Raw genomic sequence first — 115,870 nt, forward strand, 5'->3', positions numbered from 1 at the left:
ATGGGTTTGCAAAGTGTCCACCCTTGAGCGTCTTCTGGTCTGCGTGGCGAAACCGTTTTGTTTTGTTTGTTTTTTTTTAGGGGGGGGGGGGGGTTTACTGGACATGCAGGATTTTATGTCTGGTTAAAAAAAAAAAAAAAAAAAAAAAAAAGGTTTTACCACAGAGACCAGAAGACGTTCACTGACTGCCGGGTTTCTGTCTCCTTTCGGCAGAAGACGGAAACCAACCCACCCTCAGATAGATGTTTGGTAGCAGAAACTGGGTTGCACTGAAGTTCAGTATTTATTTCAATTGCAGTGCATAAGTTCACACATACAAAAAGCCTCGCTTAATTTGGCACTGAAAATTTAGCGTCGCTTTTTTTACGCTGTTTTTGCATTAAATGCTGTTTTTGACGCTGTTTCGGTTGCTGATTTTTTGAAGTTTTTTTTTTAACCAGCCCATTTTTTTTTAACTAGCCAGCCCACTGGTCATGGCCAAAACCCACCCCTTTTTGCCTCTAGGCGCCATTTTAGCTCACAACTCGGACAGAGCAGAGCTGACAGCTTTCTTTCAGAGCTGACTGCTTTTTAATATAAAAAAAATTAAAAAACAACGGCATGGAATCATGGCAGGAAGAAGCCAACACCCAGGACCACTCCTCTGGGATGTGACTTCATAAAATGTGACATAAAAAAGCCTCGCTGTTTCAGTCACAGTCGCAGTTTTTTGCCAAAACAGTGGTAAAAAAAAGAGACCAAAATCAGCGAGGCTTTTTTTCAGACCCCATAGACTCCCATTGATTTCTTCAGGCAGAAAATGTCGCCTCTTTTTCTGCTAGCAGAAAAAAAAGCTAGCTGTTCACATAGGGCTCCATTTTAAGGGGCTTATTTTGAAGCGAAATCAGCTGTCAAAATCAGCCTCTTTGCCCCCGTGTGAACTAGCCCTAAACAAACAAAAACAAAACCTTCTGAGCTGAGAACCAACTATTCCAAACACATTCCCTGTGTATACAGGAGCCTGGCTGCCAGACTCTCACTCTTCAGACAGGTGTATTACAGTTACCTGGTTTGCAGTCTCCTCAGTGTGGTCCCACCACTCCTAGCACCTACACACAGTCTATACTAGTCCTTAATTAGTTACCTGACCTGAACTGTGGGTTTCTACCACGCACCTTTTAACTGCCTGGCTGGAACATACCTGTTCTCCCAAACCACACCATTTACTTTCTCACAAACCACACCCTTTACTTTCTCACAATGTTTACATATCATATATAAGGGAGGATGTTCACTTTTATAGCTCTTGTTTCTGCACCAATGCACTGTAGGAAGAAGAGGGCACTAGGACCCTGTTCCTGACTCGCTGCCTTCCCCTGCTTGCATGTAGCAGCTGCAGACTTTAGCAATCTGCAGAAAGGGGAGAGACCCTCACACAGACAGAGACCCTTATGCACAAAAGGCAATGAGATCCCGGATCTACTGGAAAGAGAGATGACTGCAATTTGACAGACCCTCTGCTTAGGTGGATGTATGTGAAAGACCCCCATCTAGAGAGAAAGACCCTTATTAAGGAGTGGGAGGCCTGCTTATAGATAGAGACCCTCAAGCTGCAAGACCCTGGTAAAGGAAGAACGAAAGGCTCATCTGGGAGACGGTAAAATGTGATCTTGGAAGACAGAAGAGAGGATACCCCCCAAATGTAGTAGGATTGGAGCCTATGTTGCATAGAGGAGGAACCCCCCCCTCTAATACTTACAGACAGTCTCTTCTAGGCTGCTCATAGGTAGATGCATAGGGATGTATTGTGTGTTGGGAGACAAGGACTGATCCAAGAAAGGAGATTGTGGAAGAGAGAGGAATATTGTGACTACCGGCAAGAAGAGATATATCCTGGCATCAAGGAGCAGGCCTGGTGACCAGAGGGGACATCTGAGTGCTCCTATGGCCCCGGTGAGTGCAGGGGGAGGGTGGCAGCAGTGACAGCTGTTCTTATATAATGAGCCCACATCATTGCCCCCATGTCCTGTATTGTGAGTGGGTGCTGTGACGCCAGCTGGTCACCGCTGCCCTCGTAAAGCTGTTGCAGTAATTCCTGCACAGTGACCGAAATATGCTTGTGTTACAATATTCAAGCTCAGCATGGTGTCCTGTTGGTCCATTGTGGCTGTGAACAGGTGTTGTTTTGGTGGCCTAGTACCATGGGATTGTATAGGTGTGAGCGCATAAGATTTACCAAGTATGCCTTGACGTACAGGGGATTTATTAAAAAGAAACAGACTACTGCACCTCCACTAGGAGGCACCACTCATAAATAATGCAATTTTATAGGCATATGGTTCAGTATCTCTGGGGTCTGTCACTTAATACCCTAATAAAAGGGAATTTCTTAAAAGCATCCTGTAGTGTAATAATACCCAAAAATAATTCAGAGGAAAGTTCTGGGCACCCTTGCAGTAATATAAGATGACCCTTTAATTCACATTATAGTATCATATAAAGGGGTTTCCTGATAAACGAGAACACTTGTGGGTTTCCAAGAGTTCAGCTTATTCCATGAGGAGTGACTATCCGTACAAAACCACCCCATGTACTGTCGCTGGACTTCCACTAGTCATAGTTTCTTTGACATTTATATTACCTTATATGAATGCCAAACATAGAGGGTTAATAAAGTCTGAGGATACGTCCACATGGGATGTACTCGTGGTTGCAGCCATCCCCCTACCATGTACAGTAGTGGTAAAGTGAATAAAATTTTACCGAATCACAACTTGCATAATATCAGTTTATGGTTTTTTACTGTGGCTTTTAACCTGTGCAGCAGAAAACAGCAGCGTGGCGATTGCAAAAGAAATAAAACCACAAAAAAAAAAAAAAAAAAAAAAAAGGGCCATCTGTGTAAATGAGAACTGAGCTGTAGTTACCCACTACTACCACTACGCAGTGGATGGAGCCATATGCTTCTGGCTCCATCCTCTGTATTGATATAGCACCCCATATCACCTTATTGGGTGTCAGATCTCCCCAGATATTGAGAACCTGTCCTAAGGAGAAAAGACCAGAAAAGCCCTTTAAGAGAATTTGTCACGCTGGTCATGCTTGTCAGTCTTATGTTATAGAGCTGAACAAATTGATATATATGTTTATGGATAAGGATTCAGTATAAGTGGCATTATATTCCTCTAGCCCACTGCCCTTTCTATGCTTAGGAGTCCAGTGGGCGGTCCTCTTCAATGATTGCCCACTGGACTCCTAAGCAGAGAAAGGGCAGAGGTTTAAATGATTAAAATTCAAGCTCTACTGAATCTTTTCCCATAAAACCTTATATGTACCAGCCTTATAACATGAGGCCTGCATATAGGACAGCATTTTCAATGTGATGGGCTCCCTTTACCCTAACCACTGAATGCAATTTAGCATGTGCCTCATAGCTGTCACTTCGCGTGTGTGTGTGTGTGTGTGTGTGTGTGTGTATATATATATATATATATATATATATATATATATGTATATAATGTTATGTGACATTGTGCAGACTCTGTAGTATCAGATTGATTTTTATTGCCTCCTCATTTCCTCTTCTGTCTTCTTGGAGATTTTGGTAAATTTTTTGAATAAAGCCAAACTCATTATAAATCTATTTTGAGCGTTGAAGCCGATCCACATAGAGTAAGAGAACCCAGCAGATAAAATATGTTAGTCACCGGAATCGAACAGTGTTTTCCCCTTGCCAAGATATTATTTACAAATGAGGAGAAACACCATTTTATTCGGGTGACACTAACCTATCAATCTGTGGGGCTGGGAGGATATGCTGGGCTCTGGTGACAGACAGTGTGCCATCCATGCCAATGCAAGTGGACTTTTATCCCTAGCACGCACTATTACCATACAATCAATGCAGTTACTTTTGTTGCCCAATATGCTAATTAGGTACTGTTAAGTGAGTGATGCCAGACATGAGCAACCAAGGAAGCATAAATCCGAGCTGTCTGAAACTGTTTGTATCTTCCTGACATCACTCACTAAACAGTGTAAAGTCTAGTTAGCATATGAAGCACCAAAATTCCTGCACTGATTGCTCAGGATTGGTGGGGGCTAGAGAAAAAAATTCCATCTGCACCAGAATCAATGAAGAAGCAGTGTCTATTAAAGGGTGAGAAGCGCTGAAGTTAGTGGAGGCGGTGAAAATGTCCATTGAAATGAATGGTACTGAGCTACAGTATCGCACAAAACCTGTGGACAGGTGTTGCAGTGTTTCTGGGACTAAGGCCCAGTTCACATCTGCGTTTGGGCCATTCTGTTCCCCTACCATATGAAATATGCAGAGAGAAGTCCTGCAAGCACTTTTCGTGCAACAACCACATTGACCCCATTACAGTCTATGTCAGGGGTGCTCACACTTTTTCAGCGTGTGAGCTACTTTATTAGCTGACCAAGGCAAAAGATCTACTAGGGCGGGGCCGGGGTGGGCCTGTGGGCGGGGTGGGCATGTCTGTGGGCGGGGCCGCACGGATCGTGAGAGCAGGAGTCACAGCAGCGTTCTGTGGCCGCCCAGGGATCCCCGGTGTCTGTTTGTTCACAGCGCAGGCTGAGAGTTATCTCTGGACACTGGTAGGCTGGGGCTGCAGCAGCGCCGTCTGCCAGTGTCCGGAGATGACTCTCAGCCTGCGCTGTGAACAAGCAGACATCGTGGATCCCTGCATCCCGCGATCGACCCATACGTCTTTTGCGATCTACCAGTAGATCGCGATCAACGTATTGAGCACCCCTGGTCCATGTGGTCAGCGGGTTACCTTAGGTAACCACTTTTTTATGTGGATAGATTTCTGTTTGTGAGGTTCCCGAACGGAAACACAAACACAAATATGAACTGCGTCTTAGCAGCCATGTCTTTTTAAGTCTAACAATTCAACAAAAAAAAACTTTAAAGCAACCCTTTCAGGTGATTTCTGCTGCCTTATTTGAGGGCAAGATATTACAGAGGAGGGAAGCTGAGCTTTGTGGTATATAGGATTATATGATAGAGGAGAGAAGCTGAGCTCTGTGATATATAGGGTTATAGGATAGAGGGAGAGAAGCTGAGCTCTGTGATATATATGATTATATGATAGAGGAGAGAAGCTGAGCTCTGTGATATATAGGATTATATGATAGAGGAGAGGAGCTGAGCTCTGTGATATATATAGGATTATATGATAGAGGAGAGAAGCTGAGCTCTGTGATATATAGGATTATATGATAGAGGAGAGGAGCTGAGCTCTGTGATATATAGGGTTATATGATAGAGGAGAGAAGCTGAGCTCTGTGATATATAGGGTTATATGATAGAGGAGAGAAGCTGAGCTCTGTGATATATAGGGTTATATGATAGAGGAGAGAAGCTGAGCTCTGTGACATATAGGGTTATATGATAGAGGAGAGAAGTTGGGCTCTATGATATATAGGGTTATATGATAGAGGAGAGAAGCTGAGCACTGTGATATATAGGGTTATATGATAGAGGAGAGAAGCTGAGCTCTGTGACATATAGGGTTATATGATAGAGGAGAGAAGTTGGGCTCTATGATATATAGGGTTATATGATATAGGGAGAGAAGCTGAGCTCTGTGATATATAAGGTTTTATGATAGAGGAGAGAAGCTGAGCTCTGTGATATATAGGGTTACTAGCTAGTACCCGCGACTTCGTCTGCGGTGATTGTAGCAGTGGGTATATACAGGCGCGGGTAAGGTTTTCGTAGTGTGTATAAGGTATGGGATATGAAATGTAACTTTGTATCTTGTTTTTTCTGTAATTCAGAGAATACGTGAGACTTTTGTGTTGAAGTTAATGTGTATTAGCGCTGCTATACGGTGTTGTGAGAAACTACATAGTGACTTTGGGACAGAGGTATTTGAAGTTAACCCTTTCCAGCCGATGGCATTTTTTGATTTTCGTTTTTGACTCCCCTCCTTCTAAACCCCATAACTTTTTTATTTCTCCGCTCCCAGAGCCATATGAGGTCTTAACTTTTGCGGGACAAATTTTTCTTCATGATGCCGCCATTAATTATTCTATATAATGTACTGGGAAGCAGGGAAAAAATTCAAAATGGGGTGGATTTCAAGAAAAAATGCATTTCTGCGACTTTCTTACGGGCTTTGGTTTTACGGCGTTCACTGTGCAACCAAAATGACATGTCCCCTGTATTCTGTGTTTCGTTACGATTCCAGGGATACCAAATTTATATGGTTTTAGTTACATTTTGACCCCTTAAAAACAAATCCAAAACTGTTAAAAAATTTTTTTTTGAAAAGTCGCCATATTCCGACAGCCGTAACTTTTTTATACGTGCATGTACGGGGATGTATATGGCGTCTTTTTTCTGCAGGACTGGGTGTACTTTGTAGTTCTACCATCTTCAGGAAATGTTATTGCTTTGATCACTTTTTATTCAAATTTTTATCAGAATCAAAACAGTGAAAAAATGGCGGTTTGGCACTTTTGACCATTTTCCCCGCTACGGCGTTTACCGAACAGGAAAAATATTTGTATAGCTTTGTAGAGCAGGCGATTTTGGACGCGGGGATACCTAACATGTATGTGTTTCACAGTTTTTAACTACTTTTATATGTGTTCTAGGGAAAGGGGGGTGATTTGAATTTTTAATCCTTTTTTTTTGTTTTTAATAATTTTTTTAACTTTTTTTAAACTTTTTTTTTTGCATTTATTAGACCGCCTAGGGGTATTGACATGGGTGGGCGGTGTCGCGGATTGTCATAGCGGTGAGGGTTGGCAAACATGGCTGCTCCGGAGCGTTACAGAGAGCCTCCTGGAGTATCGTTAAGGTGAGGGGCAAAGTGGTAAAGTATATGTATATGAGATTGTGTGGGGTTAGCGGCGAGGCTGCAGAGGGCAATATGAATTTTGTGGCTTGCTATGGTCCAAAGTGTGTGAGATTGCAGAGATGGTGATGTGAGTTTGGGGTTTGTGGGGGTCCTGGGAAAAACATATGTGCGCTATTGTGACGAAAAGTAGCCTATTGCGCAATGGGGTGTAGTAACTATGTTTGTGGAAAATTTCAGCCAAATCGGTCCAGCGGGTTTTGCGTGATTGACTAACAAACATCCGAACACACAAACCCACAAACATCCAAACTTTCACATTTATAATATTGATAGGATAGAGGGAGAGAAGCTGAGCTCTGTGATATATATAGGATTATATGATAGAGGAGAGGAGCTGAGCTCTGTGATATGTAGGGTTATATCTCTCTATATTATAAAAATGAATTTGTCTGTCTGTCTGTCTGTCTGTGCTCTAATGCGAACCAAACGACTGGATCGATCTTCACCAAATTTGGCACAGAGATACTTCAGGTATCGCCGGGGGATTGGATACATGCGTCTGCACACAGTACCACATGCCAAAGGATTGGATACACACATCTGCACACAGTTCCACACACCAGAGCATAAGATATGCACATCTGCACACAGTACCACATGCCGTAGGATTAGATACGTGCATCTACACACAGTTCCACATGCCGTAGGATTAGATACGCGCCTCTTCACACAATACCACACAGGGGAGGATTAGATACGTGTGTCTGCACACAGTACCACACTTTGGAGGATTAGATACATGCCTCTGCACACAGTACCACAAGCCAGAGAATTACATACATGTCTCAGCACACAGTACCACACGGGGGAGGATTAGATACGCGCATCTGCACACACTACCACATGCCAGAGGATTAGATACGTGCATCTGCACACAGTACCACACAGGGGAGGATTAGATACGCGCATCTGCACACACTACCACATGCCAGAGGATTAGATACGTGCATCTGCACACAGTACCACACGCCAGCGGATTAGATACGCGCGTCTGCACACAGTACCACATGCCGTAGGATTAGATATATGCCTCTTCACACAATACCACACAGGGGAGGATTAGATACATGTGTTTGCATACAGTACCACACTTTGGAGGATTAGATACATGCCTCTGCACACAGTACCACAAGCCAGAGAATTATATACGTGTCTCAGCACACAGTACCACACAGAGAGGATTAGATACACGCGTCTGCACACAGTACCACATGCTGTAGGATTAGATATGCGCATCTACACACAGTTCCACATGCCATAGGATTAGATACGCACCTCTTCACACAGTACCACACAGGGGAGGATTAGATACGTGTGTCTGCATACAGTACCACACTTTGGAGGATTAGATACATGCCTCTGCACACAGTACCAAAAGCCAGAGAATTAGATACGCGCATCAGCACACAGTACCACACAGGGGAGAATTAGATACGTGCATCTGCACACAGTACCACACGCCAACGGATTAGATATGCGCGTCTACACACAGTTCCACACGCTGTAGGATTAGATATGCGACTCTTCACACAATACCACACAGGGAAGGATTAGATATGTGTGTCTGCATACAGTACCACACTTTGGAGGATTAGATACAAGCCTCTGCATACAGTACCACAAGCCAGAGAATTAGATACGCATCTCAATACACAGTACCACACGCAAGAGGATTAGATACGCACATCTGCACACAGTACCACATGCCATAGGATTAGATACGCGCCTCATCACACAATACCACACAGGGGAGGATTAGATACGCGCATCTGCACAGTTCCACACACCAGAGGATTAGATAAGCACGTCTGCACACAGTACCACATGCCGTAGGATTAGATATGCGCGTCTGCTTACAGTTCCACATGTCAGATGATTAGATACGCACATCTTCACACAGTTGTACACGCCATAGGATTAGATACACGCGGCTGCATACAGTACCACATGCTGTAGGATTAGATATGTGCGTCTACACACAGTTCCACATGCCGTAGGATTGGATACGCGCCTCTTCACATAATACCACACAGGGGAGGATTAGATATGTGCGTCTGAACACAGTACCACACTTTGGAGGATTAGATACATGCCTCTGCACACAGTACCACATGCCAGATAATTATGTGGTACGCGTCTCAGCACACAGTACCACACGGGGGAGGATTAGATACGTGCATCTGCACATAGTACCTCACGCCAGAGGATTAGATACACCTGTCTGCACACAGTACCACACGCCAGAGGATTAGATACGCGCGTCTGCACATAGTACCACATGCCGTAAGATTAGATATGCACGTCTGCACACAGTTTCACTTACCAGAGGATTAGATACGTGCCTCTTCACACAATGCCACACAGGGAGAATTAGATACACACATCTGCACACAGTACCACACGCTGGAGGATTAGATATGTGCATCTGCACACAGTACCACACCAACAAGGATTAGATACTTGCGTCTAAACATAGTACTACACGGGGAAGGATTAGATACAGCTTTACTCCAGGTATCCATAACAACTGATCACAGGTTTTTCACTGATATCCAAAATGAGATACACATAACCACATGACGCTTATGGACATACACAGAAACCACATACAAAATACACCAGTGCAAAATTGGACATTTCTTATGGGGCCACTACACAAACATAAAATGTAATATACCCGTGCGAAGCCGGGTCCTCCCTCTAGTATATGATATATCACAGAGCTCAGCTTCTTTCCCTCTATCATATAACCCTATATATATCACAGAGCTCAGCTTCTCTCCCTCTATAATATAATGCTATATATCTTACAAAGTAAGACATAAGCCGGGTTGGATTTCATTCTACCATACACCCTACAGACATTGCAGGTAGGGTGGAGATACAGCTCTTAGCTGTGTACTGATGGAACAATGCAAGTTCTAAACACTATAAAATGAATATCAGGTGTCCATTACTCACAGATAGTGACTTGCATATCCTTCCTAATATAACAAGTGTGTAGCTGCCTTAAGTAAATGATTTTATTACGCCATGCTAATACTATAATCTCTATTACACAGCAGTGTCCCCTGAGAGGAATCATTGCAGAGAAAATTACTGATAATAAATCATAAAGCTGCAGCAAAATTTTTTCTAATTCATTGGGGGCGACAACACAATTAAATAATTTTTTTTAGATTAAATAAAAAATCAAATTTTGGAGATTAATGTAAAATAGCTACTTATACACAACAATATACATATATGTATGTATACAAATCAGATGAGCATCAGAAGACACAAATCTGAAACATCATACATCACATGGTGAAAGGATGAAAAAAAAAATCACCTGACAAAATGTGATTTAATTAGATTGCGCCATTTTTGTCATCGCAGGAACCTTCTCCTTGTGGAGTCACTTTGTCCTGATTTGTTCTCGCCGCTTGGTTTGCAATATTGGTCAATGGGATCAATGTTTTCTTATTAGGCTGATGAGTGTGAAGGAATATGTGTGCAGTTATTGAGCATTGCCATCTGCCTTGCAAGCTTCCTCTTAAAGGGAACGTGTCATTGGAACATGAGGTTATGTAAATCAGATTTTAAATGGCAAAAAGAAATCTTGAAATATGGCAGAGCCACTATGGCAATCCTAAAAAGATTCAGGTTTCCTGTTTTCTGTAGTTCACTTGACAGCTTTGCTGTGTAGACTGGGGCAGAAAATTTAAAGGTTTTCTCATCTCAATGTTTCAGAAGTCTGCCTGTTGTCTCTTCTCCTCACTTCCTGTATTTCACCCTCCCTTCCCTCTAGTTGAACGAAACACTGAAGTATCACATACTTATACGGATCAGATACTATGCACATGCTTATAGAAAATGGACTCAGTGTTATCTGTGTGTTTACATAGAGAGATAACAGACTCAGATTTATCAGCAAACTGCAATTAGCTGAGCTGATTGTCCTGCCAGGACTGAATAAGTGACGTCACTTGTCCTATCTCCCAGGTCTGTGGTTATAGCAACGCTGTGTAAACAATGGGATAAATAAGTTACGTAGTAGGGAAACAAAGCAGCATTTCTAAAGCAATATTTTTTTGGAAAAGTCTTCAATTTAAATAAGCTACCAGCAGTGGCATAACTAGGAATGGCTGGGCCCCAAGGCGAACATTTGACATGCTCCTCCTGCACACAGTATTATGCCCAATAGTGGCCCCTGCGCACAGCATTATGCCTTATAGTGGCCCCTGCACACCGTATTATTCTTCATAGTGGCCCCTGCACACAGTATTGTGCCCCATAGTAGTCCCTGCGCACAATATTGTATACTAATATATTTAGTATAATGATCGGAGACCCAGGGGAGGATACAAACATAAAAAACACTGTTACTTACCTCTCCTGGGCTACAGCGCACCCGAAGCAGATGTTGGCTATCTTCAATTATGGATGAGACATCACTTGAGCCAGGCTTGATATCGAATGACGTGACGTCTGGGATATCACCAAGTAGGGCGAAGCCTTTCCGTAGCGTAGGAGAGGTAGGTATCACTGGTTTTATGTTCCCTCACCTCTCCTAGACCTCTCCAAGCAGCACTTTTCTCTCCATATGATTCGTGCAGACACATGAAAACACATGAAACCCCATTATTGTCTATGGGGTCTACGTGGTTTCTTAGGCAACCACTTTTTAATGCGTATATATTTCCGTTCAAGGGGTCCTCAAGAGGAATATCAAACGCAGATGTGAACCAGGACTTGCTCATGTGTGAAGGATGAAATGCGTTTTACGTACTGTGTACGCACCACATCAAGAACTTATGAACACTATATAAATAAATATATATATAAAAATGGGCCACACAGGCTTTGAGGCACAATCATTTTTGCAAACCACAGCATGTCAATTATCCGTATAGTAACACTGGTGTTTTCCTTATAGGTGTTAGAGACAGAAGTTCCACAGACTTTCTGAGAAAAAATGCAATGTATTTCCGCAGTGTTTTTCCTTTACAGCTCACTAAATGAGACCTTTAGCCTAAGGCCAGAACCCCATGTGGCATAGCAAATCCCATCCACACTTTGTGGAAAAATATGCGCAGTTGACATGCAGCTTGTCGGTTAAACCTACGGAAATGCTGGCAGTTTCCCTATAGGTATAATGGAAGCAAAAAGCGCTGCAGGAAAAAATGCAATGTATTGCCACTGCAGATTTCCTGCAGCGCTTTTTTGCTGCGGCCTGCTCTGTGGGGCCTTAAACTAAAGGGGTTTTCTGACTCTTAATGCATATTTCATACTGTTGGTTTATTAAGTCTATTGATCTATAAAGATAGGGCCTTAGTATCTAAATGGTCAGGGTCTGACACGCAGCACGCTACACAGATCAGCTGTTCCAGCAGTCTCTAGGCGCTGGAAATTACAGTAGTATCCAGGAAGGGGAAGAGCTGCAGCTCTGATCCTATTTCTAGAAGCAGGCGGCTTCCTCTTTCCATTCACCGCAGTAGATTCTTGAACAGCTGATCTGTGCAGGGTCTGGGTGTACAGAATACTGATGTCCCATCCTGTGGAAATGTCTCCAGTATGAAACATGAATAACGGTGGAATATCCCTTTAATTGTAATGGGTTAGCTGATGCAAATTTGCTTTTTGCTACCCCGCTGTGATCTACAGTAGCAGCATAATAGGTGAATCTTAAAATTTTTACGTCTGCAACATAAAGCATTAGATTTACACAGGATTAGGAAAACAATCCCTTTGTGTTTCAATTCCTTCTTGTTTTTTAGATCTCTGCTTGTTGTCAGTGAATTGAATATTTTCTGTTCATATTCTCAGACTAAGGTCAGTTGCACATAACTGCATGCAGGCCTCCGGCCATGACTGTTTGGCACAGCTGGTGGATGTCATCTGTGTACTGGCGTGTTTCCCCGGCTCCAATCATTTGATGAATAGGGGTTGCGGATGCATAGCTGCAAAATCGCACAGGAATAAAACCTGTTCTGAATTTTGCAACCTTAACTGTTGGTATGCACACCGATCCATGTAATACACTGTCATGTGCACAGGCCCACAGAAATAGATGGTCAGTGTGCTATCCAGAAAAAAACACGGATAGCACACTGACCTAGCAAACATGTGCAAGGAGCTTAAAAACCTGCCCTGAGTTTTGTTACAGTGTATCGCTATATGCAATGTGCAGTGCACCTGTGTGAACAGGACGAGGGAAGAAAAGCTTTTCAGCCACTAAGTGTAAACACAATTGGTTCTATTGACTGACAGCAAGCAGGGATCTTGAAAATAGTGAGGAATCTAAACATTCTAAGGGTGAGTTCACACTACGTATACGGCAGCTTATTCTGAACGTAAAACACTTTCAGAATAAGCGGCGTATAAAGCAGCCCATTCATTTCTATGGGAGCTGGCATACGAGCACTCCTCATAGAAATGAATGGGCTGCTTCTTTCACTACGAGCAGTCCCATTGAACTGAATGGGAAGTGCCCGCGTGTACGGCTCGGAATGAGCAGAGCTTGCCGTACACGCGGGCACTTCCCATTCAGTTCAATGGGAGTGCTCGTAGTGAAAGAAGCAGCCCATTCATTTCTATGGGGAGTGCTCGTATGCCGGCTCCCATAGAAATGAATGGAACTGCTTTATACGCCGCTTATTCTGAACGTGTTTTACGTTCAGAATAAGCTGCCGTATACGTAGTGTGAATGCACCCTAAGGCTGAGTTCACAGGAGGTATTTTGGTCAGTATTTTGAGGCCGAATCCGCCTCAAAATCCTGACCAAAAAAAGTCAGTTCTTTTTTTCTGGGAGCTCGTTCAGGCTGAAGACACTCCCGACTAAGCCCATTCATTTGGGCCTAATCTGGATCGAAGTGCCGCGACTGGATGCCAGTGCACTGCAGCGGCTACCTGTATTTTGGGCCGGAACTTGAGGCGGCCTTCGCGTCAAATTCCGGTCCAAAATACCCCGTCTGAAAATGGATTCCATGTGTGAACATTCTGTCATGGCTCCTGATTAGGCCCGAATGAATGTTTGTTTCAGATTTTGCTACTTTTTTTTTTTTTTTTTTTAAAAGCCATAGTCAGGAGTAGATGGAACAGAAGAGAAACGTCTAAGAGCTTCACTTATATTCTATATTTCTTTTCAAGCCACTCCTAACTTTGGCTTAAAAGAATGCAACATAATCTGCAACAAAATACGTTGCATTTCTGCAACATGGGGCCTTGGCCTAAGGCTAGGTAAACACCTGCTTGGGGATTCCATTCCCCATTCCGCTTCAAAAATTCAGAGAGAAAAATCCTGCAAGCAGTAAGGCTCGTAAGGCTAAGTTTACAAGATTTTTGGAAGCGGACTCTCCCTCAATATCGACCTGGAAAAATTATCCCTTAGACTGGGGCCCCACGGGCTGGAAACACCATGACTAGCCCACGGCAGAGATGCCGCGGGATTAATCGCGGCGTTTTACAGTATCTGCAAAGTGGATGGGATTCATGTGAATCCCATGCCCACTTTGCGTTTAAAACTGCAGCACAGACACGCTGTGATTTCCCAAACCGACGCAGTCTTGGAAATCGCAGCATGTCAATTATATCTACGAAAATGCCGTCAGCTTTCCCGTAGATATAATGGCAACAGAAAGTCCGCGGAGGAAAACTCTGTGAACTTTCGGTTCAAAGTGCTGCGGGAAGAACCGGCCACGTTTTTTTCCCCAGTGTATATTTGCTGCATCTCAATACAAGGGCCCTTAGCATTAGGGTCCATTCACACTGACTTTTTTTGGCGAGGATTTTGGCAAGGAAAAAATCCACTTCAGGAATCATGAAATAGTTTTTTTTTTTCCTCCAGCATAGTGTATGGACCATGAAAAAAACGCAAGCAGTTTTTCCACGTGGTTTTTGCCAATTCCTGCCTCCCATTGACTGCGTTGGTTTTTGCAGGCAGAATCCAACTGAAAGAAACTTTTTTCCGCTAGCAGAAAAAATCCGCTAGCGGAAAAAAAAGCTAGCAGAACCCATAGACCAGGCTCAGAAAGGGTTTTTTGGTCCAAAATTTGACGTGGAGGCCGCCTCAGATTCCGGGCCAAAAAACATATAGCTGCGCCTGGATGCCAGTGCAATGCCTAGTCAGGAGGGAGGAGTCGCGAGGCGGATGTCTGCGGCTGAATCAGCCTTGGATTCCGCTAGAAGAAAGGGTATGTCGCTTCTTTTTTCTACGAACAGGAACAAACCACTCGCAGAAAAAGGAAATGACCAGCTCCCATTTTTTTCAATGGGAGGCGGTTTTTTGAGCAGCATTTTGCGTCAAGACCCTGACCAAAAAACCCTGTCTGAACCCAGCCTTAAGGTAAGTTCCAAGTTTGACAGCACTGCCTATGCATCTAATGTTCATTTGGCAGCTCCTATGGATAAACGATTGAGCATGTTGAATTTCAATATGTCTGATCCTTTATTCTTAGGGTAGCATTTTGTTATACTATTCTCATTAAGAACGCTTGCATTCTCAGCTGAACATGGCATACGTGGGGATGGTGCTTAGGGAGGAAGCGCTATCAGCCAAATGAGTTTTCATCGGACAGATACTAAATATGTATAGACGTCATAAAATTACGCCCATGTTACGCTAGCCTCGTAGCCCAGACACTGCTGAAATGCGTTTTGTTTTTTTTAACTTTAACATTTGAGAAAATTAATTTTTTTAATTTTTGTATTCTCCAATTTTTCTTTTTTATTAGATAGGGATTTATCTTTATGTAAATTTTGCGGAACTTTTCTGCCTCCTTCATACAGTCCTCAGATTTTTTTCTTATGGATGGTGAAGATATCATTAGTCAGCCCTGTGCTGGCTGTTTGCTAAGACGCGCCGAGGAAATGCTGGAGAGACTGAAGTCACAGCGTGAAGCAGATTTTTTCCAGGCAGAGCCAGTCTTTCAGAACAGCATGAAAACATGAAGTCAGATATTTGTGGAGGAGGCTTGCCACTGGGTGAGGGGGAAAGGCCACAACCAGTAAACATCCAGTATCTGACGCACTACTGAATGCTGTGGTTGTTTTTGCATTTTTTTTCTATAAAAATAATGGAAAAAAAATCAAAAGTGCTGGAAAAAGACAAAAGGCACCAATACAAGTGTTTAAAAGAGGACCCATCGATTCTACTGACGTCGTGACATTAAATACTACAATAATAATACTTATTAAATATGTTTCAATCTAAAACATTTTTCCTTAGAATTGTATAATGTAATGTCCCTCTGTTATTCCTCCTGGAACTGTATACATTAATTGACAACTGGGCTCTACCATTTCCCTTATTACAGTCAGCACTGATTGGACAACGTAACAGTGTGTAAGATAGGCTAGCACACTGACCCATAGTTTTCCTAGAGCCCCATAAAGGCGACCAGGTATTATCACGGGCCTGTGTGGGGAGCCATGAGCCCATAGACAAAGCCCACGACAAGTCCAAGACCCAGTGGCGTAACTAAAGGCTTATGGGCCTTGGGCAATCTTTTGTCTGGGGTCCCCTACCACATCCCTACAGCGAATTCTTGATAGTGATGGTTACGGGTGCTTAGTTTGGTTAGGGTAATTTATGGGTCTCCTTGGTTTATGGGCCCGATGGAAGCTGCAATCTCAATGTTGATGCTGATAAGATCATAGTCGCGTTTATGACTAATTGACCAATAATCTCGGGTAACTGTCGTCGTCCTAATTAATTAGGCTGAGTGCCAGGCGGTAAAGAAGTTACACCACTCTGTATTGGTATTCGTTCTTTTCTCATCCAAAGAATATATGCTGACGCACCTTTACTCAAGAACACGGGAGTTAAATAGTAGCAGAGAAAGTAATTAATATAACAACAACATAAGTTTTCATATTCATTCCTGATTGGTATGGTACATCTCAATCAAACAGAAAAAGTTTAAGCAGCTCCATATATAGCCAGCTACTCCCGATACCTGCGTGGTAACCTTGGGGAGCGGTCTTCTGGCAACAAGTCAAGCATTTGTTTTTCTTGCACCCATCTTGGATACAGGCGCCATCTTATCATTTAGCATTATACCAGTTTCAAGCATAAGCAACTATATCTAGCATTCAGCTTTTAAGGATAACAATGTTTTTCATAGATTACATGATTATAAACTTCACAATGCCAGTGCATACGAGCCCCCTAAGGCTCCTGGGCCTAAGTGTGACTGCACCCCCTCAAGTTACGCCCCTGCCTATACCTGTCCAAGCTCAATAATGGAATATACTGTATATGCATTCATGGAGGGATTGGATAGCATGCAGATATCATCCATGTGCTGTTTGTGTTTTCTCACAGGCACTCCCACCCCTTACCCCAAAACATTCTGGTTTGCTGCCAAAGAAAGTCCACCCACCCCAAACCCTCTATCAATAAAATGCACATTAGTGTGTGTGTGTGTGGGGGGGGGGGGTTGCTATTTTATTTTGCAAAAATAAAAATAAAAAATCTTTGTAAATTTGGGACCACACTGGCCCAGGAATTACTATTTTTAGTACCTCAAAATGGAAAAACAAAAATCACTGTGTCTTGAAGAACAAAACAGGGCATGTTGTTAAGACTGGGACGCCACGTGGCAAAAACGCTGCATTTTACATTACCTGCAATGTGGATGGGATTCTGGCTAATCCCAGCTGCACAAAAGCAGAAATGATGCGATTTCAAAAAAGCGTGGAGCATGTCAATTATACCGACGGAAACACTGGCGTATAGTTATTAAAGGGGCAAAAAGTCAGCAGAGAAAACTCTGCGGACCTTCTGTGAAAAACGACGCAGGAAAAAATGTGACTTGTTTCAGGCACGTTCTTTTCCACAGTGTTTTTTGGCTGCGGCTCACTACATGGGGTTTTAACCTAAGGGATTTTCTGATATACTTACTAAATGTCCTATACTTAGTTTTCTTCCCTGCTAGGTCAGCAACGTGCTCCAGTCCTTCGCCAGTGATGTGTCTCTATACACTTGCAGCCAGTAACTGCCCTCAGCAGTATACAGTGGGTGGCATAGTGTATATATGTCAACATTACTGCTGCACTCATATAAGCAAACACTGATGTGAAGGGCCAGAGCCTGGCAGGTGAGAAAACTGGTAAGTATTGCTTTTACTGTTCCTAAGTGTGTCCGGGGATACATTCCCAGCTTGTCCCTTCCCTAGTTAAGCCCCTGGTATTATAGATATGCAGGTACTCTGTGTGCTACCAAATACCACCATCAGATGCCATATTTTCCCCTAAAGAACAACTTTGCCTATAGCAGTCCAGTACTGTAAGAGCCTACAGCAGGCTACGGGCACATTTCTTACCAATCTGTATGGTACCCATCTACAATATGGCCATATGCCTGAGGTATTGCTACCTCCTTTGCTAAAATATAATCCTAAAATAACAAATATATACTCATTTTGCCTTTTTTTTTACTTGAATGTCTCCATCGAGTTTTCAATTTCTGATGTTTTGGATTATTTTTAGCTCAGATTATCTGGATTTCTGGACTGTCAGATTCCAAATTAACAAATTTACCAGATGCATATTGATTTATATTGCAAACAGGCAGGTTAAAACTAAGGGCCAAATCGTTTTATGTTAATATATATATACAGTCCTATGAAAAAGTTTGGGCACCACTATTAATCTTAATCATTTTTAGATCTAAATATTTTGGTATTTGCAGCAGCCATTTCAGTTTGATATATCTAATAACTGATGGACACAGTAATATTTCAGGACTGAAATGAGGTTTATTGTACTAACAGAAAATGTGCAATATGCATTAAACCAAAATTTGACCGGTGCAAAAGTATGGGCACCTCAACAGAAAAGTGACATTAATATTTAGTAGATCCTCCTTTTGCAAAGATAACAGCCTCTAGTCGCTTCCTGTAGCTTTTAATCAGTTCCTGGATCCTGGATAAAGGTATTTTGGACCATTCCTCTTTACAAAACAATTCAAGTTCACTTAGGTTTGATGGTCCCCAATCATGGACAGCCCGCTTTCAAATGATCTGAAAACAAAGATTGTTCAACATAATTGTTCAGGGGAAGGATACAAAAAGTTGTCTCAGAGATTTAACCTGTCAGTTTCCACTGTGAAGAACATAGTAAGGAAATGGAAGACCACAGGGACAGTTCTTGTTAAGCCCAGAAGTGGCAGGCCAAGAAAAATATCAGAAAGGCAGAGAAGAAGAATGGTGAGAACAGTCAAGGACAATCCACAGACCACCTCCAAAGAGCTGCAGCATCATCTTGCTGCAGATGGTGTCACTGTGCATCGGTCAACAATACAGCGCACTTTGCACAAGGAGAAGCTGTATGGGAGAGTGATGGGAGAAGCCGTTTCTGCAAGCACGCCACAAATAGAGTCGCCTGAGGTATGCAAAAGCACATTTGGACAAGCCAGCTTCATTTTGGAAGAAGGTCCTGTGGACTGATGAAACAAAGATTGAGTTGTTTGGTCATACAAAAAGACGTTATGCATGGCGTCCAAAAAAACAGCATTCCAAGAAAAACACTTGCTACCCACTGTAAAATTTGGTGGAGGTTCCATCATGCTTTGGTGCTGTGTGGCCAATGTCGGCCCCAGGAATCTTGTTAAAGTTGAGGGTCGCATGGATTGCACTCAGTATCAGCAGATTTTTGAGAATAATGTTCAAGAATCAGTGACGAAGTTGAAGTTACGCCGGGGATGGATATTTCAGCAAGACAATGATCCAAAACAACGCTCCAAATCGACTCAGGCATTCATGCAGAGGAACAATTATAATGTTCTGGAATGGTCATCCCAGTCCACAGACCTGAATATCATTGAACATTTGTGGGATGATTTGAAGCGGGCTGTCCATGCTCGGCGACCATCAAACTTAACTGAACTTGAATTGTTTTGTAAAGAGGAATGGTCCAAAATACCTTCATCCAGGAACTGATTAAAAGCTACAGGAAGCGACTAGAGGCTGTTATCTTTGCAAAAGGAGGATCTACTAAATATTAATGTCACTTTTCTGTTGAGGTGCCCATACTTTTGCACCGCTCAAATTTTGGTTTAATGCATATTGCACATTTTCTGTTAGTACAATAAACCTCATTTCAGTCCTGAAATATTACTGTGTCCATCAGTTATTAGATATATCAAACTGAAATGGCTGCTGCAAACACCAAAATATTTAGAACTAAAAATGATTAAGATTAATAGGGGTGCCCAAACTTTATCATAGGACTGTGTATATATATATATATATATAATATATTTTACACATTTTTTAACATATTGGCCATAATTTACTACAAACAATCTAGAAAGTGGTCTTGGTGTTTCTACCAGGGTAGCAGACATCGCAGGTGATATCCAAAACATAAGGGGGACATTTCTACTGAGACCAAGTCAGTTTAATTAGTGATAGTGTGGAAAGCTGATGCACCCGGAAAACTTTACCTGTACATAGTGATCGTGTGTGTATATGTCTGTCTGTCTGTCTGTCTGTCTGTCTGTCTGTCTGTCTGTCTGTCTATCTATCTATCTATCTATCTATCTATCTACCCACCCATTATGCCTGGACTGTGATATTATAGTGCCTACTATCCCTGTGCTGTGACATCACTGTGTGTATTATCCCTGTGCTGTGACATCACTGTGTGTATTATCCCTGTGCTGTGACATCACTGTGTGTATTATCCCTGTGCTGTGACATCACTGTGTGTATTATCTGAAGTTAAAAAGAAAAAAAAACCACTATGTCTATTATCCCAGTATGCAAAGACGACCAAAATAATCATACATGTTTCCAGTTCTGAGCTTGCTGCATATGGTGGTTATGGTGGAGTGGGGCACATAAGTTGTTCATTGGTTGCTCATTGCGTCCCCTGCTTGACCTTTTAACCCTTCCTTCACCATTCAGTCTCAGTTAGTAAGCCTACAATTATAATGAATGATAGCTGCTGTTACATATGGCGTGTCAGCATACCTGGTATTGATCTATCTCCGCTTAGTACTCCCTTACTTCCAATGCTGGTTTGCATGCTCATTAATTGTGCATAGGAAAAATAATGCCCCCTCTTCCCTCCCCCGAAACTTCTCATCCTTGTCATCAAACAATAAACTGCATTATATAAAAGCTCCATCCTCTGCATCTCATTCCTTCTCCTAGTTGCTTCATCTCCATTGCTCTCCCACCCTCAGTGTTTCCTCTCGTCTAATTCGGGAGGGAGGGGGGATGCAGACTTTAAGCCTTCTGATTTTGTTGCCATAGAAACACATTCAGCTTCTGTTAGCGCAGTATGGGGCGATACAATAAGAAAAGTGTTATAATGAGCGGTGGGAACACATCACTGCATTGCAGAATTGGGGTAACAAAGGGTAAGTAGGTGTATTATTAGATTTTATTTTATTTTTTTTTTAAGGGTGCGTAATCCCATAGCTAAAACAGAGTAAAATCTACGTGCAGTCGGGTGAAAAAGCTATGTACATGTGTCCTTAATGGAGTTCTCCACTTCAAACCCCTACTTTAAGAGTAATCCTGCAGCTGATCACCATGTGTACCACTCTGCTGTGACAACCAGTGATCAGCTGCAATCTGTAGGGAAACTGGTAGTATGTGTTCAGTTTCCCCACAGCGCCTCCACAGGGCAAATGAAGCATTACACATTTGAATTGAAATCACTGGGTTGTCTGTGTAATACAGGACAGGACAAGCCCTCCACAGAGAGGGATGCTCTTTTTATCTGCCCTCTACTCTGGCCCTGACCATCAGCCCTTCGTCCAATTTCTCTAAAAGATGGTATGCAAATAAGTTATGTAAGCTGGACTGCCTACTCAGTGGTTAAGGGGTTGTCCAGGGAGTTTTAGTTTACTTCCTTTAGTTTTCTTCTGTCGCTGTACCTGGGAGCTCCAGACTGGTTCTGAGGCCAAAACATATAACTGGACCTAGCGCTAGGCCCCCGGTAACCTCTTCCCTCCTCTCACATTTTCACAGGTATTTACCTGTGCTATGGGGCCAGATTTACTATAACCTGCCAGCCCCCATGGCATCGGTAAACTAGCTGTGAAAATAGGAGAGGAAGAAGATGACTTGGGGGCCTGGTGCTGGTTCCAATACCATGAGTTGGGGTCAGTACCAGCTTGTACCCAAAAATTCCAGAATCAGTAAGTAAAATAAGAATCCCTGGATGACCCCTTTAAGACCTTTACAGCTCCAAATCTTGTGTGCATTGCTGCCCAGCTGTCCTAGGTGGCAACTCCATGTGCATCCTCAGGATACACAAGGATTTAGATACAAATTGTAGAGTAATAATAATAATAATACATTTTATTTATATAGCGCCAACATATTCCGCAGCGCTGTACAATTTATAGGGTTCAGATACAGACATACATAACAAAGAACGTCATTTCACACAATGGGACTGAGGGCCCTGCTCAAAAGAGCTTACAATCTATGAGGTAGAGGGGGTGACACAAGAGGTAGCAGGGGCGGCATTGCTTATACAGTGTTCAGACAATTTTGTGCATTAGGAATTGTGATAGGCTTGTCTGAAAAGATGCGTCTTTAGTTTGCGTTTGAAACTGTAGAAGTTGGGAGTTAATCTTATTGTCCGGGGTAGAGCATTCCAGAGAAGTGGTGCAGCTCGGGAGAAGTCTTGTATACGAGCATGGGAGGTTCTGATAATAGAGGATGTAAGTGTTAGGTCATTGAGTGAGCGGAGAGCACGGGTTGGGCGGTAGACAGAGATGAGGGAGGAAATGTAGGGAGGTGCGGCATTATGGAGAGCCTTGTGGATGAGTAGAGTAGGGAACCATCATTCACCTAAACATCCAAAAGGAAGTGTTATACTATATGGGTGTACAGAGGGACTAGGCAGGGCCAAAGGGCAAATGGATGAGGTTAGGGGCTTGGAGTCACCCCTGTGTATACCCCTGAACCCCGTAGTGTGCCCTCTATAGACAAAAGGGTTAGGCAGAATTTATAATGAAATTTCAAGGTAATAGAGGCAACTCTAGGTACTGTAATAAGAAAGGGGGTCAGGTTAGACCCCTCCTCGGGCTAGACCCATCCCCCTTCCTCATTGTTGTCATCAAAGTACGCATGGTACTTTTGATAAGGAAAGCAAGTATGGGCCAAAGGTCCTTTTGCCAAAAGTCCTACTAGAAGTGAGGCTAAATGAAATTCGGGGGCCCCTATTGATGGTATTAAAGATGGATGACATATTGGAGCCTCAATTTCCTGCTGCTCTTATTCTACTCATATACAAGTAATTAATTCAACGCATTGCAGTTTTTCCTGCAGCGGTTTTCACAAAAAGTCTGCAGAGGTTTCCGCTGCGGACTTTCTGCTTCTATTATACCTATAGGGAAACCTCCATCGACTCATTAGGTATAATTGATATGATTTACAGAAACGCGACTGTTTTGAAAATCACAGCATTTCCACTGAGGGTATTTTTCTGCAATGTGTGTGTTTTTTTGCAGTGACTGTAAAACGTTGCCTTTTTGCAGCAGCGTTTGAAAATTGATGGCATATAATGGTATGTCCTTAATATCTTATCAGTGGGGTCCAACATATGGGATCCACCCAATTCAGATGTTTGAATAGACTGTAGAGTTTGACTAGGTGCAGTGGCTTCTTTACTATATACTAAGCTCCGCACAATACATTGCATAGTGGCTGTGCTTGGTATTGCTTCTCCTCCCCATTCACTTACCCGATACATGTGATGTCACTGACCTGTGAAGTGTGTGACATAATGATAACTACTAAGGATAGATCACACCAGAAGACGCTTTCAAGAAACCATTGCAAAACCTTACATGTTTACATTATACATTTTCTTTCCTGTAGGTACAAGACATAAGAAACGGATACAGTCTCAATAGAAGTCAAGCTGCGTGGGAGATGACTATTATTAGTGTAATAATCTACTGACCTCACTCCTTCTGCCATATCTTATATCGTAATATGCAATGATAATTAGACCTCACAAATACTGACCTTAAAAGCAAAGTTGTACCAATAGACAGAGCTCAATAGTCTTATATTAGCTCAGATTACACATTGGTTTTATTGCTTGTGTACGATGGCTATGGGAATGATTATTAGGAAATAAATAAAACCGCCTGACAACATAAGGAACAATGTGCACGCCGCTATAGGGCAGCACAGCACCGTGTGTCAGCATGTATGAATAATTTAGTTTGACCCTATCCATCTTTTGCTATTTTCCAATGTATCTAGCAAATGCGAACGTATCTATAAGCGTCACTTCTATAGTTTGTTTTTAGTTGGTCAATGTGAATACTCAGTAGAGGAAACTCATGGAGCCTTTTAAGCGTAGTGCACTGATAATGTATTAGTGAAGACAATAATGGGTTGGAGGTATATCTTCATGTTTATGGTCAGGGGTTGTATTATCGGAAAAACCTTGTAGGCATATTGATTTCATGGTTGGGGTTCTTCTGCTTGGGACCTCCGCTTTATAAGCCAGAAAGGAAAGCTGCTAAAAAAAAGTTGGCCTATAGTACTATATTTCACATAAGAAGTACTGTACATGGTCGGCCACAGTTTCTACCTGCAAAAACTGCTGCTCGCCACCCGTAACAATGCCCCTAGTGGTCAAATGTTCATAGTACAATACAAGATGCAATACCTCCCAAACTTGCTCCATAAGGGACCATTGTTGTATTATCACATTTTCTGCTCATCTAGGAAATCTTTAAAATTTACATCTCTTTAAGATATATTGAAGGAGTTTACACTGAGTTACATATTGATGATCTGTCTTTAGGATAGCTCATCAATATCTGATCTGTGGAGGACACAGCCGGTGAGAACACATTCATTCATCTCATGGACTGTTTGTAGCTCATGTGAATGGGACTGAGCTGCAATTCTAAGTACAGCACCACTACACAATAAAGACGTCAGCGCTAATCCTATGCTCTCTTGAAACAGATGATAGATGGGGATCCAAGGTGTTGTCTGATATGTAAGGTCTGGAAGATCCCTTTCCATAACATAAAATACTAGGTATATGCTATCTAGGTGCTGTCACTATGCACAACACATAACCCAACTTCATTTTGAGTCAACCCATATATTAGTTTTGGTCAAATTCAGCCATCCTCAGATTGTGTGAGTTAAAGCTTTCTTGTGCTAAGATGTCACTTGTGGTCGTCATCCAAAGTTGCCATGGAGGCGGCCTTGAGCCGTATTTAGAAATTTCTGAACTATTCAAAAGTTCAATAGCTTTATGAACGCCTACTGCTAGACATACCATAATAACCAGAGATAGTCGGCATCTCAAGTTCCCAGTAGTATCACTTTTTAGCAGAAGGCGAATCCACCCATTACCTGATGTCTATAGGTCCTAGCAGATCATTCTTCCTTCTAAAGACCAACAGAACCTACTAACACTCTCCATTGAAACATCATGCACGTATGGCTAAGCCAAATAAGAATTCTGGGGCAATTCTTTGTCTGTGTGTCTCGGTGTACCCCCCTTAATGCAATGTCTCTAACTCTTCTAACCTTTTTTGGTTTTGCCTATCTTCTCCAGGGTCGTACTGCTGTCCTCCTACTGATCTTCGCCCTTGTAACCTTTCTCATAATTCTGAGCTCTAATAACTATGAGGAACCATTCAACTACAAGGAACTGAAAATCAAACATCACAACCCACCTAATATTAGAAAATGGGGGCTGCAAGATGGTTACATCCCTGTGTCTGGAAACAAGGTGAGATAGAACTAGAGACAACTGTTTATGATTAAAATGTCTCTCCCTGTTGAGTACATAGAGGGATGTAATGTTGGAATGGCTCATCAGAGTACCAAAGGAACCTACAATGAGTCTTGGCTCTACAACAATAATGGTCCAGCAGAAGACTACCAAATTTGGAGGGTAGTATGGTCTGTTTCCTAGAGGTTGTTGGAGAGTAGGACTCCAGAATAATTTTATCTGTGGTCCTGAAAAAACCCAACTCAGTCCAACACTAGATGGATAGTAGAAAGTTTTGAGTTGATGTATGGAGACTTAAAGGGTCTATATTTGATGAGAAATGCCAAACAACGTTCCTATAGTATCAGGCCTCAGTCTAGAGATCTGCATAGTCTTCTCGTCAAGTGTCTTCACATCTATAACTGACTAGGCCTGATAACAATAGAAACAAATTGTTCAGAAAATGTATTGCACTTGCTTAAAAAATACTCTTGGTTGCAAATAGCCATGTAATGACCTCTGATCTCTTTGTAGACTCTTCACAACAAGTGCGGCAGTTGTGTCCTGGTCACCAGCTCCAGCCACCTGCTTAATACGGGCCTAGGTTCTACTATTGACCAGTCAGAGTGTATTATCCGCATGAATGATGCCCCCACCACAGGCTATGAAAGGGATGTCGGCAATAAGACAACCTTCAGAGTGGTTGCACACTCCAGTGTGTATCGGGTACTACGGCGACCCCAAGAATTCTTAAGCCGGGCTCCAAGTCAAACCCTGATATTCTGGGGGCCTCCAATGAAGATGCAGCAAAACAGCAAATCTAATCTGTACCACATCATCCAGCGAGCCAGCTCAGCTTTCCCCAATGTATCTGCATTTGTATTGTCTCCTCGGAACATGGCACGGTTTGATGAGCTGTTTCGGGCAGAAACAGGAAGAGACAGGTAAAAAATTAAAATGCTATAACGTGAAAAAGGGCAAAATATAACAGCGAAATTACTGTTTGCATTAACCATATTCTGTGATATCACTGTGTGTATTATCCCTGTACTCTGACATCACTGAGTATATTATTTTTGTACTGTGACATCACTGTGTACATTAACACCATACTGTGATGCCACTGTCTACATCAGGGGTAGGCAACCTTTTTTGTTCGACGTGCCAATTAAAATGAAAAGAATCAAAGATGAGGTCCTTGGAGTGCCGGTCAATAATTGTAAAGCTGACGACCTCTATACTAAAGTAATATGGTACAAACCGTAACATAGGGGCAGTGGCATAACTACCGGGGTAGCAGGGGTAGCGGCTGCCACAGGGCCCAGGACACTAGGGGCCCGGCGACAGCCGCTACCGCTGCGGGGGGTTTTTCCCTTTACCGGCTGGAGTTACTCAATTACGCCCTTGCACACACTTTGTACCTGGATGCTGCATCTAGTCCCCAGCCGTCAGTACCTTCACTTTTCTGTAAATGAAACACAGATTAATTTCAGCCACATTTAATTCTTTCCGGTGCGGTAACAGGGCTACGACTAAGGGGCTAGCACGCCCAGAAACGCGTCAGCAATGATGATTTTTTTAGTCACTTTTGGGGAGTTTGTTCACTTGCACATTTTTGTATTTGTAAGAAGAAGATGCATTTTTAAAGGATGGAATAAAAATGAAGTTTTAAGACATACAGGAGTGCGGACCTAATTTCTTTACAAATAATTAAGTATCCTCTTTTATTAGTTCCCCATATATCTTGCATATTAGTAACTCTTATGTGAAGCACAGAGTGGTTAATGTGAGGGACATGATGGGGTTAATTGCTATTATTGTGAGGCACATGGAGCTACTAAAACTAAATTAATAATCTAAATGCCTGACATTAATAGGAATAGTAACCTCAGCATGTACTTGCTTTTTTTTTTTTATAAACTTTCACTTTGCTCGGAGCTCTCCTCTGCTCCATCTCTTCTGTGCAGGATGCAGAAGGCAGGAGCTGATCACTGCAGGCAGGGTCCAGGAGCTGTATAGTGATAAGCTCCGCCTCCTTGGCGCCCCTCACTCTTCTCATTGGTGAGAATCCTGAGAGCACTAACGGGACACCCTCTTCCAATACTTACAGGTCCTGTGCTGGCTGTCGTGCCAGCAAGATATGCCACATGATAGGGATCTACAATATCCCTGTACTGTGACATCAATGATTGCATTATCCTTGTACTGTGACATCACTATGTGTATTAATTTTATACTGTGATACCACTGTCTACATTATCCTTGGACTGTGGAATCATTGTGTGAATTATCTTTGCACTGTGACATCACTCTGTCTGTTGTCCCTCCAAAAAGGCATTACTATGTGCATTATACCTGGACTATGGCATCACTGTGTGTATTATTCCTGTACTATGACATCACTGGCATACATGATCACTGTACTGTGAGATGACTGTGTGCATTATCCCTGTACTGTGTCATCAATGTGTGCATTATCTCTGTATTGTGACAACAGTGTGAATGTTATTCATTATCACTACACTCAGACATCACTGTTTAAATTATCCCTATACTATGACATCACTGAGTGTATTATGCTTGTATTGTGACATCACAGTATGAATTATCCCACTATTGTGACATCACTCTGTATTATCCCCATTCTGTGACATCACTGTGCTCATTGTCACACCATTGTGTGCATTATCCCTGTAATGTGACATCACTAATTAATAATAGTCTATTCATGTTCACACCTAACTGCTTTATTTGGTAATGCTGAAGTTGGGCCCCACTTGCTATGTGGCCCCTTGGTTACCTGTTGTGCTCTTTGTTGGAACCTAAAACAGTGTTCTAAAAGTGGTATCATTTTACCTGCATTTCCACATCCACATGGCCGTATTCTGACACTCATAGACACGGTATATAGGTTTATGCTGTACCTTTTGTATGTGCCCAATTTTTTGTCAGATCAAAAATTTTAGCACAAAATGAGCACAATAGAAAAAAAAAACCTCTGGCATGCCAAACAGATGCCATGTTGTAGAACTATTTTTCTGTAGTAGCATTGCACTATAAAGAGACACTTACAGTGACTAACTTCTTAGTACGGGGCTGCCAGGACTCTATTTGTGTATTTCATTCCACAGTAATGTAGTGAGATGGTAGTGGGAAATCCCTCTCTTATACTCCAGATCAGAAGGCTGCGGCACCGCAGGCATCCATTGATTTCGCTGGTAACCCACCGTTTTCAATAAGTGCTGTATAAAGCAAAGTTGCAGGTGAACTGAGTACTTAAAGGGGAATTAAGGTTTAAGGTATACAGCTTCCGGACACGTGTACTTTCTATGTTTTAGTTAGAATGATTGCTAGAATGATTTAAAGAAACATTATCCTGTTATGTATAAGTTACAGGAAATGTGTGAAAAGTCTAAAATGCAATGTAAAAGATAAGAAAAAATAATAATGATGATGATAATAATAGTACACATGTCCTATCAGCTCCTTAACACCCTCCAACGCATTGTCACTATAGTCAGTGCAGGTCCACTATTTGCAGCAACCAGGGGCCTCAATGCAAAATCAGTATGGATCCCCAACCTGCCTTGTTCCATTTAGAATAGTGGGATATTTTATGTGGCAGAAAGGTCTTTGGGACCCTCTCAGGATTTGGGGCCCATTAGTGACTGCTACCACTACACTCCCTATAGCTATGTCACTGGCAACACCTTTTAGTGTCGCTGAGTAAGTACTATGGCTCTAAGCAAAAGCTCAGGCTCTTTCAGAAGCCTCCTAACTAGGCCAGGATCAGAGGAGACTTCATTTTGGTCCATTTATCCCTTTTATTTCTGCTGTACAACCTGGTTGGAAACTGGAGAACCTATTCTTACCCCTGAGGACCTAATACAGGTCTCAGGGCTGTCTGATCAATTAACCCCTTAAGGACCAGGCCATTTTTTGGTTTCGCATTTTCGTTTTTCCCTCCTCACATTTCAAGAGCCATAACTTTTTCATTTTTCAGTTCACAGAGTCACATGATGGCTTATTGTTTGCGGGACAAATTGTACTTTGTAATGGCACCATTCAATATGCTGTGCAATGTACTGGGAAGCTGGAAAAAAATTCAGAATGAGGTGCAATTGGAGAAAAAATGCATTTGCGCCATTTTCTTATGGGTTTAATTTTTACAGCATTCACTGTTTGGTACAAATGACATGTTACCTGTGTTCTACGTGTCAGTACCAACGCGGTGATACCAAATTTATATAGTATTTGAAATGTTTTGATACTTTTAAAAAAATGATAAACTGCAAAATAGAAAAAAAAATTGTGTCATCATGTTCTAACACCTGTAACTTTTTCATATTTCCATGTATGGAGCTGGTTGTGGTGTCTTTTTATGCGGGACAAGATGATGCTTCTATTGATACCATTTGGGGAAAGATCTGATGGTTTGATCACTTTTTATTCAATTTTTTATAGGAGGCAAAGTGTTGAAAAAAACGCTTTTTGGCTGTTTTTATTTTTTTTTGCCGCTACGCCGTTCGCAGTACGGGATAAATGTTTTAATATTCTAATAGTTCGGGCATTTTGGATCGCGGGGATACCTAATATGTTTGTTTAATGTTCTTTAATTACTTTTATAGCTAATCTAGGGAAAGGGGGGTGATTTGAACTTTTTATATTTTTTTTATTTTTTCAATACTTTTAAAAACTTTTTTTTTTTCTTGTTATACATTTATGATCAGACCCCTTAGGTACCTTGAAACCTAGGGGGTCTGATCGCTCATACTATTCACTGCAATACTACAGTATTGCAGTGATTAGGAAAATCGCAGCACTTCTATTAGACGATGCCTCTGGCATCGTCTAATAGATCTAGTGCAGAGACAAGCCTGGAAGCCTTCAATAGGCTTCCGGCTGTCATAGCAACCGATCACCGCCCTCATGTGACGTTCAGGAGGGCGGCGATCGGCAAAACATGGCGGCGCCCGTGCCGCCGGCGCCGTTTACACACTGCGGTCACGTTTGACCGCAGTGTGTAAAGCGTTAACAGCAGCGATCGGCTCGGGCACCGACCGCTGCTGTTAGTGGCAGGTCCTGGCTGTATTATACAGCCGGCATCTGCCCTGTATGGAGCGAGTTCAGCGTGTGAGCTCGCTCCATACATCCCCATGCGACCCATGACGTACATTTACGTCAAGGGTCGCTAAGGGGTTAAACTGCTGTTAGGGTGACACGAAATATAATATGAGGGAGGGATTTAACAGGACCTCCTGTTTTGTACCTAAATTATTACACGTCTTAATAATCCAGGGACATCTCATGCCAGCGGGGAAATGGATTGAAGTAGCAAAAAAGTGTAAATAAGTTTAATATAAGAATATGTAATATGTGAAACAGCAATCCTGTAAAGGGTGTTTTTGTTTTGTTTTTCGTAATTTTTATTTTTTTAGTAATACATGCTATACTGGACACATACTGTGTTTAGGATTTTACAATTTAGTGAGCTAATTTATTCTGATTATTTAGTGTACAATATAAATAAACAATTAGCAATGCCAAAAATTACTTCTTTCTCTACAAAATTGTATAAATTATAGAGTAATATATGTATTCAAAAACATATAAAAATGCAAATTTTCTGGCATGAAGCGAAGACTTATACAGCCAAGTCAAGGAAAAAATGCTAAAGATATGGATGCTGAAATGTGGAGAAGCAAAAATAAAAAAAATATAAAATAAAAAGTTGTTATAGCGGATGTGCAAAACTCAAAAACACATGTCACATGGCAATGCTACATCTGCATTCTATTAACATGAATGGGACTGAGCTGCAGCATGGCCATGGGACCAATGGACTTTATGTCCTGTACAATCCCTTTTAAAGGGATTCTAACACATAGGAATACCCTTAAGAAAGGCTATTCTTCTCCTACCTTTAGAAGTCTCCTCAGTGCTGCCGTTCGTTAGATATTCCCGGTTTTCTTTGGTATGCAAATGAGTTCTCTCGCAGCACTGGGGGTGGTCCCCTGCGCTCACTGGGGGCACACTGCATACCAAAGAAAACCGGGATTTATCTAACAAACAGCGGCGAAGAGAAGACTTCTAAAGGTAGGAGAAGAATAGCCTCTCTTAGGGTGCATTCACACTGAGTAAACGCTAGCTTATTTTGTAGAGTAAAATTACACTTGTAAATTTTGCTATCCCATTGACTTCAATGATATTTTTTTACAAGTGTAAAAATACGCCTGTAAAAAATACGCCTGTAAAAATACGCCTGTAAAATGTCATTGAAGTCAATGGGATAGCAAAATTTACAAGTGTAATTTTACTCTACAAAATAAGCTAGCGTTTACTCAGTGTGAATGCACCCTTAAGGATATTCCTAAGTGTTAATATGAAAAAAAAGGGATTCTAATGATAGAATCCCTTTAAAACCTAAACAGGTATGGTTTTGAAGGGGATAGAATAGTTAGTTTATTCTTAGGAAATCTGTGAAACTAAAATGCAGCTTAAAATTTAAAGTCAATGTATAAAACAGATTAAGGCTATGTTCACATCCACTTTGAAGTCTCCATGTGAGTCCAAAATCGCCAGATGAAAAAGTTTAGCAAGTCTAGCAGATACAGTTTTAAAAGAATAGAAACCCAATGGATCCCATAGTTAATAGGTAGAGATGAGTGAACACTATTCGAAACAGCCGGTTCGAATAATGTTCGCTCATCTCTAGGGTCTGTATGTCACCACTTTTGTAATAGTCCACCTATCCATTGTTCTGGTCCTCTGATAGACCAGAACAACGAAAAAGCCAAAGTGTGAACCTAGCATAATTGCTGGCAGCGGAAAAGTGTAATTTCCTCTTCATTTTCCATCATGTGAACATATCCTAAGGGTCCATTCACGCAGAGGAAAATGGTGAGTAATTTGGTGTGGAATTTTAAACGCTGAAAAAAAAAACCCCTCCCATTGATTTTTATGGGTTCTGCTAGCTGTTTTTTCCACTAGCGGAATTTTCCGCTAGTGGAAAATTCCGCTAGCGAAAAAAAAAGCTAGCAGGACCCATTGAAAACAATGGGAGGCTTTTTTTTTCTTCAGCATGGAAAATTCTACACCAAATTCCTCACCATTTTCCTCCATATGAATGGACCCTAAGGCTTGGTTCACACTTGCACTGGGCTCTCTGTCTTTTGGACTGTTTGACCCAAAAGAGCCCATTGACTATCATGTATACTCCTTGCCCATTGACTATCATGTATACTCCTTGCCCATTGACTATAAATATTGTATACTCCTTGCTTAATCCTTATTACCTAACCCTACTAAATAAAATAGTAATACTGTCGTGTTTGCTTTCATTGATAAAATGTCCTCATATTTGTTGTAGACATTCTGTACAATTCCACACAGTACCTGTATTTCATACATTGCTGTAACATATACATACACTTGTGTGTGTTGCTATAGCAATCTACAATGAGCCCATTGAATGGCTCTTGAGAGCACATTTCTAGCGAATTGCACCATTATCTTCACCCGGTTGTGCCCTCTCATGACATTAGTGTGGTTTCCACAAGTGCACACATATATAACCTTTTGCTTTTTATAGTAATAGTAAATGTATTGTTCCCCTCAGGGAGAAGTCGCATTCGTGGCTGAGCACCGGTTGGTTTACCATGGTTATCGCAGTGGAGCTGTGTAACAAAGTGCACGTGTATGGAATGGTGCCCCCCAACTACTGCAGGTAGGCTCTTGTAATGTCAACCTGAAACAGTATACAATGTCAGTATAGATGTCAAAAGGATTTATACTATTATAGAGAGAAAAACCGCCCATTCATTTCAATGGGGAGTGCTCGTATGCTGGCTCCCTTTGAAATTAATGGGATCTGCTTTATACACGCTGATTCTGAACATGTTTTAACGTTCAGAATCAGTCAGCGTATCCGAAGTGTGAATGCACCCTTATACGTCCTGTACAAACCAGTTCATGTCTTTAACTGCCTCATGCTCTATGACCGAATAGAAGTATTCGGAGCTATGGAGGAGTTTTGGGCAGGTTAATAGTAAAAAAAAAAAAAAAAAAAAAAATCTTCACCATTTACCATTTTATTTAACTTTATCAGTTCTACTAGGGGATTTATTCATGTGATCTCCCATTGGCTGGTATAATACACTGCAGTGTATTCACATTGTAGTGTATTATACCTATCCTAAAAATGCTGACAGACATCTTATTATGCTCTTTCTTTGGCAGGGTTTAATAGGTGCACAATGTTTAGGGACTTAAGTTTGGGCGGAAGTGTGTTGGGGGCTACGTTATGCTAGGTTCACACTAGCGCCAGCTGGGCTATTTGTTGTTTGGGTCTGTTGGGGAACCCGAACAACGGAAAGCTAGACTACTACAACAGCAGTTACACACCAGGACTGGCAGACCACATTGTCTATAATGGGGTCCGTCAAGTGTCCTCTATTTCCAAATTGAAAGTGGCGCAGTAAAAAGTTCCCTTGTCAATTTTCGTCAGTCTCTCCAATCTTTATAACTGGTGATAATAACAGATCATGTGATACTAAGATAGGGGCTAATGCTGTTTTGTCTTTCTATTTCTCAGTAAGCGGCAGCACAAGATGCCATATCACTACTATGAACCACGGGGTTCAGATGAGTGCACCACCTACATTCACAATGAGCTCGGACGAAGAGGCAACCACCACCGCTTTATCACAGAGAAACTGGTTTATGCCCGCTGGGCATCTGTATATAACATCTCCTTCTCACACCCTGAGTGGTTCAATGATCCAGACAACTAAATAGTGGTGTATATGTCTTGTCTGTCCCACTTCACTGGTCTCCCGGTGTGGAATTAAGTTCTCTGCAGCTTTAGACAAAACTGGGTGTAGGAGTTAGGTAAAAAAAACAAAAAAACAACACAGTACGTGTCGCCAAGTATGACGTCTTAATGCTGGAATCGGTGATTTTTGTAGGATGGTACATGGGCGAAAAGTACAGAGGTGTAAGCAGAGGGCTATGGAAAGCTGTGTGTGTCTGACATTATTGGACCACTGATGGTTGATTGGTACTTGTTGAGTTGATCTGGATAGAGATCAGTGTTTTATAGTGCACTACACTGCTGTAGTATATGAATAACACCAGTGCATAGGATTGAGTTACAAAATCTTGAAGGATAGTGGTCCTCACTTCTCTCCTCTGTGACCCTTACCTTGCTCCTGACATACCATTGCTGCTGTGGCTTTACATGATGGGAGTTGTTGCTAGTCGACTGTGCCTGGGTACATTTTATAGATATGGGCCATACATCAATAATTATAGGATAGATAGAAGGCAGAGGATGACTAGACAGGAGATAGTGCTGCTTTCTTTGGTCCTCAAACACGGACATTACATGCAGCTTGAGACTTAGAACTAGGTCAGGTCATTCATAAAACATGGAATGGTCATGTAGATGGTGGTGTACACTTTGGCGGGCCTATAGCCATGGATCTTGACAGCATGAGGATCCTAAAATTAGTCTTTTATTCACCTTTCTGTTCTTGGATTCTCAGGCGACATCCACCTGAAGACATTGTCTCCTGACTAGACCCATTCATTTGGGTCTAATCCTGAGCGGAGTGCGCGACTGGATGTTGGTGCACTGCATCTAGTTGCGCTTACCCGTATTTTGGTCTGGAACCTGAGACAGCCTCCGCCTCAGGTTCCAGACCGAAAATTCCATGTAAACTTATCCTTAAGAACACATAGATCTGTAGACCCGAGAGTGAAGGCCTTGATAGAGATCACCTTCATTTACATACTTTCATTTCCCGCATTGGTACAAGCACAATGCCTTTCAGCTTCATATGTCACAATATATGTTTCATAGGGAGATATTATCTTGTAGCTCAGGTGTCCTCCACTTTGCCCCCATGTCTAGTTCACAAAGCCAATGTATTACGGTACATATATTGTTTGTTGTACCAACTGCACACTAAAAGACTGAGAGTAATATTTTATCAGGTAAAATGGTTGTATGCAGAAAATACAGGTCAGTAGATGCTACATACCAAAGTGGGGTTAGTATGCATGAGACGTGAGCTTTGGGAATCTAGAACTGTGATGACCATGGGGCAATAGGCTCTGGTGACGGCAATGTATGGATGTGTTGTACTGTGTGTTATATACATGATCATGTCAAGATTTAAAAAAAAGACCCTGCCCAATGTCAGGCCGGCCCTCCAGAGGACAAAGGGGATCTAGTGGGCCCAGGAACTGACACAATAATGGTCCCGCAGAAGACACCCCAGTTATGTCCTAATTTTGGTTGGAGGGTGGGCCCTCCACATGGATGCAATGTTTAATGTCTAGAGCAGACACTGGTTAGACAGGGGAACATTATGACTTTGTAGCTCAAGGGTTCCCATTAACTTCATTACGTCCATGGAGTGCTCTCCTACGTGTAGAAGTGCTTATACTGGAACACAGGCTCCTCTGTACGCAGACGCTATTATACAGCTATAATATAAGGCTTAACATATATTCCCAGTGCCCACTATCAGGGCATTGGAAACTGTGGTTTTAACTGCAATATCTTTGTTATTTTTGGTTAGGTTGCTCCATTTTCCTTTTCTTTCTCTCCTGATGAACCTGGCTATAAATTTACCAGCTGGGGGAAACGCGTAGGGAGTGTCCATATTGGGGCAGTATCATGATAGTTATGCTTTAAAAGACACTTTATATGGGGGAAGTGTTATCAGACCCCTTTTAGCTTTATAGCATAAAAATCTGTCATAATCTGTATAGACATAGTGAGACATGCATGTCCCATGCATATGAGTGACTTTATGCATTCATTAAAAACGCTCCTATGCTATATATTGGAAAATTGCAACCTATCCCATTTACTACAGGGCCAAGCTACATGCAACCAGAACATGCTGCACATTCCTTTCCACCAACCCAAAAGATTATGTTCTAAATTTTTATAATTGTGACAATTGTCATTGAAATACACAATTTCTTTTGTGTAGTTTAGGCTAAATTAGTTATCCAACCTGTGCCAAATAAGCATTACCTTTGAGGTTCGTATGTCTATATGGCAATAGGTTCCTCAGGAAGGAAGCAGAAGTGAAATGGTATCACTAAACCTGGAGTCAGTCACCTATACAGCGCGGATTACGGGATTACGTGCCGAGCTACTGATATCAGTCACATGTGACTTAATGGTGGTGAGAAAGTAGAGCGAAATATTGGAAATATCATAATATGGTTGTGGGCAAAGTTTTCTTGACATTATCAAGACTGTAAGGATATGTTCACACATGACAAATTTTGTTGCAGACATTTAAGAGACTGAAAATCGGTTCCATTTATCTAATAGAGCTTGCAGAAATCCATGTACAACCTATTTAGTTGTATGGAAGTGGTATTCAATTACAGAAAGTTTTGTCACGTGTTAACAAAACACTTAAGCCCCATGCACACAATCGTGTTTCTTATCTTTATATTATGATTTCACAATTATGAATAGTATACACATCTGTAGTGTATGGATAACTTTAGTGTCAGCCCCTTAAGTTTAAAAAAATTGAGTTTATGAAGTGTCCCTTTAAGAATGTCGTGGAACCAGAAAGTGGCGCTGCTTCAGCCTGCAAGACCATCACAGCTTATTCACCCGGAGTCTTGGCATCTTCAGTTGTTGCATTGTTAAAGTAGAGGTTAACTATGCTCTCCTATATGTAACCGTAAGGGGTTTGACGTGGATACGGCAGGTGGTACCTCACACAAACAGTCACAGGAAGCAGCGCCACCTACTGTCAGCACCTGCTTTTACCCACTCGATTCTAACATCTACCTTATTGTCTATGTTGGCTCTAATCTATGTAGATTAGAAGCACAATAGTATTGATACAGGTTCCTATGTACTATTTTTAAAGGAAGTGTGTCACCAGTTCCCAGCCCCCAAATAGATAGGTTATGGTCACCTGAATCAAACTGGGTTTCAAAATATACATACATATACAAATTAGTTCTTTGGAGCAACGAAGATGCTGCCATTGCTCCAAAGAGGTAAGCGGCAGCGCCCTCATTGCTCCAAATAGCTCATTTGCATATTGGAAAAACAGCAATATCTCAGCAATGGGCCATGATTTACAAGGGGAAACCACCGTTTGATTCAGGTGACCCTAACCTGACTTCTGGGGACACCCTTTATTAAACTATACAGCAATTAAAGGGGCCATTTCATTTGCTTAGTACAAGACCCAAGGGGGCAGAGCATGACACAGGGATTGTCTTTCATTTTCTTTAAATTAGTGGGTCATGCTCAGACCCTGTATGAGTTATAACACATTTTCTTTCTCTAGTGTGCTCCTTTAAGAAAATTAAAAGCTGGATGATGTTAATACATGACTATTATGCAGTCCTCTCGAGCACCAGAACAGAAGCCCTGTGTCCCCATTTAAATGAAGCAGAGGTCACACATGCACACAACTACCTCATTGAAGGTTACGGGACTGATAAAGAAATACCATCATCCCATCAGTCCCATAGATTCTGAATGGAACGGCAGTGAGCATGCTCGACCACTGCTGCATTCAAATGCAGGACATAAGATCTTCGTTCTGGCAGTTGGTGATGGTTCCCACTGATCCCCTCCAATCTATTCTGTAGGAATATTCACTTATGAGGATTACAAACACGATGGTCCAGTTTCACTATTGTGGCTACAACTAGGCCCTGGTGTAAAATAAACTATTAGTAAATCTGTGTCATTGTTGTCATCCTCAAGCAGCACCACCCCTCTCCACAGTTTGTGTGTGGTATTGCAACTATGACCTATTTACTTCCATGGAGCAGAGCAGTCGTACCAGACACAGCCCATGGACAGGGGTGGCGCTGTTTCTATAAGAATGCAGTCTTGTTTTTCTAATCCTGGACAACTCCTTTAAATAGAGCTGCCTTCAACACTGCTTTAAAGAAGGACCCCTGCATTTAGAAACTGCTGCGGTATATTTTCATGATGTAATAGTGAAGGATTTTATTAATCATAGTTTAGTTCTGACTATACATCAAAGTTCGCTATAAAGAGACCTATAGATTTGTAAAAACTAGAAATAGTGTTGCTGCTCATAGCAGCCAATCAGATCGAAGCATACAAGCGGATGGGAAAATAAAAGTAACAATTGATTGGTTAGTAGGTGCAACTCCCTCCCCTTTTCTCTTGCACTAGATTTTATAAGGTTCCCTAATGAAGGCCTCATATCTAAAAAGTTTTATTGTCCCACCGTCTTTTTTAAAAAAAAATCAAAGCTGGAATCTGGTTGGTTGATTCTGAGCCAATGTTAATTCATGAATAGTTTATACTATGAATAAAACACATATCTCCCGACAGTCCCATCTTTTACAGGACTGTCCTGCAACTGGAACAGCAAGTCCATATTTGCTTATATGGGCATTTCTATGCAGTTTTGAGGTGTCTACTTTGCAAAAAACTTTTTTTTTTAGAAAGGTCCCCCAAAATAAGATGATCACAGTGTGTCCTCCACTAATGATCAGTAGCAATCTATGGTCAGCAAGTGTTCAATTTCTCTACAGCACCACCGCAGGAGAAATAAAGTATTACAGTTATCATTGAAAACAGTAGGATGCTCGGTCCTCTAGACAGACTCTCTGTTTTGCTTAATAGATAAGAATCCTGATAGGAATAGCTCCCCTATTAAAGGGGTTGTCTAGTAAATACAGGTTTTTTTCCTGGAGGCCAGGAAAGGTAAAAAATAAAAAAAAACCTTTTTCTGGTGCTCCAGTGTGCCCTGCCATTGTACAATCCTGTAGCACCCCAAGGCTTCTTTTGGTGGAAATTCTCGCCACATGTGACCACTGAATCCAATCAGCGGCCAAAGGAAATGAACCGGGACATCACTCACATACGTCACATGTGACCTGCTGGGTCCTTTCCTTAGGCTACTGAGGCCAATTGCATGCAGTAAGGACTTTCACCAGAATAAGCCCCAAGGCACCGCAGTACTGGACAGAGGCTTGGGACACTGACACACTGGGGACAGATAGGTGAATATGTTTTTTTTTTTTTTTTTTTCACCTTCTCCGGCCTACAGGAAAATAACTATATTTCCTGGACAACCCCTCTAAGTAGAATTTTCTAGAAAAGTGTTGAACCGGACCACCCTCTTAGCATATCTGGTGATTTGATATACAAATGTTGGGAGGTATGGCAGACTACTAGAGTCGTATGGATCAGACTGGCACCTTATTAGCTGCTACATAGGGCATCAAAAAGTCAAAAGGTTATTTTACTTTTGTATTTTTGAAATATTGGTAAAAAGAGAAATAAACTCTGGTACATGATGTACTTTTGTAAAAAAAAAATACGTCAAGATGTGTGAGATGTAGTTGTTTCATGTTCTTTTATAAAACCATGAAGAATATATTATAATGCTGCAGGAAAAATTAGTCTTTATTAGGTCAGGCCTATGGGAGTCACGGGGTCCTGCTGTATATTCCATCCATAGGTCTTGTCCCAAAAATTCTAGGATTGTCTTACAGGATGTGTGGCATGTCGATGAGTAGATTGCTAAGATATTTTATAAAATAAAGGCTAAAACTGTGACAAATATGAGGAAAAGTAAGTTAAGCGTTGGATTTCACAGAAAAATAATAAATCTAATTTTACTATCAAATCTGGTCTTCCTGTTTTTGTGATGTCAAATGTTTGTATTGTGGGGCAATAGGCACTATGGAGCATATGTAACCAGGGTTGAACTAGCCCACCAAAGTACCAGAGGATCCTCTGGTGGCCCAGGACCTAGCACAATAATGGTCCTGCCAAAGACACCCAATTTTTTTTTTTTTTTTAATTATTTTTAATGTAGCTTGTGAGCCCCATATAGGGCTCACAATGTACATTTTTTGCTTATCAGTATGTCTTTGGCGTTTGGGAGGAAATCCACGCAAACACGGGGAAAAATACACACACCTTGCAGATGTTGTCCTTGGCAGAATTCAAATCCAGGACTCCACTGCTGCAGTGCTAACCACTGAGCCACCGTGTTGCCCTGAGACACCCAAATTTGAAGGGTACTATGGTCTATTTCCTAAGGAATGATGGATTTTGGGCTCCCAGAATCTTTTTATATAGTGGGCCCAAGGAACTTCAGTCTGACACTGTGGTCCACCTCAGAGGTTCATCCTGTGTGCCCAGGCTCTGATCTAACAATAGACCCCCAAAAGACTTCCACGACCACCAGGTCCAGCAGAAAACTTGTCTAGGAAAATATTTCTTACATCAAATTTTTGATAATGGCCCCATTATGTACACAAATATTTTGTGATCCTAATAAATTGTGTTTAAACCCATTTTAGATTTCTAAAACTAATAATAATTTTTACAAATCGACTAGAACTATGCAGCAATTCTGGGCCATAAGTCACCCGTCCAAAGATCATAGTATAGCACTACTGTCGATACAAGTAATAAAGATGAATGTGATTACATTGCACAACACATTGGATAGACAATGTGTCTCAAGGACAAAGTTGCTGTATAGCCCTAGCCTTAAGAGGATTATAGACATTGTAGGGGGTGTTCACCAGGTAGGACCTGTCTCTGTGAACTAGAGCAGAGAACTGCTAAGTATCAATAGCTCTCACTCTAGAGACCTTGACCTGTCCATCTACAGTGCTAAATCATATCATTGGCCACCAGATAATACTAGATTTAAGTATGGTAGGCTACAATTTCCCCCTTCGACGACATCGGATCGCTGCGAGTTCCAGAAGTCAGACTTTCAGGGATTGGACAATAGTTATTACACAGCTGCGACATTTACTCAGATGGCTTATACCAGACAAATTTCATGACCGATGCTTGGCTGACTAGTCACAGCTGGTGCTAGATTTTAATGAATGTTTGTCAGTGTGCCTCATAGCAGTGGAGGCACTGTATAGGTCATTGCAGGCTATAGGTGCTGTATTATGGAGCTATACACCACAGATCTCTAATACCAGTTTATTATGCACAAGGCCCAAATATGCTACATTAAAGAAATAAAACTCAGTGTTTAATAGCTCTGAAACCAAGTGTGCTATTTACCAGAAAGTCCCTTCTTTCACTGGTATCCCTAAAAACTGGACTGCAAAAGGACAGAGTAAAAATCTAGATAAAAAGAACTTTCCTAGGCAGGCTTTATTACACTTTACTACACTCTCACACTCTGAATATCCTCATACACTACACCTCCCAGAGTGTGACTATCCTCATACACTACACCTACTACAGTGTGACTATCCTCATACATTACACCTCCCAGAGTCTGACTATCCTCATACACTACACCTACTACAGTGTGACTATCCTCATACACAACACCTACTACAGTGTGACTATCCTCATACATTACACCTACCACAATGTGTGACTATCCTCATACACTACACCAACTACAGTGTGACTATCCTCATACATTACACCTACTACAGTGTGACTATCCTCATACATTACACCTTCCACAGTGTGACTATCCTCATACACTACACCTCCCAGAGTGTGACTATCATCATACACTACACCTACTACAGTGTGACTATCCTCATACACTACACCTCCCAGAGTGTGACTATCCTCATACGGTAAACCTACTACAGTGTGACTATCCTCATACATTACACCTACCACAGTGACTATCCTCATACACAACACCTACCACAGTGTGACTATCATCATACACTACACCTACTACAGTGTGACTATCCTCATACATTACACCTACCACAGTGTGTGACTATCCTCATACACTACACCAACTACAGTGTGACTATCCTCATACATTACACCTCCCAGAGTGTGACTATCATCAAACACTACACCTACTACAGTGTGACTATCCTCATACACTACACCTACTACAGTGTGACTATCCTCATACATTACACCTCCCAGAGTGTGACTATCATCAAACACTACACCTACTACAGTGTGACTATCCTCATACACTACACCTACTACAGTGTGACTATCCTCATACATTACACCTCCCAGAGTGTGACTATCATCAAACACTACACCTACTACAGTGTGACTATCCTCATACACTACACCTACTACAGTGTGACTATCCTCATACATTACACCTCCCAGAGTGTGACTATCCTCATACACTACACCTACTACAGTGTGACTATCCTCATACACTACACCTACCACAGTGTGACTATCCTCATACACTACACCTACTACAGTGTGACTATCCTCATACATTACACCTACCACAGTGTGATTATCCTCATACACTACACCTACTACAGTGTGAGTATCCTCATACATTACACCTACCATAGTGTGACTATCCTCATACACTACACCTACTACAATGTGACTATCCTCATACACTACACCTACTACAGTGTGACTATCCTCATACATTACACCTTCCACAGTGTGACTATCCTCATACACTACACCTCCCAGAGTGTGACTATCATCATACACTACACCTACTACAGTGTGACTATCCTCATACACTACACCTCCCAGAGTGTGACTATCCTCATACGGTAAACCTACTACAGTGTGACTATCCTCATACATTACACCTACCACAGTGACTATCCTCATACACAACACCTACCACAGTGTGACTATCCTCATACACTACACCTACTACAGTGTGACTATCCTCATACACTACACCTACTACAGTGTGACTATCCTCATACACTACACCTCCCAGAGTGTGACTATCATCATACACTACACCTACTACAGTGTGACTATCCTCATACACTACACCTACTACAGTGTGACTATCCTCATACACTACACCTACCACAGTGTGACTATCCTCATACACTACACCTACTACAGTGTGACTATCCTCATACATTACACCTACCACAGTGTGACTATCCTCATACACTACACCTACTACAGTGTGACTATCCTCATACATTACACCTACCACAGTGTGACTATCCTCATACACTACACCTACTACAGTGTGACTATCCTCATACACTACACCTACTACAGTGTGAGTATCCTCATACATTACACCTACCACAGTGTGACTATCCTCATACACTACACCTACTACAATGTGACTATCCTCATACACTACACCTACTACAGTGTGACTATCCTCATTCACTACACCTACTACAGTGTGACTATCCTCATACACTACACCTGATCCTAATTCACTATGCACCTTCCATGGTTTGGTTTACTCTATTCTCCCCAATAAGTTCATGGGGAAGAGTAACCAAGAATTTCCAACACTTTTTAAAAAAAAATAGGACTGGTAGTTTAGGACTTTTTAAATGTCACAAAAAAATAGTTGCAAGTGGCTTTTCTAAGTCATGCGCCTCACTTTATTTGGTGTGGGTGGAGCTGGGGGTGTGGCATGGACTTTTGTGTCATAATTGATAACAGAAATCTATACCACCTATGGGCTGGTATAAATCTCTGTATGCCCCGGCAGAAGATGCACATAATTCATGACTGTGGAAATCAGGGGAATCTTTTGCCATCATAGAGACCAGACTATAAGATAAATTGCATACTGATAGAAATTAGATAGATAGATAGATAGATAGATAGATAGATAGATAGATAGATAGACAGACAGACAAATACTTAAGAATCTTGGTGCAAGCAATAGAGACCTTAATCCTAAACACTACGTTAACATTGGGGGACCCATTTGAGGTAGATATGATAGACAGAGGTAGATAGATATGAGATACATAGATAGATTGATAGATCGATAAGAGATAGATAGAAGGATAGATAGATAGATAGATAGATAGATAGATAGATAGATAGATAGATAGATAAAGAAGGTTATAGATGAGATAGACAAACAGACAGATAGATAAGACAGATAACATAGATTAGATACACAGCTAAATAGATATGAGATGAACATAGACATAGATAGATATGATGAAGTAGATAGACAGACAGACAGACAGACAGACAGACAGATAGATAGATAAAGATTATAGATTAGATATATAGATAGGAGATAGATAGCTGCCTGTGTGTGTGTGCTGGTAGCCTCATAGTGCAGCATACAGTATATAGTGCAGCCAGTATCTTCTCTGCAGTGTGGCTGGCACTGCTGGTGTAGGGGGTGCTGTTTGGGGTTAGTAGGGTCTCAGATGCCCAGGTGTTGGGGGTGAGTGTTTGAAGAGCTGGGTGTGCAGTTTGGCACTTACAGGCAGCTCAGGAGGAGGTGGCAGAGAACGAGAGAGCGGAGCCCAGAGAGGAGGAGGCGGCAGAGGGGAGCTCACTGAGCGGGGAGAGAGGTGGCTGCAGCCCGGGGACTAGGGGAGAGGTGACAGCTGCAGCACCATGAGCACATCAGAGGCCAAGGACTACCTGCAAGACAGGCACATCCCCAGACTGTTTGAGGTATGTGTATGCCAAGACCTCCCTGTCACTGTGCCTGTCAATCACTGCCTAGTAAGACAGGTCTTATTATATTACATAGTGTCAGCAGACTGTATACATCATACTATATAACATTATAGCACTTTATACAGTGTATCCCATTATGTTCTAGGACTGGATCACATGTCTGCTTAGTGCAGATGCAGTATACCAGTCTGTACACACAGGCATACTCTCTGTAAAATGTATACACACATATATAATATATTGTACACATACATACTTATCTATAATGTAATGTACACATATATACACACCAGTTCTTTTTATTTAGTGTTGTTCTCATCATGTGCTGCAAGAATCTCCTGCAATTCTCCAGTCCAGCAATATATCCAGTGTAGGAGGGAGCAGATTATCTATTTTGCTTTTTCCAGCTCTGATGTCTTTCTATCTGTTTGCTCAGGGCATTATAACATATGGATGGGTTATGTATACGCACGTACAGATATGAGACATATTATACATATTATGCTCTCAATGCTCTCACTTGCCATACCATGTAATATATCACTACATAGTATAGTTCTATCATGGCACAATACACGTCTGATGTCTAGATAGATAGATAGATGTCTAGATAGATAGATAGATAGATAGATAGATAGATAGATAGATAGATAGATAGATAGATAGATAGATTTGTGTTATATTTGTGGTGCAGGTGTTATATTTAGAGTGAATTTGCATTGGTCACCCCAAAAGTTTCATGTGCCAAAGAAGCAAGATCTAACCCTCTTATTGTTTGGGAACCCCCGAAGAGGCTTCCACTTTAAGGGAACCCCTACTGATATCCAGACCTTTAAAAGTTAAACATTTTTGCAAATATAAACAATTACAAATTTTGCAGCGTTTTATTTTAGTGGTGACATCAGTTGTCTTGATCGGTTGCCAGTGGATACGACCATGAATGCAGGACCTTTCTATTCTCTAGTTATCAGGAGGACACCACATGTATGAGAAGATAACCCGGCCACAATAAGGACGTCATGGCTGGTTATCAGGAGAGACATTACATGTATGAGAAGATAACCCGGCCACAATAAGGACGTCATGGCTGGTTATCAGGAGAGACATTACATGTATGAGAAGATAACCCGGCCACAATAAGGACGTCATGGCTGGTTATCAGGAGGAAACTTCATATATGAGAAGATAACCTGGCCACAATGAGGACATCATGTCTGGTTATCAGGAGGACACTACATGTATGATAAGACAACCTGGCCACAATGAGGACGTCATGTCTGGTTATCAGGAGAGACATTACATGTATGAGAAGGTAACCCGGCCACAATACGGACATCATGGCTGGAAGACCATAGAAAGTTCCTGCATTTACGGTCGTATCCATCAACAACCAGGACAACAGATGTCACCACTAAGATGGTTATTATTTGTAATTATTTATATTACCAAAAATTGTAACTTTTAATTGCCTACAAATTTACATATATAATTATGTTAATGGAAAAAGCCCTTTAAAAGTCTTGTTATATGTGTTTGTTCCTGCAAAGAATTCTTTCCTGCTCTGTCCTTAGTTTAGACGTGACAGTCCTTGAGGCTGTGGTTTCTGCGCTGTATCCATGGTCTGCAGAGGACTTATGTTCCTTCTGGTGCTAACCCTAGTTTTCTTCAAACTAAAGGGTAGGGACTAGTTGCTATGATATTTTCCATAAAGTATATTATGGAGAAGTACGGAGCAGTATCGATGTGAATAAAGCACTTGAGTGAGATAAAAAGTACTGTTGGCTTCAGCAGCAGGTCTGTGTGCGTTTCTCTACGTCTCTCTCTCTTACTCAGCCCTCTTCATAGACTTCTATTTGTAATCTGATACTTTATTGAGCTGAAAGTCTGTTTTAGAAATCAAGATTGATTCTGCAGAGATTTCAGAGTAAATGTCAGTTTAGAAGGAAGAGGAAGAAAAGAGCCTAGTATAGAAAAATAAGCATTATTTCTGATAAAATAGATAACAAACTTTCTTATATTTGCTCCTATAGATTATATATATATTTCTATATATTGTATTTCTCCTATAGATTTATGCAAAGCTTGTTGAAAATTTAGTGACTATTTAACACTACAGCATCTAGAAATGGCTTAAAGTGATGCTGCTTGACAACCTCTTTTCCACCTTTGTCTTCTAGAAACTGCCAAAGGAGGTAAATTTTTACCCCTTATAACTTACAGTCTTTTTCAGTAAATTTATCTGGTTACTTATTAGGTTCTTTTCCTCTGGAAGTGTAAAGTAAAAAAAAAAAAAAAATCATACTCACCTATCCCCTGTGCTCTGCTCTCAGTTCCCCTCCTGTCTCATGCTGGGGATGCATTGCCAGAAACCCTGAAGCTCATGTGTCCACTAAGACCAATCAGTTGCCTCAGTGGTCACAGCAGTCACGTGAGCCTCGGGCTTCCTGCAAAGCTGCTCTGGCATGAGACAACATGGACACCAGTGGTGTGGCACCAGGAACGGGTAAGTATGCCACAAGGGCTGTTCAAAATCCTGGAAACCCCTTTATCTCTTAAATCTTGGCTGAATCTGTCTTGGGTCTCTCAAGACAGACTTTTCATTCAAAAAGTTTTCAAAATACATGTGCGCATAGAAGTCTATGGAGAGAAAAGGGGGGAATGGAGAGGGAGGAGAAGTAAAAGACATGGTGCTGGATCTAGTAGTTAGTCTTACCCCAAGTACCATATGTACACAAATACTGCTCAGCACTTCTCTGTAATGTGCTGTATAGTGCTGCTGCTCCTTATAATTGTTATGGAGCTGATTCTTCCATTTTATTCATGTGTCCATACATGACATCATAGCAACTAGTTTTCACCCACTAGCAGAAAATTAGAGATAGAGCCTGTAGGGGGAGACACAGATGCAGTGTCTGCACTGAAGTCAATAATCTATTTCACCTTTCTCTACCAGAGTCTACTAACAGGCCTCATGTATTACCGTCCAGAGGACCCTATTAATTACTTAGAACTGTGTCTGCAAAGAGTTCGGGATTTAGGGGGACCCGAAAAAGTACAGTGGGATACATTTCTGAGCCGCAATTTGCCTCCTATTAATGGAAATCAGGGAAAGAAAAGCACACAAAAATCAGGTGAGTATAAGACTTCATTCACACATTGCCAAGACCTAATCATCCTTGTTATTACACTTTATCCTGCATGGTGTCTGTCATTTATATTTGGTGCTGTATGCTATTTTCTCCTTCCAGAGGGGCCGCATATGCGTCGCTATGAGCGCCTGCCTCCTATCCAGTCCCAGTTTTCGATTGACAGTGACTCAGATATGACAGAATCTTCAGGGCTTATCCAAGAATATGATGTCTTTGACCCCAGTAGACCTCGACCTAAAATCATCTTTGTTATTGGTGAGAACAGATGCATGGGTTTTATGCCGGAGCATCTTTCCTTATAACTCTATTGTGCCGTTTCCTATTGTTCTTCCTAGAAATATTTAATGAAATTCACAACTGGATGTTACCATTCCCCTTTTTGGGGAGGTGGGAGGTACCCTTTTACAGTCTGACACTGGCAGCGCTGATTGGACAGTATGAGACTGTGGAGATACACAGCGCCTACTATTAACACCCACATCTCTATTTATTTAATGTAATGATGGGTCAGCAGTGTTATCTATAGAGGTGTTATCTTCTATTGTAATACTGTCAATGTAGTGACTGTTTCAAAGAAAATCCTTATAGAATTAGGCAAGTGCCAGGCTATTATGAAGCTGAGTGGTCAGAATCAAAATTGCAGAATATGGTACTTAAAAAAAAACATACAGTAGATAGTGACATAGAACAAAATGTGAAAAATTCTTTAAAAATTTAACATGAAATGTTTAACATAAAAACACGAAAAATTCCGTTCAAGCTATTTATAAATTAATGAATCTCTCCATGCTGATTGGCTGTCCATGGTACTATTCTTGCTACTATGCCTGGATGCCATTACTTTACATATTGAGCATGGTGTTTTGAGCTCCTATCTAGTATGTGCTGTAGCACCTCTATGTCATTATGTCAGGTTATAACATCCGTTGTGAGCTTGAACAAACCCTAGTTCTTAAAACATAGGAGCTGCAGGACCCTCTATGGCCAATAATCCCTTTAGCACTGCTCTTATCTGAGATTAGAAATGATAGCAATCTCCAAGGATTGGTGAAAGGTTACACATGTTAACACTTCCCTTGGAAAGCTAGTCAGATCAATGGAGTTTATCAGGGATTACAATTGATGGAAATAGACACACACTCTCCCTGATGTGTACAATTATCCCCTGACCCTGGAAATCTCCCGACAGCATCATTTTGTCTCTGCTGTTGATTGGTTGTACTGTATGACTTCCCAGGTGGTCCAGGCAGTGGTAAGGGAACTCAGAGTACAAAGATGGCCACCCATTTTGGTTTCATCTGTATTTCCGTTGGAGAAATCTTACGCAAACAGCTTATTCATCACGCCAGCAGCGATCGCAAGTGGGAATTGATTGCCCAGATTATCTCTAAAGGAGAACTCGCTCCACCGGTATGTCAGAATTTATTTTTTTTAGACACAAAAAGAGAAAAAAATTGCTCCATGTGTGAACCCATTGGCCAATTCATGATGACCTCATCCAATGTTCTTCATCTGCAGGGCGGTATGGCTTAGTCTTTGGGACATAGTTTGGCAAGAGTGGGTACTATATAGCTTAGTTAAGGGGGTATACCCTGGTAGCAGGGGGCACTATGGTGGTATGGCTTACTCTTGGGGACATAGCCTGGCAGCAGTGGGCAATGTGGTGGTATGGCTTAGTCATCAGGGCATATATGACTTAATTGGCATTACCATTCCTCTTGTCAAGGGGGCTAGTCCCTATACAGTGCGACAGTGGCAGCATTATGGGACAGTCAGAGTCTGCAGGGACATCCCCCCCAACTTGTACCTAAGGGGCGGAGAGTAATAATTGTAGATTAATTAATACATTTCTAGGAAGAATAACAGAGGAATGTCAAAACACCAAACTATAAAGCAATCTCCAGAATGTTTCATTATGGGTATAATGCAATAATAAACTAAAATGGGAATATGTGGAGAGGCAGGAGTTTCTCTTTAAATAGATATACTTATAGATGTGCTGCCCATATGGAACATCCATGGTCAGAATATACACTGATGTGCGTACTCTGGTGTTTACACTATGCTTGCACCTTTTATAGCTCGTGCGAGCCCATTATACTTGTGACTATGAATTGAGTTGCCTGTGATGTTTTCGCTCATGCATCTGCTAGTATACCTCTCTATTTAATTAATCCATGCTTGCCATAATAGCGTAGTAATTATTCAGCACGACACAAAAGAGACGGCGGCTTTTACATCTTCTGCCCTATTGTCATGGAAATGTGTTGTTCATTTCTGAGTAACACTGTCACAACGTCATAGAGCGGTGACATAAGAGGAGAGGTGAGGGCTGTATTATACCATCATAATGGGTCCTAGGTATGGATGGGGCATCCCAATGATAGGGATTGCTGGTGGCAGCTCCTTGTGATGGATGTGACGTGACATCAAATATGACATCAAATACCCCCTGCAAAACACGCCATAGTGAATGTCTATTGGGCGACAAGTAGAGGTCTATGCCACCCGGATGGCTATCACTAGGAGCAAAACCAGCTCCCGTCAAGGGCCATTTGAGAGCTTTCAAAGTGTCAGGACTAATAAATATGATCCAATTCCGCTTGCTTGCGGTCCTTTGCTTGCGGTCTGAGCCATTAATTTATCTATTCTCATAAATAATACATTAATGGATTACATATTTATGTTTCTCAAGTAAATTGGGAGATCTGTAAGTCTGTAAAGTGTAAATTACTATTTGTACGGACATCATCTGAGGTATTTTATTAAATAATGACATTATGTACCACTCTAAAAAGGACAAACAAGAATGGTACATTCCTGTTTCTAAATGCACTTCCCTTTCTATGGCCAAGCCACTCAAGGGGCTCTGGTGCCCTGTGTAATGCCAGGGTAACAGCTGAGCTGTAATGAATGCTTAATGCTGCTTCACTTTCTAGAGGCAGAGCAAGCAAAACCAGGGGTTATACTCCCCCTGCTGGCAGATAGGGAACATTGTAGTGCTAGAAAAGTCAACTGTACCAGGAATAAAAAGATTGTTCTAGGTGTCATCTAATCTGTTACCAACCAGATACAGTGGGGCAAAAAAGTATTTAGTCAGTCACCAATAGTGCAAGTTCCACCACTTAAAAAGATGAGAGGCGTCTGTAATTTACATCATGGGTAGACCTCAACTATGAGAGACAAAATGAGAAAACAAATCCAGAAAATCACATTGTCTGATTTTGTAAGAATTTATTTGCAAATTATGGTGGAAAATAAGTATTTGGTCACCTACAAACAATCAAGATTTCTGGCTCTCACAGACCTGTAACTTCTTCTTTAAGAGTCTCCTCTTTCCTCCACTCATTACCTGTAGTAATGGCACCTGTTTAAACTTGTTATCAGTATAAAAAGACACCTGTGCACACCCTCAAACAGTCAGACTCCAAACTCCACTATGGTGAAGACCAAAGAGCTGTCCAAGGACACCAGAAACAAAATTGTAGCCCTGCACCAGGCTGGGAAGACTGAATCTGAAATAGGCAACCAGCTTGGATTGAAGAAATCAACTGTGGGAGCAATAATTAGAAAATGGAAGACCTACAAGACCACTGATAATCTCCCTCGATCTGGGGCTCCACTCTAAATCTCACCCCGTGGGGTCAAAATGATCACAAGAACGGTGAGCAAAAATCCCAGAACCACACGGGGGGACCTAGTGAATGAACTGCAGAGAGCTGGGACCAATGTAACCAAGCCTACCATCAGTAACACACTACACCGCCAGGGACTCAGATCCTGCAGTGCCAGACGTGTCCCACTGCTTAAGCCAGTACATGTCCGGGCCCGTCTGAAGTTTGCTAGAGAGCATTTGGATGATCCAGAAGAGTATTGGGAGAATGTCCTATGGTCTGATGAAACCAAACTGGAACTGTTTGGTAGAAACACAACTTTTCGTGTTTGGAGGAAAAAGAATACTGAGTTGCATCCATCAAACACCATACCTACTGTAAAGCATGGGGGTGGAAACATCATGCTTTGAGGCTGTTTCTCTGCAAAGGGGCCAGGACGACTGATCCGGGTACATGAAAGAATGAATGGGGCCATGTATCGTGAGATTTTGAGTGCAAACCTCCTTCCATCAGCAAGGGCATTGAAGATGAAACGTGGCTGGGTCTTTCAACATTACAATGATCCAAAGCACACTGCCAGGGCAACGAAGGAGTGGCTTTGTAAGAAGCATTTCAAGGTCCTGGAGTGGCCTAGCCAGTCTCCAGATCTCAACCCTATAGAAAACCTTTGGAGGGAGTTGAAAGTCTGTGTTGCCAAACGACAGCCCCAAAACATCACTGCTCTAGAGGAGATCTGCATGGAGGAATGGGCCAACATACCAACAACAGTGTGTGCCAACCTTGTGAAGACTTACAGAAAACGTTTGACCTCTGTCATTGCCAACAAAGGATATATAACAAAGTATTGAGATGAAATTTTGTTACTGACCAAATACTTATTTTCCACCATAATTTGCAAATAAAATCTTACAAAATCAGACAATGTGATTTTCTGGATTTGTTTTCTCATTTTGTCTCTCATAGTTGAGGTCTACCTATGATGTAAATTACAGACGCCTCTCATCTTTTTAAGTGGTGGAACTTGCACTATTGGTGACTGACTAAATACTTTTTTGCCCCACTGTATATACATATCACATCTATGAGATCTGCTGCTCCATCAACAACGGCTACTGAACCGACCACTATTCCAAAATGGAACCATAGAATATTTTTTCTAGTAGTATAATAGTGATGACCTGTCTTAATTCACAGAAAATCCCTTTAAGGCCAGGGCCCCACATAGTAAATGCGCTTCATTTTACAGTAAAATACTCACAGCATGTCAATTATACCTACGGAAACACTGGGGTTCTCCATATAGGTAAAATTGGGCCAGAAAGTCTGCAGTGGAAAACTCTGTGCTCTTTTTGTGAAAAATGCTGCAGAAAAAAGCATGATACATTTCCTCCAAGGTCTGTTCCGCAACTTTTTTTTGGCTGTGTCTCGCTATATGGAGCTTTAGCCTAAGGAGCAGCATGTCAGCTGGGAAGGATCATGTAACCGGCTCCATGGGACCATGAAAGGGTTGGGGCAAGCCACACCCTCTTTAGTCAATTTTTGGTAGTCAGACATCTGGTTAGCTGGAATAGCATATATATATCTTAATATTTACCTTGTGCCAGAAGTCTGTTGGGCTACGATGCCCTAAAAGTGATGGCACCAACCAGCTGCTAAAGATCCCACCAACATAAGATAATGCTGCAGAACATGAGACACAGATTTAGTGATTTTGTCTTTTTTTCTGCAGGAAACCACAATCGAGGAGCTAAAGCAGCAATTCATTAACCATCAGGACGCCACCGGCTTTGTCGTTGATGGGTTTCCAAGAGACATTGGACAGGCGTTTACTTTTGAGGAACAGGTGTGGATTCAGTAACCATATCACAAATCTATCCAGGACATGACATAAGATGGAGGGTTGATTCATAGTAATGTCATAGATTTGGCTAATAGATCCATGTTGCCTGCAGATTGGCACCCCAGACCTGGTGATCTTCCTGGCATGCTCAAGCCAGCGTCTACGGCAGCGATTGGAAAGACGTTCAGCACAGCAAGGGCGACCAGATGATAATGCCCATGCCATCGACCGAAGACTGGAGACGTTTAAGCAGAACCTTCCTCTCATTGTCAAGTATTACCAAGACAAGGGGCTCATAGCCAGAGTGAGTGCTCACACAGTCCACTGTCAGGCCCAGTTCACATCTGCATTTGGGTTTCTGTTTGGGGAGTCCGCTTGGGAACCCCCCCAAATGGAAACCTGTACGCATTAAAAAGCGGTTACCTAAGAAACCACATGGACCCCATGAGGTTCTTGTGGTTTCTGCTCGGTTTCCGCATGTAACCTGCGGAGAGAAAAGTACTGTGAGCAACACTTTACTCTCCAGAGTTCTGGGGCTCCAAAGTTCATTTCTTTTTAATAAAATTAGACATTTGTGGTTTTTGACTGGGGGGGAGTTGACTTTGATTCTCATGTATAGTTGGACTGATTGTCTTCAGACACAAGTTCATATACCCCACAGGTCTGTCCATGAGAGCTTTGGATACCTTAAACAATATATTTTTGCCTGTGTTACATCTTTTGCTTAAAGAGTCTCTTTCACCAGGTTCGAAAAGCCCAATGCCATAAATCATATGATCAGTGATGTCACCCTGAACATTTAGGTGTTTTGTTTATCCATATCCGTTCAGTCATTCCAAAGATATAAGCCCTGTTAGTGTTGATGCCGATCAGGGTCTACTAGCCAAGTGGGCGGTAACACTTCATGACATACAGCACACAGAGACCCCGCACCCACAGTGACATTTTTTTTTTTTTTTTTTTCTTAAATGTAGATTGTGAGCCCCACATAGAGCTCACAATGTACATTTTTCCCTATCAGTATGTCTTTTTTTGGAATATGGGATGGAAATCCATACAAACATGGGGAGAACATACAAACTCTTTGCAGATGGTTTTTTGCCCTTGGCGGGATTTGAACACCAGGACTCCAGCACTGCAAGGCTGCAGTGCTAACCACTGAGCCACCGTGTGGCCCCTGTGTAGTAGACATTTATGTCATGACTAACAGAGCTTATATCTTTGGAATGGCTGAACAAATCTGAATAAACGAAACGCAAAAATGCTCAGGGTGGCAGTGTCAATGACATGATGGGCTTTTCAGACCCAGCAACAGGTTCTATTTAAATCTGACTAAGCTGCATTACCAGACAAAACCTCTAGGCAAGGGTGGAGTTCTTCTTAGAAAATATAAAGATATATATTTAAAAGTATATTCCTATCCTCATGCACATATATGGATGCGGAGAATGTATCATTGTTCAACTTGGCGGATCCTCACGCAGATATAGCTGTCAGTCACTAAGTAGCACCTCCCACTGGACTCCTAAGTCCTTTATGAACAGAGATATAAATTAATGTTACAGGTTATACCAAATATTTCTTAGAAATCTAGATATTGATCTTCTCTATAATATGACACCTGTAGATTGGGTGCCCTTTAAGCTTTGATCCTGCAGTACAATAGAGTCCAGGAGAAAACTGCCCCCTAATGGACATCATTCACTATACACCTAACAAGACCACTGGGCTTCATCACTATATACAATGTATAGACCCCATACATAGCAGGACGTCTTCCATCTCCCCGTATATAAGTCAGGGGGACAGTTCAGTTCCTCTCCATTATTTCAATTTACAGCTATTCTGAGTGTTGGTCATCTGAGACAATCTTCCTAACATGGCTCCTGCTGATTCTATTTTTTCCACAGTTTGATGCAGACAGAGAAGAAAATTGTATCTTCGAGGACATCTGCTGCGCAGTGCAGGGTCTCCTCTTCCCTGACGGTTTGGGAGTAGAAGGTGAGTGTGCTGCAGATGTCATTTTTTTCATTACTCACCCTAGTCCTTTGTCCATATGTGTCCAATTGCTTCCATATTTTCTTCTCTTTGTCATTTGTTGCTTGTTTTATAGCATTTTGCCCACAGAATTTCCGTGCCTCGTTGTCCAATGAGTCTGTGCAAACCAAGGAAGTGGAAACGAAAGAGCAGGTAACTGCGGCAGATAAGTCTGTGTATACATTGGCCCACACTTACTAAAAGTTAGACAAAATAGACTTGTCTTAAAGCGCACCAGATTTTACTGACTCGCCGATGCTGGATGATAAATCTAGTCTATCTGTAGACTGGACAAAGTTTATGCCACCTCTTAGTTGGCTTATTTCGAACCAGAATTGTGGCACACACTGGCCAAGACTTACTGATAGACAGTGTAAACTATGGCCTCTTTCCTATACTGATGACTTCATGTTGAGGCTTCAGGAATTAGAAAATGTTTTTTTCCTCCAGCACAGTGTATGGACCTTGAAAAAAACCGCTAGCGGTTTTTCCATGCGATTTTTACCAATTCAGCGCCCAAATCCACAACATGGAATTTTGCCTCCCATTAACTGCGTTGGTTTTTGCAGGCAGAAGCTATCTGAAGAAAGCTAGCAGAACCCATAGAACTCTATGGGGAGGCGTTTTTACCACGTGGATTCTGACACGGATTCAGCGCCAAAATTCTCGCCAAAAAACTCAGTGCGAATGGACCTTGAGTTCACATGGAGATTTTTGGCGAAGAGTTTGGAGAGGAAAAAGTCCGCTTCAGGAATTAAGAAATGTTTTTTTGAAGCGTTTTTTTTAACGAGGTGTTATTTGTAGTTTTTTTTTTGGTAGTGTTTTTAGTTTTTGTTTTTTTGTTTTCCTCCAGCACAGTGTATGGACCTTGTAAAAATCGCTAGCGTTTTTTCTACCTCCTATTGACTGTTTTTTTTTCAGGTGGAATCTGCCTGAACAAAGCTCAGCTCGCTTCTTTTTTCTTCTACCGGGAAAAAACGATAGCGGGAAAAAAAGCTAACGGATCCTATAGTGGTCAATTTGGAGGTGTTTTTTGGCGGCAGATTTTGAGGCAGATTCTGCATCAAAATCTGGACCTAAAAACTCTGTGTGAACTCAGCCTTAGGAGGAACTGTATAGAGCGGCAGTCATGCATGCTCCCTGTTGTATCATTCAAAGTCTATGGGTTTGACAGAGATATCGAAACGTTGTACTGGAGATTGACAACTCCCAGTTATCAATGTATTTATACGTTTCCAGGAGGAATAACAGAGGAACGTCACTATGTAGCATTCTCCAGACTTGTTATTTCATGGGGAATACATACACTCACCGGCCACTTTATTAGGTACACCATGCTAGTAACGGGTTGGACCCCCTTTTGCCTTCAGAACTGCCTCAATTCTTCTTGGCATAGATTCAACAAGGTGCTGGAAGCATTCCTCAGAGATTTTGGTCCATATTGACATGATGGCATCACACAGTTGCCGCAGATTTGTCGGCTGCACATCCATGATGCGAATCTCCCGTTCCACCACATCCCAAAGATGCTCTATTGGATTGAGATCTGGTGACTGTGGAGGCCATTGGAGTACAGTGAACTCATTGTCATGTTCAAGAAACCAGTCTGAGATGATTCCAGCTTTATGACATGGCGCATTATCCTGCTGAAAGTAGCCATCAGATGTTGGGTACATTGTGGTCATAAAGGGATGGACATGGTCAGCAACAATACTCAGGTAGGCTTTGGCGTTGCAACGATGCTCAATTGGTACCAAGGGGCCCAAAGAGTGCCAAGAAAATATTCCCCACACCATGACACCACCACCACCAGCCTGAACCGTTGATACAAGGCAGGATGGATCCATGCTTTCATGTTGTTGACGCCAAATTCTGACCCTACCATCCGAATGTCGCAGCAGAAATCGAGACTCATCAGACCAGGCAACGTTTTTCCAATCTTCAATTGTCCAATTTCGATGAGCTTGTGCAAATTGTAGCCTCAGTTTCCTGTTCTTAGCTGAAAGGAGTGGCACCCGGTGTGGTCTTCTGCTGCTGTAGCCCATCTGCCTCAAAGTTCGACGTACTGTGCGTTCAGAGATGCTCTTCTGGCTACCTTGGTTGTAACGGGTGGCTATTTGAGTCACTGTTGCCTTTCTATCAGCTCGAACCAGTCTGGCCATTCTCCTCTGACCTCTGGCATCAACAACGCATTTCCGCCCACAGAACTGCCGCTCACTGGATGTTTTTTCTTTTTCGGACCATTCTCTGTAAACCCTAGAGATGGTTGTGCGTGAAAATCCCAGTAGATCAGCAGTTTCTGAAATACTCAGACCAGCCCTTCTGGCACCAACAACCATGCCACGTTCAAAGGCACTCAAATCACCTTTCTTCCCCATACTGATGCTCGGTTTGAACTGCAGGAGATTGTCTTGACCATGTCTACATGCCTAAATGCACTGAGTTGCCGCCATGTGATTGGCTGATTAGAAATTAAGTGTTAACGAGCAGTTGGACAGGTGTACCTAATAAAGTGGCCGGTGAGTGTATATGTGCAAAAGCAGTCATGCCCTCCTGATGTCTAACCCCTGTTTTGGGTTCATTGTGCGACATCCTTCAGAGGCCTCACTTGCGCCAAGAAACAGTCTATAATAGCTGGATCTGACCATGGCTTTTAGCCGTGACTTCCGGACAGGTGGCCCCAGCTTTCAACCTTTGCAAAACCGCAGGTGAACTACAGCAATAATTGACCTGTGCACTTTGGGTTTGTGTCTGCAGTGTTCGGCACTGCTACTGCATTTCGCAGCGGGTTATCCACCAGCGATTTTGCAGTGGCTAATCTGCTGCAAGTACGCAACGGTTTGTTCCCAGCCCAAACGAGGAATTGCTGTGATCTTAACCATGGACTAAAGGAATTCTTTTGTGATCACAGACAATCATATGTGATATATGAGAGTCTATGTACTGAATAGAGGTACGGTACTCAGTTATGTGTCACATATGTTACACTTGAAGGTGACCCTGTCATTGACCTTGTCCTTGAATACTCACTTAAATGTGTGAAGAACAAGAAGGCATCTGGAGTGTACTGAGAAGTGAAAAGGCGGCTCTCCATCACATCTGGGGAAATGAATCATCTGCGCTTGGCACGGTCGGTCTCAGCACTATGATAAATTGTATTCTCATTGGCATTGAGTAACATTGAACATTCTGGAACGCTGAATCACTTCTGCGGGTTAGAGGTATTGATGCTCTCCTATAGAACATGTGCATAGATCTGATCGCACCATGCACCAATGGAAGAGGGGGATGAAACAGCACATTTGCTAAATTATCATAACAATAGTAATACGCCTGTATTTTCCATTTACTTTTCTCCATAATATACAATGAGTATGGCTCTGCTTGATACAGTTTTCCCCTTTTTTGATAAGTGTAGAATATGACTACACAGGATTTGTTTGTAGTCTGTAACCACAGGTTTGTATTGGAGCCATATACCCAAAATAGGATAGGTCATCAGGATTAATTTGATGGGAGGCCGAGGCCTGGACTCTGCACAGATCATCTGTCTTAGGCCAGGGCCGCACGGGCCGGAAACGCCGCGATTTGCCCGTGGTGGAAATGCCACAGGAAAAGTCACGGCATATTACAGTACTTGCAAGTGTATGGCACTCATGCGAATCCCATGTCCACTTTGCGGAAAAAATTGTAAAGTGGACATGCTGCAATTTCCAAAACCGTTGCGGTTTTGAAAATCGCAGCATGTCAATTATATCTACCGAAACGCTGGCGGCTTTCCTGTAGATCTAATTGTAACAGAAAGTCCGTGAAGGAAAACTTTGTGAACACTCTGTTCAAAGCGCTGTGGGAAGAACCACGATGCATTCACGCTGCGGTTGTTCCCGCAGCGCTTTAGCCCTGCATTTCTGACCTGTGGGGCCTTAGCCTTAGGCTACTTATATAATCTGCTATCACTTGTAGGTCTTTCTCTTTATATGTCTATTCCCATCTACTTGAATAGATAGTTTTGTATCCCCATACATCGGAAATCTGATTATTTCACATAATAGGAATCATAATAATCTCGATAATAACTATTTATTCTCCTGCCCCCCAAAGAAATTCTGCCATTCCCATCTACCTGTCTGACCTTTGGCCTACAATGCTTAAAAGTAACCCAAAAGTTGAGTGATTCAAAGAATATATAAATGATCATGGGCTGTATAAGGTTATTAAAGTCTTTTTCCTGAAACAGCACCGCTCTTGTCCACAGGTCATGTCTGGAATTGCAGTTTATCAGTTCAATGAGGCTATGTTGCCATACCAGATAAAACCTTTGGTCAGAAGTGAGGCAGTCAAAGTTCTCCCAAAAATGTAAAATGTTTCATAGGATAAGACATCAATATCAGATTGGTAGTTTGGCATCCGGGACCCCCACCAATCAGCTGTTTGAAGAGACACTGAAACAATGCAGAATATTCACTGCTTATTTAGCACAGTGCCGCACATTGTATAGTGGCTGGGCTTGGTATTGCAGTTCAGTCCTATTCATTTGAATGGGACTGAGCTGCAAATAGGCGTAATCAATGAACCTGACATTACATAGCCTGTGAACCAGGAGAAGTGCTCACTGGCTAATCTGTAGGGATCCTGGGTGTCCTAAGGATAGGTCATCAATATTTTGGCCTCAGAAAATCCCTTTACTATAGGTCAGGGCTCTGTTCACATCTGCGTAGGAGGTTCTGTTTGTGCCCTCTGTCACTGATTCTGACTTACACAGCACTAAATTTTCAGGTAAAATGGTATACATGATGACAGAACCCCAGCAGACCTTATTATAAGTGAGAGGGGTCTAGTGGGCGCTCTCATTTTCTTTTAGTTTTCTTCTCCTATGACATAACTGAAAAAGGAAAATCCAAATGCAGATGTGAAACCAACCTAAACCTATATTCACATGACAGTGAAAATGGGCCTGCAATATATGAGAGATCTGTGAAAACAGGGGCCACTGGGGTGCAAAACAACCCTGAAAAACGGCCGTTTTCATCTTTGTTGGTGTGATTGAAGGCTTAGACATGCAGATTACTAGGCATGTAATGTCTTCCTCCAGGGAGTTCCCTATGTGAGATGTCAGCGTCTGACCTTCTGAGTCCAGAGCTCGCTGCTGATGCTGCAATGTGACCAGACACTTGAGAAAGTCAATCATAGCTACAGAATACATAAATTATAAGCCATGTGGGGCTTCCTCTCCTGCCATGCTATATCAGTGCCTACAGCCTAATGGTACGATCCCACAGTGATGCCAGGGCGGCCATGCCAGTTGCCACAGTACTCCATTCATTCATTACAAAGTGATTGTCTCTGAGTCTTTCTAGGTAAAGGCTCTTTGGTAACATCTACAACCGCACCACTATTAACTTGGAACACTCAATAAAAAAAAACAATTTGTAATGAATCTTCGTGATATACTGTGCCAGCTGGCCTAGTCACCAAGTTTTTGTTCGCGCCATGGCTGCATCACGGCCACAGCTTGAATGTTTCATGGTCACGCCTTAAGACATAAGATATGAAAATACAGTCCTATGAAAAAGTTTGGGCACCCCTATTAATCTTAATCATTTTTAGTTCTAAATATTTTGGTGTTTGCAGCATCCATTTCAGTTTGATATATCTAATAACTGATGGACACAGTAATATTTCAGGATTGAAATGAGGTTTATTGTACTAACAGAAAATGTGCAATATGCATTAAACCAAAATTTGACCGGTGCAAAAGTATGGGCACCTCAACAGAAAAGTGACATTAATATTTAGTAGATCCTCCTTTTGCAAAGATAACAGCCTCTAGTCGCTTCCTGTAGCTTTTAATCAGTTCCTGGATCCTGGATAAAGGTATTTTGGACAAACAATTCAAGTTCAGTTAAGTTAGATGGTCGCCGAGCATGGACAGCCCGCTTCAAATCATCCCACAGATGTTCAATGATATTCAGGTCTGGGGACTGGGATGGCCATTCCAGAACATTGTAATTGTTCCTCTGCATGAATGCCTGAGTTGATTTGGAGCAGTGTTTTGGATCATTGTCTTGCTGAAATATCCATCCCCGGCGTAACTTCAACTTCGTCACTGATTCTTGAACATTATTCTCAAGAATCTGCTGATACTGAGTGGAATCCATGCGACCCTCAACTTTAACAAGATTGCCGGTGCCGGCATTGGCCACACAGCCCCAAAGCATGATGGAACCTCCACCAAATTTTACAGTGGGTAGCAAGTGTTTTTCTTGGAATGCTGTTTCTTTTTGGACGCCATGCATAACGCCTTTTTTTATAACCAAACAACTCAATCTTTGTTTCCAAAATGAAGTTGGCTTCTCCAAATGTGCTTTTGCATACCTCAGGCAACTCTATTTGTGGCGTACGTGCAGAAACGGCTTCTTTCTCATCACTCTCCCATACAGCTTCTCCTTGTGCAAAGTGTGCTGTATTGCTGACTGATGCACAGTGACACCATCTGCAGCAAGATGATGCTGCAGCTCTTTGGAGGTGGTCTGTGGATTGTCCTTGACTGTTCTCACCATTCTTCTTCTCTGCCTTTCTGATATTTTTCTTGGCCTGCCACTTCTGGGCTTAACAAGAACTGTCCCTGTGGTCTTCCATTTCCTTACTATGTTCTTCACAGTGGAAACTGACAGGTTAAATCTCTGAGACAACGTTTTGTATCCTTCCCCTGAACAACTATGTTGAACAATCTTTGTTTTTAGATCATTTGAGAGCGGGCTGTCCATGTTCGGCGACCATCTAACTTAACTGAACTTGAATTGTTTTGTAGAAAGAAATGGTCCAAAATACCTTTATCCAGGATCCAGGAACTGATTAAAAGCTACAGGAAGCAACTAGAGGCTGTTATCTTTGCAAAAGGAGGATGTACTAAATATTAATGTCACTTTTCTGTTGAGGTGCCCATATTTTTGCACCGGTCAAATTTTGGTTTAATGCACATTGCGCATTTTCTGTTAGTACAATAAACCTCATTTCAATCCTGAAATATTACTGTGTCCATCAGTTATTAGATATATCAAACTGAAATGGCTGTTGCAAACACCAAAATATTTAGAACTAAAAATGATTAAGATTAATAGGGGTGCCCAAACTTTTTCATAGGACTGTATGTTCAGCCAAGTGATACAATCTGTAAGGCAGGCAAGGTGTTCCCGGACCGCTTCTAAATTGTTCTGCAAAAAAGTCATTACCTTATTAAGGGATGTTCACACGAGATAGAAAACAATTTAATGACCATGCTGATTTTGTTGCAAAGGGTGAAATCTACATAGAAAGAGGTGACATGCTGTGGATTTAAAGGGGTTGGCCACTTTCAGACCAATATTGACAAACAAATGTACAATAAAAAGATATACAATTTTCCAATATACTTTCTGTATCAATTCCTCACGGTTTTCTAGATCTCTGCTTGCTGTCATTCATTCTGTTACTTCTAGAGGATAAAACTCTGACCATGGTCTTGTGATTTACGGTCCATGCTCATTTTTTAGACACAGGGCACAACAGGTTGTCAGGATAAGCTGCGCTTCCTATTTTAGCTGTGTCAGAGTGAATGATTCAGATTTAAGGTCCATTCACATGGAGTAAACACGCGCTCATTTTGGCAAAATACACGTGTAAAAATAAGACTCCCATTGACTTCAATGACATTTTTTTACACGTGTAAAAAAAACCATGTCAAAATACACGTGTAAAATGTCATTGAAGTCAATGGGAGTCTTATTTTTACATGTGTATTTTGCTAAAATGAGCGCGCGTTTACTCCGTGTGAATGGACCCTTACATAGGAAAAAAAAAGTCAGTGCTGTGTGAGTAAAAGGCTTTGTAATAATATGGGAAGATAGACTTTACTTCTAAATAGCTAAGGAGGGTTCACCAATCAGGAGCCCAGAAAAGCAGGGTGACAACACCTCTGGGATGTGAAGGGCAGCTTCATATTATAAAATTACTCTAGACATCTATATAACCTCATTGACTGAGTTGAACGCTCATTTGGCTGATATTGATTCTTTCAAGCTCCTGCGTACACATGCATGTTCAGCCCATCCAAGTGTGCAAGTGTGGTCAACAGGGAGAGGGGAGTAAGCTGCTGCCATGGGTCTCCGACAGTGACTTATCTCCCATGAGAATAAAAGGATGCCTGATCCTTACTTTCTCCGTTATAGTCTATGGGGTGTGCAGGTTTCTGCTTTTTAAATGAGATGGTCTTCATCTTTCAATTCCCCATGCGGACCCGAACAACAGAGACCCAAACGCTAGTGTGAACCTAGCATCAGTGGGTAACTGGAAAGCCCCCATACATAGAGCCATCTGATCCTGCAGGTTTGGCTATATTTTGTCTTATCTATACATATTAGATAGCTGATGACTGACACTCATTTGGATGACAGCTATCTCTTCCGATCCCCCCACACACACACATTCACTCTTTGGCTGAGTATACATGTGTTCTGAATAGGGGGACTGGAGAAAGTTACCACTGCAAGCGACTTATCTTCTTGAGAATTAAAGGACTGGTATATATAAAGCGGAAATTCAACTGTCCAATCCATATTACCCCTCAAGTTGGGAGCCCCTTACAAACATTAGATGGTTGGGCGATCTAGTGATATATCTCTTGTATATGGCCAGCTTTAAATCCTCTGGGTACTACTGGGAAGGACGCTAGTGTTGCGATAACTTTACATTAGGGAATATCTACCGTATATACTCGAGTATAAGCCGACCTGAATATAAGCCGAGGCCCTTAATTTTACCACAAAAAACTGTGAAAACGTATTGAATCGTGTATAAGCCGAGGCGGGGAAATGCAGCAGCTACTGGAGAATTTCAAAAATTAAAACGGTCAGAGTTTTTGGGTGCAGTAGATACTGGGGAAGGGGATGGGGTGTTTTGGTTGTCTGTCTGCCCCTTCCCTGAGCTTGAGGACTGTTTTTCCCCCCCCCCCCCCCCCACTTGGATTTCAGCCTGGCTGAATATAGGGTATCTGCAGTGCTCCTATTAACCCCTTCCCGACATAACAGGAGCACTGCAGATACCGTATATTCAGTAGATCGGGCACTTTCAGACACAGGATACCTAATGTGTATGTGTTTCACAGTAATTTTCTACTTTTATATGTATTCCAGGGAAAGGAGTGATTCAGAACTTTTATTTATTTTATTTTTTTATTATATTTTTTTTAAAGCTTCTTTTTTTTTCACAATTTTATGGGAGGTTCTATACATTACTATTGTGGCTGGTCATAATTTTTTTTTTTTTATGCTTGACTCGAGTATAAGCCGAGGGGAGCTTTTTCAGCACAAAAACTGTGCTGAAAGACTTGGCTTATACTAGAGTATATACAGTAGTTATACAATTTCCCAATATTCTCAGCAAACTGGTTCCAAACCAGAGATTGACTTTAATAAGTGGATAAAGGATCTTGCTATATAGTTATATGGATTGCTATGCACTAACTAGAATGGTTAACAGGTTGTTGAGGGAGTTGAACAGTGCTCCTATCTTTACTATGGAGCTTTGCTGCTCAGTCTTTCTGCCCTCCTCCATCTCCTCCCTTCTCTCACATTATTATGCAGGTCACATCTTTACAGCCTGCTGTCCTTTATAGGCCGTGATATGGTAAGAAATCCTAATCCCAGCATGCACCGCCGCACACAGCTATATATAGTGGCATAAATAGCCGGGGCAGCTGCTTGAAGACACCAAGACTTCTCATCCCTAGTCTTGGGTTCCCCTTGCTTAGGCACGGACAGGTCAGTACAGCGGCCGCAGTCAGCTCCGGGGTCAGACGGTTTAGATGGTGGGTGCAGATGACATGACATGATCAGGATGTTGTGTAATAATCGCTTGGGTTGTAATAAGTGTATTAACACCAGCAGAGTTAATGCAGGAGCTGCCTGGACGCCGGTCACTTGTACAGTCAGCTGCAGCCGCCACCTGTTGCTTAGGGTTGTGACTGAGAAGACTTGAGGATTTCATCCTCTAAATGCCGACACAGTATCGGAGCCTCATTGAGCACGCTTGTGCTGGTGAATAATATCAAATATTCTATTCCAGACATGATCCAGATGTGTCCATGTATCCACAGATGATTTTTTTTTTTTTATTATAAGATAGGATTAGACATTTATTGCTGTTACTGTGTTTTTCTGGGACAATCCTGGTTTGACACCATTTTTTTTGCAAATCCGTTTGTGGGCATGACTGCTTTAGTGATTTTTTTTTTTTTTAACCCATGGCTTAGTGTGTAAGGCTGCTTGATCTGTTTATCCCCATAGAGAAGTTGTATACACAATACAGTAATTCTATATATGGACCCTTACATGGCTGGAATCACTCATGCAGTTTTTGATGAAGTTTTCTAAGCCAAAGCCAGAAGTGGATCCAGTGAAAATGAGTAAAAAATAGAGATGAGCGAGTACTGTTCGGGTCAGCCGATCCGAACAGCACGCACGCACGCATAGAAATGAATGGAAGCACCTGGTACTTCCGCTTTAACGCCGGCCGGCCACTTAACCCCCCACATGCCGGCTACGTCCATTCATTTCAATGTGTGCGTGCTGTACGGATCGGCTGATCTGAACAGTACTCTCTCATCTCTAGAAAAAGTTCTCTCTTTATATTTTGAATCCGATTCTGACTCCAAAACTGCTTCAAAACTTGCATTCCAGCCTTAGGCTAAAGCCACATGTTGCAGAAACGCAGCAAATCAAAATGTTTTACTGTCCCAGCAAAGTGAATGAGATTTCATTTCATCTCATCCACACGTTGCAGACACAAATGCTGCAAAAAATGCAGCATACAGAGAAATGTTACGTAGATATTGGGAGGCAAAAGAGAAAAACATAGTTAAAAAGCTGAGAAAAGTGCCAGCGTTTTTGGTGCATTTATTTTTTTCTGGAGCATTTTTGTAGTATTTTGCTATGTGTGGCCTTAGCTTTAAGGTATTTTCCAGTCCCCATGTGTGCCCATAACTGCAGCGGCATATACCAGATATACTGTATAGTATACATTTACTAAAAATTAGACAGGTCAAACCAAGACTAGTCAGTCTTGAAGGGGTTGTCCAAGACCCAGGCGTAATGGATACACATGACCTATCCACAATATCAGTATCATCAGTATCTGATTGATGGACGTCTGACACCCAGACCCTGCACCAAGAAGCTGATTCGGTTGCGTCGGGCACTGGAAGCTTCTATACAGGACAGGGCTGAAAACAGCTCTGCTACTATTCAAGTAATAGGCACAGAGCTGCAGTATCCCAATACTACCATTATACAGGGGACAGGGCAGCTTCTCTGCACCTATAACTTGAATAGGACCGGATTTCATCTACTCCCCATCCAGCGTGGTAACTTCTGGAAGCAGCTACATCAACAAATCGGTGTGGGGTCTGGATGTTGGACTGGCACTGGTTAGATATTGATGACATACATGGTGCATAGGTCATCGGTACAAAAAAAAAACAAAACTGGGGGCAGGAATACCACTTTGTGCTAAAGCCCCATGTAGCAGGCCGCCGCCAAAAAGCGCTGTGGGATAATCTGTGGCGGAATCATATCATGGTTTTTCCCACAGCGCCTTTCACTTAACCACTTTCTGCTTCCATTATATATATACGGAAACTGCCAGCGTTTCTCTAGGTATAACTGCAATTTGCAAAAATCCGAGTGCTTTCAAATCACGGCATTTCCACTGTGGATTATTTTATTTTCTTTTTTTAAATGTAGATTGTAAGCCTCATATAGGGATCACAATGTACATTTTTTTCTCCTATCAGTATGTCTTTGTAGAATGGGAGGAAATCCACACAAACACAGGGAGAACATACAAACTCCTTGCAGATGTTGTTCCTGGTGGGATTTGAACCCAGGACTCCAGCGCTACAAGGCTGCAGTGCTAACCACTGAGCCACCGTGTTTCCCCTGTGGATTATTTCCTGCAGTGTGCAGATGGGATTAACCAGAATCCCATCAACTTTGTAGGGACTGTAAAACCCCACAGCGTTTACACTTTGTGGGAACCAGCTTTGGTTGTTGCAGTTTTTGATGCGTTTTTTTGAGCCAAAGCCAGAAGTGGATTGAGCAGTAGCTAGACGAATAAGAACTTCCTATATATTTCCCATTGTTTTTGTAGCCATTCTTGGCTTTGGTTCATAAAACCGCAGCAAAATCTGCAACAAAAAAAGCTGTGTTTCTGCAGCACGAGTCCTCAGTATAAAAGTCAATAGAGTAAATGGATGAGTGCTAATAAGACTCTATTCACATCAGGGTCGCAGTTTCTGTTCTTAACATCTGAGTTGAACTCCATTACAAACAAATCCCAATAAATCCTTGTAGATCCTATTGACTTATGAAGACATCCTTCATGTTTCCATCAGACTACACAGAACTTGCCTGATGGAAGTGAGAGTGACGATAGTGTGAACAGGGTATAATTATAAAATATTAATGGGTTCTCCTTTTTGGTGCCACCACAGACTCTCATCCTTGACAACAATCTCTCTTAGTTTTAATTGATGTCTCCAATTCCTAATAGTCACTTGTATGTATAGGTATAGAACATTCTATTCTCAGGAGGGCCCAACACATCCCATATTATTTTGATAGCCCTTTGATTTCAATAGCACAATGTAATGCTGAATTTCTCCTCTGGAGGCGCTGTAATGATATTGAACAAATTAACCTTGTGGTCCTGCATGACACCATGACTGTCGTATATATCTTTTAGCTGACATAGATGACTACAGAGAGTGGAGATTTGAGCGAGGGGTGTTCTTGATACATCTAAATTTTGCTTTTTGAATAGGTTTGCTGTAAATGACTCTTTAAGTCACGGAAAACAAGTGCAAATGTTCTCAGCGTCTCCCTGGGGATGGTTAGGGATGCAAATAAGACAGAGTTTCTGGAGCAAAGACTTTTGGGCATGCAGATGAGTCTGCTAGTTCCTGTAGTCAGTACTACAGAATGCCCTGAATTATTAGGCCCACATACACATACTGAACTCTGGTCTCCATCAACATTCAGGAAGCTTCTGGGCCCTAGTGTAAAATCTGTACCAGGCTGCAAAAGTATAACATGTCTTTGTAGTACTGGTGTCCCCATATTGGGATCAGAGTATATTTCCTGCCCCCAGTCCACTACCTGTATCTGGTTGTGTAACGAAGTTGTATCGAAAGTGGTTCTTGACATTCCCTTTGTTTTAGAAAAGTCCCCCAAAAGTGGTTACTAGCATTTAGCTGTAATTTTTGAGAAAACTTGGCAAGTAGTGCCCTCCTTGCTTTAAAGAGGACCTTTCATGGTTTGGGGCACAGGCAGTTCTATATAATGCTGGAAAGCCGACAGTGCGCTTTCACAATCTGTTCCCCGGGTAAATAGCTATCAGTCCCGGTACCGTAGCTCTTTACAGTCAGAAGGGCGTTCCTGACAGTCTGTCAGGAATGCAAAAAACAAACAACACCGAGCCAGTCCTCGTGTATTACCACTGGAAGAAAATGTGATTTAAATGGAGAGACAAGTGCTTGCTCATCTGGGTGGGTTGTGAGGAGGTCACAACAACCCAAATAGCCTTGAGAGCAAGCAAGTCCAGGGTATGTAGAATAAGGTGGAGGGCAGCAGCTGCAGGACCATTACACGAACGGGAACGTACAATGAAAAATTGGGGCCGGCCTGATACAATGATCGCCCTGAAGAACAGGCCAGTGACTGTGCACTTGAGGAAGGACTACCGTATGTCCGAAATGCGTTGTGCTGTTCCATTTGTTATTAAAGAAGTTTCTGTCATCTTCTGGGTAAGCTCTGTTCTTCAGGCCGATCATTGTATCAGGCCGGCCCCAATTTTTCGTAGTCTGTCAGGAAAGTCCTTCTTCACAGCAGCGCCAATAGCGCTGTACAGTGTGAGCGGGGAGTAATGCCCCCTCCCTCTGCTCACAGTGCTCGTCCATAGACAAGTCATATCAGGAGGGGAGGGGGTGTTCCTTCCCGCTCACACTGTACAGTGCGATAGGCGCTGCTGTGAAGAAGGGCGTTCTTGACAGACTTTCAGGAACGCCCTTCTGACTGTAAAGAGCTACGGTACCGGGACCGAAAGCTCTTTACCCGGGGCACAGATCGGGTAAGCCGACAGTGTGCTGAATTCAGCGCACTGTCGGCTTTCCAGCAGTATATAGAACTGCCTGTGCTCCAAACCATGAAAGGTCCTCTTTAAAGAGCTAATTTATATATTGAAAAAAAATTTGCCTCGGCAATGGAGACAGCAATTCACAAGGGGAAAACACTGTTTGATTCAGGTGACCCTAACCTATCTATCTGCAGGGCTGGGATGATGTGCTGAGTTCAGGTGACAGACTCCCTCCATTAGCAATGCTGATTGTTGTTCTTGCACTATGTGGACACACAGTGCAAGAACTGAACAATAGGTTATGACCAGATTTTACGTATGAAAGCACAGCTAACAGATTCCCCTTGGGTCATGCCCCGCGCCCCAGTCATGCCCGGTATATTTTATATTATGTGAGATTTAATTACATTTTGCTTTGTGTATATAAATATTCAACCAACCACATGAGCCTGGAGCAAAGTCACATCCATGGAGAGGACAAAGAGGGATAAAGAGGAGTAGGAGAAAAGGAAACATGACCATCTGAGGCATTATATAAACTAACGTATATAATTTTATGATACATTTTAGATTTTGAACTAAATATAAATGTGGCATTTCAGTCTCTTGTTCCCTGTTATCAGCCATGTCATGCTGGAGAGTTCATGACTGACTAATCTTATTACAAATGATATACCACTGTAGATATTTGGAGATGAGAGGTTTATCCAAGGATTTATTGTGATTGCCATGTTTGAAGTTGGAAAGGAATTTTTCCCCAAATATAGAGGTTTTTGCCTTTCTCTAGATCTACGCTGTAGGATTGCAGGTTGAACTTGATTTTCAATCTATGTAATGCCCGGTTCACACATGCTGATGTATTCCATCCGTAAGTGTCCGCATGAGGACCCCTACGGACGGAACACAAGCGCAACTGCAAACGCTGTGCAGTTCAAGCACACGGGCCCCATAGACTATAATGGGGTCTGTGTGCTTGCTGTGCACTGCCTGCACGAATCGTTCGTGCGGGCAGTGTGTGGCAAGCACACGGACCCCATTATAGTCTATGGGATCCGTGCGCTTGAACTGCACAGCGTTTGCAGTTGCGCTTGTGTTCCGTAGGGGTCCACATGCGGACTCTTACAGACGGAACACATCAGCATATGTGAACCAAGCCTTAAAATGACTCTTGTAAATAATTTATTCACTTTTGTGAATTTTTTTTTTTTGGAAGTTCAGCATCTAATGTCTAGTGCAATGATTCTTAAGCTGCGGTATGTGTACCCCGGGGGTACAAGTCATGGCTGAGATGCACTGTTCTGTCTGCCCAGAATGGAAGCCAATGCATGGGTGTCATCCTTACTTTAGAAGCACTTTGAGCACTTCCATTAGTACCGAAGGTGAGCTGTATTCATAACTCATCTCTCTGCTCCTCGCTTCTTCTGTGTGCTGAGTACTGACATCACAGCAGAGAGGAAACATTATATTGAGTGCAGGGGCCATTATATTACATGTGGGAGCACTGAGGGAGACTTTATACTGAAAGTGGGGGAAACTGAGGTGCAGAGGTGGGTAACTGGACCCTGAACCATATAGGGGTTGGGCTGGGCTTCCATCGCGACACATAAGGATGCAAGCCCTTGTGTCCTGGGTGTCACCAAGCATGCCCAAAGCCTTCCGGAGTCCAGGAGAGGTAAGTAACAGTGTTTTTTTTATCTTCCCTCACCTCTCTTAACCCTCCGATCATTATACTCTGAAAAGACCCCCGAGTTTAATGATAGCAGTGTTTGTGGGGTTTGCAGGCCCACAGGCTCACTTACCAATCCCGGCTCTTGCTCAAAGCTGCCTCCATAGATGGGGAAGCGCTGGCGGCCGTGATCAGAAGCCAGGATTGGTAAATAAATTAGAGCCCGTTATCTGTTGGAGTTACTCCATCAAATAACGGCCCCCTAATATCCAGGCCCTGTGGCAGCCACTACCGCTGCCACCCCAGTAGTTACGCCCCTGCATGTATAGAATGAGACTTGTGATTGGCTGCAGTGTTACATGACATCTGGCACCTCATCACTGCTGCAAAGTCAACAGCCTCACAGAGACTGTTGGAGCGTTAGTGATGGAGTGATGGTAAATTTTTAATAGGTCAACAATGGTTATGTTTTATTTTGTCAAATTTACTAACCTTCTAAATTCTCTAAGAACTCCTAAGAACAGGACTTTTTCTAACAGGTTGCTTTCACAGACTCTGTGCTGGACTGACGCCTGGTGCAGATGGGAACATAGTGTAAGAAAAGACTTACCGTATGTCTTTTTCAAGATAGTCTAGTTTCGCATGGACGCATACGGTTCATGAAATACGAAATGAACGTGGGCCGTGTTTCTGGGATGGAACACACTTACTATGCCTTATGGAGTAAATTTTGAAGATTCTATCAAGTGTTGAACCCTGAAAGTCACTGAACATCTTAGGTAAGGTGACACTATCTGTATCTGGAGTAGATAAGAGATGGCTTCACCTTCCCGTGTGACATTTCACTCCTTCTACAAGGACAGCTCCCAGTATTACATAACCAGTGCTGTTTAAAGATAGCCTTTATGGGCCCCCTATCCAGCCCATCCTCCATATGTAACCCTTGAGGCCTATGGGGTGAGTTAAACATAAAGGTCCTTACATGAACATTTTAATGGTCCGTTTTTAGTCTCATCCTAGCAATATTTGTGAAGCCTTTTATATGGACAGCGATGTACTTAGAAGAGAGAGGGGCCCAGAGATCAAAATGGATCCATTATATTGCCAGGTTTTAGTGCAGGGGTCAATTCTCTATTGCCATGTTTGATGACAGTAAGAGTAATGCTAGTAAGGACAGAAATATAAGGGATTGTCTATGTATATGCAGGTCAGATTTTATGGTTCTGCACGCGGTATGTACTACAATGTGTATATGAACAGCGACGGCGACACAAGACGAGGGTGATCCATACTTAGAACCTGTAAGGGTGGAAGCCATTTTGACCTTATTAGGTAGGGGCTGAGGGCCAGGATGTAATGTGACCTAGGACTATGAGTTTGGACAGGTGACAGTGCGCAGAGGATCCATGCAGGACAGCAGCTGTTCTCAACCCCCATTCATCTCCTTGACAGACTTACTGTAAGTGTATGTCATACATGAGTGTTTAAGCCTCTAGGTTGTGCCATGAGTTACTACAATTTGTTTAGAAAATGCCTCCTATATATACAGTACTTTTAATATTATATATTCCTATATATAGTACCAAAATAGTCCACTGCATTGTCTGCAAATCATATTCATATTGATTGCAGTTATCTGTATCTCACATACCCATATATACATTGATATATAGAGTCTGTATACCATGCCAATAGAAGATACATTGCATGTGAAATCACCGGTGGTCAGATGAAGGGCCAGGGGTGGATTAGCCCTGTTTCATGGGGTAATCCTCGTGGACATTTGCAGCACATCGACCTGCACATCCATTGCCGAAATCTGAGTATCAGCTTTAGATTTCTGCCCCAGTTCCTGCAATATAAACAGATTGACCCTTGTAAACATATCCCCTTATACTGACTGGTTACCAGGGACAGTAAATAGTGTAGTCCTGTCAGATGGGAGGGGGGCAGTGAATGAACAAGCAGGATAGGTAGTACTGAAGCTATACTAAATAAGTTTAGGTATGGGCTACATCCTTTAACCCAAAATCATTCCTGAAATGAAAAGGTTGTAGCAAATGTAAGCTGGCCAAACCCCTTTAGAGCCATATTGAACTTTTCTTAACTTAAAATCTCTGTAAGGGTGTGTTCACACTACTGATATTCAATGTCACAAGATGAGAGCAACATACATTAAATGACAGTCCCCTCCATCGGGAGCCCGTCTGCATTAACCCAAAGTACAAAACATGATGGATGCTTTCTTCCCTCATGTTTTTTACTTTTCTGATGGAAGAAAAAGTCCTGCATGTAATTCTTTTATGACAAACCTAAACAAACATGACAAAAGACAACGCGCGCCATGTAGTTTACATGGGAACAAACACAGACGGATGACAGCAATGGATATTAATAACGGTCGTGTGAATATCACCTTACGCTAGGTTCACACACAGTTTCGGGTTTCTATTCTTCAGATCCACTTGGGGACCTGAAAAATGGAAACCCTATAAGACTATATAGGGGTCTGCCAAGTTTCCACATGAAAATGGGGGAAGAAAAGTCCTGCTTGAATAGGGGACAGATACAGGGACACAATACTTTGTAGCATGCAGTGTCCTGCTCCTAATGTAATCTTTGACCAGTCCTCTATGAAGGACAGTTCTCCTTTAAACCCTCTTTCTTCTAATGGTGTGTGCTGCTGCCCCTAGTGGACAAATTAGGAATGGCCTGCTTATCTTAGTATTATACTGTACTGTATATGAGGATTTCTTTGCAGGATACAGATAAGGCTCTGTACAAGGAGCTTCAGGGAATGATCTGTAGAAATGTAGAGCGACCGCAGAGGGCTGTTGTGACAGCACAAATTAGGTTTATCCTTTCAGCTCATTAAATATAGATAAGGAAAGCATTAGCGCCTGGTAGCATTATAAGAGGCAGCTCATAGCAAGACAGGCAGGACGGAGACAACATAGGAGCACGGTAAGAGAAAAGTTATGTGACATGAGCAACAACATATGCTTTTACACTTAGCTCTAACATACCGCAGCATTGGGTGGTGCTGAGGGCTGTGCCAATATACACTTGCATTGGTCTACAATATTAGCTAAAAATTAAAGAAAATAAGAAATGCACTCTTCTCCAGGGGGCTATAGTTTATAAAGGGTGCCAGAAATTATCGGAAGAATCCGCCAATAGTAGTTATGTAGTATTTCAGCACACCAGAAAAAAGTTTATGCATACAAAAGATGTATTATGCCATATCAGTGAATAAAAGGACTTGTTCATACAGCATGAAGAAAAATTAACTGCATACAACATCAGAAAAAATGCCTGAATGTTTTGGTCCCAGCAATACAATTGTACGCATAATTTTTTTTTTTTTTCTGGTGTGCTGAAACACAACATAACTACAATATTAGCTTAGGTCAGGAAGGTTTGTCATAGGGATTTGTACACTATATGGTACACATACATGTACTGGACATTCATACCATTATATTGAGCACAGGGTATAAACCATGTACACCGCTAGATATACATACTTCTTATGCATACAAAAAAGTTGCCACATCGTTCTTTCTCCACTTCTATGAGAATCTAATTGCACTTCCAGATATCCACGCGTGGTCTGGACCTTACTGACATATAGGTCTGTGTCTGATCATAGGCTGTGTCTGGTATCACAGCCCCACTTCATTATCTTGAATTGCAATGAGCTGCAATACCAGACAAAGCCCATGGAGTGGTGCTGTTTGTAGAAAGGTGAGAGCAGAGAAGGCTGAGGAGTCATCATAATAATCAGCAACAGCCTTCCCTGCTCTCACCTCCCCCTGTGGACACATATCACACAGTGCTTAGTGAACATCCGGCTGCATTGTGGAGGCTAATTAGCATATCAATATAAGCGGGCTAATTCAAAAACAGCTGGGAGGATTAGTGAATAAAAGGTATGTCTAGAATAGGCTTTCTAAAAGCTATGTAATGTATGATGAGTTAAAAATCACTATAGCCAACGATACACTCCCTTTAAGCTATAAAAGGGTATTCTCCAGGGTTCCCAGAAGAGCCAGTAAATCTTCCCGACCCACCATATTATATCTGATTTGGGAACTATATGTGCAAAGGGGTTTAGCTAGCACATTTCGTGCCGTCACAAGACCTGGAGTATAACTATGTGTACAGTACTGTGCCCTTCTCACCACTTTTATGAAAGCTGGTGGGACAGAGACCAAGGTGATCCAGGGCGAAAAGTGGCGTGAGTTATACTTGAAATCTAAACCAGTTCTTGACTACCGTAAATGTCATTTTTGGTACTTGAGGCCTCTTAATAATTCAGGTGCATTTCATGCCAGAAGGATTAGAAAATGCCAGTGTTACTAAAATCATGGAGTGTTCCTTTAATCCTCATCTTTCAATCTTTATTTGTTGGATGTATAAGCTCCTCCCATATGAGGGTGTGATATCAGGTATGTAGGTAAGAGTACCGTACCTGAAAATATCAGGCTGCTTGACTGTAGGACTGCAGGTGAAGAGCTCATTGCTTTCAGCCTGGCCGCCCAATAGTTAACTCCTCTCACTCCATCACATCCTGCGTCATTGCTTCTTGCTCTCAGCCTCCGCAGCTCCCTGCTCTTCTTCATGTTGTTTATCTCATGTACCTACCATAAAGGGCTGAAATGCTGAGGTCCGCCAGCTCGCTACCCCTGCACTGCTCACCTGTCTGCTGATGTGACATTGACAGAGGTCATTGGTATTGTCTATGTAAGTCTATAGGTCTACAGGTAATGAGTGCACCTATGCATATACATATGTGCCATGAATGAGTTAACATTGTATAGTCGTCCTATGTTATTGCTTTATGACAATCTATTTGCATTTTATTATGTAGAGTATTATTGCATAGCTTGGCTATATACTGTGTATACGTGTGTGTGTGTGTGTATATATATATAGAGAGAGAGAGAGAGAGAGAGAGAGAGAGAGAGAATTCCATTTACATAGGAATTGACCTTTTAATGAATTCTGCCAAGTCCTAAAATTGTGCATATTTGGTGCCCGTAGCAACTGTGAGGGGGTGGGGGAAGTTCTGCATAATACAAAGATATCATTGTTTTGTGCTTTATTATTATCATCCAGTGCTGGCATATATTAGGCAGCAAACAGGCTCTGAATATCATATAGTATAAATTATTGCCAAGTTTATGGGGTTCCATATACCATCCTCATCATTTTGGGGTGACTCTGTAACATAGGAGGACATAGAAGGGAGGAGGCCTCATAGTGTTGATAGCATTACAATTCCCTTCCCAGGATAGGAGGGTCCTTGTTTTTCTGTGTTTCTGGCTATGAGTCACGACAATCTGCCAGAGAGCTGCTATATAAATTGGTGCAATGCTGCAGGAACAGCTTTACAGGGAGCCCATTGCATCCATGGATTTCTACATGGGACCTGTAGCACTGCCTCTTTAGTATAATCCTAAACAGGAAAGCCCTTTCTAAGGGTAAGTGCACACCTAGCAGGAACGCTGTGGATTTTTCGTGTGGAATGTGTGCAAAAAGTCTGCAGTGGGTTATAGTATGAGCTGAACAAATGTGATCCACAATCTGCCAATCTTTTCTATATACATACTAACCTGCGCTTGCCAATTTTCACACCTTTCAATGTAAAAGGGTGAAATCATCAGCAAATCTGCATTTTACATGTTCGACAAGTGAACGTGTAGCAAAGTCTGTGCACAGATTACTCCACCGTGTGTGCACAGAGCCTAAGGCCTCAGGCATACGAATAAATCCGGACTGCATATTGGTCAGATTTTCCAGCCCAAACCCAGTCTGGATGCTCAAGACTCCCTGCATTACATTTGATCTATGATGCTGAATGTCACTGACTACCATTGGCTCCACTGTCCTGACTGTATATAATACAGAGTAGAGATCATACCAGTATGATCCAGGGAGTCACAGTTTACTGACTGGATATGGGCCATTGTACAGTTCCGATCCAGATTGCCCCGTGCACATGGGCCTAAGGCCGCTTTGATACAGCCGTATTCAGGCTGGTAAACTCAGTCTATGTATCAGCTGAGCTGTGTTCACACTGGTAAATCCAGCCATTACATGGACCAAGTTTCCCGGCCTGAACTCAGCCATGTGAAAGTGACAACAACCATTATAATCCAGCATGTGTGGGCCCTAACAGATGGTGGATAAACCATAAATCTGGATTACTGGACATATATTGTAGAGCAAGGAATAAAACCAACAAGTCTTTATAGGAGAAAGGGGATTTTAGGAAAAAATACAAAGATGTCATTGTTTTGTGCTGTATTATTATCATCCAGTGCTGGTATATATTAGGCAGCAAACAGGCTCTGAATATCATATAGTATAAATTATTGCCAAGTTTATGGGCAAAAATCTAAATTCCCCCTCAGCCATTCATTCGTGATAAGAGTACGTGAACGTGTCGTATACTGTTTTCCATTCACATCTATTGAGCTGTATGACTCTCAGGCAGATTATGTCACTCCTTGTATACAGGTGTCTGTAAATGGAGGAGCCCTGTGCTAAACTAAGCCTCAATTTACACATATGACTATAAAAGGAGGGGGCTATAGTCAGACATCTGTCATTGTCATGCATACATGTGACGCTGCAAGGGTTAATTTAAAGAGCAAAAACATCAGGGGACCGATGACTGGTGACGCTGCAGACTCTAGAGGTATAATGCTTATAGCCCTAAGCGCTGGGGAGGAAGTACATTATTTCCAAGTATGGTACAAAGGTAACGTAGATTGTACAACTAGGGCGACACTAGAGCTTGTGCACGATAGCACTGATAATGGACATGACATGAATCCGTAGAAATATGAGATTTTTTTTTTAACCATTTGGAAACTACCCTATGATTTCTGTAGGTTTTTGGATTTAAGACATTGCTAATGCTAGGTTCACGCTAGCATTGGCATGGTCCGACGGAGGACCAGAAAAACAGATAGCGGTACTGCTAAAATATCGGTTACATACGTCAGATGGACCCCATTGACTATAGTGGAGTCCGTCAGGAGGGTGTCGTTCAAAACAGAAACTAGCAGAGGAAAAAGTCAGGACTTTCTCCACTGGCGATTTTCGGGTGAACACTACAATGCCACTGATGTGAACTTAGCATAACATGACTTCTACAAATGGCAACCATTACAATGCCCATAAATTATTCACCCAGCTTTCCATAGACAATGACCAGCTAAGCATCTTTTTCCTAATATCTGATTCCATTGTCATATTGCTAAATTTTAGAAAAATTAGGACTATCTAGTATAATAAAAGGATGAGGAGTAATAGTGTTATGTAATAATGTCATGTTTTTCTTTCTTTCTAGATAGAGGTTACCTTGAGCCCTGATCCTACAGAAATGGCAGGTAAGACCACCGTCACTCTCGCCCCTGCCCCATTTTTCTGACTATCTGTCTGTGCCATTGTGAGTCTTTGGCTTCCACCTATTGTCAGCGACACCACAATATGTTCAGCCTATATAAATGGGAAGAGGAGTTACATGGTAAATGAAGGTGAAATTTTATTAAATTGGTAGATTTTTTAAAATTCTTTTTGATTTTGGAAAAAAAACATTAATAAGGTTATGAGAGTTACAGAAGGATTAGAAATAACGGTAGTAAGTAGTACTGTGATGAAATATTGATTGCTGTGACCTCTTCACTGCTTACCCAAGAGCGCTGTACATGGCATAGTGGCTGTGCTTGGTATTGCAGCTCAGCCCCTTTCATTTGAAACCGACTGAGTTACAGCATGGCCATGACTGATGGACGTGATGTCATTGTCCTGTAAAGATTGTCCACAATCTGATCATCCACAATCCCAGGTGTCAAACAGTATAGATCTAACATCTATCTATCTCTATCTATCTATCTATCTATCTATCTATCTATCTATCTATCAGGATAGGTTATAAAAATCATAGTCCCGGAGCAGAGGCATAACTTGAAGCTCCTTCGCCCAGTGGAAAATTAGTAAAGGGGCCCCAATTCTACCTTGTACCATTTAGAGCAATAGTATATTTTATGTGACTATGGACCCTTTTGGGCCCCCCAACTCCAGAATGAAGTAAAAATATTTGTCCGTGTCCTTTATATAATGTCCATACATTACACAGACAGTCTATTGATTTCAAAGAGCACCATGTAATACTTCTCCTTTCTTATAATGGCACTGAAAGGGAAATGAATACTTTTTGTCAGGTTCTCTTGTGTATTCATTTAAGGGGACTCTTCTAACAAAAGGAATTGTCAAAAATGAACAAATTCTTATTTTCTTCTAGTTTTAAAAAGAGGGCTTTTATGGACATACCCTTTAAGGGGAATAGATGTAGAGAATCTGATATCCCCTTATATACACCACACTGAGGTCTCCCAGCCAGTAAGTCATACTTGAAGTCAGGCAAATGTTTGCAGCAGCGTCCCCTCCCCACCTCCGCCCGACCACTATTTATAGCTGTGTAAGTACATGTTTCAGCAACATGTGTTATTCCAAATACCAAGCTAACAGCCCTGTATATGTGCTGCTGTGAACATGGAGGTGACATCTATATATCACTGATCCATGGATAACATCAAAGATATTCCCCTTAAAATAAAGTGTCAAGGGATTGGACCAGAGTTGGAGTTCTCTGATCCAATCCCTTCCTTCTTTTCAGATAAGCAGCGCCAGCAGTGTCCTGAAGCTGCTTATCTCCCCCGTTTGCGTGACAGTATAATTCTTATAAGGATTGTCACCCAGCTTTCCCAGACCTGCCTTGTTACGTATTCTCTTTTCCTGTATACATGTACAAAATTGGTGTTCTGGACTTTAGGAAAGTTGAGTGACAACCCATGTGAGAGTTGTATTGTGAACCAGATACCTCCATAATTGGCAAATTTTCAGATACCTATATATGATCTCAAAATCACTTCTATCTCTAGATCAGATAGAGCAAAGGATATAAAAAGTATACTCAGCAGTCAGACTCCCAGTGACTTGACACTTATCCGTCATCCTGTGGGTAACACATAAGGCTGAGTTCACATCTAAAAATTCAGTCGCAGAGACCACTGAAAATCAGTGAAGAAAAAAGTCCTGCAAGGACTTTATAATCAGTGGGGTCTACCAGTCTGTGTATCCGCTGTTGTAGTGGTCCAACTCTCTGGTTATGGACCCAGATGACGGAGTGATCTCTAGTGTGAACCTATGACAATTGTCTGTAATTCCACAACCAACTCCTTTACTCAAATTTCATCCGCAAGCTACGTCTATAACCTGCAGCGCAAAGTGTGGGGTTTGGACCATCAGTCAAATATTGTGCAGGTTCAGCCACAACACAAAAACTGAAAGTCAGTCCAGCCGCACAGGGAAGGGACTGTGGTGTAAAAAAGCCCAGGGGTGGACATACCATTGGCACAACCTATGAAAGTGCACAGGGGCCCAATAGATAAGGAAGCCCACTGTCACCCTAAAATAGCCTCCTACTGTCTATTCGATTGTATATAGATCCCAGAGTTATTGAATTTCCTGGCCAACAATGACTAATCCATAGTTTGTATGACATAAGGGTGGTCCTCTATGATAAGAGATGGAATAACAAGGGGTCCATAGACTGCTCCTGTACAAGCGCCCTCTGTTTCTGCCACTGACCCAGACGATTTTGTCTTTTTCACCCACATTGAGAAATCGCAAGAAATCATGGCAAAACAGCTGGCGTTTTTTAATTGCATTATATGAATATAGCTGAAGTGATTCATAAAAATACATGCCTTTTTAACAATCCTAAAATATTTTTTGGGAATAATGGGGAGAGTAGCATCAGACTCTGGGACTGCAGGCAGGGTCACTGCTTGCCGCCATTGTTTACAGTTGATGCAGTAACTGTCTACAGGCCTGCCTGAGACGTGTCTCCTGGGTAACAGGCAAGCTGCCACTGACCACAAGGCCCGGCCTCAGGGAGGAGAGCAGTGGTTGTCAGAACAGCAGGAAACCAACATCAAACTTCCCTCCTACTATCCCACCTCTAAAGACATCTGATAGCGTTAGGTTACTAGTAAGAGGGAATCAGAGCCTGTGCATACAGTGCAGACAGAAAATGGGAGCATTTTGCTGTCGTGAATTCAAAACCTCTCCAGAGGCGTCCGGAGCAGGTAACAATACAGAACTGATCTTTACCCATCCTGAGTACCAGCCCCTTTACACGTTTATAGTCATGCCCTTGGCCTTGTGCCAACACCTGTCTGTTGGGTGAGCGCACCAAAAATCTGCTGGCATTACTGCCAACATAATGAGACTGTATGGGAGGCTTCTTCCCCATTCGTTCCCCATGTATTGGCCAGTGTAAAGGCCAGCGTGTAAATAATCATTGAATGATGTGATATATCATCACACGAGCATCAGCCACGTAGAAGGGTCCTATGCTATATGTGTGTGTCTAATAATATAAAAAAAGGAATATTTTTGGGTGATATTTATCTCCAGACCATCACTGGGACATTTTTGCAAAAAATTATCTTGTTACCCACATCCTGCCAACTTTCAAAGGACTGAAAGAGGGACAAAATGTGTGGTGCACTATGCGTGCCATGGCAAATTTAGATCCCCCCCCCACTTCTGTGTTGACTCCGTCCATCCTCACCCATTTTTTTTTGTGCTCCCCACACAGTATAATGCTAATACAATCACCCTAACATTATATCACCCCAATTATAATGTGCTCCTCCAATTGCCCTCCTCCAATTGTATGATGTCCCTCTCCTCGTGACCCAGTTTAAACTGGGGGCAAACAGAGGGGGACTTGCCCCAGTTTAATGTCACCCTCCATCTGCCCTCCACAGTTTAATGTCCACTCCTCCATCTGTCCCCAGTTTAATTGCCCCCTACATCTGCCACAAGTTTACTGTCCCCCTTCATCAGCCACTAGCTTAATGTCCCCCTTCATCTGTTCCCAGTTTAATTGCCCCCTTCATTTGCTCCCAGTTTAATTGCTCCCTTTATCTTCCCCCAGTTTAATTGCCTCCCTTCCAGTGGCGTAACTAGAAATGGCGGGGCCCCAAGGCGGACATTTGACATGAGCCCCCACACAGCCCCTTGACCACCCACCCACACACACACAAACCGCATGGACCACCCATCAACAATTATTATACTCTGGGGTCTATTCAGACCCCAGAGTATAATGATCGGAGACCCAGGGGAGGAAGCACACATAAAAAACAATGTTACTTACCTCTGCCAAGCTCCGGTCCACTCCCCATAGATCTCTTCAATGTTGGACCAGTTGTCACCTGACCCAGGCCAGCATCGCGACGCATAATGACTGTGGAGTTCGCGGGCCCGCAGCCTCAGTTACTGATCCCCGACCCTGTGCACAGCTGCATCAGAAGAAGGGAAAGCGCAGGCAGCCATGAGCAGGTGCGAGGATCGGTAAGTAAATATGGCCTGTTACCTGCTGGGGTTACTCTAGCAGGTAACGATCTATTTAAAAAAAAAGAAAAAAAAAAAACCCACATCACCCGGGCCCTGTGGCAGCAGATACCGCTGCTACCCTGTAGTTACGCCCCTGCCCCCTTCGTCTGCCACCAGTTTAATGTCCCCTTCATCTGCCCTCAGTTTAATATCCCCTTCATTTGCCATCAGTTTAATATCCCCCTTTATCTCTCCCCAGTCTAATCTACCCCCCAAATTTTAACATAATAAAATCAATGATACTTACCTCTCTTCGATCTGTCTCTGCTTCTGGAGTGATGTCATCACATTGCGCCTACAGCTCCTGGGGCTGGAGCATTGGGGGGGAAACACTGGTGAAGCAAAAGCTGTCCGTGGATGGCTCCTGCTTCACCATGGTATTCAACTCATCTGAGTCCTCTCTGGATGCAGATGGGTTGAATCTGGAACATACCCCCAGCTGACCAGAATGGCGGGATAGGACCCACAATCCGGGACTGTCTGCAGAATCCAGGACAGTTGGGAGGTATGCCCACAGCAACCAATCACAGCGCAGCTTTTATTTTTGTAACTGCAGAATATGAAATTAAAGCTGCTCTGTCTTTGATTGCTATGGACAACAGTGAGCGTTCAGGAACCTTGAGGCATGCGGTCTATTGATCCACTAGATCTAATGGCTGTGTAGTCTGAAGATGTTCTCTCTGGGGACATGCGAGCTTGGCCATCTCTTTAATTTCCTAATTAAAGTTCACATTCCATTAAAGTCCACCATATATAGATAAAAACCACTTAAATATCACTGCAATATCCACATCTGCCCCTGGTATCCGTCCGCTGCAAATCCGTCTAAAAATCTACGGATTCGGTAAACAAACATAAACCAATGGTTACATAGCGCATAGCATAATCCATCTTTTTTGAGGGAACCATCAGTGTGTAGCCATAAAAAAGTGTCTGTTTGTGTACATTTTTTGGCGGATATTTTTTTTTCCCCCTCCTCTGAGCATGCGCAGAGAAGAATGAAGAGGGAAAAACAGATAGCAAAACAGACACAAATGAGTTACTATCTGTTGCTAATCCGTTTGTGTCCACCTTCCATAGACCTGAATGTTAAAAAAAAAAAAAAAAAAATGGATACGTTGCTGTTCATTGGGTATTATTTTTTAGATAGAGCAAAAGTGTTGCAAGTCTAGCTGGTAAGCTATAGGCCTGCTGGATATATGTACGGACAGGACAGTGCCAGTGTTTTGGTTTTACTAGCCTCATTTGAGGATGGGATTTTTAACACACGTTCCAATTTCAACTCTATCTGCATACTTAGGATGCAGATAGAGTTAAATACAACGATGTGCCTGCTGCAGTGAACCAGACAGGACAAGACGGAGGAGATGGACAGTAGGACGAGGGCTAGGTGAGTATTACATTTTGGTATTTTTATAGCACAGCTTCTCCATGCGGTTCACTAAGGAGGCATATTACTGTATGGGGCCACTACTGGACTATTATACTATATAGGGCCACTACAAGGATATTATTCAATAGGTTCTGCATTACTATTGCACTGCATGTACCCAGCTATTAGTATAAGTAATGGGATTATTAGGAGAAAAATCTCTTTTATGTTTCTCTCTTTTTTAGAAAAATTAAAGAACAGTAAGATCATCTTTGTGGTCGGTGAGTATCAGACTTTTGGTTAGGTTATTCTGGATCATGGCTGTCACAGTGGAAGCCATGTGTATCAATAATGCCAGTGTAGAAATAACTGATATAAAAAGGTGACACGCATATGATAATAGGGTATGTTCACATGGATGACTTTGGAGCTGAATCAACTCCAAATACCATGTAATTCTGCTTTCCCTTTATTTCAATGGGAAGCAAACACTGACTTTCTCCTCTGATTTTTTTCACCCATTGAAATGAATGGGAGACAGGAAAATAACGCTTGGCCGATGCAGAATTTTCAAATTCTACGGTATATTCCGTTGCAGATTTCGCAGCAAAATTTGGTGACGCAGAAGAATTCTGACTCAAATTCATGAAGCTGAAATTTTCAGTTTGTAAAAATTTTGCCATGTGAACATACCCTAACTCTCAAAAACCCTTCATTCCTATTACAAGGATCCAAGAAGTTGAGATATGAGGAGTTTTATATCCTCACAATGCAGATTCTGTAGTTGTCCTGGGTTCTCCAGGGTTAATTGGAGCTCCTTGATCCAATTTTATTAATATTACGACCCTTACTGTTAACCACAGTGATTCCTCCATGTAATATTCATGCTTAGATACATCATAAGCAGATCTACAGTATGAGCATTATACACTGTCTCAACTCCCTTTACTTCTCTGAGAGCATCATAGATGCACAGATGCTATAATTCAACCTGTACAACATGTATTGGATAGTTATTACAAGTATATATTACTGGTGTATTTAGGAGGACCAGGCTCTGGCAAGGGGACCCAGTGTGAGAGGATCGTCCAAAAATATGGCTACACCCATTTGTCCACTGGAGACCTACTAAGGGCAGAGGTATCCTCAGGATCAGAGAGAGGAAAGACCCTGTCTGCCATCATGGAGAGGGGTGAGCTTGTGCCTCTGGTGAGTCTGACTTTCACACTGACCCACATTAAATCACATTGCATGGATTTGTCCTACCTAACAAATCTGCACTTTGTAAATGTGTTAACAAAGGAATTTCACAAAAAGCTGAGTCAATGTGACATGGCTGATAAAATACCATATGGACATGCATGCTGGAATTAGATGAAGTTGCTGTAGGCAAGGTTGCCACTTTTTATTTAATCTAGTTTTTGTGAGGGTGTTCTTCCTATTCTGTAGTCATTGACAGGGTGTTCTTCCCGTTCTGTAGTCATAGTCAGGGTGCTCTTCCCATTCTGTACTCATTGTTAGAGTATTCTTCCTATTTGCCACTAGGTGGCACTGTTTCCTTATTATTCCATATATACATAGCAATTGGTGATTAACCCCTAAAAAAAATATTTGATCTTGCCTATTATTTTCATCCTGTCCTCTTATACCAAGCTACAGGACTGAGTCACGTATGGCCGGCGAATGTTTTGTTGCCCCCTGCTGTTGTGAGCAGGAACACATTCAGACACGATAAACTTTAATGAAGGGAAAAAATGTTTAATTATTTCAAGGAAATAGAGGAAATTGCAGTCTTTATAAACAACACGTTGTGTGTGACCTGGATCAGGTCAGCACGGTATAAGAATTATAGCGTCCACAAGGGGATTAAATGTCCTGTTTACACTGTTTTCGTTGTTATTATTGTCGTACGTGTTCTTTACTGGTTATTATTCATTGATAGTAAATTAAATCTTCATGAAGTCAAGTGTCTCTTCCTTCCCCAGGACACAGTTCTGGACATGCTAAGAGATGCTATGATTGCCAAGGCTGACACCTCCAAAGGATACCTCATAGACGGATACCCCCGTGAAGTCAAGCAGGGAGAAGAATTTGAGAAAAAGGTGAGGAACACCATACTTCCTTGAAGGCACTTGGAACAGGCCTATCCCTATATTTTTAGATGTCTCCTGTCTCGAAATGAATAGAACTCACTCAGGCTATTATACTATATTATTGCATATAAGACCTCCTGGTCCCAATATAAAATCTGTAACAGGATCCTCAAAAGATTATGTGGTCTCATATGAGGGAAAAGGATATTTTAAGTCCCCTAAACCTCCATTGCTTAGGTGTGACTGAATTTCAGGTCAGATGAACTTTTTGAGCCCTCTCAAATATCAAAACTGGAAAATGAGCCCATCCTCCATGTTTTTACCATCTCACTATATCCACAGACAAAGGAAGGGCCAGAACGGAAAGCCACAGGCCCGATAGCGCAGGCCAGCATGACTGGTCGTTGTAGCAGTGGAATGGAAAAGGCGAGGAGAAGCTACACTTCACTTACCTTTTCCAAGGTGGCGCCGCCTCGCTCCCCATACTGGAAGAAGGGGGCGGGGCGTGCACATCACATCCAGCGATTGGCCGGAGGATCCTCAGCATTGGAAGCGGTCGCCTGCATCCCCCCGCGGTGTTTCTTTCCCTGAGCAACAGGAAAGTTAATTGGCAGCATGTCATCCATTGAGGACCTCCTGGGGCAGCTTTTAATTGGTTCGGTGTCACCGATCAGGGGGTAATGGCTGGTGGCAATATCTGCATAATCTGGTCATATATGTTTGGTGAGCGCCAGGCCATTTACTTTGTAGCTCCAAGGGCCTCCGCTCGGGTCTTTAGTTAGATACCGGTTGTACATATTTTCAATTGGGTTTTTTTGGTTTACATTACATCTATGTTTATAAATAAACTGGCTGCTGTGGCCAAATTATCCAACATTAAGGGGGCGTTCACACTACCGTCGGTGTCCGACATGTAGTGTCCGCTCCTAGTGTCCGCTCAAAATCTGTCACGGACACTAGGAGCGGACACTAGATGTGTCCGTGACACCTGTCATTCACTTGAATGGGCATCGGGTGCGTTCTTTTGCACTCCGTGCCCGTCCTTCCCTGTCCGCAAGAGAAGATGTCCGACTTCTCAAGCGGACAGAGGAACCCTGCATGCAGGGTTTTTCTGTCCGCTTGAGAAGTCGGACATCTTCTCTTGCGGACAGGGAAGGACGGGCACGGAGTGCAAAAGAACGCACCCGATGCCCATTCAAGTGAATGACAGGTGTCACGGACACATCTAGTGTCCGCTCCTAGTGTCCGTGACAGATTTTGAGCGGACACTAGGAGCGGACACTACATGTCGGACACCGACGGTAGTGTGAACGCCCCCTTAATGTTGGATAATTTGGCCACAGCAGCCAGTTTATTTATAAACATAGATGTAATGTAAACCAAAAAAAACCAATTGAAAATATGTACAACCGGTATCTAACTAAAGACCCGAGCGGAGGCCCTTGGAGCTACAAAGTAAATGGCCTGGCGCTCACCAAACATATATGACCAGATTATGTCCCACTGTTGACACCCATGTACAATTATTATACTCTGGAGTCTTTTCAGACCCCAGAGTATAATAATCGGAGACCGAGAGGGGATACAAACATAAAAACAATGTTATCTACCTATATCCGGCTCCGCCGCAGTCCTCGGTGGCGTCGACCTTCTTTAATGACGTCCGGGACGTCACATGACTGGGACCTGCGTCGCAGGTCATGTGACATCAGGGAGCGTCCAAAAGTAGGCCCGAATCTGCCCGAAGCGTGGAAAGGTAAGTAATACGGTTTGTTTATGGTCTCTTACCTTTCCTGGACCTCCCATCATTATACTCGGGAGTCTGAAAAGACCCCCGAGTATAATAATGATTTTGTTGGGGCCTGCGCTGTCACTTACCGATCCCGGGCAACTACCAGGATTGGCCTGTTACTGGCTGGAGGGAAAAAAAAACCCTGCAGCGGTAGCGGCTGTCGCCGGGCCTCTAATGTCCCGGGCCCTGTGGCAGCCGCTACCGCTGCTACCCCGGTAATTATACCACTGCACTGAAGCATGGGGGGAACTAATTAAGTACTTACTTAGATGAATGACTGAATTAGCAGCATTTTAAGCTATTTTTCTATAGTGATGTAAATACAGATTATTAAACACAAGATCATGACCCTCTTCTCATTGTAGATTGCTCCCCCCTCACTGCTGCTGTACATTGACGCCGGCGCTGACACAATGGTGAAACGGTTGTTGAAACGTGGTGAGACCAGTGGCCGGGCTGATGACAATGAAGCCACCATTAAGAAGAGACTGGAGACCTATTACAAAGCCACAGAACCCGTCATTGCCCTGTATGAAAGCCGAGGCATCGTGAGAAAGGTATGATATCTGAGCAAATCACATGCTAGCTTCATGTCATGTGTTCCTTAAAGGGGGTAGGATAGGTTAGGGCAGTGATGGTGAACCTTATCTCAAAGTGCCAACACAGCAAATTAAACTTAATACTGTGCAGATCCACAATTGTGGACAATTACAGACAATCATGTAAATGGGGCTTTACAGAGCTTTCAATAATACAAAAAACACTATACTGGGAAAGGTCTCTGCATTTGGTACTTTTGAACAATTATTGTTCACTACTTACATCGCACAGGATCTGTTTTATAGTGGCAGTGCAGTGTTATTACATCCTGTACTAATATCACTTGTCTGCTATAAATCAGATACTGTGTGATATAAATAGTGAAAGGACCCCAAACAGTACACTGTACCCCACAGTGGCCCACACACAGAAATATTTGCTCCACAGTGACCTCCACACAGTATTATATGCCCAGTGACCTCCATACAGTATTATGTGCTCCACAGTGAGCCGCTGCACAGTATTATATGCTCCACAGTAGGCTCACACATAGTATTATACACTCCACATTAGGCCCCACACACAGTATTATATGCTCCAGAGTAGCCCCCCCCCCCAGTATTATATGCTACTTACGCAATATACAGTATCACGAAGAGCATCCTCCTTCTTCTTCAGACTATAGGTGCTGATGACTTACGTCATCGTGCCTGCGTCAGGACATTGGTCACACTCTGCAGTCAGTGTAAGCCGCGGCCTACAGTGACAGCTTTCAGGTTAGGAGGACAGAATGATATGGCATGTATGTGTATGGGCATTTGAACTGAGACCTAACTTGAGGCTCCAGTGCAAAATCTGTAATGGGATCCCTACCTACCTTGTGCCATTTAGAATAGTGGTATATTTTATGTAGCAGAAGGACCTTTAGGGTCCCTTCAGTGTACTGGGCCTGACAGCACCTGCTACCTTTGCACCCCCTATAGCCACATCCCTGGGTTTAGGGAAAACATTTTTTGCCAAATGACAGTTCAGAGAGGTATGTACAACCAAAACATGACAGCTGACTTGCAGCACAGCACCACACTTGCTCTTTAGGCCTTGATTGGTATTGCACCCTCATTAAAGTGAATTTCATTACTTTCAAGAACCACCAGTATGGGCATTCATGTATGGTTTATCTTCTCAACAGATCAACGCAGAAGGATCAGTAGACGATGTCTTCAAACAAGTCAGTGCATCCCTCGACGCTCTTAAATAAATGAAGCCGAAGGGAAAAAAAAACAACAAAAAAAAAATTGCCTTATTCTTCTCTGTACACAACATTCTTTTGCCTTATTCCCCAACCCCCCAATATAATACAGAACGTATTTAAACAAACAGGACAAACTTAGCCTGGACTGTCTGAACATTCGACCAGGTTAATGTCACTCTGTCTGCCAATCGCTGGTCTCACACGTCACATAATCCCGTCCAGAGACTTGAAAGAATTCGCCCTTCTTCCCGTAGGAAGGTGCGTTCTGCAACCTCGATCCCCTTCTGTCTGTTGATATCCTCACTCTCTTCCTGTTTTCTTGAGCAGTAAACGACTTCAAGGAAACATTTGAGGTCCTTTGCCTTGGCTCCTGTTCTTCACATTTTTTTTTTCCCTTCAGTTTTCCACTCTCTCTCTGGCTGGAGACATTCCTCTCCAGAACAGGAAAAGGTTGTTTAAAAAATGCGTCACCTCAGTGGCTCACCATGGCTGCATATCACTCATATGGCCTCGGTCAAAGTGACACTATCAGAAGAGCCTCAGCAAGGGGTTAAGCTGGAGTTAGCGTTTAGGTTATTTCCTCTTGGAAGCCTTCTATCTCCTTGTAGAAAGCTGTAAAGTCACCTTTGACCTTCATATGGAGGGACAGGCTGGGGGGTGTCAGCCGGAGAGAGGAAGACCAGCAGACCGGATACCACATTGTCTTCTGGGAGGTGTCCAACATGAAATGAGGCATTTGCCACATATTATTTCAGCAGAAAGTGATACCAAGTCACCATAGAATAATTTAGATGGAATGTTAGAGCAGGAAAAGCTACTTAACCTTTTCTCTGCCCGAGGTCATAAATTGTTGTTTTTGGTAAATTCAGCTCATATTCATTTGCGAGGTGCCAATTCCGTCAACCTTGAAGAATTTTCAACCCAAGCTTCTGTATTTACTGCTAGCCTTGTCCTTTGTGTCACCTTCCCTGATATATGCCAAAACGTTATAGAATTTAGGAGTCACTTTGACCTCCCCAATGACTGGAAATGTGACTTATAATGTTAATATTAATAGAAATTAACAAGAAATGCAGCACCCACTACAGATTATTAATCTTCACAGCACCACCCTTGTCGGTGTGTGGAAGCTGCAACACTGCCCCATAATGTAGGTCCCAAAATTGTAGGGAATGGGGGTCCCAAGTAGTTAGATTAGGTAGTAGAGAATGGTCTTGGCCAAACAGGGTAGTCAAAGACAATAGTGATGTTTCTTTTTACAGATCTGATCGTTGAGGGTCCAACCAATATGAGGGGTACATGTGGTAGAAATGTTTTCCAGCATTCTCCATGTGAGTAAAGCAGTGCTACATATATGAGGCCATAGCTCCATTCCCTTCCATGGGACTACAGGGATGGCAATCTCTGGCAAATGCACAGAAGTGAATGGAGCACTGGCCACATCTTGACACCATTGCTCCATTCACATAGTGCACTTCGGGAAAATTGCACATCCCTATTCTTGTGCACTATCAGCAGTCAGATACTTGGCCCTTATCCTGTGTATAGGACATATGTTTCAATAGTGTCACACCTGAATCAGGCAGGACCAGACAACCACCTAATATGTACTTGTTATTAAGGAAGACAAACCTCCTCCAAAGGTACCTGGGAGTCATATGTGTGGCCGAACCGAGTATTCATGTGTATGAGTGTTGGGAGGAACAGCTGTCTAAAGTGTTTGGTTGGCTTGTTGATGAAACTTAAAGGGGTGTTCCAGACTAAAGCTATTGACCAGTCTTTAGTATTGTTAATATATATTGGGTCAGTGGGGGTACGACAGCCACCACCACCTCTGATCACCAGTTTACAGCAGCCACCAGCGCATAACCATACACAGAAAATTAGGCGGTCAGACATATCCATTCTCTGTGTAGCGGCCAGGCCCGCTTACCACAGATTAGCTGCCATTCACTTAAAGGGGTGGGTTATCTAGTTTTTAGTATTGATGGCTTATCTTTAGGACCTACAATATTACATTTGCAGGGGATCCGACACCCGTGATCCCTGCAGATCAGCAGTACTGAATCAGAGCGGCTCTCTGTAATGTTTACATACCCAAGTTGTGCTGCTCACTTACCATACAACTGTAGTGATGGTTATAGTTCCTGAGGCATTCCTGTCTCATTGAAGGCTATGGGGCAGTGCTGCAGTATTTACACCCATTGCTACAGTTTGTACATCAGAGCAGATCGCAGTATGTAAACATTACCAAGAGTCACAATGACTCAATCCAGGGGATCTAGGGACTCGGGATCAGGAGAGTCAGACCTCCACAGATCTAATAATAATGGCCTACCCTAAGGATAGGTCATCAATAGTAAAAACTGTAAGAAGCCCTTTAAAGGATAAGCTCATCAATGCCTTTAGGGTCCATTTACACGGAGGAAAATGGTGAGGAATTTAGTGTGGAATTTCAGCACTGAAAAAAGCAGAAAAAGGAATACATTGAAGTCAATGGGAGGATTTTTTTTCAGCGCTAAAATTTCACACCAAATTCCTCACCATTTTCATCCGTGTGAGTGGACCCTTAGCCCTGAAAATCCGCTTTAGAGCTCCGCTTGAGCTCTGTATCAGGGTGACCACCTAACATACTGCCTTTATAATAGTGGTGATTTCTGACATGGGTTCTCAAAGCACCCTCTGCCGACCAAACCATTACATGCTTCAATAAAACGAAACTGCAGAATGTAAGACAAGATGTGAAAGCTGTCTCCTCAGCAGAAATAATTTCCTCATAAGAAAGATAAATGCAGATGTTTGCAGGTCATTGCTAGTGTGTTAAACAGTCATTCTTTGCTTTATCATTTGTGGCACTTTATAAATGTATCACTAGATCCTGACACATTGTCACGAAAGCTGTAATAATACACAAGATGGTGAGGGATTCAGGAATGTGACTGGTGCAGCTGCAACTGCTAAACTAACAGTGAATTCATGGATTACTACTTAAGGCTGAGGCCCCAAGTTGCGAAATGCAGCTTTTTTTGTTGGGGTATTTCAAAACAATGACCTATCCTCCTGATTGACCATCAATATTAGATCTATAAAGTCTGACACCCGGGACCCATGCTAAATAGCATGCAGCACTTCATCTCTTCAGGCCCGTGGCTTCACATCCATCCAGTCACATTTCCAAGCTGTAGGTCAGTCTAATTCAAGTTGCAATACCAGGCTCAGCCACTATACAATATACGGCACTGTGCTTGGTAAATAGTAAAGAGGTCACAGCATGTTTCGGACCGCCACCAACCTGATACTGATGAAGTATTCCTAAGAACAGGTGATCAATATCATAGTCTTGGAAAATCCCTTTAAGTACTCCCTTTGTATGTATGAGTAGGTTCAAAAAGTAAGAAAAAAACAACATATATAAAACATTTTTTGCCAAAGCCGATCTTCAGGATCCACTGTATTGAGGTTCATTTAGTATTTGTACCAATTACCTAATATTTTTTCTCTATGGTGCTTTAATTTTCTTTGTTCAGGTTTCAGTGGCAACCTAAATAAGCAGGGCTGCAGTGTAAAGCATGTTGGTCACAAAAAAACTGATGCGATAGAAGGGAGATATAAGACTTAATCAGACTCCCATTAGATATTTTAGCTATTGACGTGTCGGGTTTTTTGATGGTTCATTTTGACAGTCAATAATAAGACATGTCCTATTCGTCAATAGACTTAAGTCTATAGGGGATCTGTAAAAATGAGCCATAGATGGATGCGAAACAGGGGAAAAACAACAGCCAGGACAAGAAACAACATATTGGAACGGCTACGGACTCTATTATAAGTCGAAGATATCAATTGGGACTCTTTGGTGTCCATTGTATGATAAATCCAGCACTGTATCATGGATGAAAAACATGTCACATGTGAACAAGACCTAAGCCACTTACAGTATGATCAGAAAGCAGAAACATCTGCACAGTGCTCTATGATAGAGCTCCACTATAGCAGCCATGGCTCTGCAAAACACAGACAGTCAATATGACTGCATCTAGGCTGTCCACATCACTAACAGGATAACTCATCTCTTATGAACTGCATCATATGTCCCAGAATGACATACAGGCAGATTTCAATTTGATAAAGCAGCATGTGTACAGTATATACAGTGCAGTAGATCTGTGTTATAACCATTAGGACAGAACATTGGATTTCTCTGTTCTATGCCACTGAGAACCCGAAAAATTGATCATGACACTACATATAAATTACTCTTATCTGGAAAGGACAGGTCATCACTACAAATGTACAGAACCCTGCTAAATAAATCTAATATTACTAGATAATCCATTTATAAGTGCATCATGTGAAGGATTAACTGGGGAAAAACTAGTGGTCTCTTAATTGGGATATTCCTTAAAAGTCAGCAACACAAGTAACTCGGGGGTAAAATTTGTAATGGAGCATCACTCAGCAAGTTCAGAACAGGTAAGCACACAAGATGTCATAATAGATGGATCATACTCAGTGGCGTAACTACCGCGGTAGAAGAGGCAGCTGCCACAGGGCCCGGGACATTAGGGGCCTGGTGACAGCCACTACCACTGCGGTTTTTTATCTTTTCTTAATAGGCCGTTACCGGCTGGAGTTACTCCAGCCAGTAACGGGCTCTATTTACTTACCGATCTTGGCAGGGCCGGGATCGGTAAGTGACACCACGGGCCCCACAAACACTATCATTATACTCAGGGGTCTTTTCAGACCCCCGTGTATAATGATCGGAGGCCCGGGAGAGGTAAGAAACATAAAAAACACTGTTACTTACCTCTCCACGATCCGGGCAAGCTTCAGGCCTAGTCGTCTGACGTCTCATGACCCCGGCCTGCGTCCCGGGTCATGTGACGTCTGATGTCATTGAAGAAGGACTACAGCGGAGGCCGACAGCGTAGGCCGACAGCGTAGGAGCCGGGAGATAGGTAAGCAACAGAGGTTTTTTATGATTTTCTCCCTGTGGGTCTCCGTTTATTATACTCTGGGGTCTAAAAAGACCCCAGAGTATAATAATTGTTTATGGGTGTCCACAGTGGGGCATAATACTATGTGCAGGGGCCACTATGGGACAAAATACTGTGTGCAGGGGCCACTATCGGGTACAATACTGTGTGGAGGGGCCACTATGGGGGATAATACTGTGTGGAGGGGCCACTATGGGGGATAATACTGTGTGCAGGGGCCACTATGGGGGGATAATACTGTGTGCAGGGGCCACTATGGGACATAATACTGTGTGCAGGGGCCACTATGGGGGATAATACTGTGTGGAGGGGCCACTGAGGGACATAATAGTGTGAGCAGCGGCCACTATGGGACATAAAACTGTGTGCAGGGGCCACTATGGGGTATAATACTGTGTGTAGGGTCCACTATGGGTCATAATACTGTGTGCAGGGGCCACTATGGGGTATAATACTGTGTGCAGGGGCCACTATAGGGCATAATAGAGTGCGCAGGGATGCGTAGGAGGGGGTCGGTCGAAGTCTTCGGTGTCGGTCGGGGGGGGGCATGTCAAAAGTTCGCCACGGGGCCCCGTCATTCCTAGTTACGCCACTGATCATGCTCACAGTGATGTCACAGTACAGGGATAATAGAGTGATAGCACAATAATGGCATAATGCTCATAGTGATGTCATAAAAGTGGAATAATACAATGAGCAATGTCGTCATAATAGGAAAATGCACACAAGGATGTCACAATACAGGGATAAGGTACACAGTGATGTTACAGCACAGGAATTACACAGTGATATCACATTACAGGGAATCCAAGATACCATGAACACATCATAGCACAGGCACAGTGTATATAAAATGGCAAATGATTAACCAAATTCAGTTGATCCATCGCCAAAAGTTTACAACACAATGGATCATGGTTTTTGGCAGACAGTTGTCGCCTATTGTGAACAGCAGTAGAAATAGTGGTTTTGGCTGACTTCCACCCTATATGTATGGCCAGCTTTGACTGCAGTATAGAGGAAACTTGGGGTATGTAAAAAGAAACATTCCTCACACCCAGTGGCGTAACTAAAGTCTTGTGGGCCCGATGCAATCCTTTGTCAGGGGACGCCTACCTGATCCCTATAGTGAATTCTTGATAGTGATGGTTAAGAGTGCTAAGGAGTTTTATCAACCTTAGTGTGGTTAGGGGAATCTGTGGGTCTCCTTCACTTATGGACCAGATGGAAGCTGCAATCTCAATACTGATACCAGTGTTTATGGGCCCCCTAAGGCTCCTGGACCCCAGTTCAACTGCCCCCTCTAGACCCCCTCAAGTTACGCCCCTGCCCACGCCAGAACTCCACCTCCACCAGCCTGAAGTGTTGACAGTGACATGAACGGTTTATCAATTCAAAATGCTTGCACCGAATTAGGTTGGCCACTAGGGGCACTGTGTTATAAGTGATTACTGTACACAATCAGTACACAATGGCTCTAAGAATCCCAGCGCCAGTATCAGTAATAACGTTTTCTACCCGGCAACAATCAATCCTAACTATACTTCTGACCCCAAATGACATACATATAAAAATAGTGTCAGGACCAGTGTGTGAACATCCACCACACCCTACACACGTTTTGCTTTGTGCCAAAATTCTCTTTTACACGTCTTTGTGAATATGTTTATATAGTATATAGTACAGATTGCATACATGGGAACGTCTGGCTTAATGATATAGACACAGTTATATTTTAATCATATAATAACCCCACATACAAAGCCAGTGACATTTTTGTAGATTTTTTTAAGGCGATACCGGATTTTGGGTGGAGGTTTGAATACCCCCTTTTTTCTCAGGTGGTGTATACTCTATTTTGAGGAAGTATGGAGATATATGTATATTTTATCTTTTCTTCCCTGGCTACTTCCTGATCATGTCTGGCTTGCAAGAAGTCTGTAAAGGAGGTGACTGGTCAGTCGGTATACCCTCCATTTCTGCAGTATAGTTACTGTCACCTTTATTATGGTTGCCTGTTTCTTTATCCCATTATGGACGCAGCCAGCTCTGAGGCTCGGGGACTTTTTATGTCTTTTTCTGAAATCTCAAATTCTCAAAATTCAGAGAGCCAATTTTTTTTTTTTTTTTTAATTTTCATGTCAATCTAGTTGGTTGAGGGCTTGTATGGAAAAAAAACCCCCACCAATTTTCACATTGTTTTTTACATGATAAATTTGGAGCCGTTCACCATGGAACATAAATAACACAGTAATCGACGGACTGATACTTCTCCACTCAGGACAACAGTAAACTTGCTATACTAGAGGGCCATAGCTGAAGGTCTGAGAACCCTTGCTCTGTCTGCACTATTGATGTGAGCCTCCCTCCCCCTCCCTTTACATCTGGCACACATAGACAGTGTCCCTTGGGACTAACTGACAACACTTCCACTGGTGAAGGGGTTAATGCAATGTGTAAGGGAACTCTTCTGCTCTCTGAACCCCTTGCTCTACCTGCTGCCTGGCCTCCCTGCATTGCCTGAAGTGGAGACACCTCACCCCCCCCTGCTGTTTGGCTCCCATCCTGACACTTTCTGCTGGGACATTCTGCTAACTCTGTTAGTACTCCCTGCTGTTTTTTGGACTTTCTTACCCTCTTCAGAGACCTTTCTAGCAGGGAATTTTTGTTTTTTTTTTGTTGTTGTTGTCGTGCACTGCAGTGGTGTGAAGGGAGTGCTGAGCCCCTACTCCACCATCAGGGGGGGCTCCTCACCTTCCTCCACTTGCTGTGTGTTCCACGTTCTGCAGTATATCCCCACGGAACTAGCACTTCTCCCATTGCTCCTTTTGCACCTCATGGGTACCAGGTTTGATTATGAAACTGTGTGACCGCCTCATGTAAGGCCTGGTGATACTGCGAGTGTACCTTCCTTACCTTCTATGGTCGCTTCTCATTGTGATATGTCCAGAAGACGTCCTAACACCTCTACTGCTCCTTCCCGCACGCCGAGTCGCTCTCTTACTCACTCACCGTCAATCTCTACCTTCCTGTCCCGATCTGGAACCTCGGCTACTGGGTCTGGCACTGATGACATGGCTCCTCCATCTCCTCCGCTTCGCCAATCGCAGCCACCTCCTTCACTGTCTGCCACCCTCCCTGGACATGACGTGCAATCCATGGATTCGGCCTCCCTGCCCTGCTCGGCAGCCCATATTGCCTCTGCGGACTTTCAGCTACTTCGGGACCTTATTCAAGCTCTGCCCACTAAACAGGACCTGGATGCTGTAGTTTCCCGAATGGAACAATCCCAGGCACAGGCCCTCGGTGCGATCCAGTCTGATGTGTCTCAACTTACTACTAGGGCTGACGCTACTGATCAAACACTGTCCTCTTTGGAACAACGCCTGTCTGCAGTGGAGAGCAATCAAACCCACTCTGAGGCCCGCCTTCAACAAATTGCCTTGCTCCTGGATGACCAGGAGAACCGGGGTCGCAGAAATAATATTCGATTACGAGGAGTGCCAGAAAAAGGCCCTCAGGATGATCTGATCAGCCGTATTAATACCATTTTCAATATGGCGACTCAACGCCCGCTGGATGCTACCTTCATGATGGACCGTGTGCATAGAGTCCAACGTTCTGGCCCGCTTGACCCTGCTAATCCTAGAGACGTTCTGTGTAGACTACATTACTTCACGGACAAGGAACACATCCTGAGGTGTGCCTGGGATATGGGATCGGTGCCTTTTGAGAATACCTCTGTCAAGCTCTATCCTGACGTCTCATCCCGCACATTGGCTATGCGCCGTGCCCTTCAGCCGGTGTTGACTCTGATTAAGGACTGTGGAGGTTCCTATAGGTGGGGTCATCCCTTCCATTTGATTGTTCGTGTTGGCTCGTCTTCGATTGTTGTCCGTTCCCCGGCGGACTTGCCTGATTTGTTTGCCTCCCTGGATGTGCGCCCTGTCTCAGTCCCGAACTGGCTTGCTCTGGATTCCTCCCGCCCTACTATACCCAGGCACGGCCGCGGTTCCAGGCGTTCTTCTTCGGCTGCTTCCAGAGAGAGACCTCGGCGAAACTCATCTCCACGACGTCTTCCAATACCGGATCCGCCTGGGTCTCCACTCCGCCAACCAGATCTCTCAGCTCAGCTTCCCATTGAAGCATGAGCCCTCATACCGCCGGTCTTTGATCTGCCCACAGGACAGTGTTAATATCCTTTTATGTTGAGTGGTCTTGGACTTGTTTCGCGGTTGGTGGACATTTTCACTATGTTTATTTTATTTTGTTCTGTGACTACTCTGTTCCTCTTGATCCTGTTCCTGCTGGGCTTTATAGATGGCCCTTGTTGTTGGTATTGCTGTGTTTTTATACAATGTTGTTATTTGGACCTTAGAGTCAGTTTGTAGCCCTGTGCTTCCTATCCCTTTACACTTTGTTGGGGGTGGGGGCATAGGGTCTTCCTTACCAGGTACACTCGTGGTGCTTGCGGGCCCACTTCTCCCCCCATCTTTTCTTACTCCCTCACTCCTTCCTGTCTGTTGTTGTGCCCCTGGCCCATTTGTCTAGGGGTAGTTAGATTTGTTCTACTCTTGGTTCTTTTTCCCTTTCCTTTCTCCCCCCCCCCCTCATTCTTTACTGCTCTCCTTCCTCTACTCTGTTACTTTTCTCTTTTTTTTTTTTTTCTTTCCCTCCCCTTTACCCTCTTCAATTCTTCGCCCTCTCCCCTCCCTCCCCCCTCTCCCCCCTTTTTTTTTTTTTTTTTTTTTCCCCTCTGCTCCTAGGGTGTGAGCTGGGAAAGCCCGTCTCCCTCCATGCCTCCGCTTGATCGCCTTTCCTCCATCGCTGTGGGCTCCCTCAATGTGAGAGGCCTTCATAGTCCAGAGAAGCGCTCCGTACTCTTCAATCTGCTCAAAGGTAAGCGCCTTCATGTTGTGTTTTTGCAGGAAACTCACCATTGCTCTACCAAGCCATACAAGTTGACTAATGCTTGGTTTCCTCATGCATATCATAGCTCCTCTCCTGATCCGAAATCCAGAGGGACTAGTATCTTGATTTCTCGCTCCCTGCCTTGGGAACATTTGGAGACTCGCACTGATTCTGAGGGGAGACTTGTTATGGTCAAGGGTCGTATCTCCTCTCAGCTTTTTACTCTTGCCTCTTTGTATTTGCCTAACTCGGGACAGGGTCGTGCCCTTAGTTCTTACTTAGGGCTGTTGGACGGCTTTGTGGAGGGCTTCCTGGTGGCGGGGGGTGATCTTAATCTGGTCCTAGACCCTTCATTGGACTCTTCTGCTGGCGTCTCTTCTCACCCTTACTCGCTCATCAGGAGGATTAAGAGGGACCTTCATTCCCACCAGCTTGTGGACTCCTGGAGGTTACTCCACCCATTGGATAGGGATTACTCCTATTACTCTCCGGTCCATCACCGATATTCTCGTATCGACTACCTCTTTATCCGTCACCAACATCTCCACTCTTTGTTGGCTGCGGAAGTCGATAACATTACTTTCTCCGACCATGCTTTGGTTACTTTGTCTGTTTCCTTGTCCTCTCCTATTCCCTTCCAGCGTCAGTGGAAACTTAACGCATCACTTCTTGATGACGTAACCATCCTGGATGACATTAAGACCCGTTTGGGGGAATACTTTGAGAGGGAGGAATTGTCGGGGATTGCTCCTCCAATGGTGTGGGAGGCTCACAAATGTTTTATCCGGGGTATCCTGTTGCAACATGGTTCCCGCTTAAACAAGGAACGCCGGGCTTGTATTGAATCTCTGCTGCAGCGGATCCGCTCATTGGAACTTCTTCATAAACGCCAAATCACTCCTGATGTTTATTCCCAGCTTGCCAGCGCCCGAGAGGAATTGCGTACGCTCGTCACTGATAGGGTGAAGGGTACTCTAGCTAAATGCAGACGTCATTTTTATGAGTTTGGAAATAAGAGCGGGCGTTCACTAGCTAGGGCCCTTCGGGTTCAGCAGTCCTCCACCTACGTTCCATGCATCAATTCCACCCAGGGTACTCGATTACACATGCCCCTTGATATTGCAGCTGCCTTTCGGGACTACTATGCCTCTTTGTATTCTGTAAACTCTGGCCCTTCTCCTCTCCCTGAAGCGGAGTTCCGAGATCGCATTCGTTCTTATCTCTCCTCCTCTGGTCTCCCGTCGTTGTCTCTAGAGGAATTGACGGCCTTGGAATCTCCTATTGTTGAAGAGGAAATTTCTTTAGCTATCTCCAGTATGGCAACGGGTAAGGCCCCAGGCCCAGACGGCCTTACCTTGGTATACTATAAGAAACTTGGCCCTGAACTCCGCCCCAGACTGTTGAAAGTTTTCAATTCTCTCACCGATGGCTCGGCCCTTTGTCGTGACTCCCTGTGTGCTCACATAGCGGTTATCCCCAAACCCGGAAAGGACCCTCTTCTGTGCTCTAACTACCGCCCCATTTCGCTAATCAATGTTGACCTAAAAATTTTAGCCAAGATCCTTGCGACGCGTTTATCGCCCTTGTTAGGAAATATTGTTCACGCGGATCAAGCTGGATTTTTACCCGGCCGTGAGGCTCGAGATAATACTACCAAAGCTATCAACCTCATGTATGGGGCTAAACAATCGGGCTCTCCTCTCATGCTTCTTTCAACTGACGCTGAGAAAGCCTTCGACAGGGTCAACTGGCGGTTCATGGAAGAGACCCTGTTACATATTGGCCTTGGAAATCGCATGATGAGTTGGATCATGGCTCTATACTCTCTCCCTACAGCGATGGTTAGGGTGAACGGTTTATTGTCCCAGTCCTTCCCTATCCGAAATGGCACTAGGCAAGGATGCCCCCTCTCGCCTCTCATTTTCGTCCTGACTCTTGAACCCTTCCTCCGCCAGGTTCGAGCCGACCCGAACATCTCAGGCGCTGCTCATTCTTCCTGTTTATACAAAGTGGCGGCTTATGCAGACGACTTGCTATTTTTTCTTTCCTCCCCTCATGTTTCTCTTCCAGCTCTGATGTCTGCCTTTCAGGTTTACTCGACCCTTTCGAATTTTAAAATCAACTTTTCGAAATCAGAAGCCCTTAATGTGACCCTTTCCTCCTCGGCGGCCACCTCCTTGAGTCAATCTTTCCCTTTTCATTGGGCCCCCACTTCTCTCAAATATTTGGGGGTTTATCTTACTCCGGACCCGAAAGATCTCTTTCGTTGCAACTTCCCCCCACTTCTGGCGTCTATCAGGGCTGATTGTACTCGATGGTCCGCTGGAGCCTTTACTTGGTTCGGGAGATGCGCGATTTTTAAAATGAACATTCTCCCTCGTCTTCTCTACTTGATGCAGGCGCTTCCCATTCACATCCCTCTGTCTTTTCTTAGATCCCTCACTTCCGTCCAACTGAAGTTCATCTGGTCGGGCAGACCCGCCCGAGTGAGCAAGGCTTTTCTCTTTCGTCCCAAGAGTTGCGGTGGTTTATCGCTTCCGGACCTGAAGTCCTATTACTTGGCTACCCACCTGACTCGTGTCGTGGACTGGTGTAGGCATGCTGTTTCTAAACCTTGGGTCTACATCGAACAGGCATTCTCTCCGATCCCTTTGCAGGTTGCCCCATGGTTGGACTCCTCCTCATTGTCATCTCTCTTTTCTCACCCTACCCTTGGTCCCACGCTTCGGATTTGCTCCAGGGGCCTTGTTCGCTCCACTCTCCTCCCTAAGGATTCCGCTCTTTTCCCAGTGCTGGGCAATCCTGCCTTTCCACCTGGAATGTTTGACCGAGTTTTTCGTAATTGGCGCCGTCATGGGATTTTCCGTGCCTGTCACTTCCAGGACGCTGGGGGATGGACTACACTTCTGAATTCCCAGGCCCCTCCTGAGCTGCCCCCTTTGGACGCTTGGCGGGGGATGCAACTTCGTCACTTTTTACATTCTCTCCCTGCTCCTGCAGAGTTCCGCGTCGAACCTACCCCCTTGGAGAAGATTTTTGTTGGTGCTGGCCCCCTTCGCCACTCCCTCTCGCTCACTTACCGGATCCTGGTTGAACCTCCGGAGGACTTTGTTCCGCCGTTCTTGTTGAAATGGGAATCTGACTTATCCCTTTCCCTCTCTCAGGAACAGCGTAGGCGCATTTTTCGCCTTTCTCATACTGCTTCCATCAGCTCTCGCCACCAGGAGGCCAGCTACAAAATCTTGTCCCGATGGTATAGGGTTCCTACGAGACTCCATGCTATGTTTCCTCAGGTCTCCCCATTATGTTGGCGCTGTGGCGACGAGGAAGGCACGCTGCTACACATTTTTTGGTCCTGTCCTGCCCTTTCGTCCTTCTGGGAGGGGGTCAAGCGGATAACCCTCCAGCTTACTGAAACTTCTCACCATTTGGGCCCTGCCCTGTTCCTCCTTAATCATTGTGAGTCTTCTGTAAAGGTCTTTAAGCGTTCCCTACTTAGATTCCTGATCCTCGCTGCCCGGGCTTGTATCCCCCTTTTTTGGAAACGAGTGGATCCTCCTCCTCTCTCCCTCTGGATTTCGAAGGTCAACGAGATAATGCGCATGGAAAATCTCACGTCTTTCCTGCATGGCACGACTGAGGCGTACATCAAAACCTGGTTCTACTGGTTCAGGTTTCAACAGTCTGCAGAGTACCGGACGCTCCTGGGCTCTGACCCCTCCTCTGATTGATACTCTTGTTGTTCGTCTCAGGTATTTGACCAGTGGTTGCTCCCGAGCCCTTCCCAACTGGCTGTGGTATGGATGACCTGGCGAGCGCTCTCACTGGTTTCCTGACTGCTCACACTCACCCCTACCTACCCTTTCACCCCCCACATTTAGTCCTCTCCCCCACTCATCTGTCCCACTAACCCCTCCCTCCCCCCCCCCTTTTTTTTCCTTTTTCTTTTTTTTCTATGTTGCTTTCTTTGTCTTTAATTTTTTTTTTTTTTTTTTTTTTTTTTTTTTTTTTTTAAATTTTATTCTTCTGATTGTATTTTGTGTTGCACTGTGTGCTTTTTCTGTTCGCAGGGCGGGTGTTCGCCTTGTAACTTGTAATTGTTTTTTCTTTTCTTATTGTTTAAAAAAAATTTCAATAAAAAATTTGAGTTATAAAAAAAAAAAAATAACACAGTAATCTTGGGGCAGGTTCACAATACTATTATTGTTTGTTGCTCTCATTCATCATAGGCTGGGTGCAATGGATGCAGACAGATCACCTTCCACCTGGTGTCTGCATTTATTTTTATGCTCTGTGAAGATTTTTACCATTCTGATGGAAGAAAACGTTTTATGACATGCAGGACTTTTTCTTCTTTGACAAACGTAAACAAACATATCAGAAAATCAAAAATTTTATGTCATGTTTTTTACATTAGAGTCAATGATATCAGACATGGATGGATGGGCTCCGTCTGTATCCATCACTCTATTACCAATTTGGCTTTTTACCACTTTTCAATCCATTTTTTGAACAGCAAGATGACCCAAACAACATTTCTGTCACTGTTTTTTAGCTTTTTTTTTAACAGCATTCACCATGTTGGATAAATAATGCGTTGCTTTTATAGTACAGGTTGCCCTGAACGTGGCATTGTTAAACATGTAAATTTTTTATTCACGGTATATTTTTTCCTTAAATATTATAAAATTTGGACATATTTAGAATTAGATTTTTTTTTACCATTTTAAAACATTTAATGCATTTTCTTAACTTTTATTTATTTAGTCCCATTAGGGGACTAGATCCCTGATAGAAAACACTGAAGTATTAATGTACTGCAGTGTATTCTGGCTGTTAGCAAGTGGCAGCCAATCAGGTCTTGTGTGGGACAGGACCTAATGGAGAAGTAAACATGGTAGACCTTGTTTTACTGGGGTGACAATTGGCCCCAAGACCTGACAGCTAGATGCTGAGAAGATCTACAGTTCTGTGAAGGTAGACCAAGGCATGGAAACAAGATAGTGGTCTGAGGAAAACTGCAGAGAGAATTGAATTATAGTGGACTATTTGGACACCATATCCATATCAGAGAACCAGCCTTACAAAGGACCTTCTGGCCCCAGCCTAAGATGCCCACATAACAATGTGTATCTACTATAGATGCCTCCATAAGGAAGGATGAAGTGTCTGCTCAGTGTTATATTTTTTGACATCTGAAGCCATTGCCTCACCTCTGTAAATAAATCCATCATTGCCTCCACTATGTACTATAAATGTACAGTGCCTTACAGAATATCCCACAATGTGCCCTGCCAATTACAGATTAGTCAGCTGTCTCGTGCCTGTTTATGACGTATTTCCCATCATCCATGTTATTTCGTATTTAGCAGCAGCCATGTGCTGTACCCCCCTTCCCCCTTGTGACACCGTGTCTCTTGACTTATTTGGATAGGACGCAGTTATAAGGGCTGCAGACAGGGCACTTCCTGACCCTTAACTGTCGCCAGTCATATGTTGGGTGACAGACGGGAAATGCCCCCTGCCATTTATTCCTATTGTGCGTTACTTGCACAATTATATCCCAAAAATATCTGTCTCTCTGTTTCCTGCAGGGAGCATTTTCAGACCAGCAATGTCTCCCAAACCACTCAAAAACACCCAGATTGGAGAAGTGCGGGGCGAATGGTGGGGCCCCTGATAGGCTTATGTAGTGAGGTCATTTATTAGATATTTTTCTGTTTGTATATGTGCGATCTCTAAATCTCTGGCTGTGTAATGTTTCTTCAGTCCCTCCCTTGTGCTTGTAACTTTGCGTGTCACCTGCTATTGTTTGCTATGTGTGATATTGTTTAGGAAACTGTTTTCTAATGTTTACATTGTGTGTAAATTTAGTTTTCGTGAAACAGGACCTTTCATCTGGTAGACGTGTGAACCCCCCTATGGCGTCTCGTGGATGAAATCATTCTTTTTTTGTTTTGTTTTTTTTGTCTTGTTACAGTAAGAAAGATGAAAAAAATATACAGAAATTGTTTGGGTTTCTTTTTGACATTATATTATATTGTATTCTATTTAGGCAGACTAAACTTTGAGCTTGGATGTTTCAGAGGTTATTATTTAAAGAGGACCTTTCACCACCTATCCCAACTCCTGTTCTTCTCATATTTTAATAGGCGCCGCTTCGCTGATTTCAGCATAGTTGGAATTTTTTCTCTAGCCCCCACCGTTCCCGAGCAATCAGTGTAGTTACTTTTGGTGCCAAATATGCTAATTAGCCTTCTACTGTCAAGTAGGTGATCCGGCAGAAGCAGTCAAGAGGGCATGATTCAGAGCTCTAACACCGCTCACCACTGACTTAGTAGTGTCACTATTACGACCCCTTGCCTAACACCATCCACTAAGTAATAGCATATCAGGCACCAAAGTAAACAGAGCCAATTGCTCAGAAAGGGTGTGAGCAGGAGAAAAATATTCCAAATTCTCTGGAATTAGTTGAGCAGCATCTATCAAAACTGCAAAGAACTGTGTTTAGAGGCGAAGAAAGGTCTTCTTTTAAATGTTTATGGTGTTCTGTAGATTTAAGGGTTGTACCATCTAACCATTTAGTCAATATCTTAGAATATACCTTTTGGAGTGACATGGACAGGCTGCAGTGGACTTGCTACTGTGGTGGACCTGACACAGGATACTTCTGATTGAGCTGGACTCTTACACTATGAAGGAATTGTTGTCCAGATAGGACTAGCCCTTTGAGGCTACAGCTACAGTCCTATGAAAAAGTTTGGGCACCCCTATTAATCTTAATCATTTTTAGCTCTAAATATTTTGGTGTTTATAACAGCCATTTCAGTTTGATATATCTAATAACTGATGGACACAGTAATATTTCAGGATTGAAATGAGGTTTATTGTATTAACAGAAAATGTGCAATATGCATTAAACCAAAATTTGACCGGTGCAAAAGTATGGGCAACTCAACAGAAAAGTGACATTAATATTTAGTAGATCCTCCTTTTGCAAAGATAACAGCCTCTAGTCGCTTCCTGTAGCTTTTAATCAGTTCCTGGATCCTGGATAAAGGTATTTTGGACAAACAATTCAAGTTCAGTTAAGTTAGATGGTCGCCGAGCATGGACAGCCCGCTTCAAATCATCCCACAGATGTTCAATGATATTCAGGTCTGGGGACTGGGATGGCCATTCCAGAACATTGTAATTGTTCCTCTGCATGAATGCCTGAGGATTTGGAGCGGTGTTTTGGATCATTGTCTTGCTGAAATATCCATCCCCGGCGTAACTTCAACTTCGTCACTGATTCTTGAACATTATTCTCAAGAATCTGCTGATACTGAGTGGAATCCATGCGACTCTCAACTTTAACAAGATTCCCGATGCCGGCATTGGCCACACAGCCCCAAAGCATGATGGAACCTCCACCAAATTTTACAGTGGGTAGCATGTGTTTTTCTTGGAATGCTGTTTCTTTTTGGACGCCATGCATAACGCCTTTTTTTATAACCAAACAACTCAATTTTTGTTTCCAAAATGAAGCTGCCTTGTCCAAATGTGCTTTTTCATACCTCAGGCAACTCTATTTGTGGCGTACGTGCAGAAACGGCTTCTTTCTCATCACTCTCCCATACAGCTTCTATTTGTGCAAAGTGCGCTGTATAGTTGACCGATGCACAGTGACACCATCTGCAGCAAGATGATGCTGCAGCTCTTTGGAGGTGGTCTGTGGATTGTCCTTGACTGTTCTCACCATTCTTCTTCTCTGCCTTTCTGATATTTTTCTTGGCCTGCCACTTCTGGGCTTAACAAGAACTGTCCCTGTGGTCTTCCATTTCCTTACTATGTTCCTCACAGTGGAAACTGACAGGTTAAATCTCTGAGACAACTTTTTGTATCCTTCCCCTGAACAACTATGTTGAACAATCTTTGTTTTCAGATCATTTGAGAGTTGTTTTGAGTAGCCCATGATGCCACTCTTCAGAGGAGATTCAAATAGGAGATCAACTTGCAATTGGCCACCTTAAATACCTTTTCTTATGATTGGATACATCTGGCTATGAAGTTCAAAGCTCACTGAGGTTACAAAACCAATTTTGTGCTTCAGTAAGTCAGTAAAAAGTAGTTAGGGGAATTCAAATCAATAAAATGATAAGGGTGCCCATACTTTTGCACCGGTCAAATTTTGGTTTAATGCATATTGCACATTTTCTGTTAGTACAATAAACCTCATTTCAATCCTGAAATATTACTGTGTCCATCAGTTATTAGATATATCAAACTGAAATGGCTGTTGCAAACACCAAAATATTTAGAACAAAAAATGATTAAGATTAATAGGGGTGCCCAAACTTTTTCATAGGACTGTATATTCTAAACAGTCATTTAGTGAACATCTCCCTTATCGTCTTCATAGATATGGACGTTGAGATTTGCGGAGTATAGATGTTCATTGCTAAAAGTAGAGGGAATAAGCAGAGTCCATATAAACCTGACACCGCTTATCCTTTAATGAACAAAGTATGCAGTATGTTAAAATTTAACATATTTGATCCTTGTTTCCTACCATGGACACCCACAAACAGATTTATTAGATAATTTTAATCTATTTAACATTTTATTACCAGCTCTACCTGCAGTCCTAAATGACGCCACAGATCATAGCTCAGTCAAACTTAGCACTGCTACATCGGAGAGCTTCTACTACTTACCATCTCATATGGAGTGTGGACCTCAGCAATGGTCTACTTAGGTAGTACAAACACCATATACAATTGGATTCAGTTGCAAACCCTACAATTCCAGTATCTCCACATCTGGATATTAGTAAACAAGATAAATGATACCAAATCTAAGGCCCTAAACATAACCACAGCCTCCTGGGAAGGGAAGCTTCTTCGTGTGAACCTAGCTTATTCATCAAAGGTCAGATTCTCTGGATTATTCATATCCCCATACACCACTACATTCATAAATCATCCATGTTATATTATTCCAGTATGGTCAGAATTCATCACATCTTCCTCATTATTGTCCAATCTCATGTCGGGTATCCTTTATTTTAAAAATAAAACTGGCAGAGGAAACAGTCCTCCGTATAGGCCGAATTTGAGAATGACACTGAGATAGAGTCTACAACAGAGACTTAGATTTTAATGTGGTCTAAGTATCAGGCATTTTTATTTTAATATTGAGAATTATTTTGTTCGCAGTGAATATAGGCTGTCAGTGGAGGAGTCTACCACAACTTACTTCCTAGTTGTTGGAGGTAGTGAAAGGTCAAACAAAATATACTGCCACTAAACATCTCCCACACAAAACCACAACTGGACTCCGAAAAAAACAGCACCACTTGCCTAAGCAGTGCGAAAAATGTCACAAAAATATACATATGGAACATACTGCCACAGGTGCTTACCTGTACCTAGCGGTGACATCACCCACTGTTCTCAGCGGTGCAGCGGTCCCATTTTCAGAGCTTGCCACTATCTGGGGTTTCTCTGACACAAGTGGATATACCTCTCTGAGAGACCAGTAAGTGACTCCATTGGGTTGCCAGAGTAAAAATATATTTGGAGTGCCAAGATCAGACAGGACTCATATTTGGAGGTAAACACGGACTCTTGCAGTGGCAGTATATTCCATATCCCAACATATTGTTCTACCCGAAGAAGGAGTATGTTTAACATTTAACATATGGGTAGTGCAAAATAGTGGTGTATAGGTGGGGATGGGTCCTTAATGGTATGTTCACAATGAGTTTTTTGCAGGCTGATTTTGAGGCCGAATACGCCTCAAAAAAGGCCCCCCATTCATTACAATGGGAGTCAGTAGCAGTTTTTTTCTCTAGCTGATTATTTCAACTAGAGTAAAAAAAAAAAAAAAAAGGCAACAAGACCTATTTTCAGGCAGATTCTGCCTTGAAAAGCCCATTCAATAAAGAGGCAGAAAAAAAACGCAATGTGGGGTTTTTTTTGCTGTTTTGGATGCGTCTTTTGACACGTTTTTGCAAAAAACGCATCAGAAACCGCGAGCATTCTTTCAAGGAAAGTCCAGGTCCAAACAGTATGCTGGAGCAAAAAACTGCCGCAAAAACCACAACAAAAACCGCGATGAAATATGCGTTAAAAAATTCATCAAAACCCACATCATATAAAAAAAAATGCATCAAAAAAAGTTTCTTAATTCCTGAAGCAGAATTTTTCAGACAGCAAAAAACTCAGTATGAAGATACCCTTAAACTTCTAAGCTCCCTCTAGTGGTGTCTTGAAGCAGCCAAAGTTTCATTATTTAATCCTATGTCTGTGTGACAGAAAGCCGAATATACAGAGCTCTGTATTTCTGATACGGGGCTCCTTATAAAGTCACCGAGGGTGAATTTATTAAGACTGCTCTTAATGTGAGTGTTGGTGGTAGATGCCCCAGAATTATTCCTTGGCTCTGGTCTCTTAATAATTCTGACATGCCACAAGAGGTTCTGATTGCCAGAATTGAAATTTGTATTAGTCAGGCTCTGACGCAGACTTCACCTGTGTAGTATGCGCCATCATGCCACTGAAATGTGCCATCTTGAAGCATAGTTTCAGTTTACAGGAGCAGCCAGTTAGCAAATCTTGGTCACTGTATTAAAGTAATCAGTCAGTGTGAACAGAGCTTTATATGTGTGTGATCCAAGTGGACAATGACTTCATGGATATTCTCAGTTCTCCTGTTTTGTTTAGGATTATGCTATCAGTGAATGTTAGTGACCATTGTTCCCCACCCCAAGATATAGTTGTTTACCTGATAATGACACAACATGGAGCATCCCTGCCATCTGCTCAGGAAATTCTTTCAGCAGCATTACCCTGCAAAATGATGAACAGAACAGACATTTGGATACTGATGGAACCTCGCTGCGCGATAAACACTGTTGTCGTATCTTCTATCTACTAAAGACTCAGGAAATCCTCTTCACAGCTCCAAGCTATACACACTGATAACAGTGTATAGTACAATGCTATGAGAAAGACCCTAAAATACTTATTACTTCTAGATACTGTTGTTCCAGTCTAGATAAAACTCTTACGTCATTAACTGAACATGTATTCCATGACTGGGCTACTATTTATATTAAGGGTCCATTCGCACGGAGGAAAATGGCGCTCTATTTGGCGATGAATACTCAACGCTGAAAATTCAGCGCCAAATAAAGCGCCATTTTCCTCCATGTGAATGGATCCTAAGACTAAGAATGTAACGAAGGGCTCATGGTACCAAAAAAACAGACCCATCGATGCAGCAATAGCAAGCAGGTTCATTGCTAATGTTTATGGACAAGCCCCAAGTTTTATGTTTTGTCCCCCCCCCCCCCAAAAAAAAAAAATACCGGTATATATACTTAGAAATACACATTCTGTAACATGGCAGGCTTAAAGAGGATCTTTCATGTCCTCAGGCATATGTGGTTTTATACACTGCTAGAAAGCCAATAGTGCTCTGAATTCAGCTAACGGTCGGCTGTCCCGTTACATGCCCAGGGACTAGAGATATCGGTGCTGTTATAACGGGAAAGCCAACAGTTCGCTGAATTCAGTGCACTGTCAGCTTTTTAGCGCTATATAAAACCACATGTGCCTGAGGACATGAAAGGGCTTCTTTAAAGAGGTCCTTTCGTGTCCTCATGAAGGTATGGTTATATATACCGCTAGAAAGCTGACTATGCAAGACTTGTACTGGGGGGAGCATTCCTGACAGCTCATTGTCATCGCTGGGCGATAAGGAATGCCCCTTCTGACAGTACAAGGCTATGTTAGGGTAAAGTCATGGGGGTGGCATTCCTTACATAGGGAGGGGGTCTTAGTACATGTATGAGTGGTAAGAGAGGGGGCCTTAGTACATATATGAGTAGTAGGGAGGGGGCCTTAGTACATGTATGAGTGGTAGGGAGGGGGTCTTAATACATGTATGAGTGGTAGGGGTGGGGGTCTTAGTACATGTATGAGTGGTAGGGAGGGGGTCTTAATACATGTATGAGTAGTAGGGAGGGGGTCTTAATACATGTATGAGTGGTAGAGAGGGGGTCTTAGTACATGTATGAGTGGTAGGGAGGGGGTCTTAATACATGTATGAGTGGTAGAGAGGGGGTCTTAGTACATGTATGAGTGGTAGGGAGGGGGTCTTAGTACATGTATGAGTGGTAGGGGAGGAGCCTTAGTACATGTATGAACGGTAGGGGAGGGGGACTTAGTACATGTATGAGTGGTAGGGAGGGGGTCTTAGTACATGTATGAGTGGTAGGGAGGGGGTCTTAGTACATGTATGAGTGGTAGGGAGGGGGTCTTATTACATGAATGAGTGGTAGGGAGGGGGTCTTAGTACATGTATGAGTGGTAGGGAGGGGGTCTTAGTACATGTATGAGTGGTAGGGAGGGGGTCTTAATACATGTATGAGTGGTAGGGAGGGGGTCTTAGCACATGTATGAGTGGTAGGGAGGGGGTCTTAGTACATATATGAGTGGTAGGGAGGGGGTCTTAGTACATGTATGAGTGGTAGGGAGGGGGTCTTAGTACATGTATGAGTGGTAGGGAGGGGGTCTTAATACATGTATGAGTGGTAGGGAGGGGGTCTTAGTACATGTATGAGTGGTAGGGAGGGGGTCTTAATACATGTATACATGTATGAGTGGTAGAGAGGGGATCTTAGTACATGTATGAGTGGTAGGGAGGGGGTCTTAGTACATGTATGAGTGGTAGGGAGGGGGTCTTAGTACATGTATGAGTGGTAGGGAGGGGGTCTTAGTACATGTATGAGTGGTAGGGAGGGGGTCTTAATACATGTATGAGTGGTAGGGAGGGGGTCTTAGTACATGTATGAGTGGTAGGGAGGGGGGTCTTAGTACATGTATGAGTGGTAGGGAGGGGTCTTAGTACATGTATGAGTGGTAGGGAGGGGGTCTTAATACATGTATACATGTATGAGTGGTAGAGAGGGGATCTTAGTACATGTATGAGTGGTAGGGAGGGGGTCTTAGTACATGTATGAGTGGTAGGGAGGGGGTCTTAGTACATGTATGAGTGGTAGGGAGGGGGTCTTAGTACATGTATGAGTGGTAGGGAGGGGGTCTTAATACATGTATGAGTGGTAGGGAGGGGGTCTTAGTACATGTATGAGTGGTAGGGAGGGGGGTCTTAGTACATGTATGAGTGGTAGGGAGGGGTCTTAGTACATGTATGAGTGGTAGGGAGGGGGGTCTTAGTACATGTATGAGTGGTAGGGAGGGGGTCTTAGTACATGTATGAGTGGTAGGGAGGGGGTCTTAATACATGTATGAGTGGTAGGGAGGGGGTCTTAGTACATGTATGAGTGGTAGGGAGGGGGTCTTAGTACATGTATGAGTGGTAGGGAGGGGGTCTTAATACATGTATGAGTGGTAGGGAGGGGGTCTTAGTACATATATGAGTGGTAGGGAGGGGGTCTTAGTACATGTATGAGTGGTAGGGAGGGGGTCTTAGTACATGTATGAGTGGTAGGGAGGGGGTCTTAATACATGTATGAGTGGTAGGGAGGGGGTCTTAATACATGTATACATGTATGAGTGGTAGAGAGGGGATCTTAGTACATGTATGAGTGGTAGGGAGGGGGTCTTAGTACATGTATGAGTGGTAGGGAGGGGGTCTTAGTACATGTATGAGTGGTAGGGAGGGGGTCTTAATACATGTATGAGTGGTAGGGAGGGGGTCTTAGTACATGTATGAGTGGTAGGGAGGGGGATCTTAGTACATGTATGAGTGGTAGGGAGGGGTCTTAGTACATGTATGAGTGGTAGGGAGGGGGGTCTTAGTACATGTATGAGTGGTAGGGAGGGGGTCTTAGTACATGTATGAGTGGTAGGGAGGGGGTCTTAGTACATGTATGAGTGGTAGGGAGGGGGTCTTAATACATGTATGAGTGGTAGGGAGGGGGTCTTAGCACATGTATGAGTGGTAGGGAGGGGGGTCTTAGTACATGTATGAGTGGTAGGGAGGGGTCTTAGTACATGTATGAGTGGTAGGGAGGGGGGTCTTAGTACATGTATGAGTGGTAGGGAGGGGGTCTTAGTACATGTATGAGTGGTAGGGAGGGGGTCTTAATACATGTATGAGTGGTAGGGAGGGGGGTCTTAGTACATGTATGAGTGGTGGGTTAGGATGGCCTTAGTTATGAGTATTTACTGATATTGAGCAGTGTATTGTTGGTGTGATGAGGAGATCACATACAGTACACAGTAGTACAGCTATACAAGATACTACAGTATATATAATACAGTATATAGCACAGTATATAATACAGTATATACCTCACTGGTAGTCCTGACTAGTGCTGGCTCTCTGTCAGCCATTTGCAGCTTTCTTCTCCACACAATCACTGCTATATTCTCCACAAGCATTCCTGTGCTGTTCAGTCAGGGCTGAGGTAATAACAAGCTGAGCAGTGATTGGACGAGGCTCAGCCAACCAGCGGTGTCATTCCTCACAGCTCTCTGGGGTAGTTAGTACAGACAGGGTACAAGACCCCCTACCCCAGTAATCCCGCCCCCTGGCTATATGCTGCTGACTAGCTGCTACTTTTGGCATTAAAAGTTTAACCCCTTCCTACCACAGCCATTTCTCGGTTTTTTGTTTGGGTTTTTTTGTTTTGTTTTTTTTTTTTTGGGGGGGGGGGTTGTTTTGTTATTTTTTTTTTTTTTTTTTTAAGTTGGGGCCCCATGTTGCAAAAGTGCTGCAAAAAATCTGCATAAAAAAAGCTGCGATTTAAAAATAAATTGCAGCATGTAGAATATACCTATGGAAACACTGGCATAAAGGGGCATCAAGTCTGCAGAGGAAAACTGTGGACTTCCTGTAAAAAACACTGTGGAAAAAAACGCAATGCATTTCTGCCGCTGTATTTTCTGTAGCATTTTTCAAACAAAATTATGTTACCAGTGGCGTATCTACCGCCATAGCAGCAGAGGCAGCTGCCACAGGGCCCGGGACATTAGAAGCCTGGTGACAGCCGCTATCATTATACTCGGGGTCTTTTCGGACCCCCAAGTATAATGAATGGCGTACCGGGAGAGGTAAGAAACATAAAAAACACTGTTACTTACCTCTCCACGATCCTGCCAGGCCTCCTTCCCAGTTGTCTGACGTCACATGAACCCGGCCTGCTTCCCGGGTCATGTGACATCCGACGTCATTGAAGAAGGACGGCAGCAGAGGCCGACAGCGTAGGAGCCGGGGGACAGGTAAGAAACAGTAGATTTTTTATGTTTTTATTCCCCTGCGTCTCCGATTATTATACTCTGGGGTCTGAAAAGAACCCAGAGTATAATAATTGTTTATGGGTGTCCACAGTGGGACATAATACTGTGTGCAGGGGCCACTATGGGGGATAATACTGTGTGCAGGGGCCACTATCGGGGATAATACTGTTTGCAGGGGCCACTATCAGGGATAATACTGTGTGCAGGGGCCACTAAGGGACATAATACTGTGTGCAGGGGCCACTATGGGGGACAATGCTGTGTGAAGGGGCCACTACAGGGCATAATAGAACGCGCAGGAATGCGTAGGAGAGGGTTGGTCGGGGGGGGGCCATTTCAAAAGTTCGCCACAGGGCCCCGCCATTCCTAGTTATGCCACTGGACGTTACCTTAATTCTTATGGTCGGCATAATTAGTGCATTGTGATCTGATTCTGAATAAAGGATTTTTCTTGAGAACATCCCTATTAAACGCGGATTATTTTTCTATTCCACTTTCAATTTGGAATTTGGAAGTAATTTTGGTCCTAGCCATCATATTCATTACTAATAATAATTCATAAAGATTAATAAAAAATACTTTGTTATTTTTTTTTTATCTTTATGCAACTCCTCTGGGCTTATCATACTCTGGGGTATATTAGTGCCTCATGGTGAACCCCAAAAATGTTTAGTTCAACCAAATCTGAATTTTTTGAAAAATTAGTAACAAA

At 42.8% G+C, this 115,870-nt stretch overlaps 3 protein-coding genes across 3 annotated transcripts; all 3 read left to right on the forward strand.

Annotated features, from left to right (window-relative positions):
- Positions 1–1,329: 1,329 nt before the first annotated feature.
- ST6GALNAC6 (ST6 N-acetylgalactosaminide alpha-2,6-sialyltransferase 6) lies at positions 1,330–40,212 on the forward strand. The gene is made up of 5 exons (XM_075259240.1): positions 1,330–1,932; positions 25,419–25,595; positions 26,112–26,521; positions 33,196–33,303; positions 34,171–40,212. The coding sequence occupies exons 1-5, from the start codon at positions 1,924–1,926 to the stop codon at positions 34,367–34,369; spliced, it is 903 nt and encodes a 300-aa protein (XP_075115341.1). The 5' UTR covers positions 1,330–1,923; the 3' UTR covers positions 34,370–40,212.
- A 4,573-nt stretch (positions 40,213–44,785) lies between these two features.
- LOC142184586 (adenylate kinase isoenzyme 5-like) lies at positions 44,786–55,847 on the forward strand. The gene is made up of 8 exons (XM_075259542.1): positions 44,786–44,982; positions 47,942–48,119; positions 48,237–48,392; positions 49,375–49,547; positions 53,481–53,594; positions 53,704–53,895; positions 55,502–55,592; positions 55,705–55,847. Exons 1-8 carry the CDS (start codon positions 44,923–44,925, stop codon positions 55,827–55,829), a joined length of 1,089 nt encoding a protein of 362 aa, XP_075115643.1. The 5' UTR covers positions 44,786–44,922; the 3' UTR covers positions 55,830–55,847.
- Positions 55,848–65,325: 9,478 nt separating this feature from the next.
- Positions 65,326–90,338, forward strand: AK1 (adenylate kinase 1). Its single transcript, XM_075259543.1, has 7 exons — positions 65,326–65,425; positions 78,824–78,863; positions 84,562–84,597; positions 85,362–85,525; positions 86,302–86,418; positions 88,567–88,758; positions 89,931–90,338. The coding sequence occupies exons 2-7, from the start codon at positions 78,857–78,859 to the stop codon at positions 89,997–89,999; spliced, it is 585 nt and encodes a 194-aa protein (XP_075115644.1). The 5' UTR covers positions 65,326–65,425; positions 78,824–78,856; the 3' UTR covers positions 90,000–90,338.
- Positions 90,339–115,870: the final 25,532 nt, after the last annotated feature.

This window comes from Leptodactylus fuscus, chromosome 11, assembly GCF_031893055.1.
Source record: "Leptodactylus fuscus isolate aLepFus1 chromosome 11, aLepFus1.hap2, whole genome shotgun sequence".
Classification (NCBI taxonomy): Eukaryota; Metazoa; Chordata; class Amphibia; order Anura; family Leptodactylidae; genus Leptodactylus; species Leptodactylus fuscus.

Coding starts and splice junctions, on each gene's coding strand:
- ST6GALNAC6 (XM_075259240.1), top strand. Junction 25,596..26,111: donor TCCCTGTGTCTGGAAACAAG/GTGAGATAGAAC, acceptor ATCTCTTTGTAG/ACTCTTCACAACAAGTGCGG. Junction 33,304..34,170: donor GTGCCCCCCAACTACTGCAG/GTAGGCTCTTGT, acceptor TCTATTTCTCAG/TAAGCGGCAGCACAAGATGC.
- LOC142184586 (XM_075259542.1), top strand. CDS start 44,923: ATGAGCACATCAGAGGCCAAGGACTACCTGCAAGACAGGCACATCCCC. Junction 44,983..47,941: donor ACATCCCCAGACTGTTTGAG/GTATGTGTATGC, acceptor TTTCTCTACCAG/AGTCTACTAACAGGCCTCAT. Junction 55,593..55,704: donor TGACGGTTTGGGAGTAGAAG/GTGAGTGTGCTG, acceptor CTTGTTTTATAG/CATTTTGCCCACAGAATTTC.
- AK1 (XM_075259543.1), top strand. Junction 84,598..85,361: donor TAAGATCATCTTTGTGGTCG/GTGAGTATCAGA, acceptor TGGTGTATTTAG/GAGGACCAGGCTCTGGCAAG. Junction 88,759..89,930: donor GCCGAGGCATCGTGAGAAAG/GTATGATATCTG, acceptor TCTTCTCAACAG/ATCAACGCAGAAGGATCAGT.